Source organism: Mirounga angustirostris, unplaced genomic scaffold, assembly GCF_029215605.1.
Source record: "Mirounga angustirostris isolate CCGP_5_RB_7025 unplaced genomic scaffold, mMirAng1.0.hap1 SCAF_1, whole genome shotgun sequence".
Classification (NCBI taxonomy): domain Eukaryota; kingdom Metazoa; phylum Chordata; class Mammalia; order Carnivora; family Phocidae; genus Mirounga; species Mirounga angustirostris.
The window spans coordinates 41,879,071-42,023,249 of record NW_026991709.1 but is presented as its reverse complement, the minus strand read 5'-3'; the positions used below and the strand labels follow the sequence as shown (position 1 = coordinate 42,023,249).

The 144,179-nt window shown below is 36.3% G+C and overlaps 3 protein-coding genes across 3 annotated transcripts; 1 reads left to right on the top strand and 2 right to left on the bottom strand.

The window, feature by feature from the left end:
• Window positions 1–39,412: 39,412 nt before the first annotated feature.
• Window positions 39,413–65,460, bottom strand: NSUN3 (NOP2/Sun RNA methyltransferase 3). The gene is given in 8 exon segments (XM_064580412.1): window positions 39,413–41,027; window positions 41,029–41,325; window positions 41,327–42,745; window positions 46,485–46,606; window positions 47,752–47,906; window positions 53,764–54,107; window positions 64,295–64,404; window positions 65,209–65,460. Coding segments are annotated over 8 exon segments (2,826 nt in total). The 5' UTR covers window positions 65,221–65,460; the 3' UTR covers window positions 39,413–40,660.
• Window positions 65,461–71,977: 6,517 nt separating this feature from the next.
• On the bottom strand, window positions 71,978–138,745 carry ARL13B (ADP ribosylation factor like GTPase 13B). The gene is made up of 10 exons (XM_045902698.3): window positions 138,395–138,745; window positions 123,049–123,119; window positions 116,383–116,632; window positions 92,338–92,443; window positions 91,282–91,484; window positions 87,660–87,774; window positions 84,256–84,481; window positions 81,763–81,876; window positions 80,723–80,791; window positions 71,978–72,637 (listed from the first exon to the last, which is right to left on the bottom strand). The coding sequence occupies exons 1-10, from the start codon at window positions 138,451–138,453 to the stop codon at window positions 72,561–72,563; spliced, it is 1,290 nt and encodes a 429-aa protein (XP_045758654.1). The 5' UTR covers window positions 138,454–138,745; the 3' UTR covers window positions 71,978–72,560.
• STX19 (syntaxin 19) lies at window positions 105,419–106,303 on the top strand. Its single transcript, XM_045902699.1, has one exon. The coding sequence runs from the start codon at window positions 105,419–105,421 to the stop codon at window positions 106,301–106,303; it is 885 nt and encodes a 294-aa protein (XP_045758655.1).
• Window positions 138,746–144,179: the final 5,434 nt, after the last annotated feature.

Here is a 144,179-nt window from a genome sequence, read left to right as displayed (position 1 = left end):
CATCTCTATAGGTTTAGCTGTGGTCCCCTACTCCCCTTAGCTATCCTCAACATCTCCAGCCTATAATTATGACTCTATCATTTAACAATCACTGTTCATTGGCTTATAATTATATACTGCCTTCTACCATGACTTAGTTCTTCATATTTGTGTCTTACCTTTGCAGCAACATTGAAAATTTGTTGACAATAAAGGTAACTTCGTATTTCTTTGTACTCTCTACAACATCGAATATAATTCACACAACTGAAAACTACAACAAATTTTCCATTTAAACCACTTGATACAGGAGGGATATCAAAGAGAACCCATACCTTCCTAACTCTACACCCTTTCAATCATTTTTGTCTCATCTGTTATCTTAAGGGGTCCAAGATGATAATAACAATAAGAAAAATACAGTAGAGTTTTGTTGTTGTTGTTGTTGTTTTATAGAAACAGGGTATTAAGTACAAATAGTATATAATCAAAATTACCTTTAAAAATTTCTTAGGAAAGTGCTTTGTGGGAGATCTACCAGTTTATCTTCCAATCTTAAAAAAATGTTGTTTCTTCCATTTACCCCGATTAAATAATTAAGGGCCATGCTATATAATTAATTAAGTAGTGTAATCATACTCAGAATGGCAAGATGCTTATTAGTAACAGAGGCATGCAGCAAGAGAACATCAACCACAAGTTTCTCATACTTACTACAGTGCACAAACTCACTGAATGTGGAATGGTGAAATGAAATGTGATTCTCTCTCTCTTTACTGCTTCCCAAAACTTAAATGCTCCTTCAGAGGGAATCTGAAATTACATCTTGTGTTATGCAGAATGCTAAGATGGCCCCTAAGATTCCCAACCCCCATAACCCTCACCCTTGTATAATCCCCTCCTCCTGCATGTGAGCCAGACCTATGAATATGATGAACTATCACTCCCAAGTCTGAGTTGGTGATCAGTTGACTATGAGTTCATTAAAAGGGAGATTACCCTAGGTGGGCCTGATCTAATCACGTGAGTACTCAAAGTGACTGAGAGCCTTTTCTGAAGGAAGAAACTGAGAGGATTAAGAGATTTGTAGAGTGAGCAGGCCTATGGAGGGGCCATGTGACAAGGACCTGCCAGTGGCTTCTAGTTGCTGAGAGTGATTCTAGCCAACAGTTAGTATCAAAATTGGACCAACAAATTGAGAGAGCTTGGAAACAGATCTCTCCCTAGTCTCATCTCTAGATGAGGGCATACTTGGCTTACATCTTGATTTTAGCCTTTTTGAAATCATAAACAGAGGGCCCAGTTAAAATGTCCTGGACTGCTGACCCATGAAAACTATAAAGTAATAAATTTTAAACTGGTAAGTTTGGGGTAATTTGTGACACAGCAAAAGAAAACCTAATACGTCAGCTTCCTATATATCAGACACGTGCTTAGTACTTTAAATATGATCTTTTCGTTATCTTTACCGTAGCTTAAAGGGATCTGAAGTTTAAAGAGGCATATAATCTGCCTACATTTGAATAACTAGGAAGCAACAGAGACAAGATTTTATATCCAGACTTACCAAAAAGCCCATGTTCTTAACCACCACTGATAGGAAAACTGGGCATTCTAAATTGGCCTTACTGCCTCAGCTAACATTCTGAATACCAAACTCTCTGTGCTTTCATCAAACTCTGTGTGGCTTTTTACTTCGTACTGAGAATTTCCTTACTTTATTGACATTGAAAAGAACCAGTTAGATTAATTTATTTCATTAAACATTTATGAAATACCTACTGTAGCAAAGCACTGAATAAAGTGCTGGGGGAATTCAAAGACTGATAAGACAGACCCTGACCCTCAAGTTTCTTGCATACTAGTGGGAAGACAACCTTGTACATACATATCACAAAGGAGTGAGTAAGGAGGAGGGTGGGGGACTATCCAGCCTTGAGATTCCAAGAGAAAACATTCATCTATTAATTCACTTGATAAAGGGATAGTTATGGGATAAGATGCAGAAACACATTTATATGCTCACCTCAGATAAGATTTTATATTTATGGGAGTTTGCTGGCTCCGTAAGATTGAGAAATAAATAATAAATAACTAATTGTATGTTTGCTTTGAAACTTTAGATGATACCAGTAATAACTTCATGTATTGTCTGTCCTCTTACTACAAGCTAAGCAACACTCAAAGTACTTGCAAGTATTATTTCATTCAGCTCTCACAAAAACCTATAAAATAGAAATTATTATTGTTATTCTAATTTTATTGATGAGGAAAGATAAGATACAAAGAGGTTAACACATTCCACAACAGGACCATTTTATCTGAAAAGGAGAAGAAAAGCCATGTAGAAAATGAGGTAGGTGAAGGGAGACAGATACTTGCTGCAATTGATCGCAGAACTCAGCTCTGTTTCTCAGCACCCAAGGCAAAATGGGAAATAACCTGATTTACACTGTCTTCCTAATCTGAAAACATTCATTGAAATCTAAGAAAAGTTCATAATTAGGGTCCTTACATGGGAAGATTTTGAATACCATAGTATACTATGTCTTATATAAGATTTTTTAAAAGTGTTGTGAAATTAACTTTTAAACCAAGAACGAAATAGTCTATTGAAGTTCCTTGAAGGCATGTAGAAGTGAATTAATATAGTACTGTTATGTACCTTTTTACTTAACTTGACATAGTCGGAATGGCTGGTTAGCAGTCTTTTCAAACCACAGATCACAAACCATTCATGGGTCATTAAATCAACCAAGTGAGTCACAGGCAGTTTTTTAAAAAATTATACAGACATATGGGGTGCCTGGGTGGCTCAGTCAGTTGAGTATCTGACTCTTGATTTTGGCTCAGGTCATAGTCTCAGGGTCCTGAGATCAAGCCCCATGTCAGGCTCTTTGCTCAGTGGGGAGTTTGTTGGAGATTCTCCTCTCCCTCTCCCTCTGTCCAGCCCTCCTGCTCTCTCTCTCTTTCTCAAATAAATAAAAATAAAATAAAATAAAAATTATATATATATAGGGGAGGGGGGTATATCTCAAGTTCAAAAATAAATACAAGCATATCTGGGAGATATTGTGGGTTTGGTTCCAGACCACTGAAATAAAAAAGAATAGCACAATAAAAGAGTCAAATGAATGTTTTGGTTTCCCAGTCCATATAGAAGTTATCTTTACACTCTACTGTAGTCAATTAAGTGTGCAATAGTATTATATTTTTTTAAAAACAATGTATATGTGATATATATATATGTATATATATATATACACAATGGAGTAATATTTAGCTCTAAAAAAAGAATGAAATCATGTCCTCTGTGAAGACATGGATGGAGCTAAGCAAAATAAATCAGAGAAAGACAAATACCACATGATTTCACTCATATGTGGAATTTAAGAAACAAATGAACAAAGGGAAAAAAAAAAAGAGAGAGAGAGAGGCAAACCAAGAAACAGACTCTCAACTATAGAGAACAAACTGATGGTTACCAGAGGGGAGGTGGGTGGGGGGATGGGGTAAATAGGTGACGGGGATTAAAGATTATACTTATCATGATGAGCACTGGATGGATGACAAATTATATGACCACCCTTGCCATAAGCAAGGAAAAATGTCCCTGGCCTGGAAATATTTGTAGGGATGAACTGTGTACCAGAGATATTCTATACTTTTACTCAAATTATGATTTCTACATGCTTCTCTTTCTCCTGGTAAACCCTCTGAGACATACTTGTCAGAGGAAACTCCATGTTTTCCTATTCAGAAGTGTAATAAAGACCAGAGAAGTATTTCTCAGACCAAAGTTCACTGAAGCTATTCTAAATTAAAAAAAAAAAAAAAAAAAAATACAGGGGCACCTGGGTGGTCAGTCGGTTAAGGGTCTGATTCTTGATTTCAGCTCAGGTTATGATCTCAGGGTCATGAGATCAAGCCCTATGTGGGGCTCTGAGCTCATCTGGTAGTCTGCTGGAGATTCCCTCTCTCCCTCTGCCCCTCCCCCCGCATGTTCTCTCTCTCTCCAAAATAAACCTCTAAAAAGTAGAATGGTTCTCCCACAAAGAGGACACATGAACACATGGTGAGAAAGTAGCTACCTGGGGCTCCTGGATGGCTCAGCCTTTGACTCAGGTCATGATCCCAGGGTCCTGGGATCGAGCCCTACGCGTTGGGGAGCCTGCTTCTTTCTCTCCTTCTCTCTCACTGTCTTTGTCTTTCTCTCTCTCAAATAAACAAATAAAAATCTTAAAAAAAAAAAAAAAAAGTAGCCACCTGCAAGCCTAGAAAAGAGTCCTCAGAAAGAAACCTACCTTGGGGCACCTGGCTCACTCAGGCAGTAGAGCATGTGACTCTTTTTTTTTTTTTTTTTTTTTTTAAGATTTTACTTATTTATTTGACAGAGAAAGACACAGCGAGAGAGGGAACACAAATGGGGAGTGGGAGAGGGAGAAGCAGACTCCCTGCCGAGCAGGGAGCCCAATGCGGGACTCGATCCAGGGACTCCAGGATCATGACCTGAGCCGAAGGCAGTCGCTTAACCAACTGAGCCACCCAGGCGCCCGAGCATGTGACTCTTGATATTGGGGTTGTGAGTTTGAGTCCCACTTTGGGTTTAGAGATTACTTAAACATAAAATCTTTAAAAGAAAGAAATAGAACGTAGGCATACTCTGCATTATCTGAATGGTCACAATAAGATTCTAGTGCTTAAGGTACTTCTGTTATCATCAAATTAAAATTAAGCAGTACTGTGTTAATATTTGTGACATAACTTAAGAATCCTAAAGGTGTTTTTAATATACAAATTCTCTATTCATGAAAAGTTGGAGACAAAACGGCATCATAGAACAGACAAAAATGATGTGTTTTTCTTTAGCACAAATAGAGAAAATTGGTGGAAGAATTGAGAAATTAATTGATAGCCAAGATTGGCTGAACTCCAAAGCCCTACACCTTAACAGTTAATACCACACTCAGATCTCAAGTGGTGATACAGTTTCAACAGAACAGTGTCATCTGCGATGTTAATTAATGCTATTTGTTTCAACTCTATTTTTCAATTTTTAAAATCTTTATAGGGTTTGTGGATTTTAGAGTTGTGTAAACAATATGTATACAGAATTTTATACACTGTTGTTTTTTTAAAGGTTTTATTTATTTATTTGAGAGAGAGCACAAGTGGGGGTAGGGGCAGAGGGAGATGGAGAAGCAGACACCTCCCCCCACCATGCTGAGCAGGGAGCCCAATGTAGGGCTCGATCCTAAGATTGTGGGATCATGACCTGAGCTGAAGGCAGACGCTTAACCAACTGAGCCATGCAGGCGCCCCTATAAACTGTTCAACTTTAAAATAAATAAGAAAACACTGGACCCTCAGAAAATATTTTTGCTCTTTAAAAAGGGAGCTCTCGTATTATGAAAATTTGAGATACATTAGAGTGAAAAACATCATGCTTTGGTTTTCTATGAAAAAGAAATAGAAACAACCAGGCTTTCTGGCATCTTGGCTTTACAGAAATGCCAGTTTAGCAAAATGAATGTAACTGCCAAGAATATGAACTAACATGGGCAGTTGTCCTCTTCAACCAGACTCTCCCATCTGCTTCTCCCTTGTCAATGCTTTGCCTACTCAGGTCTCACTCTTCTATTTATCAACTCCTCTTAGACTATTTTGGTTCACTACCATCTATTTTTGCTCTTGACTTTAGTACACAATATTACTCTTTAACTCAATCTCAGTTTCAGGTCAGAGAACTTTATAAAAAGAGAAGAAACTGGACCAAATAAGATAACAAGTATGTAAATACTTAGAACAATGCCTGCAATATTGTAATGGCTCAAAACATATTCACTTCCCTTAGAGATAATCTATCTTATTTTAAAAATTAGGCAACCAAGATTTAGAAAGTTAGAGACCTATTTAATGTTACAGATAAAGTTAAAGGCAGAAGTAGTTCCAAATCATATTAAAAAAAAAAAAAACAACTCTGGAGTAACTGGTAAGTTTATAGAGAATAAGATTTTTCTATAGTTTCTGCAAGTCCCACTTTAATAATCTATTTTTTGACTGTCCTTGATGTGCTGAAGTACAATTTCTTTTTCTATTTTAAGACATTCTCATCTGCTGTTCTGCCCTTGGATATTCCTTGTAGGTTTGAAGTATCCTCTAGAAGACAATTATGGATTTATCCATTGGCACTCCAACCTTCTTACTGAGCCTATTTCATTTTAAAATTTTCCCACACTGTATGCATGCCTAAGCATGTTCATAATATAGTGGATTCTCTATTTAATTTACATCTCAGTCCAATGCGCAAGCTTTTGAAAATGATTTGACTATTCTTTCAATTCACTATGGAAAAATCAAGTATTGCAGCCTAAGATATGCCTTTATTGTTTTCAGATAAGAGTACAAGAACAAGAAGACTATATTCTTAAAAATCTAGATCACTTTGAAAAAAAAAAAAAACAACATATCAGGTTCTCTAGTAGAACTCTAGCTAATTATAGAGTCGAGACACTGGCATGTTATTTAAAGGATATCCCAAACAATGAGCTGGGACACTTCATACATTATGGTACTGGGTTTCCTTAACATGAATATTCAAATTTTGATGAAGTTAACAAGGATGTAATTGTGTGTGTGTCTGTGTGTGTGTGTGTATGTTAAAGAGAGTGAGAATGAGAGAGAGAGATACAGATCTCAAAACAAGAGGACCTAGCATGAAATACTAAGGGCTCAGATTTCATCCTGTAGGCAATAGGGAGTCATTTAAGAATTTTTTTTTAAAGATTTATATATTTATTTGAGAAAGAGAGAGAGAGCATGAGCAGGAGGGGCAGAGGGAGAGAGAGAGAGAATCCGAAACAGACCCCGCGCTGAGCACAGAGCCCGACTTGGGGCTCAATCTCACGACCCTGAGATCACGACTTGAGCTGAAACCAGAGTCGGAAGCTTAACTGACTGCACCATCCAGGCACACTCCCCTCCTTGTTTTAAAGATCTTTGAAGAATTTTAAGCAGGGTAATGGGATGGGATTTTATTGTAGGAACAGAACTTCAGTAGCAATAGAGAGTGTGGATTGTGAAGTGTGAGGCAGGAGGTAGGAAGATGAATTGGAAAGAAAATTCAATAGTCAGGTGGCCTTAACTAAGGCAACACCAATGGTATTAAGAGAGAACAATTTAAAAAGGTAAGACTTGGTTATTATCTGGAGGTGAGAGTGAAAAAAAGGAAAGAGAAAAATTGAACATAGCTCCCAGGTTTCTAGCTTATAAAGCCAGATGGATGGTGGTACTTCTAAATAAAATGAGGAGTATGCATGAGGAAAGACTAAGGACATTCACTCTGATGGCCATAATTTTCTCAAGGAACTAGGAGGCAGGAGCATCTTCTGAGAGAAAAGAGGAGAGTGTTTATATAGTACAGTTGCAGAAAATTGTGGAAGTTCGGAAAAGTCACTAATGGGAATGGTGAAGGAAGCTGGCCAAAGAATGGCCAAAGTTACTGAGCGGTGTAAAAGTCTTAGGGGAGGCAGGGGAACATGAATCTGTAGTGAAATCAATCTGCACAGGTGTATGAACATGTAGTGACATCAGTCTGCACTGCTATATGGTTTTCTTCTTTCCAAACAATGCTCAGCCATCTAGATATGACAGAGGTAGATGCAGGAACTACTGGGCTGATCCAGAGTTGCAATTTTAAATGTCAGATGCCATAGAATCCAAAAGTATGAGGAGATAAAAGCACTGTCAGAAAAAAGTTTTAAGGCATCAACCATAGGATTTAGGATAGATAAGGAAAGGAGACCATGAGAGGAATGGACAGTCTCAGAGGGAAAAAGGTTTAAAAACTACAGGTGTCAAGGAGATTGGACTGCAGTTTTAATGAGAATGAGAGAGTAAGAAAGCTGAAAGGATAGAAGATACTGAGATTAAAGTTTCCTAAGTAGAGAAATTCTAGATCTATGCTGTCCAATATGGTAGCCAATAGCCACAGGTGGTTACTTATATTTAAATTAATTAAAATATAAATTATGTTCCTCTGTCACACTAGCCACATATCAAGTGCTCGGTAGCCATGCATGGCCACCACATTGTCCATATTGCACAGGGCAGCTAAAACATTGCCATCATGTAGAAAGCTCCATTGGAAAGTGTGCCTCTAGCTAACGCCAAGTTCTAGGAAATGCCCAAGAATGTAAGATACTGAAGACAATGAAGACAAAAGCCATTGAGAGAGAGGCAGTAAAAGAATCAGAAGGTAGGATATTGGATGGGCTTTCCATAAAGGTGTTGAATCCAGCCTTTGCCAGGAGTTCCAATGGAGAAAATATGAGCTAGACACTAAAGCCCTCAGTGAATGCAGAGGGTGTGACCAGATAGATGAACACATAAACTGATGTGCTTCCTGGCAGTGTATCCTACAATCCTTTAGGCCTGCTGTAGTGTCCTTTGCTTGCAAGCATGCTTGACTGACTCAATCTAGACCCTACCCCAGAGTGATATTCCAGATCCCACTTAAACCGCTTCTGAACCATTCTCCTGGTTCATAATCACCTCTTGTGAAACTCCGTCAACTTGCTTCAGCCAACTCAATACTGTGGGGTGAGAAAGGAACCTGTTAACTCCGAATGGTCAGGCTAAGTATGTAGTTGAAAATAATGTGTCTATGGGCACAGCTATAGCTTCATATAGAATATTTAATAAGAGATTATCTATGGCAGAATATATGACAAAAGCAATCTTTTTTTAATTGAAGAACACAGGTTGTGTATGTCTGCTCTGTTTATTAAACACATTTGTTAATAATTTAGGACTTAAAGTTTTTTTTTTTTATAATCAAGTCAAGAAGGATATCTATTTGTAGAAATGTGGTATAGCTAGTTGGCTATTCATGGCTGTATCATATGGAACAATTTCCCGGAGCATTAGAGCTGATTGCCACCACCATGTCCCCTTTTCCTTTTTCTTTTTAATTTTTTTTTAAAGATTTTATTTATTTGACAGAGAGAGACACAGAGAGAGAGGGAACACAAGCAGGGGGAGTGGGAGAAGCAGGCTTCCCGCGGAGCAGAGAGCCCGATGCAGGGCTCGATCCCAGAACCCTGGGATCATGACCTGAACTGAAGGCAGACGTGCAACGACTGAGCCACCCAGGCACCCCCCCTTTTCCTTTTTCTTAAAAGTTACAGTTATGAACTACAAGCCCACACTAATCCATCCCTACTAACAACAGTTCATGAGTCAGCACTGGTTCCTTGGTCTTCTCATTTCTCCATCCCTCACCCCAGTGATTAATGTAATGCCAGGAGAAAAAGGTTTACTGTTTTGGAAAGGTTAATACCTTGTTTGGATGAGTAGATGAATAATCTTTCTCTCTATACCTTAGTCATTATAAGCTGGAATAAGCTCAGTCCCCTTTTCTATCACCAGTGCTAATCCCTCTTAACTTTGTCCATTCTTGTTAATACCTGCAATTGTACTTTTGTTTTTAAGAACTAGGAAGAAACTGGGTCCTGCTTCTTATTTTTCAATAGGCTATGTGTTTTTTTAGTCTCTGTTGATTCTGCTAGGTTGTACAGTTATTTGTGTGTAATAGGCTCTTCCATAGCAATATGCAGCAGAAAATCCCTTTTGACAAGCCATAGCAAGCTTAATTGAGTCATGACACATGCCATCAAATAGCTTCGTGAGGCAAAAAGTCCTTTTTCTAAGGTAGCATATGCTTTCACCCAGTTTCAACATGACTATATGATCTCACATGACTAAGGAAATTACTTTCTTCATTTGTGAAAAGTTACAGAAAGGTAGGAGTTAATATTTGATTGTGCTAATTAAATTTCAAAGAGGTATATGCTTTACCAGGCTTTCTTCCTCCTTAGATTTAGTGAAACCTATTTTTTTAGAAATCTGAGCATTGAATTACAGGTCAATTTTTTTTGTTTTTTTATTCTATTGTTTAATCATTCCCTAATAAGAATCCCAAATCAATTCTTGTTAAATTTTCATTTTATTTTAAATGTCACACAGTAAGTAATATTAATAGAAACTATTCTGTTAAGATAGTATTTCTGATTCTCTCCCACTGACTTTGCAGCCTGAAGCCATTCCAAATACTGACATTACTTGTAATGTTTTCAGGACAGATGCTGGTTAGGGCTTTCAGCACAAGTAGTAGGTTATCAGCAGACATTAGTTAATTTGTCTGAATTCAGGATGTCACCTGAATATCCTTCAGATACCCATGGGATCTGGATGATATTATAACTCCAATGTCAGCCTGAAAAGTAACATCAGTAATGGGTACCATCCTTACTTACTCCCCAGTGCAGCAATAAGGCAAGGAAAGGGAGATTGTAAACCATTGATTTGAACCATATAAATGGGTTGTGCTATATGTCATATTTGTCCCCAAAGTCAAATATACCTAACACATAATACAAGTTGTCCCATTCAACTGCATCAAAGGACTTCTTTGCATCTAATAAAACTGTTGCTATTGGTTCCAATATTCTCTTTGTATTCCAGACGAGTTGCATCAGCCTATGCAGATCATCTGATGCTTATCTTCCATGTATAAAGCCTTCTTGGATGAGGGCCTATTAGATTTGTGATTACTTTATTTAGTCATGTAGCAAGTGTTCTGGTACCTATTATTTTACACCTACTCACATTGTATAAAGGATATTTTTCACAATACTTCTAAGGGAGTAACATGCGATCTTGCATATGAGGCTATATGGATCCATATAATAGGGTGAAGTTCTGTAGGCCACCTTGATTTCAACTCACAGATAATATCAAATGCTTTAAAAATTCAGTATAAACCACTTAAATGCATTGCATTTATTCACAGTCTATTTCTGAAACTAGTGGCTATTCAGTGTGCTGAAGGCAGAGAGAAGTTAATGTGTTGGAAAGCAAGCTAAGTTTTTATAAAGCTATTTTGAAAGAAACTCAGTGCCACAGAAAGTAGTATCAGTTACTCCTTGCTTTTCACCTGACACTGCGAGGCTGTTCCAAACTTCCGTTCTTCAGTGTAGCATCTGCAAAGGGAAGAGAGGCACAGAGCACCTGCAGGGGAGAGCTCCGAGTACTGCAATCACAAGGAGTGGTTCAGAACACACCCTGAAATACTGCGGTTTTTCCCCTCAAATACTGGTTAACCCTTTGATGCTCTGTGACTGAAGAACTGCACATAAGTGAGAACCCGAGTGATGGAGAATAAGGGAGGGCCAGCTGGTAATCTTGGGGGTTCCTATAATCTCTATCTTGTGAGACAGCATAGTATAGGGAGAAGGGCCTGGCCTTTGGCCCCACTCTTTACCTACCACTGTAGCCTTGGCAAGCTACAAACAGCACTGAGCTAGGCTTTCTCATTCACAAAAGGTGGTCATAATACTCAAGTTGTTTTAAAGATCAGAAAAGATAACATACATATAAAGAACTTAATCAAATATTTAATGCTCCATAAAGGCGAGCTGTTTCATTATAATAAATGTTAATAATAAAGTAAGCTATATTTGCATTTTTCAGTAATCATAGGAAGGTCAAATCCAATGGCACACTGAGTATTCAGATTAGGCTTCATGGCAGCATGTTGGAAAAATAATGACATTCAACAAGGACACTGTGAAAATTTACTTTGTGATTAACCTACACAGAATAAATGCACTTTTTAACCTACAGTATCTGAAGACAAGGTTTTTTGTTTTTTTTTTTTTTTCAAGATTTTATTTATTTATTTGAGAGACAGAGAAAGAGATAGGGAGAAGAGAGCAGAGCGGGGAGGAGAGGGAGAAGCAGGCTCCCACTGAGCAGGGGGCCCGACGTGGGGCTCGATCCCAGGACCCTGGGATCATGACCTGAGCTGAAGGCAGTCGCTTAACCATCTGGGTTATTACCCAGGTGCCCTGTGAAGACAAGGTTTTATTTTTTTATTTTTTTAAAGATTTTATTTATTTATTTCAGACAGAGAGAGAGAGCACAAGCCGGGAGAAGGATCAGAGGGAGGAGAAGCAGACTCCCCGCAGAGCAGGGAGCCTGATGCGGGGCTCAATCCCAGGACCCTGGGATCATGACCAGAGCCAAAGGCAGACGCCCAACCAACTGAACCACCCAGGCGCCCCGAAGACAAGGTTGTAAATTGAAAGAAACAAGCCAACAAATAAAAACTTAAATAAATAAATATATTTTCCATTATCTTTAATTTTCTGTATTAATCCGGTACATTTCATTGAGTCCAAGAGATCCAGTTTTTTCTTTCCTAGCTGTAAGAAACTGGTTATATATGCTTGTTGAAAAAAAAAAAAAAAAACAGTTCGGGAGAAAAGAGTCTCTGGTTTAAATATGCAGAATATAGTAAACAAATTCAAAAGGATTCAGCTTCAGCAGAATTTCCTATTTCTATAGTCAGTTTATTTTTCTTAAAGTTAATTTCCAAATAGATTATTATCTTTTGAAGTATGCTGCGTAATTTTTCTTAATAGTTGGAAAAGTACCTTTGGACTCTAAGTGAAGCAATTTCTAGAGAAAACTTCACATGATCCAAACCTGAAGCTAAAACCCTAAGTACATATACAGTAATGTACCCAATATTCCCAGGATATATGTAAACAGGGAGAGCCACATAGTAAATGGTATTGGGTTTTGGTAATAGTACAATCCACTCTCATTAGGCATCTCCCTCTTGTGCATTAATACATGACATCATACTCTCATATAACATTTCATAACGGAGTGAAATAAGAAGCTCCTCCAGATTGCAACTGTAAGATAATCAGATTCTGTAGTGCTCATTATAACTGCAATTATGTAACAAAACTCTCCAAATATAGTTGTTATTGCAGTTATTAATCATTCTGGTTTTGTTTCAAGTACTTGTTTTATAGCCTGCTGGATAGACTCCATTATTCGCAAGCCGAATGTCGAAAGTCAAACTGTGCATGTGAATCTGCTGTTCTAACAGCATTTCAACATAATTTACCCTTTCAGTTTGTATGTGTGAATACAAAAAAAAGTGGAGAAATAAAGCTAGTGTCAATAGAGTCACTGACCTTTGCTGTAAACAGAAGATAGTCCTTAGTGGAAAACAATGTGGCAAATAAGAAACCTATTTTCTAGAACTAGAAATAGTGCCGCTTAAGAAGTTAGTCTCAGAATACTAATCAGTTCTTATGGAAAAAGGTGGGGGGTGGGACTCTGAAAGAATATGTATATTTGATAAGGAAAAAAATTATAAAAGGCCCAGCCAAATGTGCATTTTTAAAGGTTCAAAACACCAACATCGTGGATAGAATGCATTCCGAAACATATTATGCATAAAACCATATATTCTGATTAATTTAACTACAAAATGCCAACTAAAAGACAGCAGATTTATTACACAGAACAAACACCATCTGCAATACCTGAAACCAGTGCTATAGATATATTTCTAGGAAAAAAATACACCTGGAAAATTCTCAAGCCTAGATTCTGAGATGCCAAGTATTAAGTAAAATAGGATTCCAAACAGACCCAAGGAAAATGACTGCATAATTATTTAAATGTTAACACCTAGAGAGCCCAGGAAAATAAATATAATAATACACTGACGTGGCTTACAAAATGTGTATCACCAATTTCACATAGTCCATGATTTCTTCAATTTGGCTACATACATTGGGCCCCAGGCTTTGCCCTTATCTGGAATTACCAAAAGTCCACATTCCTGGCCAGTGGGAGCAAATGTGAAGTCTTGGGAGCAAGTCCTTGCCATTTCCTTAATGTCCACAGGCATGATGTTCGTGTAGGAGTTTAAAATTTCACTGATGACATCTTGATTTTCTGCCTTGGAAAGTGTGCATGTAGAGTACACAAGTAACCCTCCAGGGCGTAAGGCCTTAATTGCAGACCTGTGTGTAATCAGGAAAATGGAGAAGTTTGGTTAGACGCAGGAAAAGGAAACTATGAGGGCAGAGGGCAAGGAAACTTATACTTGAAACTAACTTACTGTGACTTAGGCTGCAATAACTCTGGATGTTTTCTAGCCTTACAACTATTTCTTTCTAATGTGCCCCTGGATGACTCAAAAAATGATAATCAGATCAATCAACATGGGAAAAACAGAGAATATGTTTGGCTGGTTCTTTGTTTTGTTTTTTAAGGATAGGAGGATGGGGGTAGAACATGATTAATGGGTTTGTCTTTGAATATACTGAGTGGTACTGAGTTGGTAGGAAGAAAACATCTGAACTTCAGGAAAGGAGTTAAGGTTCAGTGACAGCTCAAGTCATGGGAGTAAATAGGATTTCCCCAGAAAAGAGCAAGAAAATAAGTGGACTAAAGAGACACTAAGAGAATACCTTTATTTAAAGGGAGACAAAACTCAGAAAGGAAATAACAAAGGCTTCACCCGATGAAAGTGCAGCTTTGGGAAAAGATGGAAAGAAAGGTGTTTTTTGTCTGTTTTGGCTTGGTTTTTTATTTTTTTTTAGGGGAAGACTTGAACATATGTATAAATGCAGATCCAGCAGAACAGACCTAGGGCTTCAGACAGCTAATGGAGGAGTTAGCTTCAGAAAAGATGGGGTCCCAGCACTTCATCTGAAACAACATGGGAGCGTGAACAGGGAACCAGGATGTTTTAAGATAAATAGAAGTTCATGATAGAAAGAAAGCCTTGATAATAATAGTGGAGTGGGAGATAAGGTAATCAATGAGAGAGAAAATAGAGAAGTTTTAGTCCTGCTGCTGTGGTGATAACCCCTGAGCAATTACTACTCGAGGTTTTTTCTGTTGTTGTTGTTGTTAAGAATCCATGTTCTAAAACCTCTACCGGATTTAAGTATACAGAGAGCCCCATGTCTCACATCTGTATTTTAACAACCTAGACTACATGCCAATAACGGAGATTTATAATGAAGATACACATCATCAAAGTAAGTTCAAATTCTATTCCCTAAGTCCAATTATTAAAGGATTAAAGAATCCTAATTCAAGACAACAAACTGATAACAAAGTTTTCTTTCCTCAAACATCCTTAGACACCCTGAAACATAAGGTGAAAAATATATACATATATTTTCAAGTACTAAGACTGAAAACAATAAATAGGATAGAATTATTAACTAATAACAGATTTCAACACGTTTCTGAAAGATGATATTCAGACAGAGGAGTAGCAGCAGATCAAGAGAGTGGAGAGAGCCTCTCATGGTGAGGACAATAGCCACAGAGGGCATAATTTGGGGAAATACAGAGAAGTTTGGGAACTGGAAATGCCAGATATAATGTGATGGGAGTAAAAAGTGAAAACAAGGATATTAATTCAGAGCATATATAAGAAACCATGGATTCCATACTCCCATATATGGCAAGTCAGGCAGCCAGGTAAAAAGTTTGGAAGGTTTTTATCTAAGAAAGTTGAATAAATTATTTGGGGAGACCTAGGTCAGCCACTGTCAGTATTTGCCCCCCAAAACCAATGACCTCCACATTCTACCTTGAAGGGAGCCTCCAGAGTAATTACCAGCTCATCATAAAGTGACATCACTGGGCAAAAAATTCCACCCCTAAAATAAACCTATTTTTTATTGTCCCATTAAATAAAAATGTACAACCAAGGATTGCCAGATAATTTTGGGCGAGAAATGCTTAAGCAATGTGTAAGAGTAAGAACAAAATAAACAAAAAAATGGCCTAGGAAGAAAACAGAAAATTCAGAAAACAAGAGACATAATTAAATGCAAAAAGATCAGCAAAGATATAGCACCCATAAAATAACAGAATGCCATGAAACAGGACCAAGAAAAGGGCTCATAGGAGTTAAATATATGTTTAACAAAATAAATAATATTCTGTAGAAGTTTAGAAGTTAAAGTTGAAGAAATCATCCAAAAAAGTAGAACAACATACTGACTAAAAATGAGACAAGTAAGATCAGTCAAGTAGGTCCAAATTTCAATTAACAGGAATACTGGAAAGGTAATATAGAGAACAGGAAGTGGGGGGACACTAAATCAGTGAAATAATGAGAGAATTTTCCAGGGATAAAAGGAGTGTTCAAGATGAAAGAACTCATGAAGAGGCTAGAACACTATTTATTATTTATTGAGCATCTATTATGTTGCTGGGCATTGTTCTAAATGTTAGGCATATACTAAAATAGAACAACAACAACAAACTCCTTGCCTTCATGAAGCTAACATTCTGGCTGGGGGAGACAGAATATAAAAAAAAATAATAATATTGACAGTAAGTTTGTCATGAGCTAAATTGTGTCCCCCTCTCCCACAAACTCATTTGCTGAAGTCCTAACCCCCAGTATTCCAGAATCTGATGGTATTTGGAAAATAGGATCTTTAAAGAGGTAATTAAGTTAAAATGAGGTAGGCCCTACTCTAATATAACTGGTGTCTTTATAAGAAAAGGAAATTTGGACCCAGAGTTACAGAGGGAAGACCACATGAAGACACAGGGAAATGATAGATATCTACCAGCCAACCAGAGAGGCCTGAAGAAAACAACCCTGGGGACCTTGGTCTCAGACTTCTAACCTCCAGAACTGTGAGAAAATAAACTTCTGTGATTTAAGCCACTCAGTCTGTGGTAATTTATGGTAGTCCTAGAAAGCTAATACTAAGTATATACACACCAAAGGACAATGTATGTGTACGTAAACACATACATATACACACATAAATACACACACACACATATGTATGTTTCTGTATTTTTTCCTCACCAGACAATCCTCCCTCCAATTCTCTGAAAACACTGACTGCATGTCCAACAATTTAACTCAATTCTGACACTATTCACCTGGAGTTAGTGTCAGATCCCACAGGTTAAGGGCTAAGTCCTACAAGGCTGCCCTTCAGATGCCAATTGGAAATCTACGCCTCTGGTACTTCTGACTGACCTGCCATAAATTAAGGGTTCCCACAACCCCCGTCCTTGGGTTCAACAATTTGCTAGAATGGCTCTGAGAACTCAGGAAAAGAATTTACTTATTAGATTACTGATTTATTATAAAAAGATACAATTCAGGAATAGCCAGATGGAACGCATAAAACAAAGTATGGGAAAAGGGGTGCAGACTTGCTGTGCCCTTTCCAGGCATGCCACCCTCCCAGCACCTCCTCACCAACCTGGAAGCCCTCCAAATCCCTTCAGTTAGGGTTTTTTATGGAGGATTCATTAAGTAGGCATAACTGATTAAAACATTAGCCATTGGTAATTTAACTCAATCTCTCTGAAGGGGGAGGCACAGGGGAGGGGTGCTGAAAGCTCCAACACTGTAATCACAAGGTTGGTTCCCCTGACATCCTTAGAGGCTTTCCATAAGCCACCTCATTAAAATATACTAAGGTGTGGCTGAGAAATAACAAACGTTGCTCCTTTCATATTAACAAAAAGCAAATATTGTAACAAAAGATGGTCCTATCTCTCTTATCATTTAAGAAGTTACAAGGGTTTTAGGAGCTCTGGCCTGGATGCAGTAACAAAGACCAAATATATCTTTACAACATCACAGTTTGCATATATATATTTTTTTACTTAGTAATAGGTTTATGAAGAAAATTAAATCACAATAACAGGATTAGAAGAGCTCAGATGGTGGGGGCAGGGAGGCGGATTACAATTTTACATGGAGTAGTTAGAAAAGGATGACATTTCAGGAAGCGGCATTTGAACAAAAGACCTGAGGAGGTAAGGAAGTGGCCATGAGATATCTGAGGGAAGAGCATTCCACCAAAAGGAATGGCCAATGCAAGGACCCTGAGGCATGTTCAAGGAAAGAGGAGCCAGTGTGGCTGGAGCAAGGTGAGCAAGGGGGTGGCAGAATGGGATGAGATCAGAGAGTTAAGAGGAGGGGGTGTAGAAGGTCTTATATTAACACTGTAAGCACTTCAATCTTATAATGAATGAATAACATCCATACTTAGATGATTATTAAACTTTACAACTTCAAGAACAAAAGATGCTAAAAGCCTTCAGAAAGAAAAATGGGTCACCAATAAGGCTCCAGGAAACAGACTGGCATCAATGGCATAGCTCACTTGAAATCCTGGAAAAAAGCAATTTAAAGTGGATGTTATTTACTGCCAAACTGTCAAATAAATATATAGGAGAAATACAGAAACGTTCAGATATCTGATGACTCAGAAATGTTACCTCTAGCAAAATGAGGAGGTAAATCAAGAAAGGGGAGAAACGTGATACTGAATGTAGTAAATGTAACATAGGAAAGCAGTGTTGGGAGTGAAATCTCAGAATGATAATTACTCAGAAGCCCCAGAGGGTAACTAGTCCAGATTAGAATGAGAGGGAGATCTTTAGAAGGAAGTGAGAAGGGATAGAATAGATGAAATGACTGAAAAGTGAGAAAATCTTGAAGATTTGGTATATGTAACTGGGCTGGGGTTGGGGGGAGGGAGAAAAAGAGGAGAGAGAGAGCTTTTCCCATCAAATTTGACTGTAGGAACATTTTCCTTTCAGCACTCTATCATAACACTGAACCAAAAGAAAAGGAAATGCAATTCTAAGGTATCTGCCGTGAACAATATTTACAGAATTAAATATATACTGATTATTGGTCTTCAATGTTCAGAATCATTCCATAGACTGATCTTAGTAATGCTTCAGAACAGATCTGTACATCTCAGAGAGAATACTGTGGACTGGACAGTAAAGGTGCAGTTGTAAGCCCCCGGAAGTGGGGAGGGAGAAATGGAAGACAGGGTGGGACTGCAAATATTCTTATATCACAAAAAGAGAAACCAAGAGACAGTGGCCTCATTATTTCAAAAAAGAATAAAGTTGGAAGTGTGTTCAGAGACCCATTCCACTACTAACAGAATAAGAAGTGTAAATCTAAGCGTGTAGTGCTGTTTCCGAACTGAATGAGTGAGAAACTGAGAACAGGGTAAGAACTCAGGGTGCAGGGTGGGGTGAGGAGGTAAGGGTGGCACAGGTGAGAGAAAGCCTAGGAAGAAGTCAGCAGTCAATGTCTAAAGTTGATAAATTAAAAAATGAAAGATAAACATACTAGTTGGAAGTTTGGGAGCAACATGCAGAATAGCTAAAGAATAGAAGTCATTAGAAGTGGTTGCCTATGAGGAATAGGACTAGGGAAAGAGTGGGGAGTGGTAGGAGTAAATCTCTTTTAAGTTTTTTTTATTTTCAATTTTTACCCATATGATGTATTTCTATGGTAACACAAATTAAAGGGGGGCTATGACAGTAGGATAAATATGAAAAATGTTCCCACAGATGTCAGTTAATTTTTGTTTTTGTTTTTTTTTACTCTTAAGGGATTAACTCTCTAGAAAACTTATTCCTTGAGGTTCCAGATAACTAAAATTTTATGGTCAGAATTTCTAGTCTTCTCATGCATTCATTTATTGTAAAAAATATTTGGGGAAGTGCCTACCACTGAAGGCCGACTTAACCTTTAGTGTTTGTTGGCAGTCTCTAAAAAAATTTTTATATGTATCTTACTTTTCACTGTCCTCTAAATATTCCCCCACAAAAACAAAAAAAGGCTCCTATCTAGACACCAGAGATGTGAACCATTCATAGGTTCACATTTGTGAATAGCCTGTGGTAGGAAGAATAATGGCCCCCCAAATTGGCCATATCCTGATCCCCAGTACTTTTAACATGTCACATTACATGGCAGAAGGGTATCTGAAGATGTGATTGAACTTGAGATAGGAACACTAACTTGGATTGTCTGAGTATGCCCAATGTAATCCCAAAGATCCTTACAAATCGAAAAGGGAGGCAGGAGAGTCAGAGAAAGAGGTGATGACTGAAGCTAAGGCAGGAGTGACAGGATTGCTGGCCAAAGACTAAAGCCAAGGAATGTGAGCTGCTTCTGGAAACCGGTGAAGGTAAGGCAATTCTCCATCTTAGTCCCTCTGGGCTGCTATAACAAAAATACCATAGACTGGGTGGCTTAAACAATAAACATTTATTTCTCACAGTTTTGAAGGCTGGAAAGTCCAAGATCAAGGTACCAGCAGGTTTGGTGTCTGGTGAGGACCTGCTTCCTGGTTCACTGATGGCCCTTGTGTCCCCACAGGGCAGAAGGAGTCGGAGAGGTCTCTGGGGTCTCTTTCATAAGGGCACTAATCCCATTCAGGAGGGCTCCACCCTCATAACCTAATCACCCCCTAAGCCCTACCACCTAAAACCATCGTCTTTGCGATTAGGATTTTAACATATAAATTTTGGGAGGATACAAACATTCAGTCTATAGCACCCACCTAGAGCATCTGGAAGGAATTGCAGCTCTGCAGGACCTTGATTTTGAACTTAGAACCTCCAGAAGTGTAAGATAATAAACCTGTGCTACTTTAAGCCACTAACTTGGTTGTAATTTGTTATAGCAGCAATAGGAAATTAATACACACCTGCTGATGGCTTTTTTGTTTTATATACAGCTAACATACTAAGGCATCAGAAGATTTTGCTGAAATTGTGTAAGTTACAACTACACTCATTTTGGATTATTTTCTGACTATAGCAATGGGTTTAAGATTTCCTTTAAAAAACTTAGATTACTAAGGAGGGGATGTACACAGTTTGAATACAGTGGTTTTTTTTGTTTTTTTTTTGGTTTTTTTTTAAAGATTTTATTTATTTATCTGAGACAGAGAGAATGAGAGAGAGAGAGCACATGAGAGGGGGGAGGGTCAGAGGGAGAAGCAGACTCCCTGCCGAGCAGGGAGCCCGATGCGGGACTCGATCCCGGGACTCCAGGATCATGACCTGAGCCGAGGGCAGTCGCTTAACCAACTGAGCCACCCAGGCGCCCTTGAATACAGTTTTTTTAAACCTCTGCTAAAAGGACTTATTTTGCTCCTACTTCCACAATTAGCAAAGCCAATACCTAATCAAATAAGTAGGATTCTTTCTTATTACAGTTATACAAAAGTACACAGAAGCCTTATCATTAACAAACAATATGTTGCTGGCTTGATGGAAATTTAAATTAATTTCTACAATGTTGGCTAATTCTCCTGGTTTGTTTTCATTCCAACATTCATAATTTATGTTTCTAAAATTAGATTGGTATAACTTAACTGGTCACATTAATTTCTAAACAAGAAAATTGTGTGTGGCAACACAAAGGCTTTTTTACAAACTGGGTTAATCTCAACACCCTAGTGCAAAATGTTAGGGATTTCTGTCGAATGGTTGTTGTTTTGCTGCTGATGATTGTTGTTTAAACACCATTTTTTGTCCTTTTGCTTATAGTAGTTATAGATTTCAAAAATACTGTAATTTTGTATTCACAGATCAAGGAAAACAGGCATGTGAAGAAAACTCACTCCCAGGTTCAAACAGCTGAGAATTATTAGAAAGTATAAAGATATCTTTATAATTAGCATTTATCAATACATGTAAGGGTTTCTTCACTTTTGATACATAAGTGGCAATAGGTACTTAATTTTAGTTAAGGCTGCAGAGTATTTAACAACTCTATAGATTGGTCAATGATTTAAAAACCAATACTTCTGGTATTGGCATTCCAATAAATTAAAAGATAATTTAGTGTTTTACAATATACTAAGTGATAATTAACACATTTCTAAAATATAAGTACGTAAACATGCACTACTTTGCCTACTACAGTGGTGTCTAGAATAAATCATCTGCTTCCATAATTCAGCATACTTTGAAACATCCCGTAAGAACCAAGTAATTATTATTTCATCCACATCATAAAAAAACTATATATATATATATATATATATATAGTTAGAATAGTTAGACAGGAGGGTTGTGAGAAGGGTGTGATGCTTCAGGACAGAAATAATTACAATCAGAATAGAAGAAAGATATTGCTTAGTAGGTCTAACAAGCCCAGTAAGAAACTTAAAATTCTGGAAAGGGGAAAAAAAACATTAGAAGTCAGAGAAACTTGAATAATACAAGTAAAGTGGCAAAGTTGTGGTCATGACCATATAAAAATATAAGTCAGGATTAGAGAAGAAAAATAAGACATGTTGGATCTGAGGTCTGGTAGAAGGCAAAAAAGGTTCTCTCTACACTTACGTAAATTTCTGTACCATGCAAACTTTTTTTTTTCCTTTTTTTTTTTTTTTAAATAATAGGAAAGAAAACTAAACAACTAGGCAACATCCATTTTGGCATAATGGTATCCTCTGCTAACTTTCTCCAAATGAGCTGTGGCCCCTTGGCTTCTCAATGACTACAGATTTCATCATTTAACAAGAACCTGAATAATAGGATATTTTTCACCTATGCCATATCACTAACTATACTACATGAAATTACAACAAACCAAGCTGTATTAATGGCATTATTTACCACTGAATTATAACAGATGCTAGAGAAATGGTCAGCAGAGCTTTCTAATCATACTTGCCAGCAGCAGGCAGAAAAAGATGTCATGACTAACTACAATAGATGGAGCAAAAGTATTATTTTGATCAGATTAGGTGGAAGGCTAACCTAATACTTTAAATTGAAATAGAAACTAGTAGACATTATCTTGTTTTATACATTATTGAATACACAATGCCTAACTATAATGCAGAACCAGGGGAAGTACTTCAAAAGGAAGCAATCTGCCACATAATACAATCCCTCTATCATTAACTGAAACATACATTCTCCTCAGAAACCCCCTACCTAAGTCGTGATCAGGCTCAACTCTACTTTAAATCTGAAATAAGACTCTATCTCACAACACTGCTGTAGTTTGAAATAAAGCTGGTTTTGATTAATAGTACAGCATAAAATAAAATGGGAAATGCTTTTACCTCAAGTATTCCTAACAGAAAAAGAATGATGACTTTCTTTGCCAAAGAACGTATGCTAGATAGCCTGTTGCTTTATGGCAGATATTGGCTATACAAATTTTTCCAAATCTTTGGTTGTCTTTCAGCGTATTTTGGAATAGGATCAGATGCATTTTGTGCTTGAACCACCTCTTAATGAAGCAGCTAAAAACAAAATAAAACATATTCTTAAAAAAAGAAACCATTAAATAGAATAAAATGTTAAATTAAATTTTCCTGTTTACAAACAGAAAACCTTAGTTGATTTCTGGCAATTCAGAGTAGCTCTGAATGATAGGTCTACTGACCTAACTAACTGAGATCTGAATGAGAGGTCTACTACCTTTTTTTTTTTTTTTTTAAAGATTTTATTTATTTGACAGAGAGAGACACAGCGAGAGAGGGAACACAAGCAGGGGGAGTGGGGGAGGGAGAAGCAGGCTTCCCGCGGAGCAGGGAGCCCAATGTGGGGCTCGATCCCAGGACCCTCGGATCATGATCTGAGCCGAAGGCAGACACTTAACAACTGAGCCACCCAGGCGCCTCTCTACTACCTCTTATATTCCTTTGTGAAATCCAAAAGCTCTGCAACCTACAGTTTTTTTTCTTAAGTTTATGGCAGACTCATTTGGCCTCAAAATCTGACCTAAACTCATGTGAGGCTATTTATGGTCAAGACTTAGCCCATGTGATATAACTATTCAGAGGTTTTGTTGAAAACATATTAATGTTTGATGACAGGGTGTTGCCTTGGACCCTACTGGGGGAAGTGAGTAACGTCTTCTACCAAATATCTACTAGATTACTTTTTAAAATCTAAACAAATCAGAATTCTGAAACATATCTGGCCTCAAACATTTTGAGTAAGATTTTGGATGGTATTTTAGATGCAAATGAGTTACAATGCAAAGCTACATAAAATATAGTCTGTCTTATTATCTACATGGTAAACTAGCCATACAGTTAACTGATGAGAGCTAAATTTAATTACTTTTAAAAGTAAACCATTTAAATCTTAACTTTAAAAAGCACCAGATAGGCAAATCTGCAATCTATATGCAGGAGTCCGTCAGTGTTTTCCTATTCTAATACAGAGTAAGCAAAAAAAACTGGATTGTTTTGTGTTCTCTCAATATACCAAGGATTCCTCCTTCCCCCCAAAAAGTGTTTTGATTTGTATGTATATTGTTTATTTATTTTGTATTTTTTAAAGAACACTTTGTACAATCAATAAGAAAGCCCTTTTTTTCAGAAGTTTATTTTGTCATTTTGTTCAGTGCTTTTCCTTGAATTCCTCCACCCCTGAAAGATCTGCTCAAAGAAAAACACAGAATTAAGCCCTAAGAGCCATTTAAGGTACTGGCTTAGAAATACGATGAGAGGGCGCCTGGGTGGCTCAGTTGGTTAAGCGACTGCCTTCGGCTCAGGTCATGATCCTGGAGTCCCGGGATCGAGTCCCGCATCGGGCTCCCTGCTCGGCGGGGAGTCTGCTTCTCCCTCTGACCCTACCCTCTCTCCTGTGCTCTCTCTCATTCTCTCTCTCAAATAAATAAATAAAATCAAAAAAAAAAAAAAGAAAGAAATACGATGAGAAGATGCTGGCATTCCCAGCACAAGAAGGGAGACCACCTTTACATTTCCAGCTTGGTCCACACAGTTTTCCAACTCTCAAGAAGTAAAGTATAATGGTTGAGGGGAAAAAAAAATGATTACCTGACCTTAATACTTTGAAGAAAAAAGTATTATTACCTTCATGAAAACAAGTTCAATGACCTTAAAAAACTAAAAAAAGAAAAAGAAAAAAAGACCCCAAAACAAAAAACAAACTAAAACATCTTGGAACCCTGGCAGCTATCAAGGTTCCAAAGTAAAGGTATTTCAAACTTAACCAAAATTGAAAACATGATGCAGGGTGTCCTGTTGTTCCTAAGGTAAAATCTCTGAATCTCAGAAAATGTTATTAAAATAGCTACTAAAACAACCTAAGACATTTTTAAAATATAAATTCCATTTTCCTGGGCTATTCTTCTGTTCCTTGATTAGAAATCTGGCATTCTGTTGGGAGGGTCAGTGTTAATTAGATCACTAAATTTAACTGTTTTCTGCATTTAAAAAGACTGAAGCAAACTGCAGAAGAAAACAATCAGCACAGCAATAGTGCCATCTTTTGACCAAAACAGAAAGTGATTCTTTTCCCCTTTAATTCCCCATGATTTACTATCAGGAGATAAACAACATCTTTTTATGTCTTCCTTGTAACATGTTTGAAGTTACAGTCACCATCCCTCCTACAACAATTTCTGGTGTAGAAGTAAAGCAATCACAGATGTCTGTACTTCTGAAAAATTAAGATTTCAGCTAAACATTATTAATGATTAATGTATTTATTCTTCATCTTTCCTCAAGTCCCTTCTATCAACATTAAAGCATTAAGGCAATAGCTACCTTTTCTTCAGATGTAAATATGGGGAAGCAATCAAGTGAAATAGACTTAAAGATTCCTTTATTGCCACAATATTCTCAATCTTGTTGCCTTCATCTTAGAAACGCTAGTATTAAACATTTTTTTTAAAAAAAAACCAAGTAAGACTGTAGTAACTTTAAAAATTTTAAAGGGGCATAGGAGCATCAATCCTGCAATTGGTCCCTTGTAACCATTTAATATTCAATTAGCGTTTCAGAGGTTCTATATAAGGCTACTTTATAAGGTTACTTTCAACTTACATAGAAAAGAAAAACATTTATATAATTAATATGAAAGATGTATGAAAACTACTGGCAGTCTCTGTATCTTACTACTCAAATGACAAACTAAATCCCAAACTGAAAAGGTTAAATGCTTCCAGAGGACATTGCACACACAGCACATGTTCCTCCAGGAAGAAATTTTTCCTTTTTCTTTCGAATAAAATAGAAGATTCCTGTATCAACAGGAATATGGATTTGGTCCAGGAATCAAATGAGATGTGATTCCTATATGATTCCCTGTATTAGCCAAGTGAAGGACAAGCAATCAGTCTGATTAGTCATGTTACCTTATGTTTATTTTGTACTTAAAGAGCACCTCACACATGGAGTCTTAATAAAACCTTATGAGGGGGCGCCTGGGTGGCTCAGCTGGTTGAGCGGCTGCCTTCGGCTCAGGTCATGACCCCGGGGTCCTGGGATCGAGCCCCACGTCGGGCTCCCTGCTCAGTGGGGAGCCTGCTTCTCCCTCTCCCTCTGCCTCCCCCTGGCTTGTGTTCGTTCTCTCTCTCTCTCAAATAAATAAAATCTTAAAAAAAAAAAACAAAAAAAAACCCTTATGAGGTGCACTGGGTAAATAGTCTGACCCAATTTATCAAATGGAGGGTCACAAAGACTCAGTGACTTACTCAAAGTTACACAGCTAAATAACGCAGCACAAAGACTGCCACCCTAACCTAATACCAGGAAAAGGACTGCAAGCTTTACCACTGCTATATACCCTGAAGCAAATGTTACCACTGCTAAAATAAGTATGGAATCTAGGGCAATAGAACAGAGGATGCCACATTTTATCATCCCAACTGTCCCAAATACTCACTGAAGGTAAGGGGTAACTATATACTTCCAGGCATTTTTAACATAAAGAAACTAAGAATTAATAGGTCTGACCCTATGACCTGAGAATCTTGGCTACCTGCTCCTTTTATGGAACATAAAACCTTCACCTCTTCAGGTGATACAGCACAGAATTTATGATGAGGTAAATCAAAGCAAATACCTCATGTTGAGACATAATTTGAACCTCTTCATCACAGAATGACATCTAGTTTTGAAGAATTTTAACAAACTACACTCGACTGTTAGAACCTCTAAGTGAGAACCTCCATTAAAATTCCAAATAATTTGGGGTAATTCAGTAATTATTCCAAATTCCAAATCACCTGGCAATTCATTTAACCAAATTTTGTTTCCATAACTTTAAATAAAAAATACGTTTTCCTCAGAAGCTTGTTGATAAAATGAGTACAAAACCAGCCTAAAAGGTTCATTTTCAGCCTTCACCTAACTATACTATTTGATTCTGTCATTCATCCTCAACCTCAAGAAACGTTCTCCCACTGCGGCTTCCTGGACACGACTCTTCCTTTGCTCACACCTTCTCTGAAGTTCCCTTTTAGCCTCCTTCACCACCTTTCCTCTTCTTTCTATCCATTAAATATCAGTCTTCCCGAGAATTTTGTCCTTAGGTTATTTTTTTTAAGATTTTATTTTTAAGTAATCTCTCCACGCAACGTGGAGCTCAAACCTACAACTCTGAGATCAAGAGTCATATGCTCTACCGACTGAACCAGCCAGGTGCCCCTCCTTGGTTTATTTTTTTTCCCAAAGTTGGGTGTTTTACATGTTATCTCATTCAATCTTTCAATTAAGTTTTTAGACATTAGTTATTATTCCCACTTTGCAGATGAGAAAACCAAGGCAAGAGAGTTAAGCAACTGCTACAAGGCCACTCAGTAAATATCCAAAGCAAGAATCAAATCCAGACAATAGAGCTCTATAGCTCATGCTGTTAACCAAGGTGTTATCCTTGACACTTTTTCCTTCCCACTCCAGAGCCAATCAATCACCAAGTTCTATTAATTCTCCATTGAAATTATCTTGCAAATCTAACCACATGTCCCTATTTCCCTATCATTTACTTCATTAAGGCCTTTGTCATCTAATTCTTGACTGTTGTAAAATTTTTCAAATTGGTCTTCTTGCTAAAGGATTTTCTTGTAAATCTTCTTTGCAACCTCCAATGAAAACCCTCCAAGGGATTTCCAATTTGTGACAAACACTTCTAACTGTTCCTCAATACCAGTTTTCCCTTCCTTCTGTAGTAATGCAGTTTTTAATTGGGTATAGCTAAGGCTAATTTCCAAAACTGCCTTTTACTAAAGATAGTCTTATGACTAAGTCTAACCCATGAGATGTGAGCAGAAGTAACGTGAGGTATGTTCTTTTGTTCCTTTCTACTAGTTGCAATGCAGATTAGGCAGCAAGAGCTGAAATAAGCCATCCTAGACCATGAAGTGGAAGAAAGTTGGGGCCTGGATCCCTGATGATTGTGGAGTCTGGCAATCAAATGATTGCCAGAACCCTGAGAAACCTTGTCAGGCTTTTACTTATTTAAGTCACTATTACTTTGAGTCTATTTCTTTCTGTTATATTAAAGGAAAAATTATCTTCACTTACACTGAATTTGGAGCCAAATGTGGACTTGCTTTAGCAGCATCTAAAATGTAGAACTGGCTTAGTAAGCAGGCAATAGAGAGAATATTAAAACAAATAACTACTGGCTAGAAAGCCAGTGACTATTAATTTTATGTGTCAACTTGACTGGGCCATTGTGCCTAGATATTTGGTTAAACAGTATTATGGATGTTTCTGTGGTGGTATTTTTGGATAAAATTAAATTTAAATCAGTGAACTTTGAGCAAAGCAGAATGCACTCCATAATGTGATCGGATCTCATCCAGCCAGTCACATTTGAAGGCCTGAATAGAACAGAAGATTGACCTCCTTTGAACAGGAATTCTACCAGCTAGGATTATTCAGACTTGAACCACAACATCAAATCTTCTCTGGATCTCCAGTGTGCTGACTCATCCTACAGAGTTTGAATTTGCCAGCCTCTGTAACTGTGTGAGCCAATTCCTTTAAAAAATCCCTTTCTGTATATATACATACATCCTATGTTTCTCCGCAGAACCCAGATTAATACAGCCAATAACCCTTATTATGCCATGGGATAACATTTAATAAATTCATTGTTTATGATATCTTGGAAGATGGACCACATGCTAAACAAAGCTTATATAACTCTAAGGTGACTAGAAAAAAAATCTCAAAATGTTAGTGCATATTAATGAGAGAAGGCTCAGAAAAGATCCTAGGATTTGGAAGAAGAGATGGAAGGAATACAGCTCAGCTAAGGAAGGTGCTCTGCCTGTAGATTATATTCTAAATCGACAAAGAAGTCAATAATTCGGACCTTGTTAGGGTTGAAAAAGCCAAGAGATTCTGTGCCCCAAAGTAAAGCAGTGATAAAAAGGTATCCCTGACTAGGTAGCTGTTACAGATAAGACTGTGGCCTCAAGCCTTGCTCAAGCACTTCTGAGTAAATGTTCTTATCCAGATAGTGGGATTTAGTCCCAAAATAAAGATGTTTCTCACTCAATAAAATGGAACAAACCTCTGATATACACAATATGAATAAATTTCAAAAATGTTATGCTGAGAGAAAAATTCCCGATAAAAAAGAATATATGTTGTCTGATTACATTTTCATAGTTTGAGAACAGGCAAAGCTAATCTATTAGTAAGAGAAGTCAGAACAGTGGTTGCCTTCGGTGAGAGAAGCAAATGGATTCTAAGGAAGCACCAGGAATCTGTCTGGGGTGATAGAAATGTTCTCTATTTTGATAGGGTTGTGGGTTACACATGCCTTTGTAACTGTCAAAATTCCCTAAAACGCACATATGGCCTAGTACACACACATGTTGTTACAGATCCACTGGCTCAACTTGTAGATGAGGTGGGGGTAAGCTCCTCCAGCAATCATGGGATCTTCCTTCAGCTTCTCTGAATTCTAGGCCACATTCCTATGCAGCTCCATAACGAAATGCACCAGCTATTCTACAGACCACCCACATCATTAAGATCAGATGCTCAGAGGTGACAGGAGACCTATAAAGGTTCTGGTGATAGACATGGTTCCTCTATCCTTCTGGGTTATAGTCTGTCTTTGTTCTCTCCCACTTTGTGTGCTGGTTACTAGCCCTGGCTAACTTCAGGTCCCACACCAGAAGTAGGGGCACAATTATATAGAACTTCTACAGATTGTTTAACCAGCGCCCATGATTCAGCAAGATCTAATTCCTGTAAGATCCCTTACATCACTTAGATTCTTCTCTGACCAAACCCTGTCAGTCTGTAATACCTCTGCTCCTTATAGAATGAGACAATGTGTGTAATTAATTCTCAAGTCAAGGAGTTAAAATTCATTCTTTGCTTCATCTTTCTAGATGTTTAGCAAGTTCCAATGCTCACATAATTATTTTCCAGTTTCTTTTTGATCAAACTGTCATTCATCCTTCTAGACTTACTTCAAAGTTCATATAATCTCTAAAACTTTCACTGACTTCCCATGGAATTCCTTCCTCTTGTTTTTCCCAAACAATAAATTTTCAGCTCCTTGAAAACATGGTTTATATTACATTCATTTTGCCTTGTTTATATATAGCACAACTGGAAAGTATGTTCTCAAAATATATTTATTAAATAGTGAATGAATGAATGCTACCTTAATTAAAAGGTAGGTCAAGCAGAGAACTTTTCAGTGTAAAACAAAAGGAACATATTTCACTGCAACTAACACTCAAAAATTCTGAATAGTGGGGTGGTTCAGTCGGTTAAGCACCCGACTCTTGGTTTCGGCTCAGGTCATGATCTCAGGGTCATGGGACCAAGCCTCGCATTGGGCTCCCTGCTCAGTGGGTAGTCCACCTGAGATTCTCTCTCTCCCTCTCCTCCTCCCCCCCATTCATGCTTTCTCTCTCTAAAATAAATAAATAAAATTAAAAAAAAAAAATCCTGAATAGCAAACAGCTCAAGCAACCTACAACTCTCACGTTATAGAACAGATGGAAATGTTAGCGGCCAGAGGCTTTATTTGGAAAAAAATAATAATAATAAAGTTTTCGCCAACAAGTAATTTATAAATACGAGAAAGAAGATTTTTTCCCTTGCTAAACGGGTTGTGGATAAACTCCTAAAAGAAAGTAAAATAATCTGTTAATGAAGGTTACTACATAGCAATTGTGGTCTCAATTCTGATTGAGTGGAATAGTTTGGTAACTTTTAGCAGGGAACTTGACTTTCCATAGGGAAAACCATGGTCACCACTTTAAAAGTGAGATATGTGGTACTGTGATCTTGTGATTTATAATTATATATATATATATATAATCATATATATATGGTCTTCATTCCTTTTTCTGGCACAGGGCTCCAAAAGCTTTGAAATTTCCTAAGAGATGAGAGTAACAAAGGTATCTTTTGTTACACAAATGAGGTGAACTTTTGAACACCAACTAAGGGTGGGCACTGGTTTCCAGAGGAACCAACATGTGACCAGGTTAGAACTTTCAGTCTCACCCTCCAAACCTCTAGGGAGGCATGAGGGGCTCAAGATTTAACAACTGCCAATAGCCAACAATTTAATCAGGCATGCCTATATAATAAAGCCTCCATAAAAACCCAGAAGGATAGGTCAGAGAGCTTGTGGGTTGGTGAACACGTGGAGAAGCTGGGAGAGAGTAACATGCCCACAGAGTGCATGGAGGCTCTATGCCCTTTCCCATGTACCTTGCATCTTTTCCATCTGGATATTCATCTGTATCCTTTATCATATTCTTTAATAGAATTGGTAAATGCAAGTAAATGTTTCTCTGAGTTCTGTGAGATGCTCTAGCAAATCAAAACCTACTAGTGGGTCATGGGAACCTCTGATTTATAGCCCATTGGTTAGAAGCAGGTGACAAACATGGACTTGTAATTGGCTTCTGAAGTGTGGTGACAGCAGTCTTGCAGGACTGAACTCTTGATACTCTGGGTAGAGATTGTCAAGAACTGAGTTAAACTGTAGGACACCCAACTGGTATCACAGAGAACTACTTGGTGATGGTGGGGGAACCACCCCCCCCACCACATTGGAATTGGTACCAGAACCCTTTTAGGCACCAAAAATGCCATTAAGACATATTTAAAAATGAAGGTTATCCTGACACTGTTTTTCTGGTAACATAAGGGAAATCTAAAAGAGAAAGTTAGTGTGGAAGGCAGGCAATCTGATTTAAAAGAAAGAAAATAAATCCAGTCTTTAAAAAAAAAAAAAAAATTAACCTAATTTGATGTACCAATAGAAATATTTTAATTACTACAAAATTATTTAACAAATAATAAAATGACAACTTTAGCCAATTGTTATGAGTTCACAAAGCTCATATGTCTAAATTGTTCCTTTTTTGTCCCCCCACCCCCAATCCTAAATGTTTAATTCCTCTACATTTTGTCTTTTTTTTCCACTAAGTATTGCAGGGGTTTCTGTTTGATTTATTTTTCCTTACCATCCCATATTTTTTTTCCATGTTACAATGTTGGCTTCTACTATTCATTTCAAATTTTTCTACTTTTGCTCCTTTCAACAGTTCCTATTTCTTTCATTTTTCCATGGCCTGTTCTTTATCACTTCACTCTGTTTTTATCAGTTTACTATTTCTGCTGGTAAACAGCAGTCTGGGCAAGAAAGCAAATACCACTATTATGTACTATGACCAAAGAAAACATTAAGGTGAAAAGTTGAAGCTCATGTACAATCTATCAAATAAATGCAGATTCAAAATTAAATTTCAGGTACCATAAGAATCTAAAACACAGATATTTCTAAGTTGATAGTTACCCAGTGCTATCATCAGTTTTAAAAGTATTATTTTACAAGCCTTGAGGGTACCCTTCACTATGCTCACAGTAAGTAATCAAATTTCTAGATATCAAACTGTTTATTATCAAAGAAGTTCTGTAAATTCAAGATAAAGAAACATGACGGACCGTGCTATTTTCAGAGATGCCATACCCAGCAGCTATTCCTTTGTCAGCCTAAGAAACAAAAACAATGCTGATAATTATCTTCTCTCCACTGGCAGCAAGTTTTTACCTTGAAGAAGGAATATTTTTTATATGGCATTTTTATACATGGTAGAGCAGAGTGATAAATGATGCTAGCTACTCCTGAAATAGATTATAAATGACAAGTTTTAACATATTTGGTTCCAATTCTACTTGGAAATCTTATGTTTAGTATACTTTCCCACCAACAGTTAATACCTCATTAAGATTGGTATAGGAGGATGGCTTAGGGATTAAAAGCTCTCTGCTAAGACTGAATATAAGAAATACAGATTTGTGTTGCTTAAGTTAGGAAGAGTGACAACAGATTACATTAGGCCTGCCTTTTCACAGGGTCTTTAATCTACTATCAAATATTGTCTCTTCACTCATAAAGAAAAAGAACTAAAAAGCTTTCAAGAAAACCACCAGAGTTACTTAATTTTGCCCATGGCAAATGTGTTTATAAATGAAAAGAGATTGCTTATTACTGATTTAAATGATTTTTTAAAGTTTTTTCAAACTTATTATTATTATTTTTTTTAAGTAACAAGAAATTTTCTTCAAATGACATCCCACAGGTTTAATGAGATGAAGATATCACACCCCTAGCTGGATCTGCTGTGATGAACTAAAAGGCTCTCCTGGTCATCCCTCTCCCTTCCCTCAAGATGGCTCCTATAACAATCCTACAAAATCCCTATGTCTTTACAGAGCAAAGTTTAAAAACCACTATCCTAAATAATTCTTTAGAAGTAAACAACAGGCTGATATAGCATATGTTCTCTGATCACATAAAAATTAAAGACTAATAAGATAACCAAAAAAATCCCCATATGTTTGGAAACAGGAAGCAAACTTACAATAAAAAAGATGAACAAAGTTAAATACTGGATCCTGAAAAGTCATAAAAATTTGACAAGCCTCAGGCAAGACTGATTAACAAAAATAAAACAGAGGATATCATTATAAATCCTGCAGACACTAAAAAGATAATAAGGAGATACTATATACAACTTTATGTCAGTAAGTTTGTAGACTTGGATAAAATGGGAAAATTACTCAAAAAACAAAACCCTCTTAAACTGGTTCAAAAAAAAAAGAGAGAGAGAGAGAACTGTTAAGAGTCCTGTAACTGTGGGGTGCCTGGGTGGCTCAGCTTTATCAGTGGGGAACCTGCTTCCTGCTTCTCCCTCTGCCTCTGCCTGCCACTCCCCCTGCTTGTGCGTGCGCGCTCTCTCTCTCTGTGTCAAATAAATAAATAAAATCTTTTAAAAAAGAGTCCTGTAACTGTTAAAGAAACAACTAAATCAACGGTCAAAAATTTCCCCAAAGAACTCAGGTCCATTATGGCTTCAACTGCGGTTTCTGTCAAATAGTCAAGGGAAAAAAATAATTGCAATTTTCCATACACTGTTCCAGAGAACATAAATGAGAACCCACTCCTCAGTTCATTTTATGAAGCCAGCATAACCTTAATTACAAACTCTAATAAGACTATTTCAAAAATGAAAAATTACAGGCCAGTTTCACTCATGAACACACATGAAAAAATCCTAAGCAAAATATCAAACAGAATCCAGAAAAAATTACCTATATATTTCTACATATCACAGAATTATGAGGGGTTTTATTAAAAATCCAAAAGAATCTATAAATTTTAAACTTAACAAATCTATCAATATTGTGAAATAGCAGGAAAATGTCAAAACTCTCTAAATTGATAGGTTTAATGTAATTCCAATCAAAATCCCTACAAGTTTTTTATTAAACTTGAAAAGCTGATTCTAAAATGTAAAGATGCAAAGGAATCGAAAATAGCCAACATACTCTTAACAAAACAAAATGAAACAAACAAACAAAAGGGAATATTTGCACCTACATATTACGACATTAATGCTATGGTAAGTTAGTGTAGCACTAGTTGGAGGATCTGTAAACAAAGCAATTGAATAAACAGAAATCAGACTGATGTTAATGTGGACATCTGATTTATGACAGAAGTAGCACTACAGAGTACTGGTAAATGGACAGACTTTTCAATAAATGCTGTTGGGGGGCACCTGGGTGGTTCAGTTGGTTAAGAGTGTGACTCTTTGATTTCGGCTCAGGTCATGATCTCAGGGTCGTGAGATGGAGCCCTATGTGGGTCTCCGTGCTCAGCTGGGAGTCTACTAGAGATTCTCTCTCTCCCTCTGCCTCTTCCCCCGTTCCCATGTGCTTTCTCTCTCTTTCTAAAAATAAATAAATACATCTTTAAAAAAATAAAATAAAAGCTGTTGGGACAATTAGGTATTCATGTGCAAGGTTAAAAAAAGGAAGGAAAATGGGAAGGAAGAAAAGAAAATAGATTCCTACCTTACACTACTAAACAAAAATTAGCTGAGGTGTACTATAGACCTAAATGTAAAAGTTAAAAAATGAAGCTTCCAGAAAATAACACAAGAGATTATCTAAGTTATGGAAATATTTCTTAAACAGGACACAAAGAAGCATTCATCCTAAGGGAAGATATAGATATATTTAAAAAGCAATAACCTTTCTTTATAAAAACAAAAACAAAAAAACCAGAACACTAAAAAGAGTAAAAGGTAAGCCACCAAGCCACAATATGGAGAAGATATTGTACCACAAAGTCAAAAACTGTGAAGGGACTGATATTTATCTTGCTTGTAAGCTAAAAAGGTAGCATGCCAGTTTCAGGGATGTTGACAGAAGTCATGAAACTCCTACATCAGTAATGATGGACGGTTACTTACTTACAAAATAATGGCAGCCACGTCAAACAAAATTTCAATCTGCCCTGTTTCACCACTGGTGCTCAGAATATAAAAGGCACTCAATAAATACTGAGAATACAATAAACAGAAAGAATACAGTTAGGGGAGAACTGCCACTATCCTTGCATCCTGTTTCTATGAAGAAGGAGGAGATTCTTCCTCCTCCACCTACAAGGCAGGGATAGGCATGTTGCTGGAGTAAACAATTCAAGACCCTCTCCACCTATTTACTTGAGCCTCTGCAAACAAGGAGAGAAGTAGCTAATGTAGTCAATGAACAGCATCCATTGTTATTATTTTTACTAATGAGTGTAACCAAAATGGAAAAATCACTATTCGTGGAACATCACAAACTCTCTATTCTCCTGGAACTGCCTGAGCTCTGGCACAACAGGCCCTACCCTTTCACTTTTTTAATCATGTTTCCATGCACAGGATATAAAAGGGGAGGGCTCTTACTTACTGTCTAGAGCTGTCTGGATTAGCTGATTAAATTTCAAGATTTAGATGTGGGACTGGAATAAGGTTTCATCAGAGGTCCCTGGGTGGGGTTTAGGGGTGAGCTAACACAAAGGACTGGATTGTCAAATCAGATTCTCATGAGCCAGGTATCTTAGCCATTATCAAGCTTTACTAATAATTTCAAATATACAAGCAATCAAGTGGCATAAAAGAGGCAGGGACATCCAATGTGGCTATCTCAGTCTTGCTTATAGCTCAGAATGTTTTCTAGCTCAGATAATAGATGAGTTCTCTAAGCAAATTTCACAGGTCACCTCACACAATGGGGAGCATCTCCAATATATCTTAGGGAGTTGAATACTTGTATGACACTCTCCAGGAAGCTGGGCCTCATAAATCTAGATTCTAGGTTGTGTTTACCATGGCAATCCTAACCAGGGATATTCTGCTCAAAGCATGCCATAAGTAAGAGTTCTCCTCTCAACAAAATTCATTAGTCTATTTACCAAGGAGGTCAGTTATCATCATGTTTAACTGGGTCACCCGCCTTCTTTCTTTCCATGGGACTGCCTCCCTAGAAATCAAGAGAGAAATGGATCACAGGCCAGCTGCTAACTCCTTCCCCAAAGAATTATCAAACTCTTGTCTGGATCATTGAAAAGGCTGATATTTTAATCTCCACTAGGAGGTTTTTGTACCTATTTCTTGCATTAATGAGATCCTATCAGTAGAAAGTCTTTGATACTCCTAGCTACCTGAATACATGTGAATGAATGGAATGATTTAATATGATGTAGCCATTTCAAAAGTATATTTTCAAATACTACTTATTAACATGTTCATAATAAATTAAATAGAAGATATCAAATTATATATCACTATGATTTCTATTATTGTAATTACTATATGCAATCAAAGGAAGTAAGTCAATATAAATTTCTTTCAATGGATGGCTTATTTTCTTCTTTATATTTCTTTTTATATTTCAAATGCTGTATGAGACATTATTTCCATGTTAGGAAAAATTACTAGAATAAATATCTTTACCTTAAATATTTATCTGTTGCTTATTTTGTTAAAATATAACTTGTAAACCCACACCCCATCCTTAACCTGACCAAAGCCTAGCGTCCCCACTCTTGCTACCTCTGTATTCTATTCTGTTACCACACGTTCTTGCCCCACGTTATGAAAATTGCCCTGAGAACAAAAAGCATTTCGTATATATTTTAGTATCTGCAGTGTCTAGCAAAGTTCTGACGCAAAATACTTAATAAATGTTGGATAAATTCATAAATGCTGACAAAATCTCATTTTCAAGATTTTATTTCATACTCTCAATCTATACTTGAGATACTTTTAATAATTTTTTTTTTTTAAAGATTTTATTTATTTATTTGAGAGAGAGAGAATGAGAGACAGAGAGCATGAGAGGGAGGAGGGTCAGAGGGAGAAGCAGACTCCCTGCCGAGCAGGGAGCCCGATGCGGGACTCGATCCCGGGACTCCAGGATCATGACCTGAGCCGAAGGCAGTCGCTTAACCAACTGAGCCACCCAGGCGCCCTATACTTGAGATACTTTTAATGTTGAAAATACAATAGCTACAAACTATGGATGTCTCCTCAACCTTTTACAATTTCATTTAATGTGGAATATTTGGATCTGCACACTCTCATTAAAAAGAAGTGTGTAACTTTGCCCAAATTACAGATTTTTAATCTGAGAACCTCTGACTCCTGCCATTTAACTTAAAGAAAAAAAGAAGAAAGAGGAGGAAGAAAAGTATTAGTAGTAGTAGCAGCAAGAGTAGTAGTATTAATAGTGGTTTGCTTTTGTTTTCTGGATTCCAAACATATGACTAAGCATATAATGATAGTATGCAAAGCTAAGTGAATTAGTTGACCTTTAAAAAGAAATTATATACATAGCCAAAACAGTGGTGAAATCTTCCATTCTAATAGAACTGTATGTCCAAATATTATTTTTCCAACATGAACACATCAATATTTTGGTCACTATGATGATGAATGATGAAGACTCACACTCCATAATCACTAGGTATCCCTTATCTCAGCTCAAGAGCATGACAGAGGAGTTGTTGGGGATTTTTTTTTTTTTTTAATGTTTCTTTTAAAACACAGCTCTTGCTGTCAGAGTACTACCTTTTAAGGATAGTTATCTGGATGATTTATACAAATTTTCAAAATGTAACTGAATCATCTAAGCTTCCTTTTTCAATGGGTTCACAAATTGGATTTTACTTGTCAACTAGTGAGAAAAGAAAACCAGAAGGGGTCAGTATTTTAAATGTGACTGATTTTCTCTGAGGAAATGGATGACATGATACATTACTGCAATAACATACCAATATTTTTGTTATAAATCATACTCTTCAGTTCGTGCTTTCCCACCTAAAAATCATGTAAACTTCTTTTGCACAAACACCATGGCCACTTTCTAAAGAGACTACATGTGTGTTATTTTCAACATATTTTCCCACTCTGTTTTTCCTAATACATTTAAATTAAAATGAAGCAGAGAATCTGATTATGTAGTATGTACATACATAGTATATAACAGAAATGACTGCTCTCAGAAATTATTTTGAGAAATAAAGGTATACTTTCAAATGGTACTCCATTAATAGAACTGGCTTATGTTCAATTATTCCTTATAATGTTGTCCCACATTCTTATCTTCTGAAATGGTTTTTGGGAAGATATGTGAGAGAGCTGTATATAATTTTATCTTCATGTTTTATAAGTTAAACAGAAGATTCTAATTTTTCCACTTCTGTATGGATAAATCAAAGAGTCCTCAATAAGTGTACAATGAACCCATATGCTTTGGAATCTCTCTCCTGTCATCATTGTGTCTTCCAATAAGCTTTCCATGGTAAAATGAAAAATCAGGTTAGATTACTCTTTTCATGATTATAAACATACATTAATTTTTAAAATAATTTTAAAAGACTTACATATCTACTAACATTACTCTTTTTAAAAAATATGTAACATCAAGAAACTTTTATTATGTTAAAGTATTGAGATGCCTGGGTGGCTCAATCGGTTAAGCGTCTGCCTTTGGCTCAGGTCATGATCTCAGGGTCCAGGGATTGAGCTCCACATCAGGCTCCTTGCTCAGCAGGGAGTCTGCTTCTCCTTTCCCTCTGCCCTTCCCCTGCTCTGTGTGCATTCTCTCTCTCTTAAATAAATAAATAAAATCTTTAATAATAATAATAAAGTATCAATTTTAAGTATCACATTCATAAAAACGTGTTAAGAGTAATATTTGGTTGTACAGTATTGTGTTTTCAAAAGCTAAAACTGTGAACACTATGCAGACTGCCTAATTAATATAAATATGAAAAATTTCTGGTGAGGTAAATGAATATATAGCCACAGAGGGCATAAAGTATCTTTGAGTGCTGTATCTGTCAGCTGACAAATGCAAATACTACAAAACAGTACAAAAGTTTTCCTTATTTGCCTCTCAATTATCCATTCCACTCCTTTTCTCCCTTCTGAGTGCCATCTTCTGTCCACAATATCAAGCTAGGCAATATTTGCTTTCTTGCTTTCTAATTGCTCTTTGCAAATGAAAATAAGGATCTACTATCAATCCTTTATACTTTTGAGTAAAACTCACACATCAATATATTTACTTTCTTGCCTATGTTTGCATTTGAAACCTTTCATTTCTTATTGTGGAATAAAAGGATTGCCTTTTGTTAAAGGAAGGTAAGATAATAACTAGGTGAGAAAGATTCCAAAGAAAGTAAGAAATTTCTTTGTATGTGGCACAGTGAGTGATAGAGCTATCCCTGATGAGACAATTACTATTACTATATATTTCATTTTCTAGGGTCAAGGACAGGAGGTAAAAGAGAAATTGTGGCTGACATTATCATTTTTTCTTCATCTTTTCAACTCCCAGACTTGTAGATGTCAGGGAATTAGAACCATTCTCTGTGCCTATTGCTTGGGTTTCCTACTCTTTCCCCATTATCATCATAACCACACAACCAAGGGACCCAAAGTTTCAACTACTTTATTTAGGTGGCTCCCAAATCTCTCACACAGACCAAGCATCAGAGACAGGAAATGGAGAGTAGCTGTTCAAGGAAAAGAATAGGAGATGGTCTTCCCCGTCTGATTACATAAAAATCTACACCTGGAGTGAGTGAGATGTCAGTTTTGCACCTTGTTAATATGCTACTAAAATGATGTAATGCTAAAGCCATTCCTTTTGGAAAATAAGATGATGGGAGAGTGGAGTGGCCACTAAGGAAGAGCCATAGTTGTTAGGGCATAAGTAGGTGCCTATGTGAGGTTTATATAAATGTGTGACCTTTACGACAATGATTGAAATGCTAAATGAAGTTAAGAGAAATGTATCAATTGGAGGAAAAAAACTAAACTGAAACTAAAACCATGCTTTGGTTATATAAAAGCAATACAAATCAAAATAAATTACAGAAATGCTTTATGTTTATGTCTAATTACTACGCAGCACAACAGTGATTATATCATCTTTGGCAGATTAACTTTGCTATAATTTTTTTTTGGTGCCAATTAAATAGTTTTATTTAAGACATTGCATTTTCCACTTAACAATACAATGTTTATAAATGCAATGCTTATTTCCTTTCCCTGTGCACGTATTCCATATTCAAGTATCAAGAATGCCGGGTTTAATTTTTTTTTTTATTTTTATTTTTTTTAAAGATTTTATTTATTTGACACAGAGAGAGAGCGTGAGAGAGGGAACACAAGCAGGGGCAGAGCGAGAGGGAGAAGCAGGCTTCCCGCTGAGCAGGGAGCCTGATGTGGGACTCAATCCCAGGACCCTGGGACCATGACCCGAGCTAAAGGCAGACGCTTAACGACTGAGCCACCCAGGTGCCCAAGAATGCCCAGTTTATTTACTATAGCAGCTCAACATTAAAACTGCCATGGAATTTGCTACAAATTTGGGTCCTTCGAATATTTGGTGTGGAACAATGCTGGACCTATTCTCAGGTTGACTAAATCAACCTCTTCGATGGTGGGTCCAGAGGAGGCACCACCAGAGGGAGCAGCTCCACCACCAGGGAAGCCTCCAGGCATTCCTCCTGGCATGCCCCCTGCACTCTGGTACAGTTTGGTAATGATAGGATTGCAGACTTTCTCCAGCTCTTTCTGCTGGTGTTCAAATTCTTCCTTCTCTGCAGTCTGGTTCTTATCAAGCCAATTGATGATTTCATTGCACTTGTCAAGAATCTTCTGATTGTCCTCATCATTGATCTTGCCCTGAAGTTTTTCATCTTCAACAGTTGCTTCAACCATTGAATGCATAAGACTCAAGTGAATTCTTGGAAGACAGCTTGTCCCGCTGTTTCTCATCTTCAGCTTTGTACTTCTCTGCTTCCTGGACCATGCGCTCAATGTCTTCCTTGCTCAAGCGGCCCTTGTCATTAGTGATGGTAATCTTGTTCTCTTTTCTTGTGCTCTTATCCACAGCAGAGACATTGAGGATACCATTAGCATCAATATCAAAAGTGACTTCAATCTGAGGAACGCCACGAGGGGCAAGAGATATGTCTGTGAGTTCGAACTTGCCAAGTAAGTTGTTATCCTTGGTCATGACACTCACCTTCATACACCTGAATAAGCACACCAGGCTGGTTGTCAGAGTAGGTAGTGGTTTGTGTCTGTTTGGTAGGAATGGTAGTATTATGCTTGATGAGAACAGTCATGACTCCTCCAGCAGTTTCAGTGCCAAGAGAAAGTGGAGTGACATCCAAGAGCAGCAAATCTTGAACATTTTCAGATTTGTCTCCAGAAAGGGTGGCTGCCTGGACAGCTGCACCGTAAGCAACAGCCTCATCAGGGTTGATGCTCTTATTCAGTTCTTTCCCATTGAAGAAATCCTGTAGAAGTTTCTGAATCTTGGGGATACGGGTAGAACCACCCACCAGGACATTATCGTGGATCTGAGATTTGTCTAGCTTGGCATCCCGAAGGGCTTTCTCTACAGGGTCCAGGGTGCCACACAACAGATCAGCATTTAATTCTTCAAACCAGGCACGAGTAATAGAGGTATAGAAGTCGATTCCTTCGTATAGAGAATCAATCTCAATACTGGCCTGCGTGCTGGAAGAAAGTGTACGCTTAGCACGTTCACAAGCAGTACGGAGACGACGAACTGCCCTCTTGTTTTCACTGATGCCCTTCTTATGTTTGCGCTTGAACTCTGCAATAAAATGGTTGACCATCCTGTTGTCAAAGTCTTCTCCACCTAAGTGGGTGTCTCCAGCTGTGGATTTAACCTCAAAGATCCCATCTTCAATAGTAAGGATTGACACATCGAAAGTGCCACCTCCTAAGTCAAAGATCAGCACATTCCTTTCAGCACCAACCTTCTTGTCTAAGCCATAAGCAATAGCAGCAGCAGTTGGCTCGTTGATGATTCAAAGTACATTGAGACCAGCAATAGTTCCAGCATCTTTGGTAGCCTGACACTGAGAGTCACTGAAGTATGCAGGTACCGTGACAACTGCATTGCTAACAGTCTTCCCAAGGTAAGCCTCTGCAATTTCCTTCATCTTCATCAAAACCATAGAGGACACCTCCTCTGGATAGAAACTTTTTGTCTCTCCCTTGTATTCTACTTGGACCTTGGGCCTGCCAGCATCATTCACCACCATAAAAGGCCAATGCTTCATATCAGACTGGACAACAGCATCATCAAATCTACATCCAATCAGGCATTTGGCATCAAAAACTGTGTTGGTGGGGTTCATCGCAACTTGATTCTTTGCAGCATCACTGATCAATCATTTGGTGTCAGTGAAGGCGACATAACTTGGGGTGGTTCAGTTTCCCTGATCATTGGCAATTATTTCCACTTTCCCGTGCTGGAAGACACCCACACAAGAGTAGGTGGTGTCAAGATCAATGCCAACTGCCAGTCCCTTAGACATGATTGCTTCTGTGTGGGCCTGGCTCGGCTTGAGAAGAAAACAGCTGTCTGGTGATCTAGCCCAGCATTCAATGAGAGTAACTTTGCTATAAATTTAATTACAGATTTAAATTCTAAATACTCAGCCCTTCTAATTTAGTGTTTTAAAACAATTATTTGCTGACCTCCTTCTACATACCAGACACCAAATTATGTATTAGCAGTAAAAACAGTAAGACTATCCCTGTTCCCATGGGGCTTATAACAGTCTTGTTGAAGAAAGAGATAAGTACTAGGCAAATGTTAAGCAAAGAAACTGACAATATATTTTTATTTTTTATTTATTTTTTTTTTTTAAGATTTTTAAATTTATTTTTTAGAGAGCGAGCGAGAGAGAAACAGCATGAGAGGGGAGAGGGTCAGAGGGAGAAGCAGGCTCCCCGCTGAGCCGGGAGCCCGATGTGGGACTCGATCCCAGGTCCCTAGGATCATGACCTGAGCTGAAGGCAGACGCTTAACCATCTGAGCCACCCAGGCGCCCGACAATATATTTTTAAATGAAAGTAAGGACATGAAGGGAATATCAATCCCTGACCTCTTCTTATTGAAGCCTTACCCTACACTCCCTAGTCAGAGCTAATTTCTAAAGAATCCAGAGTTAGCCAACAGAAAGGGGAGAATGAATAAGAAGAACCCTCAATCAAAAGGAACAGGAAATGCCCTGGCCTCAGAAATGACATTGTAAGGTGAGTTTGAAGAACTGCTCCAGTGGAACACAAAGCAAGAGAAGTCCTGAGATAATGAGGCAAATGAAGTAAGAAGGAACCATATCCAAAGATGGCTTGAATATCATACTAAGGAATTTGAAATCTTAATGGTAATGGGAACCACTGCAGAATTTTAAAAAGGAGAATGACATAATCAGATTTACATTTCAGATCAGATTTGCTTTACTGTGAAGAGTGAAGTGAAGCTCACACCTGGAGACATGCAGGGCAGTTAGGAGCCAGTTACAAGGATTCAGATGACAGACGCTGGTGGCTCAGGTTAGGCTATTCAGGATGGATAGAACTGGATGGACCTGAAAAATACGGAACAGGTACAACTGAAACATCTTAGCAATTGACTGAGTACAAGAGAAAGGGGGGTTGGAGATGGATTTCTGACTTAGGCAAATGTATGATGGTATGGAAATTACTGAGATACAAAAGAGAGAAAAAAAGAGGTAGATTAGTGGGGTTTCTATTTGATTTTTTGTTGTGTTGATTTTGGGGGGGACAGAATAGCATTTGAAATTATCAGTTCTTCTCTTGACAAACTGAGTTTTATGTGTCCAAGGGGCTTCCAAATGGAGATATGTCATAGATAACTGAATATATAGGTCTGAGGCTAGGGAGAAAGATCTGAGCTTAGATACATACTTGGGAGGTAGCGTCTTGTATCAGTTGAAGCCATCAGATAAATAGAGAAGAGAGTCAACATCAGCAGCCTAAGGAAACCCAGAAATTATGGGATGAGCTGGTTAAGGGTAAATTAAGAAAATAAGTAGGAAGAAAACCAGGAAAGCATATGATCACAAAATTCAAGGGAAGAGAATACTATGAGAGAGAACAAGCAGGGGCGCCTGAGTGGCACAGTTGGTTAAGTCTCCGACTCTTGGTTTCAGCTCAAGTCGTGATCTCAGGGTTGTGAGATCGAGCCCTGTGTGGGACTCTGTGCTCAGCATGAAGTCTGCTTAAGACCCTCTCTCTCCCTCTGCCCACCCCGCAAATAAATAAATCTTAAAAAAAAAAAAAAAGACGAAACATGCAGTCAATAAAGTCAAATGCAATAGAAAGTATAAACTGGTATAGCTATTTTAGAGAACAATATATCTAAAATGTTTGATCCTCAATTCCACTTCGTGATATTTAATCAAGAAAAATGTTAGTATCATGTCCAATGAGACAAATTAAAGGATGGTTTGTAAAAGTAAAAAAAAAAAAAAAAAGGAAATAATATAAGTATTCAAAAAATAGAGGATTAAATAGAATATGATAGATTGATTCTATTTAATATTTCACAAAAGTTGAAGAGAACAAAGTAAATCTATAAGGAAAAAACTAAGAAAAATTAAGTACAAAAAAAGCAAGTTTCAGAACAATATATACACAGTGATAGCAATTATTTTTAAATGAATTTATGCACACATAATTGTAAAAATCTCTAGAGAAAAAGTTTGGAAATTTTTTTGATTTGGAAGTCCACACAAGTCCACTAAACAAGTCCAACAGATAACTCAGTAAAGAAAGCTGGTATTTGGTTGGGTCCATGGCCAAGAGGGCCTTTTGCTTCATTTTTATTATTTGAGCTTTTTACAATGAAAATGTTCCCTTGTAATAGTTATATAATAAAATAGATTTTTAAAATGCTATCAAGAGATCAAGTAAAATTAAAACTGAAAAATATTTGCCAATTTAATAGATCTTTAGTAACCTTAACAAGCATAAATTTGGAAGAATAATGGGAAAAGAAAATAGATTACAATGAACTGAGACAAAATGGGAGGAAAAACAACAGAATATAAAACACAGAAAGCTTGGTAATGAACCGGAAGAAAAAGAAGTGAAGGGAGGATTTTTCATGAGAGAGAAAGAAAAATGATATTCTCAGAAAGCCTGGTTGCTTAATCACAGTTTAAAAAAAAAAAATAGAGGTCACAAAGCTAATAACCCATCATAAAACTTATTGTCTGTTACAAGGTGTAAGGTTAACAATGGCAAGGCCCAGAGTAGCTGGAATAATTAACTAAGAAGCCAGATCGAGAAAATTTAGGTGAGAAAGAAGTCTTATAGCAGGATCTATGCAACATGCCAAAGCTAATAATCCAAAAGGTAGAAGGGGAAAGGTGGTATAAAATTCTCAAAATATCTTAGGGTTTAGTAGATGAAAGGCTGACACTGGAAGCATATAAATAGTTTAACTGCCAGATGAGTAACGTTTAGAAGAACCCTCTGGTAGGTACTACCTAGAACAGCCATATGAGCTGATTTCATAATCTGGTACAAGAACAAGACTACATATTAGTTGGTTGTACTACTTAGGTAATGGCATGTATTCATTGTTGTGTATCAATCAGAAATTGGAAGTAAACCACGTTGTCAGAAGTGCATAAAAAATGTTAATCATTATCATTCCACATGTAAGAGGTAACAAGTGATAATACATCATTAAGTTATATTTTAAAATATTCCAGAGAATTTTTGTTCTGCATTGAACAACAGGAATTACTTGGGAGTAGAGTATAAGTAGAAATCTCTTTTGAAGCCAGGACAGAATGTCCCAAAATGCCTCTGTTCATAAGAAAACCAAGTATTTCTTGGTGGTCACATGCTTCTGGAGAACTCTTCAAGGGGAGGTAAGTGCTAACAATGAACTACAATTTCCTAGGAGGCTGACCCATCCAAAACAATGTATCCATTACCAAAAACATACATCTTGGTCCAAAGCTACTATTATGGGGGACTGTTCAGGTTCTGGTGAAAGAATAGGGTGCTGAACACTAGGTTTGAGACGGTCCTGATAGGCAAACAACTTTAAACCACAGTAAAATCATATGTATCCTTTAAAAGACAATGCACAGCAATACTACATTTCATTGAGGGGGTGGGGGAGGGGGCAGTGGGGTCTTACAGCATGAGAGCTGAAAGCAAAGAGGTTAAGAATTTTCTGGATACAGCCTTTGGAGGAATAATTATCAACACCTACACAGAAAACCCTCCATTTGGGGAATCCTGTGTCATGATTTGTCATGCCTATTTAAATTACATTAGAAACCAGAATAACTTTTCTATTAATAGCCCTCACCTTAAGAGTTCTACCTGCAGAACAGGCAAATTCCTCCTTTGGCTTATCCTACAGGCTGCCTTCTGAGAATCAGAAGAGAACAACCAACTTCGATCATTTGAACATGGAGCATCAACTAACACCTAGAGAAAAAAAGGATATATAATGCAAACATGCACTGAAAATATAGTCTCAAATGCAAAATACATGGAGAAGCTATGTAAAACATGACAATAAGCAGCTAGTAAGTAAAGACATTTCTTTTAAAACCAAAAATGTACTATGGTAAATTCTTCATGACATTTCTTCACTAAAACTTTACAGGAAAATTTCCTATGCACTTTCAGTGTTTGATTTTTTGGCAGAGAGAGGGAACAGGAGGACTAAAAGTCTACTAATGTCTACTCATATTTCATATTCTTGATGACTATAGCAAAAACTTTTACAAAAGTTACTTGTTTCAAACAGACATTCTATATTTCTGGATTCTCAGCATTTATTTTTGAGAACTAATATTTCAATTTTGGTTTGCTGAAATGTTCTTTTTTTTCAACTGTCATACTCTGATAGGAAATGTTACTGAATTAAAGCAATTATATAGTGTACATGTTTGTTCATTGACCCAAGTAACATCTGATCTTTTCCTGAGTATCTCTGAAGCACCTGGAAATAAAAAACATTCAATGGGGCGCCTGAGTGGCTCAGTCGTTAAGCGTCTGCCTTCAGCTCAGGTCATGATCCCAGGGTTCTGGGATCGAGCCCCGCATAGGGCTCCCTGCTCCTCGGGAAGCCTGCTTCTCCTCCTTCTCTTGCTGTCATTCCCTCTGTCAAATAAATACATAATATCTTAAAAAAAAAAATTCAATCATCCCCAATCCCAATGTTACTACCGCTTCCTTTGAACCATGCTGACCATCAAATGAAAACTGCTTCCTTGTTCACTTTATCAAAATTTCCCAGAGGGGCGCCTGGGTGGCTCAGTCGTTGAGCGTCTGCCTTCGGCTCAGGTCATGATCCCAGGGTCCTGGGATCGAGCCCCGCATCGGGCTCCCTGCTCAGCGGGAAGCCTGCTTCTCCCTCTCCCACTCCCCCTGCTTGTGTTCCCTCTCTCGCTGTCTCTCTCTGTCAAATAAATAAAATCTTAAAAAAAAAAAAAAAAAAAAAATTTCCCAGAGTACTGAGAAATTGTATCAGGCTATGTCTGGAAGCAGATGGAAGACAACAACAAAGCAACATAACAGTGGTATCACTGGGAGCCCATCAGTTTGTCACAATGTAATAACTATACCTTGTCAAACATTTCAGGCTGGGCATCTCCCATTTCTCTGCCATCCAATTCAGACACTTTAATTACGTTTACCAAAGGCTGTGGGATGAAAGATTCTAATGTCTGCCTCAGCCACCTCAATCTCAGACTATCGTGTTCATTACAGTGAAGATAACCTAAACATAAAGGATTAAAAAGTTTTAAAATGAATGCAATGGAATTGTTAAATTTCCACTTTTGATCAAATAAATTTCAGAAAGAAATCAATTCATCATAATTATGCAAAAATAGGGCACAGAGGTAAATATAATGATCTTAGGTTTAAAAAACAGCAATACACACACACACACACACACACACAAAACATTCACAACAGTCTTGCCTACATAGCCTGTCAGAAGCTCTGACCATTTATTCATTCGAATTTAATTATGGATTCCTAAAGATATGCTATACAACCAATACGTCATGGTATTAGTAAGACATCGCTCAAAGTATGAACTGTCATAATTCCCATAACTGGGAAGTTACTTAGCTCTCAAGAGTCTGTTTCCCAAATTGAGGGTTGCTGGAGGGGAGGGGGGTGGGGGGATGGGGTAACAAGGTAGTAACAAGGAGGGCACGTGATATAATGAATACTGGGTGTTATATACAACTAATCAATCACTGAACTCCACCTCTGAAACTAATAATACACTATATGTTAATAAAAAATGTTCATGACTTCATAAAAAAAAAGTCTCCGTTTCCTTATGTGTAAAATGGGGATTGTACCTAGTAAAAGGATTCAGAACATGCCTCTCCAAAATATGCCACTTTGGCATGTTGACATTATTTTGAGTAAAAGGCACTTGAATAATAGCAGATGCAGGAAGGGCATTTTTACCTTCCTTTTTTTCCTAAAAGGAGATGAAATCCCGTATGAAAAATACTCTCCCTACACCAGAAGGAAAGAAATATTCTTATCACCAGAGATGGGGAGTCAGGGCCAAGAGAAATCTGTACAAACAGACCTTATTAAAAATTCTTCCTGGGGTGCCTGGGTGGCTCAGTCAGTTAAGCAGCTACCATCGGCTCAGGTCATGATCCCAGAGTCCGGGGATGGAGCCCCGTGTCGGGCTCCCTGCTCAGCAGGGAACTTGCTTCTCCCTCTGCTCCTCACCTTGCTCACTCTGTTTTACTTTCTCAAATAAATAAATAAATAAAATCTTTAAAAAAAATTCTCCCTGTCTTCTCCCCCACATATTTTAGTTATTTTCCACAACTGGCACTCTATGTTCAACCTAGTATACAAGCACTTAACGATTGGCCACTCTTGTGGATCTTCCACATTCACATTGGGCAGGTGTAGGAGTTGTCCTGGCTTAAAAGCTTCATGTCCCACAGAAGACAACATCTCTTCTAACAACTTCATAGGCACAGCTTTCAGGATCCCCATGAGGGATGCCCAAGTTACAAGAGGACTGCCCAGTAACAAGAATCAATGCACTCAGGAAGACCCAATCAGGGCATCCCTATTGGGTCTCTGGGGCTTATTTCATCTTTCTCCCAGTGCACATGCATTTTTACCCATCAGGGTCTTTTTTATCATGAGTAATGTTGCCTGGAAACGTGGTGACAATCTGTCAGGTTACCAGGGAAACAAAGCTAGAGAACTACATGAAGGTGAAATTGTAATGTAGAGGGGGAAATATTTTTGTAAACCCTTTGCTCAAATATATATGTATAAATATATATACATCTACATATCTCTCTCTCTCTATATATATCTATACATATGTTGTTTTCTCTGGTTGTCAATCCATGATTAAAAACATTTAATGATTTCCTATCATACAGTAAAGTTCAAACTATTGATTTATTTCAAGGTCTGTGATAATGAGACCTCAAGACAACCTTTCAATTTTAACCTCCCACTGTTTTACCAACATACTCTGTGCTCCACCAAATCTGACGGACTTGTCCACTTCTCATACATACTTTGAACCACTTCTATAGTACTTAACCATATTTTACCACAAGAGAGATGTTCATGTGCATTGCTTACCCTTTCTACTACCAGCGCACCACAATTTCTATATGGAAGGCACTTAGGAGATGGCATCAATTTTGTTAGGGGGTTAAAGGAATAAGAAATCACTTTAAAGCCACATTTATACAGGTAGTATTCTCTTTTTTAATTTAGTTTATGTGTTTACTTCAGGGGCTTTTAGAGGATTTGCTAATGCAGCTTACGGACAGTTGTCTAAAAACCTGAAATCACTAGAAAATGACCTAAGGCAAAAGTTAATGTTATGGAGGAGATGTAACCACAGGGAAACTAGAGTGAAAGAAAAAAGGAAGTAAATCATACAAAGATGGAGCACAAATATAAAAGGGTTTGTAATCAAGGTGGCTACAGCACTGGTCAGTCTCTCAGGATATGTCCACAGTCTGAAATTGCTAAGCCTTGGAAGAAACTATGGGGTTTAGTGGAGTAAGGAGGAAGAACAAGTAATCTGCTGTCATCTTCCTGTCTCCTGCCTCTCATTGGTTAAAGTCCATTCCAAGAGTTGATAACTTCCACACAGTTCAGGTTTGTGCTATCTGGCCCCTACAGGCAAGCCAGAGTCCCAAGGCCAGTAACAGCAACCATTCAAGTGTGGTGATTTTTGCTTATCTGGAGGCTCCTCAATTTGTGGCAGTAGTAACATCAGCAGCAGATAACTGCAGGAACAGCATGAATCTTTTCTAGGGTTTCTCCAATCTGGAAACAATTCAAGGGTCTCAAGCCTTTAAGGAATGGGAGTAAAGGTGAAGCCAAAGACATATGTGGTGGAGCATAAACTGGGGCCAAGAAAGCTCCCCAAAGTCACACCTTGTCCCCATCAGACACTAAGAGACTCAAAGGAAAGACCCGTGTCTTAATTATTTTTCATTCCACTTCTCCCTTTTTCTGGTTTAAATATTTTATATTCCATTTCTATTATTTTTAACATGCATATGTAAATTTAAAATTTTTAACATGCATATGTAAAAAAAATATAAGGTTAGTCAACCTTACCATTTTCCCTAAAAGATACAAGAATCTTTTAATTCTCCCTCCCAAATTAGATGCTTTTACTGTATATTTGGGCTTACATTTTTTAACTGCACAAAACATTATCATCATTGTCTTCTATAGTCAATGACTTTTAGATTTACCCATATAATTCCCATCTTCTTTGTTCTTCATTTCTTCTTGTTATCTTTTATCATCCATCTACAATGGCTTTCCTTTTTCCTGAAACACATCTTTCAGAATCATTGGTGACAAACTTATATTCTCTCTTTTTGTCTAAAAAAAAACACGTCCATTTCACTTTCATTCTTCAGGGATATCTTGGTGAATATACTTCTGGATTTATAGTCATCTTTTCTTAGGACACTGAAAACATCATTCCTCTGAATGCTAGTTTCCATTGTTACCCTCAAAGGTCAATCCTCATTCTATTGTCTTTTGGAGGTAAGCTATCTGTCCTCTCTGGCTGCTATTAAGATCTTCTCTTTATTTTCAATGTTCTGCAACTTCACTATAATGGTCTACACTGGCTTAGCTGTGCTCACACAATTTCAGAGGGTATTTCCATTCCTCCTCCATCATCAAAGTTGAAAATAGACAGTTTTCCTTTCAGTTCCTTGGGATAGGACAATTTCTTCTTAGTTTACCTTACATGGAGGGTATACCATTTTGGAATCTCAGCTTTCTGTAAGTTAACCTCCTAGTAGATTATCTCTTGGGCAAGCTCTGGCTTTGTCTTTTATTCTCACATTTTCATGAAGCAATGAAAATCAACATGCAAGTTTTTCAGGTTAAGCAAATGCTCACAAGTGAAAAGCTAGCTTTGATGCTCAACTGATCTTCTAGGTTCCCATTATCTCTTAGATTTTGGTCACTGAATATTTGGAGATCACCAATGCATTTAAAGATTCTGTTTTTAATATTATATCCTACATTTTTTAGTTGTTTTCAGCAGGAGGGTTGGTTAGGAGACCTACTTTGTCATTCTACAAGGAACCAAAATCTTAGTTATTTCTGCATCTTTCACAGTTCCACACCTACCATCCAAAGCCTTGCACACGTAGTACATGCTCACTAATGTGGCTGAGTTGATTTGAAACATGGCATTATAATAAAGAATATTTAAACTGTTAAAACTGAAAATCAGGTCAGCTTTTCATTAAATTACAGCTTTAGTCAAGATTCTTAATTCAGCATTTTAAAATAACTTCATTAAAATACAGCTTTATGTTATATTGTTGTTTGGCCTAGATGTAGATTTTATTTGAAATTGTCTTAGACTGGTTAAATTTTTTAAAATATGTAATATGAGATCACAATCCAAGTTTCATATATATACTAAGACTTACTACATTGAAAAAGAATTAACTTCATGTTTAAATCGTCAAAAATAAACCAAGTCTTGGTATTTCTTCATCTAAGCAGGAAAGGGAGTGAATTTAAAAAATATATGAAAAAGTCATTGAGGCTTTACATCTGTGTAAGGCAGCCTTTGGTCCATGGAAAGAAATTGGGCTACTAGTTTCATTCATTTATTTATTTTAGTGCAACTAACTTGGAAAAAACTCAATTCTGCCTATTTTCAGTTCTATTAATTACTCCTTGGAGTAATTATCTAAGGAACACAGTGTGACTATCACTGATGCCATAATTATGATTATGATTATAATTATGATTATCTGAGGGATTATATGCCCCCTCAATGTAAAAATTGGAATAATGATATTGTCCATATATTAGAAGTGATATGAAGGCACAATTATAACACAACTCCTACCATTTCCATCATCTTATCTAAAATAAACAACAGCATCTCCATTTATAAAAACCATCAAATAAACAAAAACTAGACAGAACTGATGCTGAACCCTGTCTTACCAAGCTATAAGTAATATTTACCCACAGAAATCTGAAATAATTTTTTAAAAAGTCTTATTATCTAATTAGGAAAATAATTTATGATGTTGGTTGACTCATTACTTTTAACAAATATTTATAAAAATGTACATTTACATAAATTTCATCATTTTTATACTAATAATGGTAATGATAAGTTACTTCCAAAAAACTTTTTAAAAAGTCTTTTAGAATTGCATTATCTAGGGGAGCCTGGGTGGCTCAGTTGGTTAAGCATCTGCCTTCGGCTCAGGTCATGATCCCAGGATCCTGGAATCAAGCCCCACACTGGGCTCCCTGCTCAGTGGAGAGCCTGTTTCTCCCTTTGCCTGCTGCTCCCCCTGCTTGTGCTCTCTCTCTCTTTCTCTCTCAACTACATAAAATTAAAAAAAAAAAAGAATTGCATTGTCTAATATCATACTCATTTGCCACATGTGGCTATGAGCACTTAAAAGGTAGCTAGTCCAAACTGAAATGTGCTGTACAATACATGCCCATTTTGAAGACTTTGTAAGAAAATAAGAATGCAAAATATCTCTTTAATAACTTTTGATTACATGTTGAAATAATATTTTGGATATACCGGGTTACAATGTATTACTAAAATTAATCTCGACTGTTTCTGCTTTTTTTAATGAGTACTTAAAAATTTAAAATTTTATATGCACTTCACATTATATATCTATTGGACAGACCTGCCTTATAACTTATGGTCTAATGATACAAAAAATGACTTTAAATGTGTGTATTTTGTTGCCCAGAAGTATAATGAGATGTCAATACAAGACTCTCAAGTATAAAAGTCAATGATAAAATAAAAAATCTTTGTTATTGGCTTATCAGGATTCATATTACCTGACAGATTTAGGTTTACAAAATGTGGTAGTTTTGTTCAAAATTATCTGCTAGTATGTAGCTGAAAAAAAAAAAATTACACTGATTTCTTAGCTAAAACTTCCATTCGACATACTGTCCTGGTTTTTCAGATTTTCAAAGTCCGCAAACTCAATCTTACACTTCTTCTCATATACTTTAAAAGTATTTTGTAATATATGGGTATTTAAAAGCTGTCAATTACTGAAAGAAAAGCACACTACCTGGATAAGCACACTGCAGCAGAGCTATCGATTTGCCTCCAGGAGCAGAACACAGATCCAGAACTTTCTCCCCATCCCTTAATTCCAGAGCCAATACTGGGAGAAGAGAGGCAGCATTCAGGAGATAGTATTTTTTTAGAATTCCAATCTGGTGTCTTTCTGAAGGCATTCTATCTGGAGTTCTGCTAAGGTAACACTTCATTGATTTAGGAGAGTAGGGTAAAGATCCTTGAAAGAGTGTGTGATAGCCCTTTAAATGTAAATCTTTTTCCAGTTCAAAGGAATAATTGAATCTGTTAAGAAGGATAGCATATTGCCAGCATGATGGAGATATTAGTATATCCCTAGAAATAGAAAAACAAAAGAATATTAATATTATATATACAAACACAATTTTATATTACTAATCAAGTGAATGGGGCCCTAGTTTCACACTTACCTGTGATTTTTTTCAGAGTCAGGATTAGTATCACTGACTTTGCCCTTTTGCCATAGGCTCCAATATGGCTCAACCTACCACTGTTACGACCCTGCCTTTATTTAAAACTTTAGTGTTTTATTCATCATGGGTTTTCTTTCTTTTGTATGAATTGTGCCCATTAAAGTATTATTTGATTATTGAGTTTTAGGGGCCCCTTAAATTCTGCACCAGAGAGGAATGCCTCACCTGCCATTCAGCCTAGTCCCTTCCTGCAGAACAGCTTGCCAAAAACACATGGCCTGTCTTTATATACCTCTGAATACATCAAAAGAGATGTCAGCCTATCACTTTGCACAAGTGTTTTTCAAAAGACAAAATTTAAAACCTGAGACTATTAATATTGGAGGGAAAAGTACTATCATTAAAGGGTATTTAAAGGAGTGAGTGTTAGTCTTCCTCTCATGAAATAAAAGTATGGAAAACTATAGTGAACCCTACAGTAACAGAGTTAATGAGGCGATCAGTGGTTCAGATGATACAAAACCAAGGATGGTTTAAAAATCACTTATGGATTGACAGCACCGCCCACCCCCCACCCTCCCGCCTTCACCAGAAGATTCTCTTTCCTAATTTTTTATTCGGTCCAACAGTTAGATCTCTTAACAGTCAGAAGCTCACATCAACTGACAGATGATATAGCAGGAAATATTTAATTTATTTACAAGCTCACCTTTCTAGCTGAGTTATTTGGGAGCCTCATTAACCATGGTCAATTAAATAAATCCCAGCTGCTACTCACCCTGGAGTTGCCTAGGTGAGAAATGGCTGGATTGAAATGTAACACCTGCGACTGGAACTGTGCCAGGTGAATTTCAATTGGGGGCTAATATGTGAAACTGCTTTCTCCTTCACTGCCTCTTACTATGATGGTCCACCATCAGAGGAGCCCAGTGTGTCTGTTTCAGGAATTTTGGAGGATGACAACCTCTTTTTTTAAGAATGTACTCTGCAAACTTTAGCAGGCATCAAGTGTCTGTAAAAGACTCCTAAGCCCTACCCCAGGATTTTCTGATACAGTAGGTCAGAAGCACGGCCTGAGCATTATTAGCATTTCTAGCAAGTTCTCCAGTGATAATGATGCTGCTAATCCTCAGGACCACACTTTGGGAACCACTGCATTAAAACAGACCCAAAGGGGAGATCTGCAAATGTCACTGCTATAACTTTTATTTCAGTCTACCCTAATCTTACCCTTCCAAACTGGATGAAAATCTACCCAGGGTTTTGACTCATTTAACAGAGAAATAATAGTCAGAAACATAATTTAATTAATACAGATTGGAGTGGCTTGTTTCTTTGGCTAACAAAGGTAGGACACTTTCAATTGGTTAATATCTGACAGAGCAAATCTCTTTTCTTTTTTTTTTTCCTTCAGAATTTCCAAAGCTATTTTAGAATGTTTATTCTTTCAGATGAACTTTAGAATCAGTTGGGTCAGTTAAAAAATAATTTATAAAATATTTGTGTAGATAGCAGAAACCTTGACTAGAATTATATTAAAAGCAGTAAATCTGGGGAGAATTAACATCCTTATTGTATTTAGTCTTTCCAACCCTGACTACATTGTTTCTCCATTTAGTCACATTTTCTTTCAGATCCCTTAGTAAAGGTTATTAATCTTGCATATTTCCTTTTAACCTTATTGTATGTTAGTTTAGGAACAGTATTTTTGTGTATTATACAATATGTTAAATCTTGAAGGATGAGGAGGAATACCATAGGACAAAATGAGAGGGGAAATTCAAGGACAAAGGCAATAGCCCAGGCACAAACGTATGAAGAAGGACAGTGCATTTGGGTAATTAAAAGTAGTCTGGTGCGACTCATGGCAGATTATATGGGTCAAATATAATATGATAAAGTTCACTAAAGGACTCTAGGGGAGAGAACCTCACTGCATTTAAAAACATATACTTATTGGGGCCCCTGGGTGGCACAGTCAGTTAAGCATCTGACTCTTGGGTTTCAGTTCAGGTCATGATCTCAGGGTTTTAAGATCAAGCCCCACGTGGGGAGGTCAGCAAGGAGTCTGCTAAAGCTTCTCTCTCCCTCTCCAACCCCCCCCCCCACCCCGCACTCACACTCTCTCAAATAAATACATCTTGGGAAAAAAACAAAACAAAACATATACTTATGGCAGAGTGAGTCAGCAATCTTCAGAAATTATTCTCATTCTTTAACAACTAGATAAAATAAGAACTTGCTTAAACAAATTTTCTGACTCCTCCTAACCTATATGCAGCCTTACTGAAGTCCTTGAACTTCCTGGAACAAGTTTTCTTTAGCCTTTACCAGTCTCAGGATAAACTGCTCCCTCTGCCCAAAATGACCTTTCTTCTGACCTACAATGGCCTGGCTGACTCCCCTACTCTCTGCGGAGGGCCCGGTTTAGGCTTTATCTCCTCAGGGAAACCTTTCTACCTACAAGCCAATCCACCTGCTCCACCTCACCCTGATATTAATAAAAAAAATTACTGATCATATGTTTACAATATGCATTTCGCCTGCTTAGCTCATTTAACAATCACTACTGTGAAAGACAGCTATTACCCCCATTTTAGAAGTTAGGTAACTGAAGCTTTCAGAAATCTGGCAACTCACCCAAGGTTCTATCACTATTAAGCAGAAATACCTGATTCAAAATCTGGCTGATTTATTTTTTTTTTTAAAGACTTTATTTACTTATTTGACAGAGAGAGACACAGCGAGAGAGGGAACACAAGCAGGGGGAGTGGGAGAGGGAGAAGCAGGATCTCCGCGGAGCAGGGAGCCCGATGTGGGGCTCGATCCCAGGACCCCGGGACCATGACCTGAGCCGAAGGCAGACGCTTAACCATCTGAGCCACCCAGGTGCCCCAAAACCTGGCTGACTTTAAAGTCTAACGAAGTGTGAGCCCTTGGTACTGTAGCACTAGCAGCATACCACAGGGGAGAGGCAGAGAATTTTCACTCCAACCCTCGCCTAGTGTCAGTGCCCTGGCCTCCCACTGCTCCTAACAGTGGGAATAGCCTGATACACGCTGCCCTGAGCACCTGCAATGGGACCACTTGATGCAGGGACTGCTCAGATTGCTCAGGCTGGTGCTTCCTACCCCTGAGAAAGCAAAACTGCATATTAATGTGGGTCTCAGCACCCCACCCATCCTGCCCCACCAACTACCAGTGATTTCCCCTCTCCTTAGCACATGCGCACACAGACACACACACACTAACACTCCAGTGCACTGGCAGGATGATGCCCCTGGGGCTGGCAGGCCAATGGCTACTCAAGTCCAAAGCTCTGACTGGATGGACAAGTGGCCCAGCAGACAATACTGGGAGCGTACATTAGAGGGCTTAAGAAGACACTCACCAGGCACCTACACTCCAGGACTCCTCTGAAGATTCATGAGGGGTCTGAAGCTGTTCCACTTACTGGTCTTCAATGACAGAAGTTTCAAGTACATCAGCAACCAGCAGAATTGGGACCCACAAGTGACCTGAAGATGTTTGCTAGTACCTCCACTGACCATTTTGAAAAAAACTATATGTACCCTCTGGCACGTTTTAAGTTGACATCAAAATCTTAACCACAGATTAAGAACGTAATTTCCAGCATACTATAAAAATTGACATTTTAAAATATAAATTATACCACTTTTTAAAATGTATCCAGTGGGACCTAAATACCAGAGTGATTTTGAAACCCATCATTATCCATTTAAAAACTGTCTCTTCCTGAACAGGTGAAAATTTTACAGTTCCTTTTTCTGTTCACATTCTATTTCCCCATATAACTTTATCTTAACACATTTTTGTGCTTGAAATCTTTTATTACCCTATCGTTCTTCTCTGCCATAAACACACACACACACACATATACATACTAAATTTGTTTTCACTATGGCCTAAATCTCTAAGTGTTAAAATGGTAACTTCTGGATTCAGTTATCAGTAAAATTATTAGTATAAAGTTGATCAAAATATTTACCATAGATTTCATAATTATTAAACATAAAAAGGAAAAGTGTCAGGAAATGGATCTCAATGAAATGAGCTTCCCCCTGACCCTGGTCCCCAGATATCCAGAGATGAATATTACCTAGAGCTGTACTGAGTCAGGGTCCAAATCAACTATATTCCTGTTTTGTATTCTTACAAGGGCTGAGAAAAACCTTCACTTAAATAAGTGGGTAAGAATTAAATATATTTTGTTATGGCAATGTCTCTCTTTTTGACTTCTATTTCTTTCTGAGTTATATTCCCAAATCACTTAATGATCTATCTTCAAAAATATTTTAAATGACCTGTTAGTTGACAACTCAACTGGAGCTCCTTTACTTTTTGTTAAAAGCAAAACTTGGAAACCACCTGAACTGTCAAAGAATTTGTTAGTCATTAGTCATTTACTTTCTCAACCCTTAAAATGACATTCCAGTAGTCTCTGACAGGTAGAGGTGCTGTCACCCTGGAGAAATGCAATGTGGAAGAGTCAGGATGGTGAAAGTGTGTCCTTTTTTTTGTAAAGTGGGAGAAAGACAACAGAAAAGCAGGTTGGGAAAGGAGAATAAGTACTCCCTTAGGCACATAAGGATCAGAGTAGTTTTGTGAAAGAGAAGACATGAAAACTGAAAATCTGAAAATCTGGAAGTTGATTGCTGTAACTTGCCTGTGCACACATATCCCTTGAAAAAATTGTATTAATGTATTATTTGGACAATGTTATTTGACATTATTTTCATTCAATCACAGGCCTGGATTGGCCATTAAAATTGGTACTTTTTAACTTCTGACTTTTAAAGGGGCTAAAAGTTACTAAATCACAGGGATTTGCACAAATTAAGGTTGAATATTTGTGTAAAGCTGACATAAGGGACAAAACTGAAATAGAGATACTAGTTCACTTCTGCTTTCTCCAACCACCCCACTCCATCCCATTCACAGATTCTGCTAATGCAATCTGCTTTATTTTTTCCCCTCATAGTCAATTATGTGAACTCTGGAGAAGAGTGTCTAAATAAAAAAATATTCACAGACAGGCCAGACTTCACTGAGGCTCTTTTGTTTGCTTTGCTTTCTACAAAGTGCACACAAAATTTCCAAAGTTCATATAAAGATTTCCAATTAATCCTCCCCTCATATATATTTGAGGGCAGAATATATATAATCCATCTTTGTATCCCCAGTGGTTAGAACAGTGCCTGGTTTATAAACACTAACGTGTGAATAAGTAGATGACTTGCTCAAGTCTTAAGGTATTGGTTCTTCAAGACCCTCCCTTGTCAGAAAAAATAACAATAAATTATGACAACACAATCGTGAAAGAATTACAGTAGCTGTTATCAACAAAATGCAATGGAAACACAAAGGCAGAACTAATTTTGTCAAGGGTATATGGGACAGCTTGATGGGAGAATTGGTTAAAAACAGTAATAATAGGGAAAAATGAAGGGGGGGAATCGGAGGGGGAGACGAACCATGAGAGACTATGGACTCTGAGAAACACTAATAAAGGGGATACAAATGAAATCCAAATTAAGAAATTTCTCAGGAAGGAGGAAAAGCATTTGGTGGGCCTTTAGATTTTGATGGAGGCAGAGTAGTGGTGTATGGCAGTCCATAGTTTTGGAGCCCCAAACTGTCAAGGTCAGTCAAGGTAAGAGGTACATGGTGCAGAGCACAGGGAAATTCAAAGCATGAAGCTTCCAGGTGTCTTGTCCAGTGGAATCATGGGCAAGGACTCTTCCCTGCAACAATGTGTGACCATATGCACAGGAATACTGACGAGTAGGAAGGCTCAACAAAAGCTTGGCATCTAGATTTTATTGGGGCCCCGTCACACAAACATGATCAACTGGCTAATCTTAATTCTCCAGCTCCTTTAGAGGTCAGAGGTGGGAAGCCAAGCTAATACCATGACCCACAGCCCCGACCACAAATCACACTGTTAAGACTTTCCAGTGTGGCCCAATGCCCCAGGTAAACAAAGTCACTCTTAGGCAGGACATTCCAAGGGCTGAGAGATAACCTCCCAGGAGCTGAGGGTAAATGTCAGACTTATTTTTTATTAAGTTTCATTCTTTACCTTGAAGGTGTGGAGGAGAAAAGAGGAAACATACTGATGGTGATATCTTCAACAAGTGAGAAAAAACATGCAAGTGGCAAATGATAACACAGGTTTAGAAGGGAAAAATAGCATGCTTCTGAGACTGCCTAGTACCAAACTAAGTGAAGTTACCAGAAAATACTGAGAAGAATGTAACAAAGCTTAGAGGGGACTGCACAGCTTGAGATGGCAGCATAGTGAGGGAAGTTCAAAGTCATGCCATGAATGGGCTTACCTGAAAGATAATGTAGGTAATGAGCAGTGCAAAACTTGAACCCACTGTAAACAACTTTAAAGGCCTGCTCAGAGGGTAACTTTTAAAAAAGGTTATTACAAAACAATAAAATATAAATAAATACTAAATCTTCCCCACTATCTAAATCTCTTAGATAAGACAGGAAACTGAAAATAAGTAAATCCCTTTCTAGGTAGAAGACAACAATGCACTCACCTTTCCCTGGAAGTAAACAGACTCCACAAGCATGACATTATGTCTTCCAAATAAAAGTTAAATATATATATATATGTTCTTACTTCCCCATGCCATCTTCCATGCTCAGACTACTTTCTAATCTCAGCCTTTATTTTGCCCATGGCAAATTTAGCACATTTATGCAAAACTTAAATTGCCATGAAAACCCAACAAAAAGGTAGATGAAGCGGAAGGCACAGCTAATTAAATGGATTTGAGGTTCACTGCTCATTTTGTTTAGGGTCAAACAATAATTTACAAATCTGTCTGAGCACATTAAATAGAAAAATAACTCATTACAGGGTATGGGTAGCCAGACTACTATAAAATCTGAAGACAATATACCTTTTAAAACCTCTTTTTTTTTTTTTTTAAAGTTATCCATGAATGTCTAATTACACTGCAGGTGTGAGATTAGGGGTTAGCAGTGGAAATTCTTTTTTTTTTTTTTTTTTAAAGATTTTATTTATTTATTTGACAGAGAGAGACACAGCGAGAGAGGGAACACAAGCAGGGGGAGCAGGAGAGGGAGAAGCAGGCTTCCCACTGAGCAGGGAGGCTGATGCGGGGCTCAATCCCAGGACCCTGGGATCATGACCTGAGCCGAAGGCAGACTCTTAACCGACTGAGCCACCCAGGCGCCCCAGCAGTGGAAATTCTTGAACCAGAAAGCCTAGACACAAATCCCTGCTCCGGCACTTACTAGCTAAGTAAACTTGGGAAATTACTTAAACTCTATAGTTTTTTGGGTTTTTTTAAAGATTTTATTTATTTATTTGACAGAGAGAGACACAGTGAGAGAGGGAACACAAGCAGGGGGAGTGGGAGAGGGAGAAGCAGGCCTCCCGCTGAGCAGGGAGCCCGATGCGGGGCTCGATCCCAGGACCCTGGGATCATGACCTGAGCCAAAGGCAGACACTTAACGACTGAGCCACCCAGGCGCCCAACTCTATAGTTTCATCACATGAAAAATGGGAAACAGACCTCAGAGCTTTGTTCTGAGGATCACATAAGGCCAATACGATCTGGCACATAATAAGCACGGGGTAGGTGTGTGGTTGTTTGGCTAGTCTACGTGAGTAACTTTACATACAAAAACATAATGAATTTATTACACTTCACTATCATCCTTCTTTCTTCTCTGTGACAGAAGACATCCATTTTAAAATCTAGTTTTGAAATAGAAACCACAACCATAAACTACTTTTTCATATTACAGTATTTACAAGTTTCTAAGACAGTGTTATTTGTCCTAAAATTATCTCAGAACCACCTCAGACTTTATTATCAGCCAATACTTAATCTGTTTTAAAAAAAAGTGCTTAAAGCTGTCCTTTGTAAATGAGAACGTGTTATTGAGTTGGTCTAAGAAGAGATTTAATAAGACAACAATGTGACTAAATTCCATTGTCTACAGCTACATAACGTTTTTTTACTGAGCAAACAGTATTGGGCTTTTGCACCCTAGCTTCAGAAGCACCCTCTTCTTTCAGCCTAAGTTACCTGGTTCTTTTTGCTAAGGTAACTTCTGTTAAGTCACCAAGGCCTGGCTTCTCCTCAGGTCTTTGCTGGCACCCTCAGGCTTTGTTAAATAAGACAAGGTTCTCCTGCCTATTTCTATCAGGATATTTATGGAATTAATAGTTTATACAGTTTTAACCAGCCGCCTATCCCCCAGGAACACCAGACTGCAGGCAAACTGGATATGGGGACTGTCTTGCTCTCTGTATTCTACGGGGAATGGAATGTACTATGTAAGAACTCAATGTAGGCAAGGGAAACAAAAGAAAAAATGAACTATGAGGACTTCATCAAGACAAAAAACTTCTGCACAGCCAAGGAAATAATCAATGAAACTAAAAGGCAGCCTACAGAATGGGAGAAGATATTTGCAAATGATGTAAATGATAAAGGGTTAGTATCCAAAATATATAAAGAACTTATAAAACTCCACACCCAAAAAAACAATTAATTCGGTTAAGGAACGGGCAGAAGACATGAATAGTCATTTTTCCAAAGAAGACATACAGATGGCCAACAGGCACATGAAAAGATGCTGAACATCACTCATCATCAGGGAAATATAAATCAACACCACAATGAGATACCATCTTCCACCAGTTAGAATGGCTAAAATTAACAAGTCAGGAAACAACAGCTGTTGGTGAGGATGCAGAGAAAGGGGAACCCTTTTGCACTGTTGGTGGGAATGCAAACTGGTGCGGCCATACTCTGGAAAGCAGTGTGGAGGTTCCTCAAAAAGTTAAAAATAGAACTACCCTATGATCCAGCAATTGCACTATTAGGAATTTACCCAAAGGATACAAACATACTGATTCGAAGGGACACATACACCCCATGTTTATAGCAGCAGTATCAACAACAGCCAAATAATGGAAAGAGGCCAAATGTCCATTGATTGATGAATGGATAAAGATGTGTACACACACACACACACACACACACACGGGAATATTCCTCAGCCATCAAAAAGAATGAAATCTTGCCATTTGCAATGATGTGGGCATAGCCAGAATGTATTATGCTAAGCAAAATAGTTCAGCCAGAGACAGACAAATACGTATGATTACATACAAATAAGTATGATTTCACTTGTACGTGGAATTTAGGAAACAAAACAGATGAACACAGGGGAAGGGAAAAAAAAAAGAGAGAGAGAGAGGGAAGCAAACCATAAGAGACTCTTAACTATAGAGAACAAACTGAGGGTTGCTGGAGGGGCGGTTGGTGGGAGATGGGCTAGATGGTGATGGGCATCTGTGCTGAGCACTGGGTGTTATATGTAGGTGATGAATCACTAAATTATACTCCTGAAACCAATATTACACTATATGTTAACTAACTAGAATTTAAACAAAAATTGAAAAAAAGAACTCCATGTAGAGAACCCATGGAATAACATTCTGACCAAAGGCAAAAATCACTAAACATACAAATCAAACTTATCTCACTTACTTCTATGCATGAAACATTTATTTTCAATAATACATTCAAAGAATTTGTGTGTGTGTACACGTGTTCAAAACATAGCCTGCCAAAAACACAGGGAAGAAATATGATAACCAAATAAAGTGACTCTAGCTAAGACAGAGCTGTGCCAGCTTTAAAGATTTATTATCTTCTGAATTTCAGAAACTAGTCAAATACCCTCAAAAATTTTAAGATTTTTCTGTTACAGTATAATTAATTTTGTCAAACTGGTGGGCATTCCTGTTTCAAAGATCAAAATAATTGCTCAAGGCAAGGCCATAACAATTTTTTCCTTACTATTACTACAAAGATTTCTTTCTCCCCTTTTCATTTTCCTATGATTTTCCATCTATTTCTTCAAAGTTCTTCTCTTCTGTAGCCTCTGTAGGAAAAGGGTAGCCAGATTTAGATTCCTTTATCTTTTATACTCACAGCACCCCTCCCCCAAAAAGGGTTTATTTCGTGTTCTATCATAAAGCATCAAGAGATGAATTATACTAACCTTACTGTATTCCAGGCATCTCCAAGTTCTTTGGAATACTGTTTTTCAAAATGATCCAATACAACTTTGCAAATCTGTTTTGCAAGCTTCCTCTCTGATTTTGCTTTCAGCTATGATGACAAGAAAACGCTGTTGACACAATCTGCCACTACAAATTTATTAAAACTTCAAATAAGCAGGGTTTTTTCTTAACATGTTTTACGATTATTACTAGTTCTTGCAAGGGAGCATTACCTCCAATGTAACAAAATTGTATTTATGAAAAAAGAGGGTTTCTTCAAATAATTATTGCTCAAATGTAAAGCAAAGGTTAAAGGATTTGTGGCGTTAAAAAAAAAAAATGGACTTAACAGAAGCTGCGTCAAAGGAACAAAATTAAATAAGCCACTCTAGGTGTTAACATTTGGGGAAACTGAATGAAAAGCCTATGGAAGCTAGTATTATCTTTGCAACTTTTTTTGTAAATGTAAAATTATTCTAAAAAGGTTATTTCAAAAAAAAAAGTCACTCGTTTCCTGTGGAAACTTCCTTGCAATTCTATTTCATTTACTCATCCAAAGTTTAGCGAGGTATTACTATGTAACATTGTTCTAAGCTCCCACAATGGAGCAGCTGACAGTCTCAGGCCCTGTGGAGCCTGTATTCGGCTCAAAGCTTAAGGGAATAGGTATTCAGGTCTGCAGTTTGGATTACAGACAAGTTACGGGGGGCGCAGGTGAGTCTTGGGAGAAACCGACAGAGAACGCTCAGGAGAAGGCGTTCGAGCATTCAGCATTACTCCAGGACTTTGGACTGTGAAGCCAAAGAAACCAACAGCTCGCGAAGTTCCCCCATCCCGACCCCCTCCCTCGCCACCTCGGCCCGTTAAAGTGTCTGATTCAGTCAGAGGCTCCCAGTCGAGTGCCAGCCCTCACCCGGGTCAACATGATCCCTCCGCGAGATGCCAAACAAAAGGTCTACACCACCGAGCATCTAAAACCTCCAGGAAATCAAAAGCACAGCTTCACATCCGAGGTTTACCCGCATTCACTTCTACCCCTCGCTTTTCCGGTTCAACTTCCCGCGAGATACCGCTTTGCCCTTGTCGTCCAAATCTCGCCAAAAAGAGGTGTAGGTCCCGCGAGAGGCACGCGCGCGCAAAGTTACTTCCGCCGGCCCCTGGTGGAGGCGGTGCTTACTCCTGAGGGCGTAGCTAGACCCTTGGGCGGAGCTTGAGTGGCTGGAGCTTCAAGTGAAGTCTTGCCTTGAACGGTGGTTGCTGCGTGCTGGTTGTTCAGTAAAAAGAATTGTAACTTTGCCACTATTAGGTTTCGTATGATGATCATTGTAAAATGTTCTCAGAGGCTAAGCTAGTTACTGAATCTACCAAATTTGATAAGTTCCCTTTAGCTCAGATATTTAGAACAAAGGGTAAAAGGGATGGATATGATGAAGAAATTAGGCGTGTTATTTCCTAGAGATGAACAATGGGGATAATCTCTCTCTTTTAACTGAGAGAGTTAAATGATTAATTGAAATACACAGTATAGCACTTAGCACCAAAGGTAGGAAACAGTAAACGCCCAAATGTTAGCTGCTGCTGTGTCTTATTTTCACTATCATGATCTTCAAAATTATCATCACTTTCTGATACCAAATACCTGAAGACCAGAATGACCCTACGCACTAGCCTCCCACCCTTTACTAGGGGCAGTGTTACATGTTCTGAGGAAAGTACTACACCCATTCTGATACGAACGGCAGTTTATTTGCTCTTTTAGTGTTACTTTTTAGTTGCTCCCTTGTAACAGCAATCAGCAATTCATCAGGAAATCAGTACTTCACATGGTCCCCGATATTTAATGAGCATCATTTTGAGACCTTTGATGTTCAAAATATCAATATAGGCATATACCATAGGTACAAATCTTAGAATCATGTAAAAAGAAAAATATCGCCACTAATGTGATTTGAAGCTTAATATATTTACTTAAACAAGTTCCCCAGTAATCTAAAAATGAATTTAGCTTTGGTGGAAAATAAAGTATTAAGGAGTGAAGTGATTAAATGCATGCAGTTTGTCAGTTGTTTAGAGAAAAGTCATTAGTCTATCTTTCAGCCTCTGTACATAAGAGATTTTATACATTTTTTTCTGTGCTCATTATGTTGTATTTATTTAATTAATATGGTAGTATAATTGCAAAATAGACATTTAAAAGACTTTTAAGGAGATAGTAGAAATCATATACACTATATTTCTATTAGGGAAAGGGGATGTGTAATGCTTGGAAAGAGGTCATATTGGTTCTATTATATTATTTTTGCCTTTTTTTAGCATGTTTCTACTTTATGATTTTAAATAAGCTAATGCTTACTGAAGAAAAATGTAAAAACAAAAGCCTATGAGAATGAAAATTGAACATAATGCCACTAGAAATCATCAATATTGACATTTTGATGTATTCCTCTAATTTTAAGCATTTTCAAGTTTGATCAAATAGTACATATAATGTATCCTATTATTATAAGCATTTTCTTATTAAAAATTCTTCATATACATCATTTCTAAAATTTGCATAGTATTCCAAGGTATGGAGGTCACTATACTAACTTACCTTCTTACTGTTGATAAACATGCTTGTTCATCGTTCTTTGCATGTCTGATAACCTTATAATTTTTTCATGTTCTTAGTTTGAATAGGTGTCAAATCGTACTAATTATGTTCTTTTGTAAATTACCACCTCATGTCCACTTATCTATGTCTTAGTGCTATTTTTATTTACATTTATATTAGAGATGTTAACCATATCACATTTTCAAGTACTTTCCCATTTTTTCTTATAACCCTTTAAATGTAAAAATATTTAAAAATTTTATGCAATCAGTTCTTTGATTTTGTAATTGATTCCATTGCTTTCGGCTTGGAAATTTCTTCCCACAGATGCAAGCAATTATTTCTGTTTCTTTCTCCCTTTTTTTTCTTACAGTTTGATCATTAATATTTAACCCATTAACCTATCTAGAATCAATATTAATGTATCATGAGAATGTTAGTGGATTTCCCCTACCTTATACCAAATACCTACTGAAGAATAAACAAAGTTCCACGCTTTATTTTAAAAATAGAAACTGTTACCAGACTTGTTTTAAACCACTGCAGATATAAGAAATTGAGCTGACACAAATACCAGAAATTATATTTTATTATTACTATTAAAGAATAAAGCAGCTTAATATGTACAAAGGAAAAGAATTTTTACATACCTAAGCAATTTTATTCTGAAGCCATTGGATATAAGAAGTGTTTCAGGATGAGTATACTTTATAGACTTCTGTGCATTTTATGAATTTTCATATTTACATAAAACATTTCTCAAAACCCTTCACATTCATGTGGAGGTTTATGTGTCAAAAAGATAAAGACGGGCTTTGTAGTAAAACAATCCAACGTCAAGAGACTATTAGTTCCTTAAAATGAATGGCAGAAAAACACAACAGAGAAATCCACCATCAAAGCAAGAGAACAAAGCTTAGTTACAGGCAAACTTGAACTATCATTTCAGAATAGCTAATTAGCTGAGGTTCTCATTTTATTATTTAGGCCTCCAAAGTGGTGTGTACAAACTCTATCAGACAATCCACTGGGACTGGGAAGTAAATATAACTTGTATTTTTATTTAATTTTATCAAATCTTTTAAAAAAATTTTGGGCGGAGGTATATATACAAAGTGCAATAGAAAATGTATGTAACTTACGGGCTGAAACTTATCCCCTCAAACTTCACATGCTGAAGCCCTAATACGTGAGAATGTGGCTGTATTTAGAAAGTCTTTCCAGAGGTGATTAAATTAAAAAGAGGCCTTTAGGGTGGGCCCTAATCTAATCTGACTAGTATCCTTATAAAAAGAGGAAATTTAAACCCTGAGACACTAGGGATAAACACAAACAGTGGAAAGACCATGTGAGGAAACAGGGAGAAGCAGGCCATTTATAAGGCAAGGAGAGGGGTGACAGAAGAAACCAATCCTGCCAACAAGGTTCCAGATTGATCTTGGACTTACAGACTTCAGAACTGTGAGAAAATTAATTTCTGTTGTTTGATCCACCCAGTCTTTGGTAGTATGTTATGGCAGATCTACCAAACTAATACAATAACTTAAACATTTACTGGAAAAGATGTATTATAAAAATCTGGAGACCACTGACTCATTTACCTAGGTCATAAATTCTGTTTACTCATTAGCACACAGAAAGAATTTACAGCTCAGGCTCTAAACAAGCAAATAATTTTCTTCCTATTTTTCCTTCAATTATAAGCTGATCCCCTTCATTAAAGGTAATGCATTTCTGATTTCTTATTTCTTTCCCCCAAAAAACAGGTTTCCATTATTGTTTCCACAAAGCTAATGGATTACTGTTATTTTGATAATTTATAATCATACTTTTTTTAAGAATTTATTTATTTATTTGAGAGGGAGAAAGCAAGAGAGATCACAGAGGGAGAAGCAGACTCACCACTGACTGAGTGGAGTCCCGATGCGAGGCTCGATCCCAGGACTCTGAGATCATGACCTGAGCCGAAGGCAGATGCTTAACTGACTGAACCACCCAGGTGGCCTTATAATCATACTTTAATGTAAGTCTTCGAATATATGAATTTGTTCTTTGGATCAGCTGGAATATTTTTTTTTTTAAGATTTATTTATTTATTTATTTATTTATTTATTTGAGACAGAGAGAGTGAGAGAGAGAGAGAGCACATGAGAGGGGGGAGGGTCAGAGGCAGAAGCAGGCTCCCTGCCGAGCAGGGAGCCCGATGCGGGACTCGATCCCGGGACTCCAGGATCATGACCTGAGCCGAAGGCAGTCGCTTAACCAACTGAGCCACCCAGGCGCCCTGGAATATATTTCTTGATAAATTAAATAGTATTAGCAGAATCTCAGTTGCAAAGTCTACTCCACTTGAGAGAAAAACTTAAGTATTAAACAAAGGGTAATAAAGTTTATAAGCTACAGCTTTATTTGTATAAGCAGTTTCACTTTTGATAAGCTTTTGACACCAAAAAGTATTATATTTCTTCAGTGCAGAATGGGAGAAACTGCATAACATGAATAGCATACCATATAGAACCGAGTATCAAATAAAATAAAATATTATCACAGTAAAAGAATACTTAGAGATCAGCTGCAAATAAAATGGCATCTTCTACAGATAAATGTTTCTGGGCTATTCAAAATACATTTTACAGGGGCGCCTAGGTGGCTCAGTCGGTTGAGTGTCTATTGGTTTTGGCTCAGGTCATAATCTCGTGACTCCTGGGATCCAGACCAGTGAAGGGTTCCGCACTCAGCAGGAGTCTATTTACTCCTTCTCACCCTTCCTCTGCCCCCCAACCCTGCTCATGTGCACGCTCTTTCTCTTTCAAATAAATAAAATCTTTAAAAAAAAATAAGTTTTACATGTTAAGTTCTTCATTGGACACTTAAAAGACCACTTAAGCTTGCAGAAAGCATGGCACTTAATTTTTACCAAATTATGTGTTTGACTCTCCCATTATAAAATAAGCAAAATTTGGGGGCACCTGGGTAGCTCAGTTGATTAAGCCTCTGCCTTTGGCTCAGGTCATGATCCGAGGGTCCTGGGATCAAGCCCCGCATCCGGCTCCCTGCTTAGCGGGGAGCCTGTTTCTCCCTTTGCCTGCTGTTCCCCTTGCTTGTGCTCTCTCTCTCTCTCTGTGTCAAATAAATAAAATCTTTAAAAAGTAAATAAATAAAATTTTAAAAACTAGTTTGAAAAATTGAGGAAAACACACAACCAGTAACTCTAAAAAATTCATTATTAACATTTTATAACATTTCTAGTGTTGCAAGGAATATCGTATGTATGTCATATATGCCTTTTGTGTTAGAGGCATATAGAATTATCTTTTAAATAAGTAAAAATATATCTTTGGGTCAGTAATTTTAATGTAACAAAAGACAGGCGTTGGATCATCTAGGATCATAAGGTGATATGATATTTTTAGCTGCCTTTAAAATGACAATATTCTTTTCCACATATATGAAAACTTGTACAGAGAAAAAAGGTTTCATGTAAAATAAAAAGTCATTATTTTTATCTATCAACTTAAGATTTCTTCCAACAGTCATATTTGAAAATTCCTTTTCTATTTTCTTACCAAAAAGAAATCATTTAAATTTATCAAATGAAAAGCAAAACCGCATACTGATATAAATTATTTTTATTGTGTGAAAATGTCATAATTCGTGAAAATTAAGAATAAAAATGCAGCATATAACAAAATAGGCATTTACTTGTTAAAAGCAACCTGGATTTACAAAACTTCTTTTAAAATATCTTTAGGATGCTTTAAGAATACAAATCAATTTTTTGAGAGATATATAAAACATTTATTTCACTTTATCATATATTTAATTTCAAAATTTTTATTCATTTTTAATAAATGAACTCAGTATTATTGTACACTACAGTAATTACTTACAGGAAACAAAATTTTTAAACTTTTATTTATTCTCAAACTAGATGAAAATTAAAAGGATGACAAAAGTATAAGTTTAGTGTATAAAAAAATGAATAAATGTAAATGTTACAAACAGGAACCAAAAAGATGTACAAATAAGTTTTTCTCTACAATCCAGTTCAAAATTTACATTCTGTCTCCTTGTGTTGCTTTTCCTTATATTTCAGCCACCTATCAAATTTAGGCTGTTATGAATTTTATATCTGAAGTAGAATGCTTTTTACTCAGTGTGCCTGGTGTCCTATGCACAAAACTTCAAAAGACTGCATTATGATACTGACTACAGTAATAAGTGACCCAATTAATGAAAGTCCAGGGACTTAAAAAATGTGACTAAATGTGATGCTCCAAAGTAAAATAATCATATTAAACTGCCTTAGACATACTTAATCTTGTTATTGTCAGATACAAGTATATGTTTGCTGTCAGTACAAGTTACCAAACTTACCAATTTTATCAAGGTAATAAGGATTCATGTTGTTTATAGCATTTCACCTTGCTATAAATATATATACTTTCAATTAAATGCAACATTATGAATCTAATACTCAAAATATATTTCTAAGAGTTTGCCTAAATAGAGAATCCATATGGATGCCATTCTTCAGTGTAAGGGAAGTACTGTTATTTTAAATTGAGAAAGGAAGTCTTTCTTTATAAAAGTAATGTTAAACCAACATTTTTATTCTTATTGATTTAGTACCCAAGCATTTCCTGGTTATAAAACCAAGTCTCTGTACCCACTGTGGCTTTTTCAGTCTTTTTGCCTTTATTTTCAAGACACAAAAGAATTAGAATAACCCAAAAGAGTCACTTCAGCTTCTGAGAGAATGAGGGAGTGACAACAAGCACCTTGATCTGAAAAGGTCTATCCCATAAAAGAGGTGTTCATTGAAAATTTTAATAATATCTCACATAGCATTTTTATTAATTTAAAAAGCATTTAGATCAAGAAAGTATTTCAAGCCTCTTTCATTTATTGTGATCATCACCAAAAGAAAGCAAACAACAACAAAATGAACCCTCCTTGGGTAGTGTTTTCAGATAACATAATTTGGAAGAATAAAGATCTAAGAATCTATTTTAAAAAGGTATTATTTTAAAATTAGGTACAATTAGGATGTACACTTCAAGAACAATACTATCATAAAACATACCTGAAACCATATAAATTTGTCCTGTTTGTATAGTTCATGTTTGTCAACTCCATTTCCAGACACAATTTAAACAAAGCATCTATAGAAAAGTGCAGTCAATATCATAGTAATTAAAATTCTTATAAGATTTAGAAAAATATAAAAAGTTAAAAACTTAGGTTATTAATTTCCAAGAGTTCCCCTTCCATGCACATGTATCTTACAAAAAATGTGTAAGATACAGTAACAAAGACTATTAAACAAATAGTAAAGAAAGTGTGCAGAGTCCATTGACTCTTTTTCTGAAGAGGTTTTCCTTGAGGAATATGCCCATGAGTAGAACTGTAAAATCTAGAGTCAACAGTAACTCCTGCTAACTTGATTCAAATGCTCATCCCATCTACTGGTCATTTTGCTTCCTTTTTTTTTTTAACAGTTAATAACATGGATAATTGTCAGATCAGTCAGGTCTTTGGCTATTCATCTCCTTACTGAAATTGCTATAGTTATCTTGCCCCAGTCATCAATGTTTAGGGTTTTTCCTCTCTGAGAAAAGGTCCTCTAGTTGATCTTGCCTGCATTAAAAGAGTGCACGCACGTGACTCGGTTACGAAACCGCATCATGAGAGTCACTGTTAGGTCTCTGTCGCACAGCCAGGGGAGGCAGTGGCTTTCCGTAGAAATCTACATAAAGAAGGAACACCAAAAAAAAGTCATGGTAAATCAGAATTTTTGATACAATTCATTATTTTCCAACCAACATCTTTAAAAAAGAAAGGTACTCTCACTTGATGGGTAAAATAATGGATGAAGAAAATAGACAAAAAAATCAAAATCCAAGAAAACTTGAATAAATTCAAAACATAACCACTAGGATAAATTCCTAACTCTAGATTATAAATCAATTTCTACTTGATTTAATAAAAAGCTGTATCTAATATATATATTATTTTTATTTTCAATTACATGTTCACATTAGAATAAAACAAATAACAAATATTCAAAAATCTATGGATCCTGTTGCCAAGGCCCTGATAAGTCAGTATTTGTACCATCCGTGTTCTCATCCAATGGTTATTACTTGTAGGTATTTTGAGAAAAGAATTAATTAATTATCTTAGTTTTCTGGTAAGTAGTAATCATTTACAATGATGCTTCACTATAATTCAGTGATTTAAGGCATATATGAAACAAAGAAAGTCTTATTTTACATTTCATAATAAGTTCCTGTCCCTTAATTATTATAAATTGGCTTAAATTTAATAACATATGTAAACCTTCAGTAAGTAATTATTTTCTAGCCTATTACCTTAAAATTATTCTAGAAGCACAGATTTTTAGGATCACTTGAAATAAATATATTGAAAATGTATTAGAGGCCTGTTCCAGTTTCACATATCTTGAGAGTTGAGCTAACTAGCCCTTCATGCAAATAAGCACATGCCCTAGAAAACAGCCTGCAGTCACAAGTAAATGTAAGTTCCTGATATAACTTACCCAATGCCCTTTGTGATCAATAGTCTCCCTCACCTGCCACGGTCTTCTGTCAGATAAGACCCTGGTGGAGCTTACAAAACTACGTTCTTTTTGTTTTGAATTCACCAGTCTGGCTTTAGCATATGGCTCATTTTCTACAGCTCTCTCTGCCTGCACCCTGCCTTGATCTCCCCCTGTGGAACCCTCAAGGTAGGACATATACTTCCTCCAGGACCTGTGAGTAATAAACTTTTCCTATTTCAATTTCTACTGTGGTTTTTTTTGAACCACGACTTACCATCTAGCATCCAGAGGTCCTACTTAACAAATATTAATTTAACAAAGTCATAACACATTTAAGGAGATTGGAGGTCACCACTCCACCCTAACAAGAAGTAAAAAGCTGAACAGACTACAAAATCAACAACTCATCTCATTTCCATAAGAGGGGAGGTCACAAGACACACCACTGCCCCAATACTGGACACAGGCAAATATAGGGAGTTTCAGTTTACCAGAGCATATATTCATAAATGGAAACTGCCAAAGGAAGGAAAACTGCCTGGAAGGAAAACCTGAACTTTCATGAACTGCTGGAGGCTTAGTAGGAACAAATCAGAGAGTTAAAAATTCCAAGGAGACTAAGTCATAAGAGAATCCCTGTGATATTGTGAAATTTATCTCCAGGAATGTGAACAAATTCCCACAATAAATATTGAAGAAAAATCCCCCTCCCACTTCTGGCAGGGGAGGAAAAAAAGAAACCATTTTGAAATACCCCAGAGCACTCTGTTCTGGGGAACAAGGCCTGCCCTCAGGGGAAACTAATTAACTAGAGCCTAACCTACCATGGTATCATCAAACCCTAACTGGGGGAAGGAAATCGCCAATTCCAGCTGGCACTATCCATTTTGTCCACCTAATGGGGACGAAAAAAAACTAAGAAACCCTTGTGAAGTTCAGAGTCCAGAGGCAGAGACTCAGTAAAAGACTGAGATTTAATCAGAGAAATATGGAACACTTCTCCTTCCATCACCCATCACCACCATATTACTAATGGCCAATTTACAGCAGTTCCTTTCACCTGGTACACCATGTCAGACTATAAAACAAAACAAAACAAAACAAAAACAAGGCATTCCAAAAAGGGCAAAAAACCCAAGATCCAAAGAGACAGATCAAGCATCAGAAGATATGGCAGGAATGTCGGAATTATCAGGCCAGGAATTTAAAACAACTATGATTAATAAGCTAAGAGCTTTAGTGGATAAAGTAGACAGCATGTAAGAACAGATGGCAATGTAAGCAGAGAGATGGAAATCCTAAGAAAGAACCAAAAAAAAAAAAAAAAATGCTAGAGATAAAAAAAAACCACTGCTACAGAAATGAAGAATGTCTTTGATGGGCTTACTAGTAGACTGGACACAACTGAGGAAAGAACCTCTGAGCTTGAGAACAGATCAATAAAATCCTCAGGAACTGAAAAGCAAAGAGAACAAAGACTGGGGGGAAAAAAACAGAAAAGAATATCCAAGGGCTTTGGGACAAGTACAAAAGGCATACCTTATTTGTAATGTGAATACCAGAAGAAGAGAGAGAAAAAAGAACAGAAACAATATTTGAAGCGATAATGACTAAGAATTTCCCCCAAATTAATGTCAAACATCAAAGCACAGATCAAGGAATCCAGAGAACACTGAGCAGGATAAATGCCAAATTCTATCTAGGCACATCATTTTCAAACTACAGAAAATCAAAGAAAAGGAAAAATCCTGAAAGAAACCAGAGGGGAAAAAAACACCTTTCCAACAGAGGCTCAAAGATAAGAATTACATCCAACTTTTCCTCAGACACCATGCAAACAAGGAGAAAGTAAAGTGAAATATTTAAAGTGCTCAGAGAAGAAAAAACAAACAAACAAACAAAAACACCAACCTAGAATTCTGTACCCTGCAAAATTGTCCTTCAAAAGTAAAGGAAAAATAAAGACTTTTTTCAAACAAACAAAAATTGAGGGAATTTATTGCGAGCAGACTTGCCTTGCAAGGAATGTTAAAAGAAGTTCTTTAGAGAGAAGGAAAATAATATAGGTCAGAAACTCAGATCTACATAAAGAAAGAAAAAGTATCAAAGAAGAAATAAGTCAAATGAAAACATATTTTTCTTCTTAACTGATCAAAAAGATAAGTTTGTTCAAAAATACTAATAGCAACAATGTGTTTGATTACATATATGAAGGTATATATCTTATGAATATGTATATATACATATATACATTTATACATGCTTATATATGAGTCAAATGAATGACAGTAATGACACAAAGAACACAGAGAAAGGAATTAGGATTATTTCATTATTTTAGGTACTTGCACTACCCATTAAATTTATACTGTTGTTTGAAAGTGGACTTGGATTAATGAAAATGTATACTGCAAACTCTAGAGCAGCCACTAAAAAAAGTAAAAAAAAAAAAAAAAAATTAGGATAACTGATATGCTAAGAAAGGAGAGAAAATGGAATCATATAAAATTCTCAATTAAACCCACAAAAGGCAGGGGCACCCGGATGGCACAGTCGGTTAAGTGTCCCTGACTCTTGATTTCGGCTCAGGTCATGATCTCAGGGCTGTGCGATGAAGCCCTGGAACAGGCTCTGCCATCAGCAGGGAGTCTGCTTGAGATTTTCTCTCTCCCTCTGCCCCTCCCCCCACCCCGTTCCCTTTCTTTTTTTCTCCCTCTCTAAAATAAACAAATCTTAAAAAAAAAAACCACACATACATACACAAAAGGCAGAAAAAGAGTGGAAGACAAAAATAGGAACACAGAATGTGGGCAACAAGGGCGCCTGGGTGGCTCAGTCCCTTAAGGATCTGCCTTTTGCTCAGGTCATGATCCGGGGGTCCTGGGATGGAGCCCTACATCGGGCTACCTGCTCTGTGAGGAGCCTGCTTCTCCCTCTCCCCCTGCCCCTCCCCCTGCTTGTGCTCTCTCTCTCTCTCTCAAATAAATAAAATCTTGAAAAAAAAAAAAGAATGAGGGCAACAAATAGAAAACAGTAATGGATATGGTAGATATTAATTCAACCTACCAAAAATCATTTTGAATGTGAATGGTACAACTGCAACAATTAAAAGAGATTGTCAGAGTGGATCAAAAAATATGATCCAACTATAGGCTGTCTACAAGAAAACCACTTTAAATATAGAGAGGTATTAGGAGAAAATGGTTTTACAAGCAACTATAAATTCCAAGCAACTAGTAATAGCTGCAATAAATCTTGATGTAACAGTATAACATAATGAATTAAAAGTACAGATTTCAAAGCTGGACAGACCTAAGTTCAAATCCTGATACTGCTACTTAGTAGCTATGTGACCTTGGAGTATAAGTTCCTCCTGAACAAAATGGGGTATCTCTGCCCATCTTACAAGGTTTTTAGGAGAATTAAAATGACATAAAGTACTTGAAGTGCTTAACAATATGCCAGGAACACAGAATATACAGTTAATATTATTGCTATATTATTGTTATAATTTAAATTAAAACAATTATTTTTGACAAATTTTAAGTATGACTTCTCTAATTTCTTAAATTCAGAATTAATGAGAATTTTAATACATAACAGAACTCAAAATTAAACCAGAATGAATATACTTCCTAATGTGTTATACTTCTAGAATTTAAAAGTATCTTCCTAAAAAGAGAAATCAGATACACATAGCAAGAATTATCTTTTTCCCTCCCAGGAAATTATTTTATTTTTGCAGTAAAGATTTTGTATTATTTCTTTGCCAGAAATTAAAATCATTCTATACAAAGTAGGTTTCGTATTGTCTTAACTGTGGGGCATATAAGCTGATGTTAGTACCCAACTGATAATTGGGCACTAACTGATAATAAACCAACTTAATTGCTAACACACATTTTTATAAAGAGTTTCAAACTTTTCAAAAATCAAATTGAAGGGTAGTAAAAACTGCATACAAAATTTTATCTTCATTCACATTTTAAGATTAGAAATATTCTTTAGTGCATTTGGTATTTCTAGCTAACAGAATCCTTGATATATTTCTCATAATGTATAACACATAACATGTTAATGAAGTATGGGTTGAGAGTGTTTATATAGTAAAGGTATTCTTTTTACATCTCTTTTCTCAATGCATGCCTTACCTCTTAAACTGAGCAAGCATTACAGATAGTATTAGAAAAGTAAAATCAAATTGCTATCAAAACAAATGTCAATTATCAAAGAACAAGAAAGAATCTGCCTTAAAAATTCCCAGTGTGACTATAAAAAATTGTTTTTCATCCCAGTAAATTTTAAGTGCCAAGCCACTTGCAGTTAACTTTTAATTACTACTCTAGTTCATTATGTATCTGTTGTTTACTTGCCATTCACCAAATGCAAAGAAATATGTACAAAATTAGAGAAAAGAGGAGGATGTAATTATAAAATTGGCAGCTATCAGCATCTCTGATGAAGATCTCATGATAAACTCTAAAAACAAACTTAAGGTTTTTTATTCAAAATTTTAATTATACCTGCTTTCTTCCGCATTAATGAAAAGAGTTGATTGTACTTTTTTTTTTTTTTTAACCCAGGTTAGGTATATTTAGACTTAAAATTTATGGGAAGAAAATGATAAACATATTTTAAAACTTGGGAAGTTATAGTGTTTTCTTCTCTGCTCTGGGAAGCTACATTTATTGATTAATACTGAAAACTGACTAAAATATTGGGAAATGGTGGTCTTGAACTTAACTAATTTATTACAATTCTTTCTCAGAAGTTCTAATTTAAAAACAAACAGGAAAGTGAGCACAAACAAAACAAAATGACCTTCTCAACCTATTTTCGACCTTTTTCCACCTGTCCTTAACTGTGTTCCCCCTGAATACTACCATTACTTTTCTCCTCGTTCTACAAAATTTCCTTCAGAAACAAGAAACTATCATCCCCTCCTGCATTAATTCAGTAAAATTACAGCACATTTATTACAGGCAAAGAATTCCTATCATGAGATGGCGACTAAAAAAAAAAAAAAGATCTGCACACCCTCCATTCACTTGAGTCCCTTCTTTTCTCCTGAGCTCTTGAATCGTACTTGTATTGGCCAAGAGACATTTCCAAATAGATAAGCCTACAGACACCTCCAAAGCAGGTTTCATTCCTCAAGTATTTTCAATCTCAGAGATAGCACCAACCTTCCAGCTACTTGAGTAAATAATCCTCTATTCCTCTTCCCCTCGACCCATACATTCATTCATCAAATATTACTTTTTATAGTCACTAAGATATTTCCAGCATACATTTTTTACTCTCCATTCCAATCTCCATTCCTCACTTCTCACTGTGACTACTAGAACAGTCTCTTAGATGGGATCCTTACCTCAAGTGTGGCCACCAGCAAGTCTGTACTTTTCACTGTGACAAAAATTATTTTCCTAACCAACACATCTAGTAACATTACTTCCCTGCTCAAAAATGTATAGTGTCTCTTGGAAAATTACAGCAAGTCCAGACATCTTAATGTATATATATGAGGCCCTTCACAATCTGACCCTAAGCCATAATTCCAGTCTCAAAACTCGATAACTTCAAATGTCCTCCTTCTTATCCACCCTACCTACATGAACCTAAGCCTCAATCACAAGGAACTTTATTTTCCAAATAAGCAACACCCTTTCCCACTCCTCTACCTTTGAATAGTCTGTTTCTTTTGCTTACTGACTTCTCCTTCTTCGAAGACCCAGTTGTAATACCACTTTCACTAACTATCCATGCAGTTTGTGCACAGTACTCCAATTCCACACCACAGAACTTATTACTGTATATTGTGAATTGTCACATACACTACAGTAAACTCAAATATTCTCTTTTCTATTAGACCAGGATCTGCAGAAAGGCAGAAGTTATGTCTTATTCATCTTGGTATCACCAATGTTTTAGGTGGTGTCAAATATAAAAACTTTGCTTTTTGGATGCCTAAAATTCAGCAAGAGAAAAAATGTCTGTCCTATGAGAAATGAGTATTTTTCTATATATGTGTGCATAAATATATGCATACATACACATGTATATTAACTTTGCTAATTTTTTAACAACACAGTAAATATTTAAACTGATAATGTATTCTAACATGCACAATTTGAGTATCATTAAACACGAACTAACATATTACAGTCAATAAAAACATCCTGATGTAAAGTCAGTCAACCGGAGATGTTACTTCACTGTAATTCCCATATGGTCTAAGAACAAACTTTTCTCTATTTAGAAATGAAAAAAATCCTTTAATTTTCACTAATGATTATGAAAGATGTATTTCATTACATTCTTCTGAAAAACAAATGGGTCATTTATATTAATGTACTTTTTGAATAAAAATATTTTATAAAGTTTGACATAATTTCAAGTTACATGATAATGCTTTTGTAAATGTTAAACTTCTGACTTTCTTTCCTGGTGGTAAATGGGTCTCCTTAGGAATCCAAGTTCTAAATTAGGTAAACAGAGCCATCAAAAAGGGAATTGGATATTCTTGATGGAGAACTTCACTGAGCTACAATATACATAATTACCCTCTTGCCTTCTAGAAACATTTTATTGAAAGAGCCTGGGCTGATGGTCTGAAATCAGAACTTCCGCCTTTTGTATCAGGCAGTTCTTTATACGCAACTGTCCTTTCTCTAGTTTTCCAGCTGTGGAGTTCTAATGCCATATATTGGCTGGACTACACCTTATGTTAATTTCATCCAAAGAAAACTGTTTTCTTGAGTCAGTAAGCCTTTAGTAACTTTCTATTTAGCTGAACTTTATTTGGTTTGCTGATTTAGTCTCTGATTTTATAAACTGTGTTGATCTTTACTTGACTTTAATATTCAGCAGCTGGGTCTTATTAGAAACAAAGAACAATTATGTGGCATTTTCACCGAGTATACTGAGCACATATAGGACAATGCTATTTTTAACACCAAGCATAATTGTAATGTCTCATATTTAATTTAAATTGCTTTATACCTGTTCACTCTTCATAACAATTTATGTAAATATATAATGGATAAACATGAACTATGATTATTTTTACATCTGTAGTCCAAGGTAAACAAATTATATGGAGGCAAAAGGCACTAAAGAATAAAAAAAATTAAATGAAAAGAGTGAAGTATAATGAAAAAGGATGGTTGTGGATTTGAAAGGCTTCCAAAAATAAAAGTTGGTTGAAGTAATGAGGTAAAGAAAAGCGGATGTAATATGTATATTTGAAAACTGATCCTTTTGCATTACCATTATGACGTGTTTCACCAAGAGGCTCAAGTTTTGGAAGTCTAGTGACTTTGGGGGTTCCCCAGCCAACTAAGGAAAAAGAAAAACATTTTAAAACACTGTTAAACAATGTCTCTTTAGGCCTGTTGAGAGGATCCCTCCCTTGACAAGAATGTATATATTTGATGTCAAGTCATATATGTATATTGAATGACACAGTACTGAATAGCCACAAAGCCATTTGAAATAGTTTTTATTTAAAAATGTAATTATAGGCCGGTAACATCTGCTTTAAGTTTTTACTTATATTTAGTAAAAAATATAAGCATTTTCATTTACCACCATCAAAAATTACCTTAGGCTACTATTCCAACCCCTAGCAAAGGCTAAAATAAATGTTTACTAATAAATTATATACTAAAAGTGAGTCTTAAAATAATCCTCAAAGGAAAATGTTACCACCTAAAGCCTTCTAACAAGGCTAAAAGGACACTATAAACATATACATTTAGATATTTATTGAGCACCTATGGTATGTGAGGTACTGTGCCTAGTGCTGAGAAATTTCTCACAATTACTGAGTGATTAGCACATCCCAGTGTTTTACATGCAATATTCCTTTTAACCCTCATGACAACTTAGAAGGTCAGTATGTATGTTGGAAATATATTGGAAAAATTCACACATCTTGCTTTCAAATGATAACTTTCAGGATGAAAGAGCCAACTTTTTAAAAACTTACATTAGCCATCCATTCATTACATTTAAATTCCTTTTAGCAATCTGGGTACTGATATTTCAAGTAGGACTTGAATCCATTCTAGGAAGTGCTTGGGTAAAGTGTTCTTATTAATTTTACAGACTATTTTTTACTTTTAGAAAACATTTTTTTTTATTAAAAAAAGGAAATACATAATGATAAATTTTGAACAAAGTAGAGAAAACTGCCTTTTTCATAAATTCACAAAATAATAAACATATGGAATGAAATTACAAAATTTCTTTTTCCTTACTGTTTAAAGCAGTATTTCTAAATTCAGTATCAATATCAATTTACTCACCAGGAGGAGGTGGGGGTGGTGTTGGACTCTTAGGAGCAGAGTCATCTGTATTAACAGGTTCTACACGGTGACTCCTTTTTATTCTTAGTTTCTTAGTTTTCTTTTTACTGTTATCTAAAAGAATATAAACATGGAACTATATGCCTCTGGGAAAATGTAAACTTCTATAATAAAAAAGAATGGAACTAGATATTCATATGATCGTTACCATAAAACTACATCTTCAACTTCGGAAATTGTTACCAGTAATGAAATGTGAATCTGCCTTTACTAAGAGTAAATTTTTTAAATGATTGCTTATTGAATAAATAATTAATGAATATGATACAAACAGCAAAAAGCCTGTATTTTAAGTTTTATGACAGGTTATTCAGAATACAAAAAAAAGTTCACCTTTCCAAAAGTAATTTACATTTTTTCCGAATGTCATATTAAATAAATATAATGGCCTAATTGCAGGGATTTTCATGAAACTCAGAATGGCCGAGGGAAAGGGGAGAGATGTTTATTTGTCTCAGTAGAATTTATAGAATGGATTCTAGGTATAAGCAGTCCAAAAATAATTCTTTGAAATGTGAAAAAAGACCCCAATCAAATCTAAACACATTACCCACTGAAATAACCCTGGACAATGTATGCCTAATATAAACACATGTAACCAAAATCACATTATTAGAGACTGCAGAATTAATTTTTGTTCTTTCTAAAAAAAAATAACTACAGATTCTCACTTAAGTACTTATAAACAATTTAAGGACATCTATGTCATTAACATGTAAACTTTAACAATGAAAACCAGTATAGCATAATAGTTAAATAACCAAACACCAAAGTTACTGAAATATTTTAATTGACAATCCCAGCTACTTAATTTACATATATGTAATACATTTTATAAAATGGGAATTATCTGTTATATGAGAAATAGCCAACATCTATGAAATCTGCAAAGCAATGAGAAATATAAACATGTTTAGAAACACATTATCTTTCTAAATAAATTACTTGTGTCATTTGAGACATTTTACTCCAGATAAAAACAAAGACATTTTACAATTAAAACTTCAGCTTTACAGCTGAGAGAAAGGAAAGAGAAAGTCCAGAACCATATGGTATTTCAGGATGCGAATAGCTCAGGGTCATAAAAGAACACAGGATAACGGGCAGATGATATGAAGGGGGCTCTCAGCCCAGCCACCAATGAGATATATGATCTTAACCAAGTAACTCAATCTCTCCAAGTCCCTGATTTCCTATTCAAAATAATGGGAATAATAAACCCTAGGATTGTTATGTTAAATAACATAATCCTGCATTAAATAATATATCTGAAACCATGTTCTATGGTATAAGATACGTTAATTATTATTATAGTTATATGATTGACTATCTTAGATCTTCATCTTCATTCTCCAAACATATTTTCAAACAATCTGACAAATCTTTTGCTCTTTAACAAAGAGTATTAATGTTCAAAAGTTCTTTCAATATATTGATTGAGAAGCCACTTTAAATCTATTTTCTGTTTAACTCTGTTAACAGAACTACATGGGTATGAATATGCTGCCCTACCTTCCCAACTTATAACTTTCAAATCTAGTTTTTTTATACAGCAAAATATCCATGTTAGCTAATCTGAACCTCAGGGATTACATTCTTATTTTCATAACCTTCCTGATACTGTACAAAAATTCTTATATATAATGAAACCATAGTGCTAACTAGAAGTTACAAGGAAGTAATGATTATTGGGTCATGTGTCAGGCCCTGCACTAGGAACACTGCAGGGTTATTTTTATTGTAAGTAACCTTAAAGCCCTGTGGGAATAAAAATGATGCTTATCTCCATTTTAGAGATGAGGAAACTAAGACTGAAAAACAATACAATGTAATGTAATAAATATCTAGATTCTATCCGAAGTTGTCTGATTCTATGACACCAAAGACATGAACTTCCTGTTAAATCACATAGCCACTTAGAGAAAGAAAAGCAATTATGAATTGAAGATTTTACATGACATTAAAATAAGAGGAAAATGGCTATTGACTTTAAAAATGTTCAACTGAGCATGTCTACATTCTGTAGAAATAGCAAGTCAATAAAAGAAATGATGCTGACTGTAGTATTATGAAGTTTAAAACAAAACCCCATAAAAAAGCCTTAAAGGTTAAACACAGTCTAAGGATTCCTGGGACTATGCTATATTCCAAATTTATGAAATAAAATTGAAAACAGAACTTTCTGCTGAAATTCATTTAAATTACAAAGGACTATATTTTAAGGCATCATGAATAAAAACAAAAGTTAGCAAATTCACTAATGAGAAATTCAAAACCATGAGAAAACCATGATGAAATACTGCATTTGGAGACAAAAAATATTACAGTACATTTTTTGTGAAAATAATCATGACAAATGAGACATGTACTGTTAAGTTTTGTGTCTATATATATATGTATAAATATATTTTTTTTAATAACTAGATTTATCACCTGATTCTGATGATCGCTGGTCTGTATCATCTTCATTCTCCAACTGCTGTGTTAATGCCTCCTTATAATTTTCTACTATTCCAAGCTCATTGTTTTTTTGGCTACTGTCACTGATCTGGCTCTGTGTCTCTATTTGCTCATCCTCCACTTTATGTTTCAGGGGGCCACCATCACTGTCTTTCTCCATATTTTGTCTCTTTTTCTCTTTTTCAAGTTTTCTTTCATTCTAACAAAAATGAAATATATTATTTTTAATATAATAGTTGTCTAAGATAGTTTTAAGGAAGAAATCAAATAATTCAAAAGCATTCTGTAACTTCAGGGCACTGTGATATTTCTATTAAAAAATTATTTGTTGAATATATCACTAAAGCATACTGTTTGGTAAACTTTCAGAAAACACAGATAGTACAAAGAAAGAAAACAAATATTACCAGTAATTCCACAATCAAGAAATGATCTGTGTGGCACATAATCACTAAGAGGTGTCTTTCTTTTCCTACCCGCACACATACAGACATACACCACCCAAAAACATACATAAATGTGATTGAATGTCTTTCTTTATATACATATTTATGCCTTTGTTTTTTAAACAAAAAAGAATTAAAGTTTTTCCTTAAGAATATATTTCTTTCCTTGTCAATGAATATATGAAGTGCTTAGAATAGTACCTGACCTATAGTAGAGTGTTAGCTATGTGTGTTATATAATGCTATAAGCATTAGCCATTACTACTTTCATCAATTATATTATCATTTTGAATGGTTATAGCGTAACTTAATTTACCAACTCCTAATGAAGAGACAAATTATTTTCAATTTTTCATTCTAAGAAATACAACTATTGAATTAGATTTTTAGAATAAATTCCTAGAACTACTGGATCAACAGTTAACTATACACCACTCTTCAGAAAAGCTAAAGTCAATTTACACTCCAGGCAAAGGGTTAGGAGAGTGACATTTCCCCGTATCTTTTTCAATGCCTGTATATCATCGTCAGTCTTTTACATGTCTGCCAAATTAATAAATACGTATTTTTACCTCAGTGTTAGTTTAATTCAATTTAATTTTTTTATTGCTAGTGAAGACGAACTATTAAGTAACCTTATTACCACTTTTATTTTTTTCTTTAGGGAACTATCCATGGTAACTCAAAACCTTTTTTTTCTATTAGATTCTCATTATTTTCATAGGAATTTTTAGGGGTTCTTTTTTTGTTTTATGTGTCTCAAATATTTTTCATTAGGGTTTGTTCTTTGCCTTTAACTTTGTAAAACAGATGTTTAAAAATTGAATATAGTAAGATTGATCTGTTTTTCACTTCATGATTTGTGGCTTGACTGTCCTGCTTTGAAAGTTCTCCTCCAAGTATATACAAATGTTCAACTATATTATGTACTAGTACTTTTAAGTCTTCTTTTTTTACACATTAAGTCTTCTAGAGTTGAATTTGGTAGACACTGTTCATTAATTTTACTTTTTTCCAAATAATTGTCCATTATTCTAACTCCTTTTTCTCTCAGATTTGAAATGTCACCTTTATCTGGGGCGCCTGGGTGGCTCAGTCGTTAAGCGTCTGCCTTCGGCTCAGATCATGATCCCAGGGTCCTGGAATCGAGCCCCACATCGGACTCCCTGCTCTGCGGGAAGCCTGCTTCTCCCTCTCCCGCTCCCCCTGCTTATGTTCCCTCTCTCTGTCAAATAAATAAATAAATCTTTAAAAAAAAAAAAAAGAAATGTCACCTTTATCTTATACTAAATCCTCATGCATAATTAAGTTTGTTACTATCTGTTCCATTGATTGGTCTGTCTATTCTGGAAACAATACCTCATCATTTTTTTTAATTGTGGTAAAATCAAAGGAATGTAGGGTGTTTCTCTAAAATGCAAACATTTTAAAAGAGAAGTTTTATGTGAAGAAAGGAAAATTTGCTTGGTAAAAGGGACTTTAGGTAATTTGTTTTCATTTATTTCATTTCTTTATTGATCATATTCTTAAAATTAACATAGTTTAAAAGCACAATAACTATACTTTCTGTATGCCACTAATTAGTTCAGGGACTTTGAATATGAGGTATACTATGCTATACACCATTATTGTTCATATCTTTATATCATGAAAAATACAATGTTGGTAGAAGCACTAAGGCCTTCTAAGTAACTTATAACCCTGGTACTGTAAAATAATCAGTCATCATTTACAAGATGAGCTTTATTACAAATATAGAGAAAATGCATGTTTCAAAGTGAAAAGTCAAACCTGATTTCCTTCCTATCAGCATTTTTTTAAAGAACATACAACAAAACTTGGCAACCACAGTATTTAATAGGATAGAGATAAATCAATAGCTCAAGTTATTAAGACAGCTTTAATATACTTAGAAAAGCATATACTTAAGGTAAATGTAGTAGGGTTAATAAAAAGATTAAATACAATTAACCTTCTGTTATCTAAGCAACTTAAGACAAACTATCTCATATTACCAATTACTCTGCAAAATAAAACAATACCAAAACTATCCAATCATCTTCTTACCTGTGGAGCTGCCTCCCTCCTCAGCAGCAGCCCCAAGGAAGAAACAATCATCCACCTTTCCAGATGAGCACCTGTGTGGAAGGAGGCAGTGACAGGGGAAGAGGAATGGAGAATATACAGATGGGGCCACCAAACCAGCTGCCACATTAAGCTCTAAGTGAATGGAGATTTAGGAAGCTCTGCCTCTAAGGAGGCATGGCTGCTGAGGGTAATTAAAGCAAAGACCAGTGCGAACTCTGGACACCAGTAGAAAATGAAAACGAAGATAGAGATATACAGACACACACACACACACATAGTCCCTTAACTTCTTCGTGATTAAAGTCTAAAAATTAATTTTGGTAAAACTTCTGACAATTAAAATTAAAATAAATTATATTCATATATAGAAGAACTTACTATAGTTTCAAACATTCTGAAGTATCCTGGGAAAATAATTAGGAAATCATTTACATACTCTAAAATGCATCATAAGCATTTAATATTACTTTAAAGGGATAGTAACAGCAACACAGGGAGAATGACAATGTAAGAGTAAATACATTACTATCATATGAAATACTATCATATGAGTAAATACATTACTATCATATGACAAAAAAAGATTTATCAGGATAGTAACTATGACAGTTGCTACATTCAATCTTCATTTTCATTCTCAGTTAATTCAGAAGTCAGCTTTCCTTTTTATATTAGATCAAAAAGCAAACATTAAGAAGAAGAAAAAGCAGCAAGCCTTTAATCCATTTCTCCCATTTAATTTCTTTTAGAAATAATCTCTGGTGAACACTTCTTCCTACCTCCTTTCTCAACTTCCAACTTTATAACTTAAGTTATAAAAATTACATTTGCCACCATCCATACCTCAAGGATGACAGATGCTATTGGCTGGAAAGGATTAACAATTATTGGTTCAGGGTCCAACTCAGCTAGGCTGCTGGTTCCATTCAGTTCCGCCTGCGCTCGTTCTCCTTGTTCTCTATTGTTTGAGAGAAAAATTTGGAATTCCTTATGAGAAAATATGCTGACCCATGTTTAAGAATACTTGTAATAGGTTTAAGGCTATTAAAGTAAGTTAAACACCTGAACATGGCTTTGAATTATGCAGAGACTTTCAGAAATCCTAATGCAGATAATAGGCCTCTAAGCCCCATGTAAAGATTAATCATTTGAACTTTTTATTTGAAGTATAGTTGAAACACAATATTACATTAGTTTCAGGAGTACAACATAGTGATCTGACAAGTCTATACATTATGCTATGCTCACGAGTGTAGCCACTGTCACCATACAACACTATCACAATATTCTCTGGGCTATACTTTTCATCCCATGACTTATTCATTCCACAACTGGAAGTATATACCTCCCACTTCCCTTCACCCATTTTGCCTGTCCACCTCTCCTTCCCCCTGCAACCATCAGTTTGTTCTCATGCTTATGGGTCTGTTTCTGCTTTGTTTTTCATTTGTTCTTTTTTAAATTACACATATAACTGAAATCATATGGTATTTGTCTTTCTCAGTCTGACTTATTTCACTTAGCATAATACCCTCTAGGTCCATTCATGCTGTTGCAAATGCAAGCTCTCATTATGTTTTATGGCTGAGTAATATTCCATAGTTGATCATTTGAATTAAAAAAAAAAAAGAGGGGCGCCTGGGTGGCTCAGTCATTAAGTGTCTGCCTTCGGCTCAGGTCATGATCCCAGGGTCCTGGGATCAAGCCCCGCATCGGGCTCCCTGCTCTGCAGGAAGCCTACTTCTCCCTCTCCCACTCCCCCTGCTTGTGTTCCCTCTCTTGCTGTTTCTCTCTGTCAAAAAATAAATAAAATCTTTAAAAAAAGAAAAAAAGAAAAAAAAGAAATGCTAACAAAAATAGCATTCCCTATGACTGACTTCTTAATGTCAGTGGTGCTTGTTAATTAATTTTCTATGTCCCAAAGGTTTATATTCATCAATTTCTTAATTACCCTCCCAAACAAATGCCGTCCTCCTCATTGAAGTTAACAAATAAGTAAGTCCTCTAGTTAACACCCTTCTTCAGGGCTGTGTCAAGCTGTATGTCACAAATGAGCTGGATAACAGTCATTGCTGTGTAAAAGTAGAGAAATTATAAAACTAAGTTGACCAATATCATTCAGATTAAATAAATATTTTCACATTAGTTACTACTGAAACACTTACTATCACTGTTATTTATAGCTTACATTGCCCCAGGCATGAAGAATAATAAGTTACTTTTTAAAACAAGTAGCCGAAGACAAAAAAGTATTGTAGATCTGCAACTACGCTGTAAGTATGGTAATATGAATGCTCATTACTATGACATTTATTATGTTCTATTATGGAAAGATATATCCATTCATTCTGAACACAGGAAGCCTAGAGTTAGATTTATTACCTCTGTGACCTTGGACTTCTGCCTGGATATTTAAGCTTCAGCTTTCCCATAAATGGGGATAAAAATATCTACCTCATAGGGTTGTGTAGACAAAGCACTCTGTATGTAAAAACACTGTGTCAATGAACATACCTACAAGACAGTAATTGCTCTTAATGTTATTCATTTATCACTAAGCAATTTCAGGTAATCTAGTACTGACATAATATTTTCAGGTTATCAACAACAGCATGTTTTACTGTTTTTCAAAAATATCTGAACCTACTCAGTTGGATTTAATTAGTTTTTCTTTCTTTTTTTAATAACTTGTCTCTAAACTTGTCTCAATTCACTTTTAATTACAGAGTCTCTTTGCTCAACAGGAGAGGGCTCAGACCACAAGTGACATGGCTAGGAGAAAGGAGGAAAGGGGAATGGATAATAGAAAAGCCTGCCATAACATGATCTAGAATATCTTTATGGAAAAGGTAAAATTTGAAAAAAAAATGACTAACATTAGACTTCTTTTATCCAACTCAATTTTTCTGGTTATTTTTGTTTGCTTTCTTAGTGGAGGAAAAGCAAAAGAGTCTTCAGAAAATAAAAGGTATACTCCCATGAATTACTGGTTGTACTGAGCTTTATAACATGGAAATATGATACACTAGGATAGAGAAAACCAAAGATTCTCACATTTACTAAAATCTCACACTGGTATCAAGAAAGACCTAGATGAATAATCTGCTCATATTACTGAGCACTGGGGGATGGAGAGTTATCTCTAGAAATATTTCTTTAAGTCCCATCTCTGAATTAAATGAAAGATACCAGTAATCAGAGGATTTCCTCAACAGTGTAAGGAAGCATCTCACAAAGGCATCACCAAGGGTAATTAGTGGGTTCTTGCCTACCAGACTACAACTATGTTAAAAGCACATTGGAGGCCAATATTACTTAGATACACAGAAGACAACTTTGTATCTTACAGGAACTCACTTAAAAATCTTTTCATTTTAGGGGCCTGGGTAGCCCAGTCAGTTAAGTGTCTGACCCTTGATTTCAGCTCAGGTCGTAATCTCAGGGTTGTGAGATCCAGCCCCACATTGGGCTCTTTGCTGGGTGTGGAGTGTGCTTAAGATTCTCTCTCCCCTGCCCTCTGCCCCTCCCTACCCCCACCTCTAAAAAAAAAAAAAAATATATATATATATATATATATATATACACACACACAAACACACATATATATATTTTTATATATATTATATAAACAAATAAATCTTTTCATTTCTCCCCTCCCCTACCACATAACAATTCAGTGGAGAAAGAAAGCTGAATCATGGTATTAAGTACTAAACTCAACTTCTAATCAAATCTGTGTACTTTCTTGCACATTAAGATTATTATGATTCTGTGGAAGAATTTATATAATCTCTTTTTTTAATTCAGTTTGCTAAATTCCATTTAAATGTTTGCTTTCAAACACCATATTTTTAAAATAATTTTAAAAACATATTTTAAAACACTGAGATACTGAAGTTTAATCTACTTTCTGACAAAGATCAGAGTTTGCATCAGTTGACAGATCCACTAACAGCTTACCTTCTATCTTTGCTTAGACTAAAAAGAAGGGGTTCTCAATCTATTGAAATATTGAGCCCAATATTCTTTGTGTGGGAGACGGTCCTGTGTATCACAAGATATTGAGCAGCATCCCTGGCCTCTACCCACTAGATGCCAGTAGCTCTCCAGCTACCCCCATGTGACTAGTAAAAATATCTCTAAACATGGCCAAATGTCCTGAGAAGCAAAATCACCCCATGGATTGAGAACCACTATCCCAATGTTACCCATAAGACGAGATAAAAATCTTCGAATTCTGGGAAATAATAAATAACTAAGGAAAATATTTAATTGTTATAACACCACTAGGAAAATTAGAACCCTATCACCCAAACTTGTATATAGAAAAATCCAGAGAAATAAAAACCTTACCTACCGTCTTCATACAGCAAGAGGAAACTGAATAGACAAAACTATAAAGTTATTCATAAAGCTGTGGTGTTCTTGACTTTGCAAGTGCTGTGGTACAAATAAATCTACTTGCCTCTCTTCTCGTAATTTTCTCACTCGTTCAGCCCTTTCTCGTTTCTCTTGTTCTTCAAGAGCACGCTGTTCTGTTGTGTCCCTTTGGATGCGTTCATTTAAGGCATCAAAGTCTTTTGCAATGATATGTAGCAGCCAATAAAGGCCTTTTTTAATGGACTTGTCAATTTTCTTTCCATATCCCAAGACTGCTGAACAAGGTTCCTGAAAACAGCAATTTATTTGACTTAAAGATTAAAATTAAAAGTTCTCCACAAAGATCTGTACATAAACCATTAAGTATAATTACTGGCAAATTATCATTATATGATACGAGATATGAAGCATCTGCTTATTTAACTTACAAAAGACAACTTTGCAATGATCACTAAACTAACATTAGTACATATAAGTCGAAATATTTTATGGATTATATCTGTAAGCTATGAGACACATTATGACATAAGTCGACAGTGCCAATTATAATTTTAAACAAACCCAATGGAAGACAAAATTATATTGCCACAAGAAAAATACCCCTAGTTATTAAAAACAGCAGAAAGTTTTAACTCCTTATATACCAGGGAATTTATAGCAGTAAACATCTTTTAAGATTGACAGCCTAATGGTTATCTTCTGAAACCAGAATGAACAACTAAATTGTTTGTCCACCTTTCTTAAGATTGTAGGATAACTCTCCTGATACAATTTTTCAAAACTCATTATAACCTCCCCTATCACTAAATGTTGTATGTATACTTTACCATTCTACAAAATTTATAGTATGACATGTTTGTATAACTTACAGGTCCTAACAGCAATATCTTAAACAAAAGCAAATCTAAAGCCTTTGAAATGATGAAAGTTTATGGAAGTAACAACTAACCAGAAAACATATGTTACAGTATTAAATAATATCAATAGAAGAGTGAGAATGTGAATTCTTGGGTAAAAAAAATTATTTAAGACACTAATAAATTATTTTGTTAGGTGTCTACCACTTAATTGCCTATCACCTCTATAAAAACTAAGTGATGCTGAACATATCTCATAGGGCAAAAAAACACCAAAAACCTACTATTTGACATAGGCACTTGTGCTCATTGACCAATTTTTCCAGAGACAGGCATTCAATCACATCAGCTTCTCCTAAAGCCCCTTCCTTGTCTTGTTTATTTGCCAACCTAGAGAGATATAAATGAAGTAGTTTTATAGCAAATACATAATCATAAAGCCACTCAAAAATATTTTGATCATGTTCTTATTCCAAAGATTTAATTAAGCATACTGATTACAGAACACACTGGTTCAAAAGAGTATTGTAGTATTGGGGTGCCTGGATGGCTCAGTCAGTTAAGTGTCTGCCTTCAGCTCAGGTCATGATCCGGGATTCCTGGAATTGAGCCCTGCGTCAGGCTCCCTACTCAGCGGAGAGTCTGCTTCCCCCTCTTCCTCTGCCCCTTTCCCCGCTCATGCTCTCTCTCTCAAATAAATAAGATCTTATTTAAAAAAGAATTGTAGTATCTATTTTATCATTTTTTCTTGATTACTGCTAAAATAAGTTTGTGAGAATTGGCCTATAAAAAGCAAAAATCAACTGAACAGAAGAGTCAAGAAAACAAGCAATAGGGCAATAGGCCAACAACAAAAAATGCTACAAAGAAAAAAAGAAACGGACTTCCACTGCCCTCAGCCATCAATTCCAACTTTCACATTATGTCCTTATCTTCTTAAAATACAAACTGTACCATGTTTTAAACACCCAGATGGTCATACTGAGCCTGTAATATTTGAGCTCATCTGTATTTTCAGTGTGTGAATGTGTCCACATAAATGTGCAACTTACTGGAAAGGCAGGGTCACTTTTAATTTACTTGGCATAGCATTGGGCATAAAAACCATGCTGATCATTTAGAAACAAACTGGGAAAAAACAAAATAAGTTATTAAAAAAATAGGAATTGGGGCGCCTGGGTGGCTCAGTCGTTAAGCATCTGCCTTCGGCTCAGGTCATGATCCCAGGGTCCTGGGATCGAGCCCCGCATCAGGCTCCCTGCTCGGCAGGAAGCCCGCTTCTCCCTCTTCCACTCCCCCTGCTTGTGTTCCTGCTCTCGTTATCTCTCTCTGTCAAATAAATAAATAAAATCTTTAAAAATAAATAAATAAAAAATAAAAAATAGGAATTACTACAAAAATTACTACAAGTTACTGTTTGCCTATCAGATGGCAGAGATCAAAAGTTTAATAAAACACTGTCTTGGTCAGGGTTTGCCAGACATTTCAGAGGCAAATATATATTATTTGTGGAATAATATATATGTGGAATAATAAATCTAATGAAACCTTATCACCTACCTTTAAAAATTATCATTATGTCATTCTTGCTCATCTACATATCCTCTACTTTCCCTGCCCAGTTATGTTACTTCACCCAAAAATTAAAAAACTAAAAAAACATTACCATAAGACCACTATCACACCTAAAAAAACTAACATTCCTCAATCTTTTTTGTTATGTCCAAATTCAGATCCAAACAAGATACACATTACAATGTATTCATTTAAATCTTTTTGCTACTGTCCCTAGTCCCAACACTTACACCCCTGCAATACCACCACCACCACCTCGTTTCCTTCCATGATATTTATTTGAAAACAAAAGAAGTCCCATTTCTATAGAATTTTATAGAATTTCCTGTGTTTAGGATTCGACTATCTTCCTTATAAGGTCATTTTAACATGCATACCCAGTATTTCCTATACCTATAGTTAGATGCACATCTGTAGATGTGACATCTGCAGTTAGATTGTACAGGCGGGATGAGTTTCAAGTTGCAATCTTGACAAGCATATTTCACAGATGGCACTGATCCTGAGAAGGCATAGAATATCTAGTTATAGAACATTTAGTGATTTTAAAATGGATCAGTGGATTTGGCTGGAGTCAGCTTGATTCATCCAAAATAAAGTTCCCCACTAACCTTTCTTTCATTGAATGATTTTAACAGCCATTAATGACCTTTGCTTAATTTCATTATTTTATAAGAGCTTATAAAATCATGATTTTTCTAGTTCTATGAATTAGAACTAGAATTTACTCTGAATTTCTGAATTTACTAGCTGGATTTTGCTTTTAAAAAAAGTAAGCTTTCATCAACTACTTGGTAATTTACTTAAATAAAATTCAGATGAAAGTCAACATAAATGTTTGATTTTTGCCTTCATTTCTTACTTTTCATAAGAATGGACTGGTGCCCTATCAACCTCCAAATTGCTTTCTTTGGTTTGTGGGGGATATTATGAACTCATGGATTTTAAAAATGTGTTTGATGTGTTTCAATTTATTATAGTCATTGTTATTTTTGAGGCTCAAAGTTACCCATTTTTGGTCAGTGGGAATCCCCGTTGAACTAGCTCCTGTGTTCTTTTGGTACAACTCAAATAGGCTTTGATAGCTTCTTTGATTTCTCATTTAAAACAACAACAACAACAACAAAAAAACAATGTCCCAGACCTGGAATCATCAATTTCTCTAAGGAGCCCTGATACCTTTCAGTAAGGAAGGAAATGGTACTTTAAAGATCACAACCTGGGGACTATGGGCATTTATTGCTGTTAATGCCATTGCTTCTAGACCCTCTCAGTGAATAAAGCTAGGAAAAATGTCGTTTTGTAAGAAAGAAAAAAAAATCATGAGCTCGTATTGATTTTTCCATTTTAAATCAAATATTACTTATATTTTACTTAGCTTAATTTGTATCTCTTTTTTTCTTATGCTTGAAAACTACAGTTCCTAATATATTAACTATTTCTTTATCCTACAACATATATGAGTTTCAACATAACAATACCAATATTATTACTAAAAATCCTACTAAATGCAGGTCAAAAGATCTCTTTGTGAATATTTTTGTCTCTAATATACATCCCACAAAAGATGCACAGGTCAAAATACTCAGTTTTTAAATTACTTGGAATAATCCTTCTCTGTGTGGCTATCCCACCACCTAGATATCTACCCGGGTTCATTTGTTTCAGGCTTCTTTTGCCTTTTAGAGATAGTTTTATTCTTTTAAGATTTAATTTTTAAAACATTTATATGGTTCCAAATTCAAAACTATAAAAACAAGGTACAATCAGAACTATTTTCCATCTCTGTCCCTTTTCTTCTCTATTCCTTCCATTCTCCTATAGGTAACTATTTTCATTAGTTTTTAGTTCATCCTCCCACTGTTCCTTTTTGAAAATACAAACATGTTTATGGGGGAAATGGTACTTTAAAGCACACAATTGGGGACTATGGAAATTCATTGCTATTGACTGGTGATGGGGAAGGGTATTTGTGTGTGTTTATCTCTACCCTCCATTTCTTCCTCTAGAGCTAGTTAGTATACTATATACACTCTTGTGCACCACCACGCTTTTTTAAAAAATAGTAAATCCTAAAATTACCCTGGAGCAGCATAAAGAAATCTTTTTTATTACTATATTCTTTATTAATAAGCAAAATGATTATTATATGGATGTTTTATTTATTCAGTCAAGCCTACACTGAAGGACTTTTGGGTTGTTTCCAGTGATTTGTTTTCACAAAGAGTGCTGTGAAGAGTAAGTGTGTGAAGCAGTTATTTCTTATTTTGGGAACAGATTCCAGGAACTAGGACTACTAAACCAAAGAATAAATGCAAATGTTATTTTGATAGATATTATAGTAATGTCCCTCCTCTTACCCTCAAATCATAACAACTCAGGCAGCAAAAAAGGAAAGGTAAGGATATTTAGTAGTTTGAGAGAAATTTCATTTCTAATACTTCTTATAAATATTTCACTCTGGTAAAAATTAATTTTGAATTGTTATACTGATATTATAAACAGTATCACAGATTGCTCCACAACTTTAGTTTTTCTACACTGAAACTATGTTAAGTAACTTATTTTAAAATGAAAATAGCAGACAGATACAAGTAAAAAAGAAAAGGGTGTAAGGTTCAAATACAAGCTCTTTTCTGGCTGTTGTAGTTCTGAAATTCGATGATTTCATGAGGTAAACCTTTGGGACTTCCTAAAATAAAAGAGAATTCATTTTAAAGTAAATGGACTAAAAAGTCTTTACACCAAGCTTGTTTCCATTCCTATTTATTCTAAATTCTGTGTATTTAGCAAGTTTTGATACCTAAAGAAAACAAAGTAGCCTCTGTTTAAATACAAATCACGTTTTTTGTGAGTAATGTATTTTATATATAATACAGAACTGGAATTACAGAGACTGTGCCAAATACTCGATGTAGGCAGTTTAACAAGGACTTCCTGTTACCAGCTAGCTCCAATGAAAATGATCTTCCTTTAATCTAAAGAATGGGCGGCTAACAGGCAAAACCGGATTCTCCAGGTGTGAAGTAAGCAATTTGTTCTTCTCATTTGATACTAACAGCAAAAGGACAACTTTATGTCTAACTTATTTGACTTCATTATTCGACTTTCAATTACATTAACTATATGAAACCCATACAGAAATTAGCCTGTGAACCGTAAGACACAGGCTTAAATAATTTGATTGAAACGTTACAGATGATACTGTTTTTCTCTTAAGGGCAGGACTCCAACACCGAAGGTGGAAAGCAACAAAAAGAACAAGACAAAGGTAAATAAACTACTCTTTTTTTTTTCCTACCTTTCAATGCAAGGCACCCATAAACTGAAATGTGTCACATTTAAAAATAACTCAATAAATAAAGTTACTGGTTCGCTCAGATTTGGACCAGGCTATATAAATATAGCAGATTTACACTGCTAATATACTGAATAAGATTTGGGTTTAGAGCTCTTAGAAATAAGCCACTGTAATAAAAATCAACTTTTTTCTTTTAATTTCTTTAAAATATAACTTCTTATTTTGGAAACAGGTGAAAGTCAGATCCTCTAAAAATAAACTTAAAATTCTTTCTTTTGTAGATAGACTATAAATTAGTCACACTGTGCTTGCTTTAGAGAACACTTTTACATTTAACTGTGAAAAGAAGCTTATGCCTAAATTTGACACACATGTATAATTTTTTTTTTAAAGTTAAGGTAATTTTCTATAAGGTCTTGATTTCTTCATTGCTGTTTCTGAAACTCTTTTAAACAGGAAGAAATTAGAAAATAATTTTGTTATAAAAGGACTACAATAAAAATATCAAAATACTTAGTTTTAATGTTTCAATATATTAAAAGTACTTAAATTATAAAATTCAATATAAATATATTTGATTTGATACTTAAAAAAATTAAGTCAGCATTATTTATTTATTTATTTTTAAAGATTTTATTTGACAGAGAGAGACACAGCAAGAGAGGGTACACAAGCAGGGGGAGTGGGAGAGGGAGAAGGCTTCCCGCTGAGCAGGGAGCCCGATGTAGGGCCCAATGTGGGGCTCGATCCCAGGACCCTGGGATCATGACCTGAGCCAGAGGCAGACGCTTAATGACTGAGCCACCCAGGCACCCCAAGTCAGCATTATTTAAATGCAACATATAATATAGGTAGGTCTAATACTTTCAAAAATTAACCAATATAAAGAAGCTTAACCAAAACTTATTTTATTTTTTGGTATTTCTTCAAAGTTACTTTATAATTCCTACAATGTTAGAACTTAATAAGTAACTCATTTTCAATTAAAATAATAATGACTTTTAAAAATGTACTAAGGGTGGACCTGAAAGTTGGCTATGATATACCTACAACATATTATCTCCATGGCTATGTAGTTTTAAATTTAATATAAAAATCATTTCATGTACATACAGCTTAATCAGATAAGTGAGAGTTCAAAATTATACAGTTCTTAAATATTTAAACAAAAATGGTCTTGTTACATTAAGCAAGTTAATTAAACAACTTATTTACAACAAATAAGTAGAATGAAAAAAGCACTGAAAGACTGCATTACAAAAAGTATCAGATAATTTAAGCTTTGAGAGAATATATGCAATTTGCCTATATATATGTGTGTGTGTATATATATATATATATTTAGTTTTCCATATTTAAGTAGCCAAGGAGGTGAATTTTTCAGGAACAGCTGCTTTCACCTTGAACTAGGAAAATATTGCAAGTTGTCTTCAGTCATAAAAGCAAAAGAATACTCCATTTTATGTTGTATAAAAACTGGTTACATTTATTAAAAGATTGTACTTAACAGGAACTATAGAAAGAAGCTTACTTAAAAAAAAAAAAAAAACTATAAATCTGTCAGTATCTATCCCAGGGCATATTTCTTAAAGCATTAGGTAATTTTTATTCATATTTCTGTTTCTGGGATGTCCCCTGTTTGTAATAGGGTGGAGAAACTTTTGAGTCATACAAGGTTTACTTTTCTATTTCCTAGAACAAATTGTCAAAGTTGATTACCGTATTTATAAATTAGTCTTCTAACTTTCTTTTTGCAAATACCATGTTTAAGCTCAAAGATAAGTCAGTTATTAATAGTATAATTCAAAACTGTATAGCAATACAGTAAGCTAAAAAGGCTGAAAGATGATTCATATTTGGATAGAACTTTTCCAACACTAAGAAAAAAAAATTTAAGGTACAGAAAAGATTACATACAATGGTGGTCTCATCAATTTCATGCAGCTAAGCTATTATACTTTATGGCTTCATGAACTCAGTCTCTTCAACTTTCAAATTCTAATATGCTTAGATATCCCACTTTGCCTAATATTCTATTTTATGAAGCTATAAGATTAAGCGGTTAAATTGGAAATAGTTATGCAGGTAGTTACGAGCATGCAACTACTAGAAAATGCAATTTATATATAACATGTAAGTGCACCTGAGTACCTACATCAAGTCACTTTTTGGAGAGACTAACAAGGATTTAAGGAACATTCTGAATTAGTTAACTCTGTAAAGATAATCACCTATGACTTTCAGTCAAGATATACAGATATTCCTCCCTCTTATACAAACATACAGAAGTGTTTGATATAATCTTAAGAAAAAAAGACAAAATTTAAAACTGCATCATTATATTTGAAGTAAGAAAGATAACGTTTACAAGGGCGAGAGTCAAATATGTTGGTTTCCAAAATCAGTGACAGTAAAATTTACCTTCCCAAGAGCACTTTGCAAAGGCACACTGTGTTACAATATCAATTTGAAATGTCCTATTCCTTAACAATTTTTTCAAACTATGATGCTTGAGAAAAAGGCTTTTGATGGCATTGATCATTTATTTCTAGTTAAAAAAAAAAAGATCTATCCAGCCATAAAAATGTTAGAGGAGGTTGTTTTCAGGATTTCTTCTAAACCATGCAACCAAGGACAAAGTTGGGGACATTGTAGTTGAGAACTGTGAAATTTAAACATTACCAAAAGCTACTTAGCCATATAGAAGCATTAAATAGGACTTAATTATCATGAATAAAAAAAATCAGAATTGGTTTTGTTTTGGTTCCCCCTTCCATTTCTCATCTGAGCCTCTAATACTGTCACTGCTTTTTTTCCCACATATTATCAAGAACACAAGTCAGTTTTGTTTTTGTTTTTTTAAGTGCAAAAACAGGATAGCTATGTCTCACATAGTATAGACATTGTAGCTGTAAGAATTAATACTAACAGGTTAGTAGAAAACAGAAATCAGTGTACATATATAGAAATGAGGTATAGCTCACTTCTATCTATCTTATTTCAGCCTATTACTACAAGCCAAAACAAAATATAAGAATCCTCATCTCTACATGGTACCAAGGATAGGATTCAAAATTTCTTAGAGTCTTTCTGTAACATAGGTGTATGAGATCAGAACCAATTCTTTTTCCTCTTCTAAACTGTAAAGTGCTTAATTTGGTCTAATTATATTAAAGGTTATAATAAAGCTGCAAACAACATAATTATTTTAGCACCAATATGCTATATTACTTCCTGCAAGAACATTTTTTAGTATTTATAGTAATTTATACTAATTTAATAGTATTTATACAAATAACACAATATTTGATACAGATCAACTTCATTTGTAGTAGATTTCACTAGGATAATCTACCTCTATTCACTATAGAATGGGGAAAAAAGAACAGATCTGCAATCAGGTAAGCTTATATCTGACTGTAGGCTCTGCTACTTTTTAGTAGTGTGGCCTCTGGCAAGTCACTTTACCTTTCAGACACTAAGAAAGAGGAATAGCTAAGAAAGTCAACATCCATATAAGAGGAATTCCAAAGAAAAGAATACAAAGAAAATGGAAGAGATGATGTTTTTAAAAAATTAGGACCCTCCCCCCAAAATCCTAAATACATGAATTTCTAGCTTGAAAAGAGCCACTAAATTTCCAGCAAATTAATGCAAAAAGATGTACCCCAGGTCATGTTATTATGAAATTTCTGAACACCAGGAATAAAAAGAAAAGGCCAAGGCTTTCATGAAAGGAAGAAAGAAAATAAAAGACCCTATATAAAATACCAGGAATTTGACAGCAGATTTCTTAAGGGCAACAAAGGATGTTAGATAAAAATGCAGCAAGGTTTTCAAAATTCTATGGAACTATAATTTCCAAATAAGAATTATATCTGCAGAAAATATATCATTCAGGTGTTAAGAATAAAAACACCTTCAGAAATACAAGTTATCACTATATTTATGTTCTGAAAAAAAAAAAAAAAAAACTATGGGTATGCCCCAAAAATCAAGGGGATAAACCAAGAAAAGGAATGAGGAACTAGAAATCAGGAAAAGATAATACACAAGAGAGGAAAAAAATATCTAAACACAACTGCTGTGTGGTAAATCAGGTCATATTAGAGGGTTCCAGGAAAGAAGCCTCAAAAGATAACAATAATAAAAGGAAATAAAAGAAAAAGAATACCTACTATATTTAAATATATTGAGAGGATACTTTCAGTTCAATTGAAGAGTTTTAGATTGAATTAGTAATGCACATGCACAAAATGAGGCAATTGAAAAACTTAGGTAATTAGTATCTTCAAGAGAAATTTTAGGGCGCCTGGGTGGCTCAGATGGTTAAGCGTCTGCCTTCGGCTCAGGTCATGATCCCAGGGTCCTGGGATCGAGTCCCACATCGGGCTCCCTGCTCCTTGGGAGCCTGCTTCTCCCTCTGCCTCTCTCTCTCTCTCTCTGTCTCTCATGAATAAATAAATAAAATCTTTAAAAAAAAAAAAAAAGAAAGAAAAAGAGAAATTTTAGGGCGCCTGGGTGGCTCAGATGGTTGAGCTTCTGCCTTCGGCTCAGGTCATGAACCCAGGATCCTGGTATCGAGCCCCACATTGGGCTCTCTGCTCGGCGGGAGCCTGCTTCTCCTGCCTCTCTCTCTCTCTCTCTCTATCTCTTATGAATAAATAAAATCTTTAAAAAAAAAAAGAGAAATTTTAAAAGTTACATGTTCTTGATCTGTGTGGTGGTTAGATGGACGTGTGAAAAATCATCAAACCATACATTTTTATTTGGGGCATTTTCTGTATATGTGCAAATATTTCAATGAAAAGATTTCTTAAAGTGAAAATACACATTTCCTAGCTCTATCCACTGAAAAGGCCTAGAAATAATGAAAAAAATTATCTGAGAAAGGAAACATGACCACAGTACCCCTTATGTGACTCTGGCCTACATAATATTTGAACTAGGAAAATGTGTAGTTATAATAATATAAACACAGAATAGTGACTAACCAAAAATTATGATATAACTATATTGAGAGGGAAAAATTGAGGGAAGGCTCGGGGTTTAAGAGAAAGTTAAATCCACATCTTTCATAGCAGAGATTCAATATAATATTTAAAACTGAAAAAGCAGAAACACCTACATAGGCAAATTACTTAGAAACAGAGTTTAAGAGCAACATACAGCTAAGGAGTTGAAAATTACTGCGTTTGGGAATGGGGAACTGGAAATGAGGTGTGTTGGGGCAGGCAGATATCAGCAGTTTTATCTTTACAAACCTTGAAGTGATTTGACTTCTTAAACTGCCTATATGTGTTAATTTGAGTAAAATAAAAATCATATTTAAAAAGCCAATTTAAAAAAAGGAAAAAGTTTATGGCTATATCAAAAACAACATGACATCTTAAACACTTTGGGGAGGAATTTATTTTCAGCATCAATAAGGTAATGCCAGAGAGAGCATATAGATAAGGAAGTAATATATAATACTAAGCCAAACAAAGAGTAGGGAGCTATTCAAGATAATCATTAAGCTAACTGACTTTGGCATCAACCTCCCTCTACACTGGAAAGATGGTTAGTTTTTATCAGAGGTATATAGTAAATTACGGTTGGTAATTCTGCTTTCACAAAGTTGCCACCTAAGAAAAAGTTTCTACAATCACTTCCCAATATTTTTGAGTGTTTTTAAATATCGATACCAACATAATCAAAAGATTTTTTAAATTTTTATTTATTTATTTATTTATTCATGAGAAACAGGGGGAGAGAGATGCAGAGGGAGAGGGAAAAGCAGGCTCCACATGGAGCAGGAAGCCCAACGTGGGACTCGATTCCAGGACCCTGGGATCATGACCCAAGCTGAAGGCAGACACTTAACGACTGAGCCACCCAGGCGCCCCATAATCATAAGATATTTAATAAAATACCGAATAAAAAAGAGCATATAGATGATCCCAGCTTTATGTAATACATATATTCCAGGAAATTTACGTTATATATCTTACACTGGGAAAAGCACTGGTCTAGCAGTCAGGAAATCTGGCATTATTTAACCGGTACTACCACTAACAAGCTCTGGGTAAGACATTTAACTTTTCTGATTTTCAATTTCCCCATAGGAAAAATGCAGAAATTGATTAGTTAACTTATAGGGATTAATCTTTTGGATTAATGCCAAATAAGTCTAATCCCGCTTATATATACAGACTTACACATTTCAGAAAACAGTTGTAGATATCGCCTACATCTCTTTTGCAGGACAAGTATTTCCATTCCTTTCAGTGATTCTCTCTGTACTATGGTCTTCCAATCTCATCCTTCCATGACAGTTGAGAAATTCCCAATTTATGAATTTTTATCTCAAAACATCACAATTTAACACAGTCCTTCTTCCATTTGCTTTGACTAGCCTAGAGTCATCTAGCCTAGAGTCATTTGCGTAGTCAGTCTAGACATGACACTATTATTCATGAAAGCATGATTATTCTGATAGAAAGCATGATTATTCTGATAGAAATCTCCAATAATTTTCATAAGCACTGCTATGAACACAGGATCTTCCATTTTATAGATGTAAAGGTGTTTTCTAAACAACTACCTGTAATACCTCAACATTCTGAAGATCTCTCCAAATTCTGTGCCATCAATGTATTTGATAAGTATGCCTTCTGTGACAACATCCAAATCACCAACAAAATATTTGCATAAGCATATCAAACACTAAATCCCATAGCATAACAACATAACATTAGTAATACTGGTTGATTTTTCTCTGGCTTATACTGATATTATGTGTGGTTCAATGCACTGTTTGTAACTCCCCAACAGCTTCTTACCTGCAAAAATATCATGAAAGGTATCATTAAGTGCTTTTCTAAAATCAAGATGTACTGTGAAAACATTTTATGAACATAGATTGCCTTTTTCAATATATTTTTTAAGTTTTCATTTAAATTCCTGTTAGTTAACATGCAGTTAAGTTAGTTTCAGGTGTACAATATAGTGATTCAACACTTCCATACAACACCCAGTTCTCACAGCAAGTGCACTCCCTCATCCCCACCACCTATTTAACCCATCCCCCACCCACCTCCCCTCTAGTCACCATCAGTTTCTTCTCTATAGTTAAGAGTCGGTTGCTTGGTTTGCCTCTCCCTCTCTCTCTCTTTTTTTCCCCCTTTACTCATTTGTTTTGTTTCTTAAATTCCACATGAGTGAAATCATACGGTACTTGTCTTTCTCTGTCCAACTTATTTTGCTTAGTATAATACACTCTATAATATACTCTACCTCCATCCATGTCATTGCAAATGGCAAGATTTCATTCTTTTTTATAGCTGAGTAACATTCCTTTGTATATACATACCACCTCTTCCTTATCCATTCATCAGTCCATGGACACTTGGGCTGTTTCCATAATTTGGAAGTAGACACTGCTGCTATAAACACTGCGGTCCATCTATCCCTTTGAAATAGTACTTTTGTGTTCTTTGGGTAAATACCTAGTAGTGCAATTGCTGGGTCGTAGGGTAGCTCTACTTTTAACTTTTTGAGGAACCTCCATACTGTTTTCCAAAGTGGCTGCACCAGTTTGCTTTCCCACTTACTCAAATCACTATTTATAAATTATGTACACCAAATTTAATCCTGTGGATAACGGCCAACACATGATATGATGTCAATATTATCAGCACCCCCAAACAAGACTTCATATATCCTCATGTTTGAAAAAAAATAGCACTTAATATGAATGGATAGAAATTTTGTTCTAGGTCTGGATATCTTTGCAAAGGAATGCTAAGAATGAGAAACCAGCATAATCAAACCAGGAATATGTTTTCATATGTATGTAATGGATAAAAAACACAAAACTATGTCAAATAACGTGTTAATCCATCTAGAAGTCTCAGAATTTTTAAAATAAATTCAGTATTATCTATATTATTTCAACTGCTCAAATGGAATCTGCCCTGTCACTATCCTGATTTTAACTGAATTATGCATATTTAGCAAAATGAGTTTAACATGACATAGGTCAAATTAACTGGGAACAGTATCTTTAGTAGTAAGGGCATTTTCAGAGTGCCCTTTTACTTCTAAAACTTGAAGATATGGCCAAATCTTCCATTTTAAGATATATCCTCTATATGCACAAAAATCTATTATGTGACAGTATCATGACACTGAAGTATTTATCTGGGGGGTAACTGTATCTTTATCACTGCTCTCTCAGCTACTTCACTCAACTGAACAGGACTCATAATAGGCCCACAAGATGCACAGTAACTTATAAATTATGTTATATTGCTTTTCCTGTTCAGTTTATGTTTATGAGGAAATTCTTAATGATTTTTCTAATTTTTCAACCTCCTTTCAGAAAACTAGGAGGATTTTTCCTATAAGACACACATAGCTCTGTGAAACCAGTTGCTACCGAGAGAAAATGCCAAACTTTTATTTGTTCAACACAATCATTTTTGCTTCTTAAGAGGAAAGGGAAGATGAAAGACCGACTTCAAGAATTAAAGCAACGAACAAAGGAAATCGAACTTTCTAGAGACAGGCATGTGTCGACTACCGAAGCAGAAGAACAAGGGGTGTTTTTGCAGCAAGCTGTTATTTATGAAAAAGAGCCTGTAGCTGAGAGACACCTACAGGAGATCCAAAAACTACAGGAGAGTATTAACAATGTGACAGATGTTGTTCAAAAATTTGGGCAACAACAGAGAAGTTTGGTGGCTTCAATGAGAAGATTTAGTCTACTTAAGAGAGAGTCTAGCATTACAAAGGAGATAAAAATCCAAGCAGAACACATTAATCGAGGTTTGGATGATTTAGTAAAAGAAGTCAGAAAGTCAGAGGCTGAAAATGGCCCATCATCAGTGGTGACAAGGATACTTAAATCTCAGCATGCTGCGATGTTCTGCCAATTTCAGCAAACTATGTTTACCTACAATGACACAATAGCAGCAAAGCAAGAGAAGTGCAAGACATTTATTTTCCGTCAGCTTGAAGTTGCTGGGAAAGAAATGCCTGAAGAAGAAGTAAATGATATGCTTTATCAAGGAAAATGGGAAGTTTTTAATGAAAGCTTACTTACAGAAATCACTATCACTAAAGCACAACTCTCAGAGATAGAACAGAGACACAAGGAACTTGTTAATTTGGAGAACCAAATAAAGGATTTAAGGGACCTTTTCATTCAGATATCTCTTTTAGTAGAGGAACAAGGAGAAAGCATCAATAATATTGAAATGATAGTGAACAGTACAAAAGAATATGTTAACACTACTAAGGAGAAATTTGGACTAGCTGTAAAATACAAAAAAAGAAATCCTTGTAAAGTACTGTGTTGTTGGTGTTGTCCATGCTGTAGCTCAAAATAAAGAAGGTACTGGAGACGTTTTTTCCAGTTTTAGAATGAAGATGGCCCACGTTTCAGCGTCTTTTTTCATTTTATAGATCCATTCACATACCTTTCATCACTATTAAGTCATGATTTTCCTCTTTAGCTTTTACCTACTAGAACAACAGAAACTTCTAAAGTCACAGACAAAACAAGTCTTCACTTATTAAACTAAAAACAGTATAGTTAGTTAATTTTAAACTCACAGGTTAACTACTGGAAATGAGATCAGTGATTTTACATTTCTGTTCAGGTATCAAGTTCTATTATATATTTTTGTTAACTTTCAATGCCTTAACAAGATGAGTGTTAGTAAGTGACAACTGCTTAAACAATCCTTTTGGCTCATTTGAGAGCATTTCAGTAGTTAAGAAGTGTATATAACAAGAACTCAAAGAGTGCTATATATATATATATTTTTTTTTAAGATTTTATTTATTTATTTGACACAGAGAGACACAGCGAGAGAGGGAACACAAGCAGGGGGAGTGGGGGAGGGAGAAGTAGGCTTCCCGACGAGCAGGGAGCCCGATGCGGGGCTCCATCCCAGGACCCCGGGATCATGACCTGAGCTGAAGGCAGGCACTTAACGACTGAGCTACCCAGGTGCCCTCAAAGAGTGCTATATTAAAGCAAAATCAAATCTTTTATGCTCAGATAGGTCAGTTAACTCAGTGGTCAACATATCCTGGAAAAATCCAACTATGTACTCGATGAAGAGTCTAGTTGGTAACTGGGAGCTGAATCTAGTTTAAGGCCTAAGAAAGTAAGGCACTATTTTCCTGCACTTGGCTCCATTCAGGACACTGTATTACAGATCAGGAAGTTTGACAAATAAAATAAAAAATAAAAGCAATTGCATTCTTGAAAGTTTCTCCATCACTTTACCACGAAGCTGAGCACTACACTATGGGCTAGGGATACAGTGTGAACTCACATAGGTATAGAGATTTGGAATTCACATTTTAGTGGAGAAAGCAGGTAACACACAAATATAAATATTAGGTAATGTTAAGTTCTTGGCAGAAACTTAAAATAAGGTGTTGAGACACAGATGATTGGAGTGGCTTCTTTTGGTTGGGTGGTCAGTGAAGGCCTCTCTGAAAAGTAATATTAAATGAAGATATGAATGATGAGGACAAGGGAGGGTATATCCCAGGCATAGAAAACAAAGAGTTACAAAGACTCCGAGGATGATATAACTTACTCTGTTTAAAGAAAAACAAGCAATACACCTGTATCATAGTAAGAAAAAAGTAATGAGGTAAGAAATAAAGTTAAGAAAGGTCAGCAGGGGGATGCCTGGGTGGCTCAGTCGGTTAAGCGTCTGCCTTCAGCTCAGGTCATGATCCCAGGGTCCTGGGATGGAGTCCCGCATCGGGCTCCCTGCTCCGCGGGGAGCCTGCTTCTCCCTCTGCCTCTGTCTCTCTCTCTCTGTCTCTCATGAATAAATAAATAAAATCTTTAAAAAAAAAAAAAAAAGAAAGGTCAGCAGGGGCTAGCTCTAAGGCTTTGTAAGCCATGTAAGTCTGAAGTTTACAGCAAATGTAATCAATGCAAAGCCCTCAAGACTACTTTGGCCTGAAAATAATGTTATATAATTTATATTTGAGAAAAACCATTCTGTCTACTATGTACTACGTCTCACCATTGTTCTAATAATTTTATATTTTTACCAACAAAACACTGAGGTACAGCAAGGTTAAGTAACCTGCCCCAGGTCACAGAAACTGTGAGAATCAGAATTTGAACCAAGGCAGTCAGATTCCAGAACCAGTTCTTAACTACTATTTACTATATAAGTAGTGATGAAAAAAAAAAAAAAATTAGACTAACTTGTGATAGATTTAAGAGCTAGAATCTACAGGATACTGATTGGACGATGATGTCATCAGGGAAAAGACAGAGATAAGGGTTTCAGAATTGGGGGTGAAAAGGAAATCTAGAATTCTCTTTTGGCCAACAGAAGCTGAGATTACTATAAAATGCCTAAGTAGAAGTTTCCTAGATATTAGCTATATTACCAGGAGCTCTTGGACGAGGGAAGGGCTAGAAGTATAGATTTGGGTCATTTGAGTAAACAGGATTCAAGGTAAGTATTTAGAATGAAATCACCTGAAAAGTTTGTGGATGTAAAAAAACCAGATGCCCAGAAAAGAACCTGGGGTAGAAGAGTTAATAAAGGAGATTGAGAAGAAACCATCAATGAAGCAGAAGGAAAACCAAAAAAGTGTGCTACAATGTAGCGTTAAAAGAACAAAGTTGAGGAAAAAGTCAACTTGAGGTAAATAAGAACAGCACACTGCCAGTGGATTTGGCAATGTGGAGATAATTTGTTGACTCCAACATGAGCAGTTTCAAGGAACTGTAGGGACAGAAGCACAAGTGGAAATGCTGAAGAAAGAATGCGATATGAAGAAGTACAGCAGCCACTATAGACTATTCTTCTATTCCTTCCAGCTGTGTGAATAGAGGATTATAAAAAAGAATTAACTGCTGAAGAGGAATGCAGAGTCAAAGGATTCCATAATACTTAAAGTTAAGAAACACAAGAGCACATCCTGCTAATGGGAATGATCCAGAGAGCCAAACTCTTGATATAAGAAAGGGAAGGGATTATATGCAAAACTAGAAAGGGGTGGAATCTGTAGTACAAATGGAGAACCTGGCCTTGGACAGGAGCTGAAGCACTTTTTCCAAGTAATCAGAGAGAAGGCAACATTCAGGAATAAAAGCAGATAGAGAGAGCTGAGCAAATTTGGTGGTCCTAAATGAGAGAATTCTTTCGTGGTAGTTTCTACTTGTTAAAGAACTGAGGCGAAATTATTAACTGAAAGCACAATGGGATTAAGGGAGAACTGGAATATACATATACATACGTCCTAACACTACAAAATAAATTTTAAATTATAAAATATAAAGAAATTGAAGAGTTTTCTACTCTGTCAATTATCAAGTATTACTAGAGAAAAAGATGTTTCACATATCAGCTCCAAATGTTTAAAGAACTTTATAAAAAAGATAAATTTAAAACCAATGATAAACTCTCCACCTAATCAGGTGGTGATTTCTTCTGTTTCTTCTCAAGTTGCACTATAACCTTTAATCTAGTACCCACTGACACTTGTTTATAATTGTTCCTAAACTGTTTATCATGGAAACTGAGGAAATTAAGTATTATTTACTACTCACTAGCATAATTATGTCCAGATGGATTTGTAAAATAGTAATTTTCTATTAGTATTTATATCTGCACATAGTGCTTTTAAAGCAAGACTTAAGCACAGAAAGATTCTAGCAAAGCAGTACATCACATGTATCACATATAATTTTCATTGTTATATTTTAAAACCAACTAGAATCACTCTGGGGCACCCAGTTGGCTGGCTCAGTCTGTGGAGGATGTGACTCTTAATCTTGGGGTTGTGAGTTCAAGCCTTATGTTGGGTGTAGAGATTACTTAAAAATCAAATCTTTTTTTTTTTTTTTTAAAGATTTTATTTATTTATTTTGACACAGAGAGAGACACAGCGAGAGAGGGAACACAAGCAGGGGGGAATGGAAGAGGGAGAAGCAGGCTTCCCGCCGAGCAGGGAGCCCGATGCGGGGCTTGATCCCAGGACCCTGGGATCATGACCTGAGCCAAAGGCAGACGCTTAACGACTGAGCCACCCAGGCGCCCCTAAAAATCAAATCTTAAAAAAAAAGAGGGGTGCCTGGGTGGCTCAGTCGGTTAAAGGGTCTGCCTTCAGCTCAGGGCATGATCTCAGGGTCCTGCGATTGAGCCCCGTGTCAGGCTCTCTGCTCAGCAGTGAGTCTGTTTCTCCCTCTGTCCCTCCCCCTGCTCATGCTCACTCTCCTTCTCTACTTCAAATAAATAAAATCTTAAAAAAAATAAATAACCCTAACCTAAGCAACAAAAACAACAGGATTCTTAATTAGTTGAACATTTTGTATATATTTTATTTACACACTCAATAGGCACTAACAGTAATTTTTTTTTTCGTTAAAATCACTACCTTAAAGAGAAAAAATTACTAAGCATTAGAGGTATAATATTAGGAAATCTACTGGTAAAATTACTCTGAGCACTCGGGCTCATATTCTCACCTACTAAATTATGTCATTTTCTGTAGTCAAAGCTTCACATAGCCTGAATTCATATGATGAGACACTTTAAAACTTGCTCTCCTAAACCATCTCCATCCAGGCACAGCGTCTCATCAACAATACCTACTCATATCCATCATTACATTTACAGAACACTAATAAAGCACTGCACTAGCTGCTTTAAATGCATCATTTGAAATTCACATGACAACACAGATACTAAAATCCTTATTTACAAGTGCAGACATGGAAGCTCAGAAAGAGCAAGTAAACTGCCCAAGGCCTGTCTTGACTCCAAAGCCCATGCTTTCCCCTATACCAGTCATTCTCAACTTTTGCTATGCATCAGAATGGAGAACCTGTGGAAAAAAGCCAGAAGCATTTCCCGGCCCCACCCTCAAAAATTTAAAAGGTCTGGGCTGATGCTGATATGCAGATGGTCCCCAGAAAACATCTTGCTAATAACCCTACCAACAGGTTTCTCTCTGTTGTATTGTTTTTATGTAAAGTGTGTTCGGGTGGGGAAGGGAAGGATGGCAACTTCTGAAGGTTCCTTATGCGAGGTCAACTAGCTGAGAAGCTTCACTATGAAATACAGCTGCTAAGAGTGAAGTTGATGCCAGTAGAGACAAAAGACTAGTTCTGGGGTGAATCAACAACATAACTAAATAAGGTTGATGAAGATGACAGCTTGGTAAGGTTCCACTGCCAAGAAGAGAAATCTTAAGCCAATGGGCCCTATACATACAGTGAGTAGGGTTTTCAGACTAAGTTAAAGGACATACCACTATATCTAAGGACGAAGGGATTAAATGACAGAGGGAGTTCATATCTGCATACTTACGAGTTTCTAACAATCTAAAAAGGGCCCAGGTTCTCCTATTTATTTTTTAAAGGTCTTACTTGGTATAAGTGCATTTTCCTCAAATTCTAATGACAGTATTAGCATAATTCATAAACTTAGTTAACTTCTAAGCACTTACAGTAAAGAATATGACTCAAAGAAATTTGCAAACTAACGTTTTCCTATAATACTGTCTAGAAAAAAGGTGACTCAAGTAGGCATATAAAGGTTGGAGACAAAAATCTATTGGAAAAGTAATAATAAAACCCTGGTTATTGTTTCTCCTAATATGGAAACTCACTGCCATGGTTTTTAACCTTTTTGGTCATGAAACCCTTTAGGAATTTGATGAGAGTTAGGATCTGCTCCCAAGGAAAAATGCACATGCACTCAGGATTGTGTCTGTGATTTCAGAGGGTCCTGGGAGGGCATCATAGGTGCAAAGACCTCTGGGTCAAAAAATTATTTTTTATTGAAATGTTCATAACACCTAGTAAGATCATATCAGAGATATTATGTTTTCTTCCCTGAATGAAACTCCTCTATATTACTTTTGTTGCAGATCATCTAATTCGCAATGTTTGGCCCAAAGTTAGGTCATATAACTCCACAGAAAAACAGACAGTATGTAATGAGAAAGTGGCATCATTCCAAGAGTACAAATGTGCTAACACAAGGAGAATTGTTATTATCCTGGGAGGAAATTTTAGCCTTGGATCTCCAGAGTTATCCCAGTTTTAAGTATTAGGAGATTCAACCATAAAAAAGGAAAGCTTCAGCTCAATCTTTTCTAGAAGTAATCAACAAATAGTGCCTTATATTATTTATGAAAAATGGTGGGTGTTGAGCTTGAAATTTGGGCTTACTGCTGGAAAGGGGGTGGGAGGATTGTGAAAGAGGTACAGGGGATTAAGAGGTTAAAAATTCCAGCTATAAAATAAGTCATGGGAAAGAAAAGTACAGCATAGTAATGGAGTCAATAATATTGTAGTAACTATACAGTGACAGATGGTAACTACACCTACCATGGTGAGCATTTTGTAATGTATATATAATTGTTGAATCACTATGTTGTACACCTGAAACTAATATTATATGTTAACTGTATTTCAACTAAAAAAGAAATTGGGGATTATGTTGATTCCAGTGCTATTGATACAACTGCAAAAGTTGTTTACTTTTTCTATTGAAAAAGTATCTGTCCAGAGTATCTAATTTTAGTTTTTTAAAAATTAGGTTATAAATTGTTAAAGCAAGAGTATGGAGGGGTTACATAAGGGCAGATAATATAATTCATACCTTAATCAGAGTATAGGTTAATCTCTATTGTAGCTAAGAGAGTAAAAGGAACACTTTCTAGGTAAATAAACAGGTTAACATGATTACAGAGCAGGAACTTTGAATAGCATCTATTTTAACTCTCTTTAATCACTTTTACTTTTTTACTGAAATGGGTTCTTACAATACCCTATAGTATGGTTCGCATGATAATATATAGCTGAATACAAAAACAGAATTACAGTATTTTACAGCTACTTTCAATATAGAAGAGGCATTTAACCACTAAGTCCAAAGAAGTAGAGTGACTTGTCAGGGTCATAAACAAATTCACATCAGCTCTTAGAATCCAGGTTCCAGACTCTCCATCTTCTCTTTAAACCCATGGTTTTTCAACTTTTCACCACTATTTTAGAGATTTTAATCAAAATATTTAAGTAGTAATGCTCATTAAGTAGTAAATGCTATATAGAATGGTAAAACAGACTTTCTGAGCTAATAAAACACGGAAGACTAGTAATGTCTGTGATTCTGACCTTTCAAGAGAGCCCTCAAGTCTGACATGAAGTGAAATTTGGCTGAGGCTTCATTTGCAATGACACATGCCGTCAGGCTGGTGTGTAAGAAGAGCAAGTCAGGCAGAGCCAGAGACTGCCCCAGGACCTGCTACTGTGGTCACCTAACTTTGCTTCCCATAGCATGAATGAATCCCAGCTCCACCAATTTGTAATTCTGTGATTATAGACAATATTCTAATTTTTCAGGTTTATTTCTGTTGAATGGCTGAATCTTCTCAGAAGTTTTATATTGTTCGCTGTTTTTCATCATTAGAGGCTGGGAAGAGGAAGTTATCTAGGTATTGCAGTGAGTTCTGAGAGGTTCTTTGGGTCCTAAATCAGCTAATTTAGGCTCAGACACAGATGAACAGAAGAAACTAGATGCTGTCATTGAATTCTACCCATGATAGGTCCGGATATTTGTGGGCTGGAAGGAAGCAGCTGAGTGCAACAAGGAGCACTGTAGCCTGCCTAATTCACATACCCTCCCCCTCTGTCTCCACAACCCACCAGGTCCTAGCACTGAGCTTAGCAGGGTTCTGCCAGAGGCCCTCCCACTTATTACCTAGTGGAGTATTCAATGCCATACCTATTGCAGACTAGGGTTGTATCAGTTAAACAGAATTTATCTGCATGGAGCAGTGAAGGCAACCTGAATGACTAAGCAGATGAACTGTAAAATGATCAAAAGTGTATTTTAAAGAGCTCTCATATTCTTTATATATACTAGCATTGTTTCACTTGTGAAAGCATGCACCGTTTTTGCATCAAGCATGCATCAAGTTTTTTGGTAAAACATCAGATTTTGTAATTTGGAAAAACATCAAATTAAGAAAAAGACTCCTGCTAGCAATGTAGAGGGAGCTTGGAGGATGGGCAAGACTATAGGGAGACTACCTGGGAGACTGTTGCTCTCAGAAACACAAGTGAGAAGTGCAGAGGGATTACAGAGGGGATTACAGAGAAGTAGAGACTCAAAGGATATTAAGACAGTAACATCAATAAGAGAAATCACTGGTCAGTCAGAGAGAAAAAGGTAAACGGGAGAATTTCCAAATACGGGTTCTGTATAGGTATTTAAGAGGGATTTGGAAACATATAAAAAGAAGTGGGGGTACAGGGGCCCCTGGCTGGCTCAGTCAGAAGAGCATAAGACTCTTGATCTCAGGGTCATGAGAGTTTACTTAAAAACAAATAAATAAATTATGTATATTTTTTAAATAAGAAAAGATGGCATACAAAATTTTATGTATTATACACAACTGTATACATTACAAATTTTGCAAAAAGATGCATAGGAAATTCATCAAAACGTTAGCAGTGATTGGCAGTGCGTGTCGATCAACATTTTTAACTCACTCTTCCCTACATGTACTAAATTTATTAAGAATATGTATATTTTGTGTATTTTTGAAGCACACCCATTTCAAAAAGCAGTTTACCTTTATGAAAAAAAATCCTTTGGTTGTAAAGTTCCTTGGGAACAACCGGTCAAGTGGCAAGCCATCCTATACTTCACAGGCACATGATAGTATCCATTATTAGTTCTCATGTCTTTGTGAGATCTCAGTGACTACGAAATTATAATGGTGAAGCAACCCCCCAGTTGGGGCTTTTCCAGAGTTTTGTTCCCCCTCTATTCCAAAAATCTACTAGGTGAGAGAGGTGAGAGAACGGACAGCAGGGCTCTTGCCGACCGTATTTCATTAATCAGTGCTAACTGTAGCCACTTAGGAACTGCACGCTCCTGCCTCGTGATTTTTCCACATACATCTGCATGACTGCCTCTCTCCCCTCAAGTGTCATCTCCTCAATAAAACCTACTATGATTATCCTAATTATAAGAGTAACAGACCCCCCTATACCACCACCATAGGACCCCAGATATTTTACCTGTATTTTTCAATATACTTATCACTTAATGTACAATATAACTTAATTATTACAGTTGTGTATGTCACCCCCTAGAAGGTACGCTTCTGAGGTCATATATGGATTTATATTGTTTTTGTTTCCAAATGTATCCCCATCCAGAACAATGCCTCGGACATAGTGGATGCACAATAAATATTTGCTGAATTAACACATGAATGAATGAATGAAAGAATAAATTAAATAAACGACTATTAGGTTAAAAAATGAACACACAATTATTTTACACATGAGCATCAGTCATCTCAGTCTGACACTTTTTACTTTAGAAGTCACTGGTTCTTTGCTTAAATGTTTAGAAACTATCTCAGCCTATGGGGTTCAACATAGTTCATTCTTTGTACATATGTCTATTAAACTTTCCTTCAGATTCAATAAAGATGAGAATTGATTACACAAATAAAATAACTTCACTAATTGGTAAAATAAGTAAAAAATCAAGCCATATAACCCGTACTAATAAATGATGCCATAAAGTCTTACGTTCTGTAATCAGAGCTTCCCAACTGCCTCATTTAGAAATGTTCATTTACTACTGAGGACCGAGAAACTCTGCTTACAATTTCTCATTTAACCACATGATAAGCTGGTTGGTTTTTTTTTTAATCCTCAGTAATGAAACGAGCATGAGAAAAAGGGACAAGAAGGCAAGAGCACACATTTAGCTCACTATGATTTTAAGAGCAATTTAAAGGACTTTCACTTTTCTATGTCTTATAGTTATAGCACCATCTGGTGTTTACATGCAGAAAGGCTGTGAGGGCAGGTGGTGTAAAAGTCCTTTGTCACTTTTTAAAAAATGTTTAGGCAGCCCAAAAAAATGATGTGAACACATGACTAAGTTGATAACAACACAGATCACACATTCAATTTGGAAATACAGAAATAAAAATTTAGAAATCACTGTGGCATTAGAAGAATAAACCTTTTAAATAACTTCCAAATAAGAATACTCTTCAAGAAAAACAAGACAAATGCAAAACGTAAGTTATTAAAAGAGGGAAAAAACTGAAAAACATTCTAGAATCTTAATAGGCCATTTCAAAACATAGAATCTTATAAAAAGTAAATTATCAAATAAAACAAAGAGTTTGTATTTGAATACCCAGAAGATCTGAGTATAACTCTTCTTCATAATACAGCCTCAATCCTTAATCCCTATGGCGAACATAACAAGGCCTCACTATATTAACAATCCCCAGTTAATCACGTTTTATTATACTAGGATGTGACAATCTTAGCATATTCGCTTATTTAGCTTATTCTGTAACTTAGGTAAATTTCTTTATTGGCTAATGCCACTGCTTCTGTGTTCACCATGACACCAACGTTACTTACACCAGTATAGGCTTTCCCGATATCCTAGGATGTCTTAGCACTTCCAACATTGTCTCTTTTGTCTCTTCCATTCTCTCTTCATCACTGGAATCCACAACAAATATTACCCCATAGGACTCAGCATAGTAGTTCTTCCAGATTCCCCGAATTCTTTTTCCACCTCCCAAGTCAAAGATGGTGACTTCAAACTTTCCTTGTCTAAGGTCAATTTTGGAAAAGCCAACAGTAGGAGCTACATCTTCAGGATACTCTGTTTCAAATGATACAAAAAAAAAAAAAAATTTAGGCTTTAAATTAGTAACATTAATCTAACTTCACAACTTAAATGACATAAAGTGTTTTTCATCATAATTTAGTACTAAATGGAATGTTTATTACTTGCTTACACACTAAGCTTTATATCTAAGTATACTGGTTTGGGGGAAGGGTAGATATTATAAAATATCCAACTAGAATTTATGGTCCATGCAGATAAAAATTTCTGTTTTTTGTTTATTTGTTTTATATTGACATAACCCCAGCTCCTAGAATAATGTCTACCCCATAACAGGTACTTAATAAATATCTGTAGAATGAATAAATGAATGAACTCTTGCCTTCAAGGCTATTGACTCTCCAAGTTACAAATAATAAAAATTTTAACCCTTCAACACCACAGCCATCCCCAGGGACCATTACAACCTCTGTGAAGTTATAAAGAAAAACTGAGTATTTAGAGAATAGTTGAGAAGAACCAAAAAATGGGAGAAGCTATGAGGAGTAGACTGTGCTTTTTTAATTACTGAATTAAAGCTATAATTGGAATAAAGAAACTTCTCAAGTCAGCTTGCAAATATAGAGTAGATTTCATTATTTCTACAGGAACATGTTTTGGATGTTCTCATAAATTTAAAATTGAAATTTTCTGTACTTAAGGATATGACAACACAAAGAAGGTACAGGGTGTACATAACTGCCAAGGAATGGTAATAACAATAAGATTAAAAAGATAACTAAGGTTCAAGAAAGACTTGAATTGGGAGTTGAGACTTTAGGCCTAAAAGCTAGGTAAGAGTGATCTAAATAACAGAAGAAATAGCAAAGGCAAGAAAGTACAAACAAGTTGAATGTCATAGTTGGAGCAAACCCTTAAGATTGTGAATGCAGACTGAAGAGAGTTCTGGAGAGAGAACTGGGAGCCACGGAAGGTATTTCAGTAGACCAGTAATATAATTAAGGTGACTAAAGTAGTGCTTTATTAAGACACATCTTTGCAAAGTCTCTAGAACTGGCTAGAAATGAGAGTGATGGCTGCTTTTCAGACAGATATGAAAATAAAGAAGAAAGAATGGAAAGAGAGAACTCATGAAAGACTAACAGAACCTAGTGACTCGATGGCAATGAAGAAGAGTTAGAACTTCACGTTTGTCTCATTCTCTCTTCATCACCAGAATCCACAACAGTACTCCAATGGACTTTGTTTACACCTGCCTGGGCAATACAATGGCCCCAAACTACATGAGGCTTTTTAAATTAAAATCAGTTAAAATTAAATTAAATTTCAGTTCTTCAGCTATACTATCTACATTTAAAGTGCTCAAAGCCATATTGGCTAGTGGCCCATCCTACTACTAGCCCATACAGAACATTCCTATCATTGCAGAAAGCTCTACTGAGTAACACTGGTGTAGATGGTCTTATCATTTCCACATTCAGCAAAACATTTGCTACTACAGAGGTAAGTTTGAAAGGCATTTGCTGCTAGGCTTAGGGGTGACTGGGAAACAGACTTGCAAGGTACTACTCCCTGGCAGCAAGTACTTTAGTGCAGTTTAAACAGCTCCCTAGAGAGTTCAAAGAGACATTACAAGTCCTATCTTTCTAAGACCTTCATTATCTAGGAGAAAAAAGTTTAGAAGCAATATAAGCAGAATGATACTCCCAAAACAGGATTATACTAGACATTTAAAAATATGGATCTAGTCCAGACAAAACTGGTTTCCTTAGTGAAAATAAGCGGCCATCTTTGAGCATGATTTGAGAAGTACTCCCAAGAAATTATCAGTGAAAATAAATCAACAATGCTGAAGTAGGGATAAGGAAACTAACACGTACAGACACCTACTCAGTACAGGACTTCACTAGGCATTAGGATATAAAGATGAATAAGATAGGGTTGCTGTCCTCAAATAACCTATAGTTCACTATAGAAAGATACTATTAATGGAAATAACACAAGAACTGATATTTCTATGAAAAAAAGTCTGGAGAGGATAGCGTGAGGATTGCATGCCTGTGTCCTGTGTCCATGTGCTCCCCTCCCCCTGCAAAACTCGTATGTTGAAACCCTAATCTCCAATGAGATGGTGTTTGGAGGTGAAGCCTTTGGGAGGTAATTAGCTTTGGATGAGGTCATGAGGGGTTAGTACACTTATAAGAAGACACAGAGAGCTTGTTTTCTGTCTCTCTGTACCACATGAGGACACAGCAAGAAGATGGTTGTCTGTAAATCAGGAAGAGGGTCCTCATCAAGAACCCAACTATACTGGCACCCTGACTTCACACTTCCAGCCTCCAGAACTTGTTTAAATTAAGATACTGGTACAACAGCCCAAACCAAGACCAAGGACATTCAAGAGGAAAACAGTAAAGAGAAGAGAGGCAGAAGTTATGGTATACAAAGGCTTCAGAAAGGCCATGAAAGAAAAATGAAGGATTAAAAACTACATAATTATAATAAAGAAGGGAGAAGAACATTCCAAACAGGAGAGCAATGTAAGCACAGATAAAATGATGGCAACATTCCCAGGAAACCAATTCAGATTAGGTAATTTGTTCAAGGTTACATGGTAGGCAGAGCAAGGATTCAAATCTAGGTCAAGACATTAAACGCCTTTCCTCTCTGACTTCTCTAGCCTTTCCTCTGGGTCCTACTCATGTTTCAAGATTGAAGACTAAATGTTCTGGATACAACTTCCCTATAAATCCTTTCTGATGATTTCTTTCTACTGCCAGTATCACCTACACGCTCTATCATAATATTCTGTCTTCTTTCTGGTCCTCACAATAGCCTGTCCCTTCCCAGTATCTGGGATCTACTTTGTATCCTTAATACTTTGCACAAAGTATATAGTGGCTCAATATTATAACACCAGACTGCCATGACAGCTGAAGCTACTGTCCTTACATCCATCTTCCATATATTTGTCCATCCATTCATGCTAGTAGCCATTTATTGAGGGCCTATTATAGAAAGATCAGGCATCATACAAGAACCAGGGGTACAAAGACAAATGGTCCCCAATCCTGAGGATTTCAGTAAAGTATATGTGTTAAGACAATCTCTAGAAAGCCCAAGATAAAGTGAAAATATATAATCAATAACTATTTATTGAGAATCTATTGTATGCTAAGCACTGTGCAATGTCCTAGATACACAATAAGATCCATCTTCTGATCTTACAGAAATCTCACGTAGAGGAGAAAAGTGGAAACATAAACAAATACCTATCACATAGTGAAGATATGTTAATATCCAACAAAGCTAGGGATCAATTTACACAAAGAAAAATTCTGCCACCCAAATAACAATCATTTCTTAGAAACTATTAGGAAACACCCTGGATAGTCAGAAAATCCTGGATTCTTTAGCTGAGCACATCCTATTTAGGATAAAGACTACAATCCCCAGTCTCTGTGGCAGCTAGGGATGGCTGTTAGAGCACACTCTAGATAATGAGCTTGTGTTGTGGCATTAAATGTTCAACCACTTTGGGGGTGCTTTGATATGCCGTGGTTGCCATTTTCCATGGTATAATTACTCCCACTATGGCTAATTTCAAACTAGTGTGAGGTACCTGAAAACACTGTTGGGAAGAGATGTACCCAACTGGCTCTAGATAGCTGATATGAGCCAAGAGAGCAAGTAGGAGCCAGCTCCAGAATACCACCCATTCTAGTCAATGTCACTAAGTTGAACTGATACAGCAGCTTCTAGTTCATGCCCTTAAAAGAAAATAAAATGGCCTCCCTTCCCCTTTACTTCTTCCTTCCACCTGAAATGCACAGTAGTGAGCCACCTTGGACTAGATAGGCAAGGGAGAACACTATAAATGGCAAAAAAAATAGGAGAAGGAACTTGAATCTCTACCACCATGGGGCTGTTATGCTACGCCTACACTACTTTAGTGTGCACTATTATGAGAAATAAAATTTTATTTTGTTAGGCCACTGTTATTTTAGGTCTCTGTTAGGACAACTGAACCTATATCCAACTAATGCAATCACTTTGATAGCCATAAAGAAGAGAAGTTGATTGAAAGAAGCAAAGGTGAAGGTAAGGAAAGTACTTTGATTAGGAAGCTATCACATTCTAGATGAAAGACACTGAGGGTGTGGATTTAGACCCTGCAGTTAGAAAAGAAGCACATATATCTCAAAAGAAGGAGAAGGAGAAGGGAAGGGAAGAAAAACAGAGACAAGCCAGAAATAAGCTAAAGAGTGGAAGCCATGGCAGAAATGTTGGAAGAAGGTTGCCTATTACACCTAAGGCATGGCTGAACTGGGACACCAAAATGAGTAAAACTACTCTTTGGGAATTTATGGTCTGGAAAGGTGGAAGAGATACATGAATGAAGGAGTAATTTAAGTAGTGACACAAGTAGGTATAAGTAAGTATAGGCCAAAGCAGAGGAAGTAGTCAAGTCTACTGATGGTGGTGGTAATGGCTAAGGGTAGCAGGAGGTGGAAAAGACTTCATGAAGAATGAGACTATATAACAAAAATCCATCTTTAGAGATATATAGATACTCTGCTTTAAAGATAAGCAGATATTCTCTCTCGTAAGACAAGTGGGAATAGCATAAACAAATACAGAGGCATAAAAAAGCTCCATTGGAAAACTTCATCTAGTTCTATATAACTGGAATCCTTAAAAAAGAAAAAAGGTAAGAAATCAGTCACTAGAGTAGACTAAAGAATAAATAAACAAGATGAAGAACAAAAACAGAACCAGAGGGAAGCTTAAAGTTGAAGACAGCTTTAACTTTCTGTTCATGATGTAACACCTTGAGTATTTTCTAAACTCAGAAAAAGAAACTGATGGATATATGGAGGTGAAAATCAGAAGAGAAAGATCCTAATGGAAAGAGGATGTTCTAAGTACACACAACAGATTAGATGGTCTGATTCTTAGATTATGCTGCCCTGAATGTAAGACTGAAGAAATGGAAGGGGATGTTTAGATGAGGAGTCACAGTCTGCAGGCCAAATCTGGCTCACTACCTACTTTTATATGGCCCTCAAGCTATGATTGTGTTTTATATTTTTAAATAATTACAAAAAAAAATCAAAAAGACAATATATCATAACACATCGAATTTTAGTGTCCATAACAAAATCTCATTGGAACATGGCCATGCTCATTTGTTTATATACTGTCTATGGCTGCTTTTGCACTATGTCAGGGTTGTATAGTTGGGAAAGAGACCGCATGACCCTCAAAGTTTAAAATATTTAATATCTGGCTCTGTACAAAAGAAGTTTGTCACCTCTGGTTTAGATGATGATGATGAGTCCTCCGTGAGGCTATAACCTAGGACATAGCATGAAGGGTATGTACAAAAGGACTTCATAAGAATCCAAAGACAAAATACATAATTTACATCTAATGTTACATAGTAGAATATGAGGTGACAAAACAGCAAGTTTTGCAAGGTGTTAATTTTCTTTTCTAAGCCTCCATAAATAAAAGCGCCCTATTTGATATGCATATCTTGTTGCAACATCCTTTCTCAGCAACAAATATATGTTTTTTCCCAATTCATACCTATAAGATGCTTCGCCACATCTTCTGGGTATACAACAAACTCACCAGCACAGTTGCTTCTATTTTGTAGTACATAGCATTAAATTAAGACTAACTAAATAGGGTGCCTGGATGGCTCAGATGGTTAAGCGTCTGCCTTCGGCTCAGGTCATGATCCCAGGGTCCTGGGATCGAGTCCCACATCGGGCTCCTGACTCAGCGGGGAGTCTGCTTCTTCCTCTCCCTCTGCCTCTCCCACTGCTCATGCTCTCTCTCTCTCTCTGTATCTCTGTGTCTCAAATGAATAAATAAAATCTTTAAAAAAAAAAGACTAACTAAATAAATACATTCAATGAGATGCAATATAAATGACATGATAAAACCCTTTGATAAAAAAGAAGCCCTCATTTTAACATAACTATAAAATCAAGTTGAATCATGTTGGAAAAAAATATTGAAAAAAAAAATGAAGACATACAAAGACAGTTGTGCTGGCTAACTGCATTTCTACCTCTCTTTCATTTAGGCGTAGCCTTGTGACTAAATTCTGGCCAAGAGAATGTAAGTGGAAGATGGGTATCATTCAAGGCAGGGCATGTCCTTTTCTTGCTTTTTCCCTCCTGTGCTGAGAAGACAGATGTGATCCCTTTTATCTGATCAAAGACCTCAAGGATCCTCTGCATCTCTGCACTTACTCAAATCTGAAACATGTTAACTGGCTGGTACTCTTAAGCTAGAGTCTAATCACCATATTAGCCACAAGTATACTAAGAATTTAAAGTAATGGAGTGTATACTATCTATACCAAATAAATATGTAACAAAGCAATTTATATAAATTAATAATTCAGAATAATTTAATAATAAATATTTTCCACTTACCTCCTTGGATTCCCTTTGCCGTTGCCGTTTTACCAGCATTATCAAGTCCCACCATCACAAGAGTCACCTTTCTTAAAATAATAAAAATTTAAAAATCACTTTCTGAATTAATTCAATATTGGGGAAAAAATAAAAGTAAATTCATTCATTCAAGCAACATTTAAGGAGCTTCCACTATGTTTAAGACAATCTGCTAGACCCCAGGCAGTTAAAAAATGAATAGAATAGATTCCAAAAGCAAAATTCTTGAGAAATACCTTTAAAGTGTCATCCTTCTGTTCTATAAGCAAAAAAGAAAAAAAAAAATTGTAGAAGAGATTGTGCAAAAGGTAGAGAAAGAATAAGAGAAAGAGAAAGAAGAAAGAAGGATTCTAACCATGAGTTACTTATCATGGCTAAAGACTCAATTTTCTAGTTAATTGAATTCTAAGGATTATCACAAATCTGTTTTCTTGTGAAATACATAAGAAAACAATTATTGTTAGGTTGTAGCACTACTGGTGTGCTCACCTGTTTTTAGATATGCAGCACCTTACCAAGTATAAATCTTAAACACAGTATAACAACATGATTATTAACTTAAGTGCTAACATATTTTGAAATAGGGTTCCTACAATTATAAAGCTTAAAATGTTTTTGATGATATAGCTAAACTTGACAGAATCAGGAAAAAAAAAGTCTAGTTCAATTTTACAGTCAAAGAAACATAAGCCCAGAGTTGTAAGACAATGAGTCACTTACAAAGCCAGAACCAGAACCTAAATCACTTAACTCCTAGAGACTTCTGTAAAAAGAAACAAACCTATTATAATGGTCCTATTATCTTGGCAATACAGTCCACCACTAGAGCTCATTTCTTTTTTTTTTTTTTTTTTTTTTAGATTTTATTTATTTATTTGACAGAGACAGAGATAGCGAGAGCAGGAACACAAGCAGCGGGAGTGGGAGAGGGAGAACAGGCTTCCCGCCGAGGAGGGAACCCGATGTGGGACTCGATCCCAGGACCCTGGGATCATGACCTGAGCCGAAGGCAGACGCTTAACGACTGAGCCACTCAGGCGCCCCTAGAGCTCATTTCTGGTTCAGGTTGAGCCATCACACAATATAACAGGTAGGACCATCCATTAACACCATAGATTTGGGAATATAGCAAGAAAGCCACAGCGTAACACGGCTGTCATGTTAAAGCCACAGGGCCACATTCTCATGGGATACAGTCAGGGCTTCTGCCAAGTCATTCTTCACTAACAATCATCCCAAAAAGGGTTAAAAAAAACCAGAACTTAGATGTTAAGAAGGGGTGTTCTTTCATCTCTCTAGCCCTGACTCTCTTGGATCTGTTTGTTTTTGTTTTATTCTACATGTATTCAAAGGATCCATATAACAAAAAGAAAGGACAGAGTTGAAGGTGTAAGGCAGTCAGATTATGGGTCATATGCTGAGGAAGAACAAACCTGGTCTTGCAAAAGCCAAATTGGTCATCTATTAAACAAATAGTTACTGACCATCTTCTGTACACTAGACACCAGTGTTCTAGGTATTTGAGATACACCTGTTTGTTTTTTAAGATTTTTTATTTATTTGTCAGAGAGACAGCACAAGCAGGGGGAGTGGAAGAGGGAGAAGCAGGCTTCCCGCTGAGCAAGGAGCCCAATGTGGGACTCGATACCAGGACCCCAGGATCATGACCTGAGCCAAAGGCAGATGCTTAACTGACTGAGCCACCCAGGCGTCCCGAGATACACCTGTTTATTAAAATAACTACAACAACAAGAAAACAAACAAAAACAGATACAGAAATTCTTCCCTTACTAAACTTACATGTTAGTGGCAGGAGACAATAATAAATATAAGAACTAAGTACATTATAACTATGTTGGAAGGTGGTTACATACTATTAAAAAATATAGAATAAAGCAGGGTAAAGGGAGGCAGGAGTGGGGATTTTTTATGTAGTTTTATGTAGGTGGGTTGCAGTTTTATGTAGGTGATATGGGCAGTCCTCATTGAGAAAGTAAAATCAGAGCAAGGCCTTGAAGGAGGGAGTTAGACATGCAAATATCTGGGTCAAGAGAATATCTAGGGCAAAGGCACTAACGTGGGGGCATGCAGGAATGTTCTAATATCAGCATGCAAGCCAATGTGGTAAAACCCAGTGAGAATGGAGCAGGGAAGAAGAACAGGGAGTCAGAAACACATCAGAGGCCAGATCACGGAGGACCTTGTAGGTGAGGACTTCGGCTTTTGTGAATGAAGTTAATTTACTCTCCCTATTAATTTCTTTTGTTATCCAGGAGCCATAGTCTTCTAAAAGTTTCAACTGTCTATACCCACCATGGGGAATAAATGGAAGTATATCTAAGCTTGAATCAGTGCAAGAATAAAGTAAGCCACAATTAGCAGCATCCCCATAACCCATCCGTAGTCATCCAGTGGGGGGTCAGTGGGAATGCCAAAGAGAACCATGACAGATTATGAATTTAAGGAGCTGAGGTAGTATGTGAGTTCTGGATACCTCTATGCATGTAGAAACTATACCTGATTATCAACTGTGAAAAATATGAGTTTACTTCTTGAGGAAGCAGTGCAATATTCTGGAGTATAACTTTATTATTTTGTTTGAAGAATTCATAACTATCAAATATCAAATAAGACAAATACAAATTATGGGGCGCCTGGGTGGCTCAGTTAGTTAAGCATCTGCCTTCGGCTCAGGTCATGATCCCAGGGTCCTGGGATTGAGCCCCGCATTGGGGTCCCCAGGGAGCCTGCTTCTCCCTCTCCCTCTGCTGCTCCCCTTGCTGTGCTCTCTCACTCTCTCTCAAATAAATAAAATCTTTAAAAAAAAAGATTTAAATACAAAATAATTTCTTAAGCAAAGTATAGTAAATGTCTATCCAAAAGAAATGGATAATGTAGCATTTATATAATATTTTAGGTAACTCCAGTTACTAGATATACAATTAGATTAAAATAATATTAAAACTAATTCAATTGCCCTTTGAAAAATGTATAATGTATTTCAAGATCTACCATGCTTCAAACATGACGATGAACCAAAACAATTACTATTAGGGAACAAAATGCCCACATTATGCTTATTTGCATCATTTATTCTATAAATATTTATTAAACACCTTTTATACAGCAGCAAACAAACATTCCACAATCCCTAGCCCTCCTACACCTTAGAGCAAGAAAACAGGTTTTAGGTAAGTATGTGTGGTGACTGTTGTCATGGAAAACCACAGGCAGCTGCAGGGAGAGATGGCAGGCAACCATACCTACTCTAGAAGTCAAGGAAGACCAACTGCAACTAGGTCAGCAGTTCCTAGGCACATCATGGAACTGATGTTTTCTCATGCCTTAGGAGCCAAAGTGAAAAATCTCAAATATACTTTTTTCAGGAAAATGGCCCCTCATTCTCTATTACACAGATTGCATCTTATGTTTTCTCTCCATTCTTGCCAAGATTTCAGCTGAAAAAAATCTTCCAAATAATTGCTCTTAAACATTTTGAAACATTGCTCTTGAAGCTTGCTACCAAGGGTATTAGCTTTTTACCTTAAAAGCTTTCCTTTTTTATTTTTATTTTTTTTTATTTTATTTTTTTTAAAGATTTTATTTATTTATTTGACAGAGAGAGAGAGAAAGCACAAGTAGGCAGAGAGGCAGGCAGAGGGAGAGGGAGAAGCAGGCTCTCCACCGAGCAGGGAGCCCGATGCGGGGCTCGATCCCAGGACTCTGGGACCACGACCCGAGCCGAAGGCAGCCGCTCAACCGACTGAGCCACCCAGGTGCCCCCAAAGCTTTCCTTTTTTAATAGACTATTAGGTTCAAACAAAAAAGTCCTTCAAACATGAAAATAACACATTGGAAAATTGTAATTATGCTGAGACTGGCACAAAATAAGTCTCTCTGGATTTCTTTTTTACTTTGACTACTCTTGAAAGCAGTTAATTTTTTAGATCATTATGCCATATACTTGAAAACATGACTTTAATTAAATACTTGAGGTAATTAAAGTTTTAATGAATAAACATAACATTAGCAGTACAAATGAAAATCACAACATGAATTACTGCAATGTCTGATAACAAAACATTAAATTTATACTTTCAGAACAGAATGGGTTTATTTTATTTTTTTTCTAAAGATTTTATTTATTTGACAGAGAGACAGCCAGAGAGGGAACACAAGCAGGGGGAGTGGGAGAGGGAGAAGCAGGCTTCCCTCAGAGCAGGGAGCCTGATGCGGGGCTCGATCCCAGGACCCTGGGATCTTGACCTGAGCCGAAGGCAGATGCTTAATGACTGAGCCACCCAGGGGTCCCCAGAATGGGTTTAAAAGGTTAACATTCACCTAACACTCAAAATTCTATGCAACCCTTTAAAAAATGAAGATGTACAATCTAACACATGTTAAAAATGTACATGTCATTACAGCTGTTTAAAATATGGTAAATCATCACTGATTGGGAACAGCTGGCTGTGCCTATGACAAAAGAAGGAGGGAAGACACTCTGTCTTTTAACCTTATGATTACTGATCAAATACATTAGCCCTTCTATTAAAAAAATATATATACAGTGTGCTTAGGTTTATAGTGTCTAGAAAAGTTGATACTAGTAAAAAAAACAAGTCATTTGGTCAGACAGTAGGCATTATGGACACAAACATGCCTGAGACACGGTTTTCTATCTCAGAGTACTCATCTTCTAATGAGAGTGACTAAAACATAAACAAATATTAGTACAACAAAAAACAACAGATACAGAAATTCTTCCCTTACTAAACTTACATGATAGTGGCAGGAGACAATAATAATAAATATAAGAACTAATATTAGTACATTGTGACACTATGACAGTTAAATATGCTCATCTATATATAAAAGATATTAAAGTAATACAGAGCAAGAGGACTTTATCTAGCCTAAAGATACAGAAGGTCACGGAAGCTTCTTAGACAAGGCAATGCTTCGGCTAAGCAGTTAAAGTGGAAAAGTTTGCCAAACAAGGGGAAGATGAAAATAGAAGGTAGGAGAATGAAGAGATTCCAACTGAGAATACTGCCTGAGAAGATACCATACCAAGGAGGGGAGGAGAACTGGCAGGATGTAGAGTTGCTAAAGCCAGGGGTTAAGAGTACACCTTAGAGCAGCCTTAAACAAAAGGAGAACACACTTGTTAGACTCACACATAATCATGACACAATACGACTACACACTGAGTCTAAAGGAAACTCGATATACTGCTACCTTAGGAACTAGTATCAACAAATAGTTAACAATGTGACATTCCCAGAAGTTGAAAGTGATCACTTCACTCTTATCACAGTTATCCCTGAGTCATTAATTATATATCAAACTACAAAGGCTGAGATGGAAAGGACTTCGTGGTATTTTAAGATGTACAGTATTGTTTGTACTAGTATCAAATCTGATAGGTTGCCACAACCTTGGTATTAGACCTGTATTCAAGTCCCAGATTTGCCACTTCCAAGTTATATGACCTGGGCCATGTTATTTAACTTCTCAGAATTTTATCAGTAAAATGAGTTAATAATAACATCCATCCCATAGGAATGTGGTTAAATGAAATATGACACTGCAAGTAAAGTGCTCAATGCCTGTGGCACAAAATAAGTGCTCAACCAATAGCTATTCTTATTACAGCATAAGACTCAAAACAGGGAGTCCATGAGATGAGACTCCAGAAACAGACAGGGACCAGATTAGAGAATGAATGGGTGCAGTTTTACACATGTTGACAGTGCTCACTCATCTCACACTGAAGTCTGAAGCTGAAGGAGAGATCTGTGCTAGGTTTATGAGACGCACACCTGGTAATTAAAACTATGAGAACAGATGAAAGATCCCAGGGAGGGCGCAGGAGGGAGAAGAGCCAGGGGCGAGGGGGACATGGAACCCTGAGAACCTTTGAAGAAACCCTTAAAACTGTAGTCAGAAAGAAATGAGGAGACTAAAGAAATGGCAGCATTGGGAATAGTTTCCAGAAGGGTTATGAGATGAACAATATCAAATACTGCAAAGTTTCGTAAAATAAAAGTATCTTTTTCGTAATTGTCCCAAATTAAGTAACTCAGCAGTAAATGCTCTCATCTTTTCCCAAACCCTGCAATAACCAATGCCTTGAATTTATACAGTATGTCTTAATAGTTCAAAGCTACTTTACCCTACCATTTATATTCATACTGTCCCTGCAAGTAGAGTGGGTACAAGTTACCCATCCCTACGTGCTCATAAAAAGTCAACAGCAGTTTCCATGGCAAGTTTAAATACAATGGCTTGTAAAAATAGTAATAATCATTATTATTTTAAAGGGTAACTTGAACCATTTTGTTTAGCCTACAATTTACTCACATTTATATATATGCACACAGATACACATCTGATAGCCAAGTAGTATGGCTCATTTTCTTTTTCTTTTTTTTTTAAGATTTTATTTGTTTATTTGTGTCAGAGAGAGAGAGAGAGAGCACAAGAAGAGGGAGCAGCAGAGGGAGAAGCAGGCTCCCTGCTGAGCAAGGAGCCTGATGTGGGACTTGATCCCAGGACTCTGGGATCATGACCTGACCTGAAGGCAGACCCTTAACCGACTGAGCCACCCAGGCACCCCAGTATGGCTCATTTGCATCACAGTACCTTGAAGGTATTGTGGTATTTTACACAGTATCATAATCATAACTTAGTTCGTGGACCTAATAGAAAGTAGATTACCTAATAACAGGTACACTAACTAAGGTCATGAATAGCATGCTGTTAATAAAACCTAACCATGATATTGATGAAAATCTAACTATGGCATTTTTCTGCTTAAAATCCTTAAACAAAATCAAGTCCAAACTCTGTAGCCTCTTCTTCTGCCACTCTCCTCCAGCAGGCCTACTAGTCCAGGTACTCCCCTCATCCTTTCTGTCCTTCCTGACCATCCATGCTACCACAGCAAACAGACATTAACTTTCTCATGCAACTTCTCATACAGTGTCCTCTACTAGAACTTGTCAATCAACTCTGTAACCCCAGCATCAAACACGCTGGGCACACATTAAGCATCTTTACTGAATGAAACAGCATAATATATTTTCCGACTCCCCCATTTGCTGAGTAAATATTAAGTAAAATTAAAATATATAATTTTCAGTTGATAAAGTACTACAATGGATTTAATTTATATAAATCTTCACATAAAAGTAACAGTTCAATCTTAGGGAATGTAATTAAAAGTATCTATCTTCTGGGATGCCTGGGTGGCTCGGTCCATTAAGCATCTGCCTTCAGTTCAGGTCATGATTCCAGGGTCCTGGGATGGAGTCTCTCATCGGGCTCCCTGCTCAGCGGGGAGCCTGCTTCTCCCTCTTCCTCTGCCTGCCACTCCCCCTGCTTGTGCTCTCTCTGACAAATAAAATCTTTAAAAAAAATTATCTATCTTCTTACATCAAACTGGCTGAGTTTTCTGAAAAAGTTTATGTGCTCAAGTCTTCAAGGTAATAATTAACAGTGAGAAATATTTTTAAAAGTGAAATAAATCTGAGTAAAAAAAATTTAAAGTAGGGATTAAGAGAGTCAAAAGCTTGTTTTATATATTTGATCTCAGAGTCTCTTTTTATAAAACAGATATACAATTTGATATATCAGAAATATAAGCAACATAATACTGGAGTTTTGAACTTAGACTCAGAAAATACTTGATTTGTCAATCTTTTTTGAGTGACATTATTGCAGTCATTTGAACATCTACAATTCTAAACTTCCTGACCTGTCAACTAAGGAGACAATACTTCAAATGAGATAATTACATAAAAACTATTTCTAACTTCAAAAATATTTTGCAAGTCAAAAATAAACTATTTCGGGGGTGCTTGGGTGGCTCAGTCGGTTAAGCAGCTGCCTTTGGCTCAGTTCATGACCCAAGAGTCCTGGGATCGAGGCCTGCATCGGGCTCTCTGATCAGTGCGGAGTCTGCTTCTCACTCTTTCTCTCTCTCTGCCCCTCTCCCTGCACTCATGTTCTCTCTCTGTCTCAAATAAAATAAAATCTTAAAAAAAAAAAAAACACAATTTCACCAAAACACTAAAAAAACTTAACACATCAAATTAGTATTACTGAAAATATTTAGAACTACATAAAGCAAGTTCTAAATTTAATAAGTAACATAAACACATGTAGGAAAAAAAGACTTGGGAACACGATTTTATGATAAATGTGTGAGAGAAAGAAAAAACCTACCAGAAAAAAAAAAAATCGATATTATAAAAAATTTACCAATAAAAAATTTACCAAAAAAAAATTATGGTGTGATTTTATTGTACAAGTGCACTACTTTCTGACATTTTAATTCAGATTGTGGAGCCCAGGATAATATTACATCAAAATCACTATCTAAATTTATGGACCATTAATAAATAGAAAGAGGACCAAACTTGGGGTCATATGCTAGCTCTGAAGTCAAATTTTTAGTGTCAATTTGTTTATTTCTAAAATATAAAGGGGTAGAATCAGAATGCCTCTAGGTCCCTTTTTATCCTAAAATTCTAAACTTACTAAGAATAAACAAGAAGCCCCAGGGGTTTAAAAAGAAATGTAAACCATTCCAGTTCTGCATACAGCACATCAGATAATCCTTGCTAATCTGTGTGTACAGCTTAATTAACAAATTAAAAACTCAGCAATTTCTATAAACAGTCTAGGATTTACAATTATATTTATTTAAACCAAAATGATGGCTATTAAGGTGCTAAATATTTCCCCATTGAAAAAATTCATAGCAAAGATGATATAACCTATCACGGTACGCTTTTACCAGACACCACAGAGATGTACAAAAAGCATTAATTCACAATGCTTAAGTAACATCTGAGTCTCTTTTACAGTTGGCCACAGTGAACAACAACTTACTAATAAATTTGAAGTAAAGTTTTGATAAGCTGAATTCTGACATCAAAAAACACAGATGGGAGCAAGGAGTTTCAAAGATTTGTTATCTATTTCTTTAGAAAAAACTGAAATGTGATAACCAAAGTTTAATACTTGTAAAATCTGGGTAGAAGGCACATGAGTACTTACTATATTTTTCTTTTTGTTTAAATAATAGTAAATATTTTTATTTTTAATTGTAATATTACATTATTCTTCTTGCTAATTTTTTTCTCATTTAACTTGATATTAATTTTCTGCTTCTCTTAGGTAAGCCATTTCTGAATTCATGCCCTTGGAAAGCTTAGGAAGCACAAAATTTCTTCAAGACCCCAGTAAAATTATACCCCTTCCAAAATCCTGTCTTTTATTCTTGCTAAAAATCTTAGAAATCATCTTTCAACTCTTGCGTGTTCTATCACATTTTATATGCACTATTCCATCACCTAGACACTACCTGGCATAAATCATAGGAGTTTAGAGTATGTAGATGATAATATGTAAGGGTGAGGACCCACTTACAAGGTCCCGAATATACTGAGCACAATGGCTTGTATTCTGTGTCCAGGACAAACGCTGTTCCCTATACACAAAATAAATTTCAATAGTTTTAAATGTTAAAAATTAAAATATGAAAGTACTAGGAAAAAAGTATAGGTGAATATAATCTTGGATACATATAATGGAATATAATCTAATTATTACACTAAATGGTGTATTTGAATAAAAAATTGTTAAATGTTTATGCTTCAAACACCATAAAAAATTTACAAATATAACAAATGGAAGAAAAATATCTGCAATATATACTATAGAGAAATGGTTACTACTATATATATTTAAAATCTCTTAGAAAATTCAATAAGAAAATGCACCTGCCCCAATAGGAAAACAGCAAGGGAAATCATTGGGAAATTCCCAAAAGAAGAAATACAAAAGTCCAAGGAAAAAACAATTTTAATAGGAATCAAAAAAATAGAAACTAAATGCAGACAGCATTTCTCCCTATAACCTGAAAAAAACAAGTGGTGACTTGGGGAAGGGGGGAAAAGGCACTCTTATACACTTCTGGTAGGAGCAACGATTGTTGATATGTTTAGTTTTTTTTAAAGCCTTTCTGAAGAGCAATTTGGCAATATATAGCAAATACCTTAAACTTTTTCATTTGATCTCATCATCATTTGAATTCCATTTCCAAACTATTTATAGAAGGGTGCCCACACAAGCCTTGTTCATAATAGTGAAAAATTTTTAATTTTCTAAATATTTAGTAACAGGAATAATTAAACATACTTTGGTGAATCTATACACCACACTACTCTACCTAAAAAGATGGTTCATGAAAAACATGTAAAGATGCAAAAAGATAATAATTGTGATTAAAGCAAAAATAAAAAGCTGCAAAATAGCATTCTATTATCTCTTTATTGTTTAAAATTCACACAGATAGAAACCATCAACAAAACAAAAAAGCAACCTCCTGAATGAGAGAAGATATTTGCAAATCATACATCCAATAAAGGATTAATATGTATAAAACTTAGGATAATACATAATTTGACACAACTCAAAAAAATAACCTGATTAAAAAACAGGCAGAGGACCCAAACAAATGTTCTTCCAAAGAAAACATAGAGATGGCCAACAGGCACATGAAAGGATGCTCAATGTCACTAATCATGAGGGAAATGCAAATCAAAACTAAAATAAGGTATCACCTCACACTGGTCAGATTGGCTATTATCAAAAAGACAAAAAATAACAAGTGTTGGTGCAGATGTGGAGAAAAGGGAAATCCTGTACACTGTTGGTGGGAACATAAATTTTCCACTATGGAAAACATATGGAGTATGGAGGTTCCTCAAAAACTTAAAAATAGAACTACCAGGGGCGCCTGGGTGGCTCAGTTGGTTAAGCGTCTGCCTTCAGCTCAGGTCATGATCCCGGGGTCCTGGGATCGAGCCCTGCATTGGGCTCCCTGGAGCTCAGTGGGAAGCCTGCTTCTCCCTCTCCCACTCTCCCTGCTTGTGTTCCCTCTCTCGCTGTGTCTCTCTCTGTCAAATAAATAAATAAAATCTTAAAAAAAAAAAAAAAAAATAGAACTACCATACTATCCAGCAATTCACTTCTGGGTATCTATAGGAAGAAAACAAAGACACCAATTTGAAGAGATACATGCACCCCTATGTTTACTGCAGCATTATTTACAATAGCCAAGATATGGAAGTAACCTAAATGTCCATCGGTAGATGAATAAAGATGTGGTGTATAGATATACGATGGAATATTACTCGGCCATAAAAAAAGAAGGAAATCCTGCCATTTACAACAACATGGATGGGCCCAGAGGTATTATGCTAAGTGAAATAAGTCAGGGAAAGACAAGTATCATATGTTTTCATTTATTTATGGAATCTAAAAAACAAACACACAAACCAAACAAACTTACAGAGATAGGAAACAAACTGTTGGTTACTATAGCAGGGAGAGATGAAATAAGTGAAGGGGATTAAGAGTTACAAACTTCCAGTTATAAAATAAATGAGTCACAGGGATGTTATATACAGCATAGGGAATATAGTCAATAATATTTTAATAATTTTGTGTAGTGTCAGATGGTTAATTGGACTCACCATGGAGATCATTTGGTAATGAGTAAAAACAGCAAATAAAAAGAGAATTTACAGTTATATAAGAGATTCTACAACAAAATGTAAATCTTTATATGCAACTTTATATGCCACTTTTTGCTTAACTGTGCTTTCAATGTTCTACATAAACATTCATCACCTTTAAATAACAATAAACAAGCATTACTTTTAAATATTTTTAAATAACAACAGCTCTTGTCCACAAGCCATCCTGGAGGACAGGTGAGAAGAGTTGAATAAACATTTCATTACAATACATGGATAAGTAGAGACAAATACACGGTGCTAAGCAATTACAATGAAAAGGTAAAAAACCTAGATGGAATTCAAAGAAAGTTTTCTGAAAGAGAATCTCCCAACTGACAAGTGAGGAATGATTAGGAACAGCCAACCAGAAAAAGAAGAGCATTTGGTGAGGAATGGAGGGACTAGAGAACTTAAATTCGGCAAATTTGGCATAAAGAATTTGGACAGAAGGAAAAAGGAAAAAAGACCACTGACAACAGTGTAGAGAATTAATCAGAGGGGAACAGTGGAAAGTCTGTCAAAGAAATGTGGGAGAGAAATAATGGAAATTTAATCTAAAACCGCGCAGTGGGGCGGTGCCTCGGTGGCTCAGTCGTTAAGCATCTGCCTTCCGCTCAGGTCATGATCCCAGGGTCCTGGGATGGAGCCCTGCATTGGGCTCCCTGCTTGGCCGGAAGCCTGCCTCTCCCTCTTCCACTCCCCCTGCTGGTGTTCCCTCTCTCGCTTTGTCTCTGTCAAATAAATAAATAAAATCTTTAAAACAGAGCAATGGGTATGGAAAGGCTAAAAGAGTATAAGACTTGTAAGTGGTATTAAGCCCATAGAAACCAAAAGACTTTATGATTTGAGAGATCAAAGCACAAAGAGGTATCTAGGATTGCTCCCGGCTTGACTTGGGTAAAAGGAAGGCAGAAGCAATTCAGCATGGAAATGAGAGAGGATCTAAATTCAATTTTGGATGTGCTGGGATTGAGGATTCTTGTGGAATGGGATATGTAAATCTTCAAGTGGTAGATGAGTCTTTGTACTGGAAATACACGGACTTGAAAGCCAATGTTTAAGTGGCCACTGAAGTCACTGTATGTGGTGAAATTGCCCACGAAGGGAGAATATACAGAAGAAAACAGAGTTGAAGACAGAACACTGGGGAAGACTTGAGAGTGAGATGACGAAAGGCTAACTGGCAAACAGAGAAAGAAATGGCCAAAGGCAGAAAGGTAAAAATTTTTAAATTCAGGAAAAATAAACCAGAGAATTTTAAGAAGAGAGTGGTCTTAAGTGTCAAACTGAATTAAAGGGTCTGGGCAGAAGTCTTCAAATGCAGGAAATTAAGGAATGCATGAGAGGAGATGAAGTTGAGAAAGTATCAGTAATCCATTGCCAACTGTTAGTCTGGAGTGAAGGCTGAGAGGGAAAGGTAGTGGCTGCAGGGACAGAGGGTTGTTTATTATGGTAGACACAGATTAATGACTTCCCAAATATGTCTACAACCTAATCACTGGAACCTGTGAATATGTTACCTTACATGGCAAAAGGAATCTTGCAGACATGATTAAGTTAAGGATCTTGGATGGGGAGCTTATCTTAGGAGTACCCAGGTAGACCAGATGTAAACACAAGAGTCATTATAAAAGGGACTTTTTAAAGTCCTGATAAAAGGTCAGAGAAGAAGGATGTTATACAATTGGCTTTGAGGATGAAAGAAGGGGGCTACAAGCCAATGACTGCAGGCAACCTCTTTTTTTTTTTTTTTTGCTGGAAAAGGCAAAGAAAAACAGATTCTCTCTCAGAGCCTCCAGAAAGCTCTAAGGCTCTCCTGACCCATTTTAGACTTCTGGCCTCAGAACTGTAGGATAATAAATTTGTGTTGTTTTAGGTCACTATGTTAATAGCAATTTGTTAAGCAGCAATAGGAAACATTTAGTTTGGGTTGTTTTTTAGGTAAGAGAGGTTTGAGCATGTTTACATTCTAAAGAAAGAACAGAAGCGAACCTGTGAAGACAAAAGAGAAAGATTTTGTATTTTTGATAAAACTGAACAATAAATTTGGGGATAAAAGTTTAGCTTTATTCTTGTATCCCAGAGGTTCTCTCTGTGACCTCTGGCAAAATGCTGACCAACTGAAGCTAACCAAGAAATGAAGAAAAAATGGAATAAAGAGCACAGCCACCATAATTAGTCTTGAAAAGGAAAAATGAACCCTTCTTCCACAAACACAGAAAGGGAAGAAGGGAAAGGTATCTATACTGATAAGTATAAAATGAATTGAGGTGGGTAACTGACTAATAGGCACTGGTCTCCTAATCTTAGAAGTATCATTTACTGAGTGCTACCTGCAAAGCATCAAGTACTTGCATAAATTTTCTTCTCAAAATGCTGCAAGACAAAAATTATCCACACTTGACAGGGGGAAAAGTGCCAAAATTCCTAGGATTCAGACATGAATCTGTTTGACTCAAAAACACTATATTGAGAAATCTGGCAGACACAACCATAACCAAGTGATCAAAGTTAACACTACAAGTAATAAGATTATCAACATCACGCAACCCTCCATACTGAGAAAGACATGTCATCTCTGTGGTATTCCTCTGCCCAACAACACCTTTATCAAATCACAAGGAAAACAAAACTTTGTTATAATTTACCCTTGGCCTAATTCCAAAGTAGAACTATTAAAAAGTCAACATTATTTATAAGGAATAACAAACTTAAGGTTTCTTTATAGGGTAAGCCTAAAAAGCATCATTTTTACTGACTCTTGCCTAGCATAGTGCCTGGCACATGGTATTTTCTCAACAAATGCGTGAATATCAAGTAGGAGGTGCTAAATCTTTTTTTTTTTTTTAAAGATTTTATTTATTTATTTGACAGAGAGATAGAAGAGCACAAGCAGAGGGAATGGCAGAGGGAGAAGGAGAAGCAGGCTCTGCACTGAGCAGGGAGCCCGATGCGGGACTCGATCCCAGGACCCCGGGATCATGACCTGAGCCGAAAGCAGACGCTTAACCACCTGAGCCACCCAGGCGCCCAGGTGCTAAATCTTAATACATCCATCATTTCAAAATGAAAGGTTAAGAAGCGGACTCTTTCAATTAAAGGCTTAACTAGATTCCACATGAAAACTGAAGCTACACTACAGTTAAGAAAACACTTTCCATCAGCTAGTCTCATTTAATACAACACTCTTGAGGCATAGATATTATCACCCCCATTTAATATATGACAAAGGTGGGGCCAAAGTGGTTAAGTCATATAATTTATTAAGCAGTGGAGCCAGATTTCAAACCCAAGTCCTCAAAACAGTGAGTGAATGAGTGAGTGTGTGCGTGTGTGTGTTGGAAAGGAATGTGTGGATGTTATGAAAACTGTATCCCATGCTTCTCTATTAAAAAAAAAAAAAAAACAACTCCCATTACAAAAACGTCACAGGAAATATACACAACGGATAGTTTCCAATTCCATACACAAAATCCACAACTTTTTAAGAAATTCGAGCCCATTTAAATGATAACAGTAAGCACCACTGATGAGAACTTAAATGCAACTAGACAAAAAGGCTGCATCCTCCTACCTCTTCCTCTGGGGACAAGTCAAATTGGGAGCAAAAGCATCCCCCGAGGCCTGAGAGAGACTCTTCCCAGAGGAGAGGCGTGCCCCCCCCCACCGGCCCCTCGGGGCGCAGCTGTCCCTACACTCCACGACCGCACCCGCAGCCGGCTCCAGCCTACCTGATGGGCTCCCGCCACCGCTTGAACCAGCTGCAGCAATTGGCCATCAGACCGAACATGCCAGACCGCACCTCCCGCCGCCTCCCATCCGAGCCCCGGGCGGGGATGGGCCCCTGGTTGCCCCGGGCCGAGTCCCGGAGGGCCGCAGCCGCTCCCAGGGACCTCTGAGGCGCAGAAGTCGGGAGGGAGGTCAAGGCGATCAGTCCCAGCACCAGGCCCTGACAAGCGCGCCGGGGGCCCGCGAGCCAACAACGGCCTCCCCGCCCAGCACAGCAGGGCCGAAAGCGCCGATACACAGACCCGAGCAGGGTTAGCGGAGCCGGGCCCCAGAAAACCCCCGCGTCGACGCGCTGACGTCCCTCGCAGGCGCGGAAGGCCCGCCCCAAGCACCGCCCATGTACTACTCCAGTCGTGCGACCGCCCGTGGTGGGGCCTCTGAGTGGCTGAAGGGGCCGGGCTCCCGTTGCCCTGTGGAGGCGGGGGCGGGGAGGTGGTTCTCGTAACTAGGCAACCGGAGCGTCCAGAGAGGCGTTGGAAAATCTCTGACAGAGCTTGGGCAAGGCTTCTCCGAATACCCATAAAAAAATGTGTTGTTCCTCGTCTGTCCCTAACCGCAGCTGAGATCCAGAGATCTCAGATCTTGTGCGTGTTTTGTTTTGTTTTATGAAGCAGGGTTGGGGATCCTCTGGGACTCCGGCAGACTCTGGCTGCACAACTACAGAAACAATACCCTGGGGCAGTTATTATAAATTAAGGACGAGGGGGAAACTCATTTGCTAGCTATCTAATAGTTCAGATGACAGACGTTTTAATCCGTATGTTTATTGCTGTTTGTTACATAAAATGTAAAATGGAATTGTATGATATTTGTTGTGTGTGGGGGTTATGAATGCAAAATAAATGAGTATCTTTTAGCAGGAGCTAAAAGAAATAATATATTCATTGTAGAAAACGTGAAAAACACTGAAAAAGGAATAAGATGAACAAAATAAAATCTCATATTCACCACCCCAAAATAACAAGTATTATCATTTTGATATATGTTCTTTTGAAGATTTTTAGATAATATTAGATTGTTAGCTATTTGGTTTCTGCAAGATGGAGATGGTGATCCGCTGGCTGTTTTTTTTAATATGTTTTAGTTTATCTACAAGGATATATAATATCTGCATTTCTTTGTATATAGAGAGAGAGAGAGAGAAAAGAAATGGCAAGTACATTCCTGTAGGGGAAAAAAATGCCCGCACGATATGTAGGGACCTGTGTGTCCATTCCATTTCTACTTAAATATGTTTTTTCAAATCTTGGTAAAAGGAGAGAGGGCCCTGGGATGCCCAGTGTGTCCAGGGGAAAATAATGGTTTGCTACAACAGATTTAGGTTTTTGTTGTTGTTTTTGTTTTTGTTTTTAATATTTTATTTATTTAGAGAGCACACATGCGTATGAGCGGAAGGCGGAGCAGAGGGAGAGAAAATCTCAAGCAGACTCCAAGCTGAGCATGGAGCCCTATGCAGGGTTCATCCCAGGACCCTGAGATCATGACCTGAGCTGAAATCGAGCTAGACGCTAACTGACTGAGTCACCCACCGTCCCACAACACATTTAGTTTTAAAATTTTTCTGTTCTTTACTCATTCATGTGACCCTGATTCAACTCATACACATCCCTTACAGCTCACCATCTCTGAACCCAATTATCCCATCTGCAAAATGGGAATGAAAATACCTACTTTGCAGGGTCACTAAGATGATGAAATGAAAGAAATAAAGCCTAAGTGCAGTTTCTAACAAATAATAGATAGTAGATTTTGAAGTTGCTGTCACCTTTCTAAAAAACATTTATGGCACATTTCCTCCTACCTCTTTCTCCTAATTGCTAAGGATCTTGTTCACTATTTTCATTGTCCTGACTTGATAAGTTCAAATTTCTTTCCACTCTTAAGGCTACATGACCTGTACTGTTTTTCCTAACTGAATCATCCCTTCATCAGTGCTGGATGCTTTTTCTGCCCAGACTGTCCTGTCCAGACACAATAATACTTCTATTCTACAGTGCTAATGAAGAAAGTTAGATTATACCTTCATAAATTTCCTTTTCTCACTGTTATCTGTTTCTTCTCATTGTCTAATATCTGAAGACATCTACCTCATCTTTTCCAAGGTTAACCACTTTCCTGTGATGTTGACAAACATCATGTTTCAACTTTTCTGAAATCCTGTTCCTCTGATTATTTCTTCTTGATCCAACATCTGAAACATATTGTTCCCCATTTTTTCCCTAGATCTTTGACTGCAATTTCCAGGGTAGAGAGGGGGTAAGAAGGCAAGGCAGGAAAGATCCACAATTCCTCCTTAGCTATGAGCCAGATTAGTACTGTTCTCTGACTCTTTACTTTCATAACCCAACTTTTTAAACTGGTGGCTTACCACTAAAACCCCAAAGCACTATTTTTTTTTCTGTTCATTCTTTTTATCAATTTACTGTGACTGAGGTTCTGCCCCATTGAACTACTCAAAACACATTTTTTAATGTAACTTATATCTTCCTAATTACTAAATCAATTCTCATTTTCTTTTTCATCCCTTAATACATTTAATACAGTTAATTCTTCTAAAACTCTTTCCTCCCTTGGCTTTTCACAATTATGTACTATTCTGGATCTCACTAGTCATTCCTCCTTCGGCTTCCCATACGTGCTCTCCAAGATCTGACCTTATCCCTCTGTATTCCTTTTTAAAAACATGTTCTCTTGGAGTCCAATTACTACTCCTATGCCTGAAGAGACTTACTATGCAGATGTTCCTTCAGCATTTCTGGAACTATACTCAACACCCCTCTTGTTCCCCCAAAATATATTTAACCCCACCTCTACTTCATGTCTTCCCTGAGAATGATACATTACCAAACATTTCTGGTGCCAAAATACAGTCGGTCAGTTAGTAAACTAAGTTGACTATTAGTTTTTCAATACATTAAGTGATTTGGTAGACATAAGCACTGTACACTATTTTCAGTTTTCCTTTTCCAAAAAGGAAAGTCATGGGACTTGCTTTGTCCAGTGAAATGTGAGTGAAATGGAAATTGTGGAAGACTATATTAACTTTGAAATACTGTTAAATCAAAACAGTATGAAATGCTGAGCCAACGCAATGAAGATGTCTGCCCAGAAAGTCCTGCAGTGAACTTCCCACGAGTAAGCAATAAACACTTACCTTAAACCATTGTAATTCCATGACTATTTCACCATAGTGTAATCTAGTTTATTCTGAATGATGAAAACAACCTTGCTGTCATTCTAGCTAAGACTCTTATTTAATCCCCCAGGGATTATTTAGCATCTTAAATGTTACTTGATTTCTTTTTCCAGCTTTATTGAAGGATAATTGACAAAATTATAATATATTTTAAAAGTACAATATGATGACTTAATATATGCATACATGGTAAAAATGATTCCCACAATCAAGTTAATTAACACATCCATCACCTCACATTGTTATCTTTCTTTTTTTTTCTTTTGAGAACACACTTAAGATCTACTCTCTTAGCAAATTTCAGTGTATGATATAGTATAATTAACTAGAGTCACCATGCTGTGAAAGGGTATATAAACTTTCAGTTTATACCCTATCAACTTCTTCCCATTTCCTTACTCCCCAGATCCTGGCAACCTATTCTTTGTTTCTATGAATTTGTTTTGTTTTTTTTTTTTATTTTTTTTATTTGAGAGAGAGAATGCAAGCATGAGCTGGGGGAAGGGGCAGAGGGAGAGGGAGAGGGAGAAGCAGGTTCCCCATTGAGCAGAGAGCCCGACGTGGGGCTCAATCCTAGGACCCTGAGATTATGACCTGAACCAAAGGAAAACGCTTAACTGACTGAGACACCCAATCGCCCCCCACCTTTTTTTAAGATTCTACATATAAGTGATCCCATGCAGTATTTATCTTTCTCTGTCTGGCTTATTTCACTTAGCATACTGCCCAAATGTCATACATAAATGTGAGATATCCATATCTATCTCAATCTCTATATCACATTTTCTTTATCCATTCATCCATTGATTAGACTTAGGTTGTGGTTTCCTTACCTTGGCTACTGTGAATAATGCTCTAATGAACATGGGAATACAGAAATGGCTTCCAGATAGTGATTCCTTTGTATATAAACCCAGAAGTGGGATTCTTGGATCATATGGTAGCTCCATTTTTCGTTTCTTGAGGAACTTCCTATAGTATTTTCCATAAATATACATTCCTACCATTCTCCACATCTTCATCAACACTTGTCTCTTGTATAAATGTTACCTGGTTTCTAAACTTTCCTTGCTCTAATCCATTTTGCAAACATTTAACAAGGTAACATTCTCAAAGTAAAACAATGGAAATTACTCCTTTTAAAACAAACAAACTTACAAACATATTTAGAAATGTACTAAAAATAAATTTTGGGCAAGTGAAATTGACTAAGTATTAATTTATTGAGCTGAAGCCAGATATCATCTTCACAAAGTAAACTTCTGAGATAAGTTAAAAACCTGAAAATTTTATCCAAAGATGTATTATTAAATTTTATTATTAAACATCTCAGTATATGATTTTCAAAGTTTGACATTACAGTAGAGGTAAGATACATAATTTTTCATCACTGACAAATTGCTGACACTGTGTTGTACCTTTATGGTATTAAAAAGATAATCACTTTAATCTCTTGAACTTTTCAGGAGAGCAAGATTTCTTTTGGGTAACTTATGCTTCTCTAACATTCCCTTCTTCAAACTTTTTATATTCTTTTTTATATTGAGGATATTAGAGATGGCTATGAATGTTGTTGATTCATGATTCTGGAAGTTTTCTCTCCTTGTGAAATTTTGAGATTTCAAAATTGATATTCAGCTCTTAATTCCTCCTCACAAGATGAGGAGATTCCCAAATCGAACCATTACTTGAAAGACTCCTAGCTTAAATGCATTTAAATTTAATAGTTAAATATATTACTTAAAGGTCATTTTGTTTAATGCTATGATTGTCAGCACACCAAACAATTCTACAGAGATTAGAATTATATTAAAAATTAAATCACTTGGGGCTGGGAATAAACTGGCGAATAGATTAATATGGTAGAGTCAGACACAGCAAGAAGGAAAAGAATTTCAAAGAGGGAAGGGTAATAGATATATTCAGTAATCCCTTCACAAGTGTTCTTATCAGAAAAAGTGACTAATATCAACTTCCATCCAGTTGGGTTACAGAACCACAGAAAGCTAGAATAAGAAGAGCCCCTTGAAAGATGATCAGCCTATGGAATTTCACACACACACATAGGAAATCAATTGACAGGCTCATATGGGCAGAAATTCTAGAAGTGATAATAGTAAATATGCCTTCAGTAATACTATTTAACGCATAGTAATTGCTTTACATGTGTTATCTCTTAAATCCTTGCATTAACATTATGAAAACCCACTATTATCCCCATTTTACAGAAGATATAACTGAGGCTTAGAGAGGTTGAACAATTTGCTTAAAGTTACAGAACTAGTAAGTGATTAAAGTATTGAGATTTGAATCAGGCGTTTTAGCTCCAGATGCAGTCTTAAACATTACATAACATTTCAGATGTGTATGTCCAAGCACAAAATGTAGAGGTTATATTGCAAAAATTAAAATGAGCTGTTTGAAGGTGATGGAATTTGATACATTCTCATTTTTTTTTCTCAAAATATTTTTTTTAACACCATAAATGCAAGAACAAAAGAAAACTGGATGATCAGGACTATCCCATTTGC

Bases quoted from the DNA above. Each gene is read 5' to 3' on its own strand.
- STX19 (XM_045902699.1), top strand. From the start codon at position 105,419: ATGAAAGACCGACTTCAAGAATTAAAGCAACGAACAAAGGAAATCGAA.
- ARL13B (XM_045902698.3), bottom strand. From the start codon at position 138,453: ATGTTCGGTCTGATGGCCAATTGCTGCAGCTGGTTCAAGCGGTGGCGG. The intron at 92,444-116,382 runs GTAAGTAACGTT...ATATCTCTCTAG, and splicing joins TCGGGAAAGCCTATACTGGT to GTTGGCAAATAAACAAGACA. The intron at 84,482-87,659 runs GTATGGATGGTG...CATTTTTGTTAG, and splicing joins TAGCATCTGTCATCCTTGAG to AATGAAAGAAAACTTGAAAA.